The sequence below is a fragment of the Falco peregrinus genome, chromosome 3, assembly GCF_023634155.1.
Source record: "Falco peregrinus isolate bFalPer1 chromosome 3, bFalPer1.pri, whole genome shotgun sequence".
In the NCBI taxonomy this organism is placed as follows: domain Eukaryota; kingdom Metazoa; phylum Chordata; class Aves; order Falconiformes; family Falconidae; genus Falco; species Falco peregrinus.
This window is the reverse complement of record NC_073723.1, coordinates 67,823,508-67,967,686: the sequence shown is the minus strand read 5'-3', so window position 1 is coordinate 67,967,686 and position 144,179 is coordinate 67,823,508.

The window sequence follows — 144,179 nt, the reverse complement described above, 5'->3', positions numbered from 1 at the left end:
CCCTTCTTGGTGCCAAAGCCACTCTTCTTTTATTCTGTCTTTAGACAGAATTTTCTTTTCTGTGCAGTTGTGTTCAGAAATATGGAGAAAAAGAACATTCTTACACTTGAGAAGGTTCCTTATCATTTTTCTGCATTTTATCTGCATTTTGCTACAGAAAAAAATAAGAAATAAAAATATGTTTTCCCTAGGAGATTCTAAAGTTTCCATTTTCAATATCATCTTATTAATTTGTCCAGGTTTCCTCTTTGCCCCTGTTGCTGGCATATCTCCATGATTGCATAAATTCATAGACAATATAGCTTCAGCAGACACAGGACAGGTGTAAATTTTTAAAATCTTACATCAGGTAGATAAGGAGCCCCCTGTAATAACTGAACCAGACTTTGCTAAAAACTGTCTAAGGGAGAAACATAGATCTTTCATCACGGTGGTTTTCATACTTCATACGTTTTTCATATATACTTCTTTATAACAATCAGGAGTAAAATAATAATAATTAAAAAAGCATTTAAAAACCCACCATAAAGCAGCTATTACAATTTCTGTGTTATTAGTATTTTACAAGCATTATGCATGCTCTAGAATAAGAAAAAAGGAAAATGAATTGAGTAACAGTTCTTACAACTTTGAATTACTAATGTATGCATTCAGATAATGGACTTTTTACTCTGAAGGTCTCAGATGACTATGTTGGATTGATAGTTCAGTGTTTGGGGTAATTAGGTGGTTTGTATTGGAATTTTTGGTGGTTTTATTTTTGTTGTTTCTTATTATTTTAATCAACTTGAAACCTGAACCCAGAAAAATACTCTCATGCAGACCAGATATCTATGTAACACAAGCGTACGCTGGGAGTGAGAGAAATGTGGAAACAAGTGGAGAGGTAATGCATCAGCTGAATGGTAGGAGCATACATCCTATATTGATCTTGTTTACTCTGCTTCAAGATATGCTTGTGCCAAGGAGGAATCAAATTCAAATCATCGTCATGCTTGACAATGTGCTGCTGTGTCACCCCTTATGAGAAAGTAGGTTCTATAATAAATAACCTGTATAAATATGAGCCAAAGATTTTCCTATAACATGCACTTATTTACCAAATGGATAGAGTTACTTGTCTTCCAACCTAATATATAATAATTCTTCATTATGTATTTTCTTATAAGAAGGGTTTCGTTATTATACTTTTTGATATTTCAGCATGAAACCTTGCCCTCTGCTCTTACCTTCAATGTGTCATTCGTAATGTTTCCACAGAAAGAAATTTAATTTTTCCTGCCTTGATTTGTTTCAGTAATATCTAGTTGCTCTTATTTATCCATCCTAAGATCATGAAATAATTAAGAGTTGAACAGTTTTTTGGATATCTGGTCCAATTTGCTTCTCATTGCAAGGCTAATTTCAAAGATAGATATGGTTGCTTGCAGCTATTCTTTTTAATTTTGCTAAACATCTCTAAGAAGATTCTTGTTCCTTCTCTATTCTGCCTATTCCATTGAAGGCACAGGACTTTGTATTTGGTTTTGGTGAGCTTTGTGAGGTTCCTGTCAGCCTTTTTATCCAGACTACAGAGATCCTCCTGATTAATTTTCAAGCTCTTCATCCTAGTTTTAGCAGTCATGACAGGCCAGTCAACCTCTGTTGAATTACCAGCACAGTCGCAAGATGAGTCCTCTTGAAAACCATTTCTGGCCACTGAAGGAGAAAGTGAATGACAACAGCCAGAAAGGATTTATCAAGGGGAAATGATACCTGATGAACTTGACTACCTTGTATGATGAAATGGCTAGATTTGTGCATGAGGGGAGGGCAGCAACTTCCGTCTTTGACTTTAACAAGGTTTCTAACATGGTCTCCTGCAGCATCCCTTGTCTCTGTGTTGGGGTGTTGCAGTGCTACACTCTAGATGGGTGGACTACCAGAGAGGTGAAAAACTGGCTGTTCCAATGGGTTCAAAATGTAGTTGTTAATGGTCATATTGTACTTAAAGGACATTTAGAAGTGGAGTTCCTCAGAAGGTCTATCCTGGGACCTATCCTGTTTAATAACTGTATCAGTGGTGTTGAGGAGGAGATGTAATGCACCCTTATCAAGTTTTTGAGTGACAGAAAACTGGGGAATGCAACTGATAATGCTCAAGGGCAGAGCTGCTGTTTAGAGGGCTCTAGGCTGGCTGGTGTAATGTATCAACAGGAACTTCATCAAAACCAACAAGGACTATTGTAAAGTCCTGCACTTGAGAAGCAGCCCCCTACAGGAATACAGAGAGGGATCAGCTGACTGGCTGGGGAGCAGTTCTGGCATAAGCCAGCCATGAATCCTGGCAGCAGGTGACAAACTGCAGTCTGGACTATGGGAACAGGAGCCTTGGGCATGTTCAGCCTGGAGATGAGATGGCTTTGTGGTCACTGAGCAGTAGCCTCCCAATATGCAAGAGGTGATTACTGAGAAACCAGAGCTTGGTTCTTTATTGAAGTGCACAGCAGAAGTAAGACAATTGGTCAAAAATTAAACAGAACATCAACATTTGTCCTTCTTGAACATCTTAAGGTTCTTGTTAGCCAACTCTTCCAGCCTGTGCAGGCCTTCCTGCAGGGTGGCTCTCCCTTCCAAAGTGTCCACTTCTCCACTGAATTTGGTATCATTGGCAAACTTCGTCAGGGTACACTTGATCCCATCGTCCAGATAGCTTATGAGGAAATTAAACAGTGCTGGGCCCAGTATTGATCCCTGGGGGACCCCCCTTGTGGCAGGTTGCAGTTTGAGAAGGAGCTGCCTGCCACCACCCTGGGGTGCCACCTGCCAGCCAGCTCCCACCCACCACGCAGACCGATTGTCTGGGCCGTGGTGCATCAGCTTCTCTAGGAGGAGCCTGTAGACAACTGTATTGAATGTCTTGGAGAAATCCAGGTAGACGATGTCCATTGCTCACCCAACATCAACCCAGCAGATAACTTTGTTGTAGAAGGCAATCAGGTTTGTCAAGTACAATTTGCCCTTACTGAATCCATGCTGGCTTTCCCCAGTCATGTCCTTCATTTGTCTAGTGAGAGCCCCCAGGAGGATTCGTTCCATAACTTTCCCAGGGACTGAAGTAAGACTGATGGGCCTATAATTTCCTGGATCCTCCTTTAATCTCTTCTTGTAGATGGGAGTGACATTAGCTTTCTTCCAGTCTTCTGAGGTGTCCCCTGATGCCCATGACTTCTCAAGGATTCTGGAGAGCAGCCTCTCAATAGCATCAGTCAGCTCTCCTAACACCCTTGGGTGGATATTGTCAGGTAACATTGGTGTGCAGGTTTTTAACTGGATATTGAGACGTGGGAAGAAAATCACTGTTAGGACTGTCAAGCATTGGAACATGTTGGTCAGAGAGGTTGTGCAACCTTTGTCTTTGGAGAGAGTCGATACACAACCAAATAAGTCCTGAACAACCTGGTCTGAATTCAGAGCTGACCCTGCTTTTAGCAGGGCATTGTAGTAGAGAATTACTGCCTCCCTTCCAACCTGGGTAATTCTGTGAATTGATGCGGGGTGCTGGATACTAAAATCTTGTATTTCTAGCTTACCTGTCTTGCAAATGGCAGAAAATCCCTAAAACTATGACTATGACAAGTGTGCTTGCTATCTCTTTCAGTAGTATCCTTTAAACAAATCCTGTTACCAAAAAAACCCAACACTGAAAAACTAAAATAAACCCATCCAAACAAAACCTCTTAAAAATTAGTGGAGTAACAGTAGTGCATATGCTACTATTTTGCTACATGCTACCAGTATTGTGTCACTGTTTCCTTGTGTTCCTGTCTGCCTGCACTTCAAGAGCTAAAACACTAAATTTGTAGCATATCGAGCAGACATGGTTCCTTTTTCCAGCATTGGTGCACTTAGGTAGTTCTGTTAATAAAAAAACAAATCACAGCTGAAATTAAACCTCTTCAGTGTAGCTGGAATAAAGTCCTACTGCAGGATAACAGTTTGTGTGTTTGAATTAGATTAACAGGATCACAAGGATTGCTGACAAAGTGCAATGAAAAAAAAATCATGATACAAATTGTTATATGTGTATTAATTTGAAGTCCACTAAAGTTGAGACATTGTAAAGCTCAGCTTAGGGTATGAGATTGTTTGAGGGAATTTATAAAGAGCAGGCAAAGCTTCCCAACAATTTACAGCAAGCAGTGAAAAACATCTAACATAATTGAGAGTTTTATCTTTCATATACTAAATTTTGTAGGTACGCCACCATTTCCTTGCAAACTCTGAGGATTCGGAGGGTGGATATAGAGGAATGAACACAGGGCCTGTGAAGGTTACTGAATTTTCTGATGTAAAATTTGTAATTTCTGGGCTCAAATCTGATCTCCCAAATGTAAGCATCTACTCTATAATTGAAAGCCATGAGTCCAGCTTTGGGTATATCCATGTATGCTGCAGGTGTGCTAGTGAATGCTGTGTCATCATAGCTGTGGAGTGGTGCTAAGGCAAAAAAGAATAGTGGTATAAATACAGTGTAAGAGTGGAGGTAATCACTGCTGCTGCACAAAATAAAACAGGTCACCTAAACCAGCTGTTGCAGCACATCAGTGTGTAAAAATATTCTTCTGGCAAATGCTTGTCACTATAAATTTTTTTGTGGGTCGTTACTACAAATATATTTTTTTCCACTGTTGGATCTTTGTCATGTACTAGCAGATTTAATAGCTCTAGAGATCAGCATCTTATTTGGGTTAGAAATTATGGATGTGGAATGGATTATTTTTATTGATTTAATTTCTGTATTTACATATCTATGATCTATTTTTTCTGAATAGGTGTGGTAATAGGCTCCATATGGGCAAGTGATTTTTGAACAGAAACCTCAGGTGATGTATTTTTAGCTTACCACAAGACAGAAGTACTTGCTAAATTAACTAAAAGAGTATCCTGCTATTTTACTATGGTCTTTGCCACATTGCCTCCTCTAGTTCACTGTAGTTCCCCCCTGGTCAAGCCCCTCAGGCAGAATGATTTGGGAAAAAGGATGAACTTTCTCCTGACTGTCAATGTAACAGCTGTAAGTAAATGCAGCACAGAGGGTGCAGAGGGTGCAGCCTGAAAAAGGAAGTCTCGTGGAGTACTATATAATGTTATCTTCAAAAAAAAAAAAAAAAAAAAAAAAAAAAGAATAAAAAGAATTGTTTTCTTTATGTATATAGTGGGTCAGATGTTTACTTCATATTTCTTTCTGTTAGTTCAGGAATGTAACTTTTTGCATGTAAAGTACAGTTGCTGCTGTGCTTGCAATAAAGAGTATGTAAATACCTCGGTTCTGTATTTTTGTCACTGCAGTGCAGAAACTACCCAAAAAGCTAAGTGGCTTATGCTGAGATAAATCAGAACTACTTCTGGATTGTGTCTGCAATACTGTAATCATTGAATTGACTTAATGGAAACATGATGATCCCCTGTCATGCTGGGTAATATTGCCCCATTGTGTATCTAAGTTTCCTCCACTATCAGTCTAGCGATTAACTCTTGCCTTGTGGCTGGAGGTTGTTATGGTGTTGTGTTTGTATAGCACTTAGCAGAAAAGGATCACTGACAGAGGCATAAGGAAAGATAAATGAGCCTTTAAAGACCTGAAATGCTAGATGTTGGTAGTATTGATGATGGTGGGGAATAAGGGCTTTTTGCAAGTTAAATGGGAAGGACAGTTCAACAAAGACTTCTTGTTTTCCCCTTCAGTTTAACTTAAATTTAGTGGAACCTATTGATTTACAAAATAACTCATGTGCTCTTGTTTATATACCAGTTGGTGCACTTTCTATGTGTCTGCTCTACTCAAACATTTATAAAATTTAAACATTAAATTTAAACAGTAATGTAATCATATGACCATGTCTGTGGTGATATTCCTTTTTGCACCCATTTATGAACTCTTTTGACTTAGGTTATTTTCTCTCTGGAAGAAAAACGTATTTTTTATTTTTTTTTCCCCTACTGGAAGCCTGTTATTTTAAGATAAATTTGTGGCATTTCTAGATAATAAAAGCAAAAAAAATAGATTTATTGGACTTTTTTTTTTTTGTACACTTCCTGTGTTAGAGTTCTGTCACACCACTAGGCTAGATATGTTTTCCAAGTTCTCCACAACATTTCGCTCCATGGCAAGTTATCCCAAATAGCTGTCATAGGCTGGACAATATCAGGTCTTTCCACATCACCCATGTTTTGAAGATAAATATTTTTTATGTTAATTGGACAGATGAAGAATGCTATCACATATAAGTGTAGGACGAGATTATACCTTCCAAAGAGATGAAGCCTGAAAGGGCCCTGGGGCTTTAGAAGGGATGGGAAAGAAGCTGAATGTATGTGATATGTGGATAAACCCAGACACAAATACTGGTGATTAAGACTCTGTATCTCGCAATTAGCTGTTTGCTCAACAGAGTATTAATTTCTCTCTGAAAAATGGTTTGTTAAAATATGACTGAAGAGTACTAGCAAAACAGTGATACGAGGTCAAACATCTGGTGAGATTGCCCAAGAGAGAGGACAAAGTCTGTGGAGTACTTTCTGCTAGAAAGAAACAAGACTTTTCACTTAAGGCATAGATACTTACTTTATCAAACTTTATTAACGTATACACCATTTATACAATTCAGTAACAGTTTTTCATGTCTAACCTTAAGGACCAAGGCCCTTAAAATCCTTTTTTTGTCTAGAACAAAGTCTTCTCTTGTGTACTGCTGTACACCACCTTACCTCCACCTGCACCCATCTTTGCTGCAGTCTCTTTAGAGGACTGTCAGGATTTACAGAGAGAAGCTGCAGCCTCTTGCCAGGCATGAACCTCTGCTCTCTTTTGCCTGCAGAGCAACCCAGTGGTCAATCCTTTGTGCTTCCTTCCAAGCAGAGGTCCTTAGGCTCCTTCTTAGAAGCTTTAACAGAGCTCAAAGCTTAGGTTGTACAAAGATCTTTATCTAATTACTCTTTCAAAATATTGTTTGTCTGTCAGGAAAAAGAAAAAAAAAAGGGAAAAAAAGAAGAGATTTTGTAAGAAGAATTTTGTCATAAACTTTTAGTTGTTAAGTAAGGAAATCCGTTTTGGAAATACTGTTACTTAGGCTATGACATCCCTTAATTATCAAGCCTATGGCATTTCAGTGTTTTATGCAAGGGTGTTTGTGTTGTCTACATTTCATTTTCCCATTGTAACTGCAGAAAATCTGAAAGTAAGCAAAAGTTAAAATGTAAATGCCATGGTCTTAGCTGTAATATTAAATGTCCCCCATGGTTTTACGATTACCCTTTACAGAATCTGTTGATGCATTTTGGCAAGCACAATATTAAAAATTTGCTTGGCAAAAATCCCCTTAGTAGAACCTGACAGACAGTAAGGTCAATAAAGTTTTAATCAACGAAGGAGAAAATACTCTTCTTCCAGATGGGTACCACAGAACAACACTTGTATGAAATATTTATGATTCACTTCAGAATCTCCAAGTCTGAAATGTAAGTAAAGTTTGTTTTTTATTTCTAAAGTAAAATTTGTTCAGCCTCAGAAGTGCTGTGATATAAATGCTAGTCTTGTTACTGGAAGTATATGATTTAGTATTTGACTGGACACCAAGTTTGTTATTGAACTTTCTTGTGTTCATAACCTGCCATCACTTTTTAAAAAATCATAATTGCATTTATTGTATGTGATGGTTCTTCAGGTATTCCTGTGTCTTTAAATTGTAGCTTTTGTTTGGATGATATGCAAGTATATATTTACTGTTGGTAAAGGCATCATGCTGTCCCTAAGCTTTTTTTGTTCTAACAGGTTTGTTGCATTAGAATTGTTCTAATAATAAAGTATTGTTTGTTTCCCTGTGTGGCCTGTACGCTATGCTCAGGCAATTAAAAAAATCTGTAATGAAGACAATTCTTAATTTAGGGAAATTCCCTCCTGAGTCCTGATCCTGCTACCTCACCCATTCTTAGAGTCAGACCTAAGGAGGAGGAAACCCAGGAAAACTGTGACATCACGGATGGATGAATGAATTGCCTTACATATTCCCAGCCCAGTGCAATTAACTCTGCCTCCTGTTGTGAATTCTTAAGTGGCCTGGTCACAAGAACAGGAGTATGGACTGCCTGATACTTCTCTATTCCCATCAGAGGAGTAAGTGAAAACTTGCCCAGACCAAGCCAAATAAGACCAGTGGCCATAGCTGTATTCTGAGTCTGCAGACAAGACTACCTGAAGAATATAAAGTTGGCTAGATAAGTTAGTCACTCTTATAAAATGGATACCCAAGGAAAGCCTGGATGTATTCTGCATTCATTTCTGCTACCATTTTAACACTTGCTAATTAACAATTAATGCAGCCATTAATTAACACCTACAGCAAGCTTCTTAGCCATCATACTGAGAGTTTGAAAGCATTGAAACATGATTTGTGGTTTTGAGCTCATTATGAACTCTGAATAATTAATCTTGTTTTCAGGAAACTGCTGTTTTGTGCAGAGAAACTTAAATTACAGGTGTACAATGAGTTGAATTATCAGATGTATTAACATATTTTAAATCCAAACTATATTGTTTTAACTCTGTGATGCTAAAGGTGATTGAAATATTTAATTGGCCATTTTTTTTGTTGTTATATTAATGCAGTAAGTTTGGGAATTATATTCGACTTTTTAAGAAAGTAGCGTGGATGAGTATGCATAATATAAAAGATAATACAGAATGATTTTGGATCAAATTATTATAAAAGCAATAATAAATGCACAGAAGTTGTAAAACTTTCTGTTAACCATAACTGGACTATTACACTTACAGTCATAGAGGATTAATTTGCTAAATTGTCTATTAAAATAACCTGAAATTAGTATTGGTAATGACAAAATTGTCTTTCCTGAGTTGGAATGGATAAAATTTCAACACTGTTTATAATAAACTCATAATTTATTTAAAAAAATCTCGGCAGGTGTTGAGTATTTTGCATAAAATCCACATAATCAGTTATGTTAACTTAAAAAAAAAAAATTTTTTTCTTTCTTTTCTTTACCCCTATTTTAGTTTTATAATTCAGGAAGGAGTGGTTTTGGTGATGGTGTTTTGCTTTTTTTTCAAAGCACTGAGACATAAATTTAATATATTTTTGATGAGTATGTTATTATTCTGTTGTCCATTCCATAATTTTGTCTAAATTGATTGGCACTGTCGCTGTATCCTATTGTTCATTCAGAGCACATGTAAATACATCTGAGTATGCTTAATTGCATTTTTTTCCTGTCAAGTCTTTAATTTTCTCACAGGCAATTTCAGGTGATGGGTTTAAGAAAAGCCAGAATCCTAACCTTCTCCCTAGCATGCATATTTGTTGCTGTCTACTACTGGATGCAGTCCACACAGTATATCACTGTTTTGCTAGAAGATATGCTACTTGGAGCTCTGTTGGCATAAGTTTTAAAAACAGGCAGATCTTAGTTCTAACTAGTTTATGTAATGAAACTGTACTGTGGCCACCAGAGTCTGATATAATTGCATATTCTGTGGCCTCAATTCTAGTATAATCCTATAAAGAAAATTTGCAGGTCACTACTTGTTAGAGCTCTGCAAATCCCATCCTTTTCTTCTGTTCTTCCTAAAATGTGTTATTAGAGTCAGTTTCTTTGTATGTAGTTAAGTTGTTCAACCCTGCCAGAGCTGATTGGTGCCATCACGTCTAGTAGATTGCCAAGGAAGAAGCCAGCTGTGTCTGTCTCTTAACAGATCTAGCCACCTGCTCCCTCTCTTCCAGTTGAGCTTATTTTATGTTATAAAACTGTCTTACACTGCCATGGAGTAATTCATGAATCAGTGTTCCCTGTTGTAAAAACTGTGGTTGTAGATCAAAGATAATCATGGCAATCAACTCATTCATAACATGTAGATTTGAAGATTTTGGTTGTAGTAATGGAGACTTGCAGCATGCTTAGACACCTGCAGCCTTCCTACACGGTGAGATCCATGGAAATACACAGTTTGAGTTCACTATTTCTTGCAATGAACACACACTGAACAGAACAGATGAGTTTCACATTGCTCCATGAGACTTTGCCCTTGCTATCTGTGTAGCTGCATTCCTTTCTGCAACTTTAAGTCAGTGATAACTTAATTGATTAAAACAATGAAAATATCAACTAACAGGAGACTTGTCTCTGCTTCAGACCAAACTTTCACCAAAGTAAAAATCACGCAGTAATAACACATTTCACAGATGTGGAAATTAATACAAAATCTGATGTATTGCTTAAGTTTTTGTCAAGATTTCTTTCCCAGATGCAACGGTGTTATAGGCTGAGCAGACAGATCCACGTAAATTTAATATTGCCTAGAACCTTTCCATGTAAACTTTATTTTGATTATTTAGGATTTTACTTTGAAAAAAAATATCTTTGAAGGCATACCTTCCTTGTTTATTTACTATCTTCCCTCAGGGTTTTTCTTTTCTTAAATTCCTTTTAAAAAAACAGGGAAAAAAGCTTAGATTGGGAAGAAATAATTCCTCTAATTTCTTAAAGTGTACCTAAAGCCAGCATTTTCATAAGCTGTTGAAAACCTACTGTTGGCATGTGAAAATAGAGCCTGTTTTGAAGCCTGGTTAGGCATTTTTCAACTAAGCATTTTTCAAAGCTAATAATTTCTCTCACTAAAATATGTTAATATTGGTTTCCTCTGACAAATTTTGTCAACTGGGTTCATGCTGGAATTGCTAATCAAAGTCTGAGGGGCATCCTGCTCCTAAATAACCGGTAGGTACCTTGTTGCCATAATGACATACAGAAAGCCTGAGTTACCTATCAAAAGTATTTACTTTTTTTTCCCTCAGATGGTAGAACCTCATCCCCGTGCTTCTTACATCTTCTTTACCTATTAGAAGAATATGTACTGGAGACTAGAATGAGGTAATGACTTATTGTCAGATATTTGCCATTTTGTGGCACCACAAGTTTTCAAAAAGTCCGATGATCCTACCTAGGGAAAATATGAAGTATTATTAACTATGCATAACAGTAGCTAAGAAATACAGGTTCAGAAATAAGAAGTCTGGACTCTACCTGTGGAAAAAGGAAAAAACCAAACAAATAATCAAACCCTAAAATTATTCCTCTGCTAACATCGATGGTCTTCGAAGTCTATTTGGAATGGTAAGTATTAATTATTTTTTATTTCCTATTAAACATTTAACACTTTGATTTTTTTCCCACTCTGATTAGAACTTTTTAATGTTTGCTCAGTTATATTTATTTTTTTTCCCTGCTGAAGTATTGCATACAAGGAGTTGGCTGGTCTCTATAGCTTTTCAGCAAGCCATACCAGGAAACCTGACTCCTCTGGTATTAAGTGAAGGAAAAGGATTTGACAGGTTTAGGTATGAAATGAACAGTGACTTTCCTCTGCAAACGTGTCAAATTAAAGCAGGCGGGGTGAGGAAAACAGCTACAGTATGTCAACTTTTACAGGCTTTGATTTATTTTTAATCATGCAGTGCACTTTAGGAAGCCTGGAGATGTGCTCATTCACAGCCCAGGTCTCATGGTGTGCTGTATTGTTCAGGTACTTCTTCTAAGTTGGGTGCAAGATGGGATCATGACCTAGAACTCCTGTAAATAGCAATTACCTCTTTGGAAAGAGAATTATTAAAGTTTAGTTGAATGTCAGCAGACTATTCACTCCTCTCTCTTCCTCCCTTCTGTAGCTTGCTTACACTTCTTAACCACTCATCCTCCTAAAGTTTTTCTATTGCCAGCTCTCTTCATTATCTATCTATTTTATTTATTTATTTATTCATGATGCAGCACATAGGGTAATGTGAAAGCATAAGGTCTTAGTAAACTACCACATAAAAACCTAGTAATTTCAAGTTCAAATGAAAAAAAAAAAATGTTTTGCTGAATTAAAATATTTAAATACTTAACTAGAATTGTTTCAGAAAAAACAGGATCTAAAATATGATGGATACACCAAATAGGGTTCAAAATGAAGAACACAGATAATTCAGCCAGGAAAAATATGGGGGTTTTTTGGTCAAAATTATTGCAGTAAATCTCCTTATCTCAGTTTTAGGAAAGAATTTGATACTAGAAATGCAAACTAGACAAGAACCTAGCTAAAGGGCAGATTACATTTGGTTACACCAAAAAAAGAGAATAAAGTAAGAAAAACATTTTTCAGTTTTGCCACATTAAAATGTCTTGATATTGATATTTTGACATATTTTCATTAATGACCTCAACATAAAAGTTAGAGGGCTATGGTGAAATTTCTTGAAGACCCAAAGCTAGAAGACCTTAGCATTAAGAACAAACTGTGTCACCTGGAAAATTTCAGTTATGAATTAAATAAAATTGAGCATTTCCAAACTCAAGACTAAGTGCTTAAAGTCTGAAATAATATTTCTGTTATGAAGTGACAGAACAGAGGAGGACCCAGTGTGCTCATTGACATGTGATCAAGCAGTGATAACAATATTTCCCTGACAACATCTCCCTGGAGCCAAGGTAAAGAGCTCCACAGACAGTGAGACAGAACCTTACAGTACAATCGAGTCTACTTTTTGTTAATTTTTATTTATTATTGTCTCTTTCTCTAAAGAGGTTTATTACTCCGTGGGAGCTACAAAATCAAATCAGGCAACTTCTGAAATTCCTGTATCCCCATACCTGATGGGCATGAGGGAAGACACTGGTCCAAGGATCCAATTGTCAAGCTCCAAGGGGAATAATTTTCTAGGAAGCAAGTTGCAAAGTAACCATTTACATGATTGTCAGAGGCATATGACAGAAGGATGTCCTAGGGTGGCAGGGTGAAGCTTCAGACCACGATGGGAATGGAACAGGAAAAGGGAAGTATATCAATCCACGTTTCGGATGGAACACTAAGAAAACTGTGCAGAAATACCTAAATAGCAGACATGTACATGGAGGAGACGGAAAAAAGTGAATAAACATATGTAGGCAAAGAAAGTCCAAAAGTATACACCTCTTCATTCAAAATTTTTTGGAGGGAAGCTTTAGAAATGTTAACTAAATTAATTGTCCAGTGAAATGATTTCTGGACAACAGCAATCCTTGTGGACACAGTCACTGTTAACTATGGTCTGGAAGAGTAGCTTAACCTCTGTAAATCTTAAAAGATGAACACATATTAAGACAGAGAGCATTAGTGAGATATGTTAGATACTGCCTAGCCATTCTTTAGGTAGCACTGTGAGGATTACCATATTTTATTGTGTTACAAGTCAATGTATATAAGGAGCTTAAAAAAACATGGTGTTGAAAACAAGAGTAAAACCAACTGTTCTTTTAGTGTTACATGAATGCCTCTGAGATCTTTAACCCCTACTGAACCAGTTTCTACTCTTAAGTGCTGTATTCTTGTGTTTCTGTCTAAAAAGACCTCATGTTTAAAGATATATGTGAGAACAGTTTTGACACCTTGAACAGAGGATCATAATTTATGATCTTTTAGGCAGAAGAAATGTGGCAAATACCATATGCCATCAGGAACAATGAACTTGTTTAAATAAGAAAGCATCTGAACTGTGTGCAAGTCAAATTCAGTGTGTCCAGATAAAGGTCTTTTGTCCACCACTCAGTTATGAATTGCAATGAAGAAGGAAATATACCATTTGGGCAAGTGAGCTGTTTAACTACTTCAATATAAGCTACTCTTCTCAATAATTTCAGCTTGGAGAGGAGCTAATAGTACAGCACATATCCCTCAAATGTTTGCTACAGTCTGAAGAATAAAAGCTGAGTCAGTGAAAAGCTATTGATAAAAAAAACAACCCATACTACCTCAAATAAAGTTGCTTGTTGTTTCTCCTACAGAAAAAGGGAATTTTAAAATAATAAACTATTTTTAGTTTCCAGGAAGAAGGAGATGCTACTTACCAAAACAGTGAGTCAAATCACTGATAACTGAATCAGAAAAAAAATTGGGTTTTGAAGTCTGGACTTCTACTCCAGAGCAAGCTAGATATTGCAGAGTATATAGAAGCAACCTGATAATGGAAGTAAATTGTCTAAAACTGCTGTGCCAGGCTAAACACTCACCCCTACTGCCAAAATGATTCTGGTACTTGCCACTCATGTACTAGGAATTGCAGGGCTGTTTGTCATTCCTGCTGGCAAGTTATATACTTTTCCTCTTAAGAATGAATTGATGATACTGAAATCTCTAAAATACCTTCATTCTGGTTGAGTGTTTTAGGGTTTATTTTCTTCTTCCTTTCTTTTTAACCTTATTCACTGTTCTTTTAAAGGAGGTGTGACTGAGTGGAATGGTTCTCTTGGTGAAGGGAGAAGACTTGTCACTCAGGTGGGCAGCTGAGCAGGCTGGAGAAACTTTGGGATATGGCAAGGAGGAAACTCACAGTGTGAAGTGGTGAGCTGCAGCTCTGGCAGAGGGCTTGGCAGACAGCAGTGTGAAGGAGGGGGCAGTCCCCTTCAGAGCTGGGGGACAGAGCTGCACAAGGGACAAGAGGGGATGCAGCACATTACACTTCAGCTCAGAAAGTAATATTGGTACGTAAAACCCAGCCTGGAATTAAGGATCTATCTGCAAGGACCCAATGGGCAGGGGGAGGAGATATAAAACTTTCTTATTTCTATTCTGACAGACTTTCTAACTTCAAATTTTCTGTTGTTTTTTTTTTTCTTGAGATTTCTAATGTCATTTTTGCTCCCCCCACCGCACCCCTTTAAAGCAAAGCAAAGCAAAGCAAAGCAAAGCAAAGCAAAGCAAAGCAAAGCAAACCAAACCAAACCAAACCAAACCAAAACAAAACAAAACCACAACCAAAACCAAAACCAAAAACATTCCAGTGTTCTTTAAGGAATCCAGAGTTAAGCAAAGTCCTAGACAGATTTACCTCAGAGTTGTAGCTAACTCAGGATCCCATTCATTAGGGTTAACGATCTTTGATTAACACAATTTGCCTGGCAGCCAACCCTGCTCAGCATTAATATCAGCCTTCACTGAAACATTAGTGGACACTCACTGTCGCTGCAGCCCAGATACAGAAGTGCACTGAGGTGAAGGATGCACCCAGGACCTTCACAGCAGGAGACCACTACTGTAGTGTGAGTGATTAAAAAATTACTTTGATGAACTAGGAGAGTGAATGAGTGCCAAGCTAAACGAATGGCATAATGGAAGACACAAGAAGCCTGTAAGTGACTTTCTGGCTTCCACAATTTCCCATGTGTGTGCAGGTTTATGTGTGGTGGAGCCAAGGAGTTTGGTTCTGTAATAGATTTGTTTATCAGATGTATTGTCTGCAGGTTCCTGTGAATAAAGGCCATTTTATATACAGAATATATGATTATATAAAAACAACTGTGATGCTGCACTGGGCCCCAGCTTAATTTCCTGCTTTGCCACAGACTTCCTTTGTGGCTTTTAATAAGTGATATTAAGCTCATATATTGAAAGATAACTGGATGGTTGCCTGCACTTGAATTCATTAGGATCTAGTCACCTAATTTTTGCGTTTCAACTTTTCTTTTTTTTTCTAAGTGCCCAGGATTTGTCTTGTTTTATAGAAAACTTATGATTCTTTTTCTAGATTACTTGTGAATCTAACAGCCTGGTGTCAAATGAATCCAAAAGCATCCGCCCAAACAAAGTAACATAGAGCATCATAGAAATTTACAGTTCCTTTTCATCTTGTACAGCCATTTGTCCAATGATTAATTGCACAGACTGAATATAGAAATAGAAACAATTCTCAGCTGAAGTTGCCTTTGGTTGTTCACAGGGAGAAAATAATATTTAAAATTATTCAGGATTTAAAACCAAATAATTAATCTGTAAATTTACCTGCAGATAATTTGAAAGCAAAATATTAACAAAATATTGCAAGCAAGTCACCCCACTGACTTTATGAAATGCCTTAGGAAGGAATAAAGTTTTATTTGATGTATAATTATTTCAAAATTCTCATGAGTTTTGGCTCTTGCCATTTTTAAATTTCCATTTTTAAATTTGATTTCAAAATAATAAATTAAGATTTAATTTTTTTAAATTTTTTTTTCCTCTCTACCAAAAAATGTCTTCCCCTGGTAAGTTTTGTTGTACAGTTGTGTATCTATTTTTGACTAGGTCACTCTGAAATATATCTTTTTTGCTTTGGGTTCATTGTTTTGTAATAATTTAATGTTATCTTGAACTTATTCAAAGCAGCTGATTTTCAACAATAGAAAGACAATAAACTCAGATATTAGGACATTATTTATTTATTTAACAGTGGTGCTTTTTTAATAACTGCTTAGCTTATATTATAAAGCCATTTCTTTGACACTACTGAAATGACATTATGTGCCTCTTTCCAGCATTAAAAAATGTGCAATCTTGGAATTTTGCCTGTAGAAGTGAGCAGACTTTCCAATTGCAGGGGTGACCAGAAGTCCATTGTATTTAACCATTGAGTTTCAGCTGTCTTGGAAAGACAAAAGCGGGTGGGAAAGGGGTGGTGGGGGGAAGATGATGTCTTTTCTTTTGTATCCTTGTATTTCAAACTGAAGTAGGAGCATGATTTCTACACTTGCTCCCCCACCCACCCTCCGCCATGCTGTACTGTCACCTTAAGGTGAATAATTTAGGTTTTTGGTTTTCTGAAGGAACTTTGAATTGCTGGTTAACAGAAAGCTAAAGCTTTTGCGATACATTTTTAAGAAAGACGCAGTACTGTATTTATTAGAAATTGCATTTTCTATTTTTAAATAGTAAGAGAGCATTTTAGAGCAAGTATTGTTGTTCTTAAGTTATAATTTTTGGCTTTCAAATCCGTTAATGATTGTGATCTTAACAAACTGAAGCCTCACAGAAATATATAGGATAAATCATATTGTTAATGTTGGGCATTGAATCTCAGGCTAGAGAGACTGTATGACTACTGTAACCAATAACATGTCATGGGATTTTCCACAATTTGTAAGTATTCATTACTCTTCTTACTGGTGACATCATGGTAATGTTTCTTGCTGATGTTATACTTACATTTTTTCTTTTGTCTAACTGTAACAGAAACTATGATACTCAGCTGATAGGTGGTTTAGTGCCTGCACAATTAAGGCTAAAAACTAAATCTGATTATGTGAAATTGAGTATGTAATAAACATTAATTTGAAGAAAAGACTGAAGTCTTTTACATTCTCCAGATAGCAATATATAGCTAATTTCATGAAAGACAAACTATGAGCTCAAAGTTGTGCGTGTGTGTATATATATATATATATATATATATATATATATAACTACTGTGTTTAAGAACAAAATTCTTAAAAGGATTAATGGTGCTGGTTTTATTGCCTTGAGTAGACTGTGATTTTTATATGATAAACTTTCTTGGTCAGGTTAGATTACTTTTTTGTTTTGGCCTGGAACTAAGACATTTTAAACATTTCCTATTTTACTCTTCTTTTTCTCTGCAAAACTTGAACCAGAGTCCATTGAAGAATAATATTTTTTTTCTTTCTTCTTGATCTTGTACCTTTCTTTCAAGTATCTTCCATCTTGTGCCCACTTTCTTCTGTGCCTGCCTATTTTCAATTTTACTTCGTCTTTAAAATTCCTTTGTTATTATTGCTTGACATTCTTTATGAAAAAAAACTCATGTTAAGTTGATTTCTTGTACAATATGTCTAATTCAATGCCATGGACAATATTATCCCAGTAAATTTAATTCCTTATATTAACAACGAACAACATTAAAAACTCTAGCTAGAATTTTATCACCTCTTTGAAAGTCACTGAGACAGTGTCATCCTAAAAGTGATACTACTATTTAATGTACATCATTAAGTAGGTTTTAGATTTCTTGAGTAGATAATCCCTTAATCATCACGAGCAAGCTGAGTAGTACTGCTAGCTCTGTAGACACATCATTTAGCTTTTAATTTGCAAAAGAAATAAATCAGCAAATATTATTTTTACAGTATTAACCAGTGATCTTCAGATCACTGTTATCTTTGAAATATTCCTGAGGTAATCACTGTAGGGGTTTTTATCAACTTTGGGGTTCTTTTTTTTTTTTTTTTTTTCTCTTCCTTCCCAGGTCTGCAAAACCAACATAGGTTTGTTCTGTGTTTGTCTGTGATGTATTGTTTGATACAGTACTTCATTTTTCAGACCAGCAATCCATGTACATGTAGCATAGGTTATTTACAGACACTGACCGATATTGGTGTTTTATTCAGCCCACAATGTGTAACACTGAATCTGTATCGTAAGCCATAACTGAAGTCTTGACATCAGTCCTTCAATTTGTCATCATTTTTCCATTGTCACTTTGAGCTCTTGGGATGACTGAAGTAACAAATGAGTGTCTCTTCTCAAGCTGATTTTGTTCCATAGGGAAGAACTTGTCCTTTAGCCCCATTTAAAACATCATGATCTGAAGCCGAGCTAAGGTTTAAGTACCCAGTTTTGCTCTTGGCAGATTCTTTTTGCTGTGTTGTTCAAAGGCTAATCCAGATCTGTGTAACTAAATTTTGACTGATGTGTCTGCACTGTATTTCTCACTGAATCCCAGATATTTGTCCTATTGAAATTACCTTGGATGTTTTATACTGAATGAAAGAACTTACTCCCACAGCAGAAGAAAAACTTCTTGAAGTACAAAATCATATATTGGTTTTGTCAGATGGTCAGGAGAACTGTTCATCTGTAGGAAAGAATGACTCTTCTCTTGCTGCTTTTGGAAAGGCATGGCTCTTGACAAAATTGAGTACCACCACATCTAGCTGACACCCTTTGGCCCTAAAAAATTTGGTTGTCTGGTTCTTGCTGCATTCAGCTTGGCGGGGCAAGAGCAGGTTCCAAGCCTTCCAAGACCTTCATGTTTGAAAGGTCATGGAGACCAGGGGAGGTCTTCAGTGCCTGAAGACAGGTAAATGACTTTTCTTCAAAAAGAGAGAGACACACACATAAAAAAAAAAAAAAAAAAAAAAAAAAATCAGAGAAATGCAGTCTGGAGAGATTCAGTTTTGGCCCAGGGAAAATCATGGTGTGAGTCCTTTTGAAACACATTGCTGGGCATGTGGAGGAGAAAGTTAGTGGAAGCAGCCAGCATGTGTTTACCAGGGATGAATCGTACCTGACAGACCTGTCTGTCTTTCAAATATTCTTGTATCCAAGTTAGGACATTATGGTCTGGAGAGGTGGATAAGTGGTAAAAAGCTAGTTGGATAGTCAGTCCCAAAAGGTTATGGTTAATGGATCATGCTTTACCTAGAGGTTTGTAGAAGGGGACGACTGCAGGGTTCTGTACTGGGACACATCCTTATTAAAACTAAGCATTTAACACCTGACCTGGAGGAGGTAATGGAGCACACACTCATCAAGTGTGCAGATGACGCCAAACTGGGGAGACAACTTGATATGCTCCAGGATAGGATCCCATCCAGAGGCACTTGTATAGGCTAGAGGAATAGGTCAACAGGGACCTTGGGAAATTGAGCAAGGACAAATACCAAGAGTGGTCTATGGTATAGAGGAGCCCCTACAAGGCACAGGCTGGGGACAGACAGTCTGGGAGCAGCCCTGCTGGGTTTGGTGGATACTGAGCTGAACCTCAGTCAGCAAAGGTGGCCAACAGCTTTGGCCTGAAAAGGACCCTGACCAACCAGTACAGGCAGTGATTATCTCTGCCTCTCAGTACTCATTAGACCATATCAGCAGTATTGCCTTCCCCATGGGGAGAGGCTGAGGGACAGGGGTTGCTTCAGCCTGGAGGAGGTGACACCTAACAGCAGCCAACCAATGCCTGTAGAGAGGTTACCAAGAGGATAGAACCAGACTATTCACAGATGTGCAGATGAGAGGCAACTTTAAAAAGTTGAAATTAGAAAGCTTTAGACTGCATATAAGGAACAACGTTTTCCCAAAAGGACAGCCCAGCAGTGAGACAGTGTTGTGGTTTAAACCCAGATGGCAACTAAACACCACACAGCTGCTTCTCAATCTTCACCATGTCAGGATGAAGGAGAGAACTCAAAAAGTAAAAGTGAGAAGACTCATGGGTTGTTGAGATGAAGACAGTCCCTCCTTTTCCTTCCCCCCCCCCCCCCCCCCCCCCCCCCCCCTTTATGTACTGAGCATGACATTCCATGGTATGGCATATCCTTCTGGCTAGTTCAGGTCAGTTGTCCTGGCTGTGTCCCCTCCCAGTCTCTTGTGCCCCTCCAGCCCTCTTGCTGGCAGGGCCTGAAAAGCTAAAAAGTCCTTGGCTTAGTAGGAACCTTACCCAGCAACAACTAAAAACATCAGTATATGATCCACATTATTCTCACACCAAATTGAAAACAGAGCACTGCATCAGCTATTAAGAAGAAAATTAACACTGTCTCAGCCAAAACCAGGACAGACAAGCTGACTAGAGAACTGTGCAGTCTCTGTCCTTGGAGGTTTTTAACATCTGACCAGACAAAGTCCTGAGCAGCCAGGTCTGACCTTAGAAATGGCTTTGCTATGAGCAGGAGGCTGAACTTGATGACATCCTGAGGTCCCTTACAACCTGAATTGTCTGTGATATTATGAATCACTTTTAATGCTTTTTTATTATTCTCTGTAGAGAGATTCTTCAGAATTTTTCTATTTCCCCCATTATCTTACTTCCACTACCTTTCATTTTCTTTGTGCTAACATGTAATTTCTTTGCTCCTGCTCTTTGATCTCTACTTGGCTCCCCAAATTTTGGTGTGGTTTTTTTGTTTTTTGTTTTTTGTTTTTTTTTAGTGTGTGTGTGTGTGGTTTGTTGTTTTTGGTTTTGTTTTTTTTCCCCCTGTTGTTTTGAGGGGTGGTGTTTTTTGGTGTTTGGTGTTTTTGATTCTGGGGTTTTTTTTCCCCTTTCTTTTCTTCTACTACGCAAGACGATGATATATCCTTGTTCTCACTTTGATCTTACCAAAATTTTACCTACTTTTTGTTAATAAAGATTTTAGTTAGTATGATACATTTATACCACTTTTTATGTTCTCAGGAAAGAATTAAAGCTTTTTCTTTGCATCTAGTATCTGTTTTAATCTCAAAGGTGGATCCATCTTGTGAAGCTTAAAAAAATCTGTTTGTTTACATATATCAGTACTGTAATCTTGTATTTTTGTGTTGAGTGAAAAATTACTCTGAGCCATCATATCCAGAACAGAAAGTATCAATACTTTGCTCATTAGCTCTACAATACATTTTAATTCCTGTTGATTTAAAATTGTGCCAAAAAATCATAATTATACTTTGCCAAAGGTGCTACCTGAATTAAAAAGAAGAAAAAAATAGTTTGCAGATTTTCAGTGAGGTAAGGTTGTATTTATAACATGATTTTTATTCATGTAAAACTAGAATGGATTATTGTGATTAGATTTTTGACTGACTTGTCTTTTGCATAATAAAGACAAAATATTTCCCTTGGATTTTAAACTTTCATGACTCATTTTGTGTGCAGCTCTTCTTCCTTTTTCTTTGTAATAAATACACATTTTAGAAAGAAAACTTGAGTATGATGACCTAGTTTTGTTGAAAGTGCCTAGTGGATGTTCTAATGGATTTGCCCAGTAGGTTTCTGGTAATCATGAAGATTAGTATTAGCCATACAAATGCAAATCTGTTGTTCAGCTAAAGTAATTAGCTGTGTTTTTCTATTGTACAGACACTAACAACAGGATAAGTAAAATTTATATATATACATATATATTAAAAAGTGTATTTATTGGGGTCTTGGAATAATATGACAGTTTCATGGGGAAACAGGATGGTCTATTGATGTTCAGTAGAGACAGAAGTCTCCATTGTAAGACCTTGTAGCAGCAGCATTTTTAGCTGAATTAGGTGAGACACCACAAACTGCTCTCCTGTTTGATTCTTATATTCCAGCTGCCCACGGTATTATGTGACCATCCCAGCAATACATGTAATTCATTGTTATTATCTTAACCACATACAAGAACTGACACCTATTACCATTTCCTCAGGAACAGTTTCTCTTGACTACTTACAAATTTGTTATTTATGTATAGCATGACCATTTCTGCAGCAGGAACCACCCAGGGGAGAATTTGGACACTTCATCCAGGTTGTCAGTCAACACGTTTAAGCATACAAATCAGATGAGACAGACTAGGAGCTGCTTTGGGGAATTTCAAGAACTGTACAAAATTCCCATCTGGAGGGATCCTGTAACAATCAGTAAAATACTTTATGCTGAAGGTTCAGTCAATCACCTTGTTTCCAACTGATCTCAGACCTGTCCCGTATTTCACCTGTGCAGTTCGCAGGTCACCCAAGGACTTAATGACTTCAGTGCACTCACTGGCGGTGCTAACCAGCCCAGCTCTGATACCCAGATACAAAGTTGTAGCTAAAAGACAAATGTGATTTGCATACATATAATTTAAGCCTGTAGCTGTTTCCACACTTACTATATTAAGATATAAGAAGGATGGGATACTGAGGGTACAGTCCAACAGGGAAAAGGGTGGTTTTGTCCTTTCTGCTGCTGAAGGTTTATTCCCAGTTATCTTATGAATGTTGCAGATTTTGAAGTGAGGTGAGGGGCTGTGCCTTTCCGCTCCTCTCCTTTCTGATATCAGAGTATATAAACAAGAAATGATGTCCCAGCCCCTCCACCATGCACGTACACTTTGCTAAACGTATTCTTAACAGTTTATACGTTATAATACAATAAATGTACGAATGAAAACTTCTTATTACTTCTCATTCCAGTACTTAGAACCCTTTTTAGAAGAGCCAATATTCTTTCAACAGTTTCCAAAGAGGTGGCACATCATCACTCAAACCACTCACTTTTTCTTTTGAAAACAGTGATTATCATCTTACAAAGAGCTAACAAGACAGAAAGTCTACAGCATAAATAATGGTGGTTTGAGTTTAAGATCACAAACTTTCCCCATATTTCTGATGATATATCTCTTTAGCTGTAACATACCAAGTGACTGTCTGCTTTAGCTTTTGATTATTGTAGTCCCATAGGAACACCCATCTGGATGTATTTCTTTGGGTTTTTAATCTTACATATTCTGTGGTAGTACTTACTAGTCTTCCCAAAAGTAGACTTGCTTTAGTAGTCTAAAATTCATATAGAGACTAATTCAAAGCTTCACAGGTAAATACTATAATTAGATTTTAATATAGTTAAATATTTTTATAAATTAATCAAATTCCCTCATATATTTGACACCAACTTAAGTCAAAAAAAACCTCTCCTGACTGTAACTGGCTCTGCATCTTTAAAAATGCAGCTATGTCCCTGGAACTATTCTCCATTTTTCTTTCATGCAATATGTGCATTCTGCGTTTGATAGCTTTTAGATGTTCAGCACTGAGCATATGTTTGAAGAGAAGTTATACCAGACTATAAGGAAAAGAAGTCCATGCTACAGTTCTATAAGTCCTTTCTAGTTCTTTTTTGTTTTGATCTACACCATCATACCAATAGCACAGACGGCACCTTCATATTCTTCATGTAGTACAATGGTAAAGCTGATTTCTTCTGCTTCATTTGCATTTTTTTCAAATTTTGGTTTCCTGCTCTTTTAAAGTGAAATGTAAGTCAAGAACTCATTGTATAGTTCTATCTTGAGAAGATTCCAACTGTTCTCACACATATTTTACTATTTTATCCTTATGTCTACTGCTCAATTGAGTTCTATAAAAAATAATATTTGTCTGCTGCTTTTGTTGGTTTTATGCTCTAAATCTCTAAGCTATCATTGTGAAAGGTTGTGATGATTCACTCACATTACATGTAGTACCTGGAAAACCTTAGGATGTCTAGAACCTAGATAGTAACTTGGGACTTTAGATAAGATTTACAGGACAAAGAGGTATTGTCCTTCTCTGGGTACATAATAGTTTACACACAATTGATTTCAACTGTACTAGGATTTTTTTCCCTTTGCTTGAAATTTTCAGAGCAAACACATTGTTTCTACTGGTTTATGTTTTTCTAAAAGTTGTATCACACAATTTTCATGTTTTGTTTCTATACTTTGGTAAGCTTGTTAGATTATTCTGGACCAAACTTTGTTACTTGTGTGGAGAGTATTTGCTACTGCAGGTAGTTCTGCTGACTCAGGAAAAGGTGGTGTCAATAAATAAGGAAAATGCAGGGCTACAGTCCCCTAGACCTTCTTGCACAGATGAGCATTATTTATTTTTTATTTTATTTTCTGTGCTCACAGATCATCCGGGATGTTTGATGAAAGTTTTATTCCAGTCTTGGTCTCTAGAGGTATGTTATGAAATGCTAAACCAACTTTTTTAGAATGGATTTAGGGGATGGCGGGTGTTCTTGCTTTCCCATTCCCATGGTGACTGTACAGTACACAATAGAGGGCAAGTTCTGGCACACTGTGGATTTCAGAGACGGTTTCTGTCAAACTATCTTGTCAGCCAGTTTCCCGGGACTGTACTGATATTAGTTCAAAGAAACTAGCTTTATCTTCTAGACTTAGTGGGATGATAGGAAAATGTTTGAAAAGAAGAAAGCAGTAATACAACAAAGGCAAACTGGTAGTGAGAGGGAGACTATGAAAACAATGAGCACTCTAAACCTACACATAATAAACTAAATGCTTTTTTCATGAAAATACTTTCAGTCACACATCTTTCATGAATTCTTTTTGCAGGTGAGTCAGGGTATGTAGTCCATGCATAATTCATGAAGAAGAATATCTATGTTTATTTTTATATCTGACTCAAGGGGTTTTGTGGCCCTCAGGACATGAAGGTATCAGGTGTCATGAACTATGTGAGCCAATAATCAAAAGAAGGCTGAGAAATTAACAGGTTGAGCTAGATGTAAGGCACAGTCCTATGAGGTAAATACCTCCCTTCTTCCCTTCTGTTTCCCCTAGCGTGCCCAAAATCTTAAGATGTCAGGGGAGATGTTATAATCAAAGGTGAATGCACTTCTAATTCATGGCATTTATAAAGCTTTTTTTCCACTACAAGTATAGTATTTTATTTTTTAAACTTTAAACAGTGTCAAAAAAAAAAATATTCATTAGCAACCAAGACTCCCTGAGCTGAGCACGGACTTCAAAAATGTTTGAAACTAAGCTAAAAATTATTTTATTAAACAAACTATCTTACTGTTATAGCCAGATCCTTTCAGGATAGCCCTGAAAGCTCATTTTCTGCAATGAGTAAAGCCCTTTATCTTCCTTTCATAGATTACCTGAATTTCAGACACCTGAGAAGCAAATTTGAATATATGCTCCCAGCTGGCTTGCAGCCACACAAATCCATCCCTGATCAATAGGCCAGGGTGAAAGAAGCTGAGAAAGGAGGTCCTGTAGAACTGATGTGGCCTTTTTTAGCTTGCAATTGTGAAGTCGAGCAAATCTTTGCATTGGGTAGATGCTCAGTTGCTCAGTAGAGCAGGAGGCGCGGGATGCTTTGAGGACCTCAGTGTAGATGAAAAGTGATGAATTCAGGTAATCAAAGCCAAGTTAACAGCAGACAGATAAATGAACTAGTGTAGTGCTGGGGAGTAAGTGACAACCCACGAGCTTCTCTGTTGCCTATGTTTTTCCCTGCTTTAACATGATCTTTCAGAACTGGCATGCTGATTACTGTTCCTTCTCACTGTCTCTGGAGATCAGTTTACTTCTGGCATATTTTAACAGGAAAATTATTTCCTCGGGTCCAATAGATGGATCTCAACTTTGATACTCCATTAGCATGAGATTCCCTGTGGTTAAAAGGAGAGGATTTTGCTTTTCTCTCTTCTGCTATTAGAATTCCTTTCTTCCCCAAACGAATATGTCCAGTACATGGAAAAAAAAACCACCAAGTCATAGAATATATGCTATGGAGTGGAAATACCTTTTAGTTGCTATATAAAATTTCAATTCCTAAATTAAAATAATAATTTAATCAATATATATTTCTATTATTTTAATAAAAATGTTTTCATACTTTCAGTTTACTCTAGTTCTTACTAAATTTATTTACAATTTTTATTTATTCAAAAACACATATCACCCAGACCAAGTGCTGGTTGATAGAAAAAAAGCCTTGAATGTCTATATTTTCTTTTATTTATAGTTCGAGCATAGATTTGGAAATGATCTAAAGCAACTGATCCTATTCTACTCCTTCCATGCTTTAACCAGTTTCATTTAAAAGAAAAAATGTAAAAATCCTGACTTTCAACCTGTAAAAAAAGTATGAAATCATGAAATCAGGAATAACAAAAATTTACTGATTTTGGTATTTGACTAACATTTGAATGTGCAGGTAAATACTAATGCTCTATGCAGCTGATCGGACAATTCCATTTTACAGTTGGAAAAGTCAGGAAAGGTAGTGACTTGCCAAAACAATTGTGTCAGACAATAAATACCAGTCTCAAGTTTGAGCTCATAAGATATAAGGAGTTATTAATTGAACTATGCTGTGAGAGTATTCATACTCTGAAAAACAATGTTGTAGTTTTGAGTCCCTTCTGTATATTTAGATGTCCAATGTAAAAATGATGGTCCTCCAGTGGAAGAATACAATTTCTTCATTCACAATATACAAACCCATATAATGAGTTAATAGGAATCCGGGATTGTAAACCCTGTATTTTATCAAATAATCACTTTATTATTTGTAAACTATATTTTCCTTGGGCTTTATGGAGCTGAAAAACTATAACCATAACAACCCTTAGCTTGACAGCTATATGCTGAATGTTATTGCTGTTACTCTTTATACTTCAAGGAATAACTTTTATGTGTTCAAAGCTACTGTAATGTACTTCAGGGAATGTGCTTTGTGTGGTCAAACCTACCAAAATATTATACCTTTCTGGATATATGTGCTTCCAGTCTCTGGAGGGTCCCTTTAATTTCTCTTAACAGAGTATGTTCAAATACTCAATACCATGCAATATTGTAATGATGTATTTTTATAGCAATTAATTTTTGTAGGTATTACTTCTTAGCTGACTCTTCTGTCTCTGCTGACTGATGATGTTTGTCTACCACTGTTAATTTTCAGTACTGTATGATAACTAGAGAAAGAAACAAATACATCTTTAGATATCCTATTGATTTGTTCACGTGTGAAATTTAGGAAGTAGTCAAAAATACAGTAAGTCTTTGAACTATTGCTGAAGGAATTGTATAATCAGAAATTTAGCATTCAATAAACTACTGTGAGCAGTAAAAGTAAAATATTATAGTAAGTTCATGAGGCTACTAGGAAATATTATTTTAACACAATCTGCCAAATCTTGATGGAATGCTAACATTAAGGCATGGGGCAGGAGAAGATAAAACCACTTTCATTAAGCAAAAAGTTAATTTTTATGTGAAATGGTCTTTACCTTTGAAAACTTTAAAAAGCTAAGGATCAAGCAAGATATTCTATTACATAGTGCAGTCATACCAAAGCTGCTCAGATAAGCCATTTGCAATCTGAGTTTATATGCACTAGATATCTCTTTCTGTGTATGTCTCAAAAACCTGACTGGATTCTAACAGTGGACAATGGATGTAAAACTTGTCCATATGTATGCATGCATAATGCTGTCAGCCACCTGACATAGCACCAGTGTGTCATGGTTTAACTCCAGCCAGCACCTGCGTACCACACAGCCACTTGCTTACCACCCCCACCACCCCTGGTGGGATGGGGAGGGGAATCAGAAAGAAGGTAAAATCTGTGTGTTGAGATAAGAACAGTGTAATAACTGAAATAAAATATTATAATGATAGTGATGATGATGATGATGAAAAAGAAGAAGAAAGAAAAGAGAGACAACAAAGAGAAAGAAATAAAACCCAAGAGAAACATGTGACGCATAATGTAGTTGTCTACCACCTGCTGACCGATGCCCATCCAGTCTCTAAGCAGCGACTGGCACCTGCAGGCTAACTCCCCCCAGTTTATGTACTGAGCATGATGTTCTATGGTATGGAATATCCCTTTGGTAATTTGGGTCAGCTGTCCTGGCCATGCTCCCTCCCGATTTCTTGTGCCCCTCCTCCACTGGCAAAGCATGGGAAGCCGAAAAGTCCTGGGCTTAGGGTCAGCGCTACTTAGCAAGAACTAAAACATCAGCATGTAATCAACATTATTTTCATGCTATATACACAACCCAAAATGTACCAGCTACTAGGAAGAAAATTAACTCTGTCTAAGCTGAAACCAGGACACAGTGAACAACTGCAGAGTTTTCAAAGCAAGAAGACAGACAATTCTTTAATCAGAGTTTAATCTCATGAGAATAACTTTCTCATTATTGGAACAACAGTAGTATTTTAATTGCATACTTCAGTGATTCTGAGAGCAGAAAACAATTCATGGCCAAGCTGGAAGTGAGCAACATGAAACCCATAAGGAGTTTATGCAACAGTATTTGAAAAATTGTGTATCTAGCTATTTCTACTCTGCCAGTTATCTTGCTATCTAGATGATAGTAATCAGTGCAGTAATCAGTATTAATTATACCAAGTACTGCCAAGTTAGGAAACTCTTGGTGTTATTGCAAAGAAAGATGAAACATGAAAAAAAATTTGAAAAAAGTCCTCAGAACATACTACAGTTTTTTTCTTCCTCCAGCTCCTTTTCTACTTCTCAGATGTACAAGTCACTAATTACTGTATCTCTCATTAATGGGAGATTCATGCTCAGTAAATCATCTACATTGTGTACGGGTTTGAGAAACATCCAGATCAGAGAAAAGATTGCCTGTTCTTCCAAAATTTGTTAATACATTCTATCTGCATGATATAAAGTCCTGCACATAAGTAGCAAAAGTTACTTCAACTTTTAAGACTGAAATAATATGTACCTTTAAGAAATGCAAAGAAATAACATAGGCATGACAAATCTACAGGCAAAGCTACCTTCAAAAACTTGTAAAATAGGAAGCTACGTGGTCTATGACAAAAAGGTGGCTCTTCTGCTCCATCTGGAGATAGAATTTGATGAAAACCTCTGGGTGCTCTTGCATTCTTCCACAACGCTGGGTCTGCACAGTGCTGTCCTCCGTGTTTAGACATTGTTTAAGGAATAACTGGTCATTTTAAAAGTAGTTGGTTAAAGACATAAATAATAGAAAAGGAGAACTCTGAAAGCTAGCTGCAACTTCTTACTTGGAAACTGGCTTAAAGTCAGCTACGTAATTACTCAGTTAAAAGCTTTTTGTATGTAGCACCTGTGAACATAGCATAAGATGAAATTTTACTAGAAGCGGGAATTAAGAGGCCATAACTCACATTAGTTAAAAAATACACAAATCAATTGCAAGTTCCTTTTCTTCAGTTTGTTCTTCATTATCACCACGTTAATGGATTTCTGTTGCTGAAGCAAGCAGCTCAACCTTTATTGTCCTTTGGCAAGCCACAATCTTTAAGTTCCTTTCTTATTATATCTTCTCCGTAGTATTTTGATTACAACCAGAAATCTGGCTCAAACAATCTCTCCTATTCTTGCATTGAAAGAGTAAGACTGAGGATGTTACTGTTCCAAGGATAGGAAGACTTCCACTATGCAGATTTTTGATACATCTCCAGTTTAACATCAGTTTTTATCCTGCTGTTCTCACAGCCCCATGACACTGATGCTGGTACTGATGCACGCTGGTGCCACTTGTGTATTAACAGTTTTTTCATCAGGGCTTGAATTGCTGATACAAAGTCTTTCCCTACTCGAAGCTGAGAAGTCGTCTGATGCATGCACCCACTTGGGAACAACTTTTTCAAAACAAACCTGCACAGAAAGGGTGTGGGATGGGATGGAATGAAAAAGACAAATTTATGAAAATTTCCCTTTTGACAGCATTTGTCTCTCAGTGTTTCTGGTTTCCATTTACTCCTGCTGTGGAAGATGAGCTCTGGCACCAGGGAGCAGATGCACTGCACTGACCTCTGCTCCCAAGCCTTTCATGTAGCATCATGCCTGGGAAATATGCCATTGGGTTACAGCCACTTCCCAATGCTCAGAAATTGAGGTCAGGATCCACAGAGGACAGGAGGATGGTGAAAAAAATAGTTGTCTCTGTAAAGAAGATATTCTACAGGTCTATAAAAGGCATCAGATCTTAGTCAAGATCCAGCCAAAACTTGCCAGCAAAAAGCCCTCAGTTGTTAACTATCTCCACTAAGGTTATACTTCTCACTTAAAATAAAAAACAAACAAACAAACCAACCAAATCAAATTAAAACAAACACTCCTTAAACCTCCTCAGTTAAAACCCAAGGGAAATGATGAGCAGCAGACAGTGTAGACACTGGAGGGAACTCTTTTGTCATAGGTGGAGCTGCCTTCCATTTGATTGCTAGACTAAATCCCTGTCATCTGGGATGAAGGTACCAGGGGTGGGAGAAACTAGATGCCATATTTGGATTCCATACTGGAAATCTGGATACCATATTTTGGTCCTAGTAATTTGAAAAGTAAAACAGGGTAGTATATCAATTCTTTTGGGGCTCCTCCTTTATTTTTTTATAGTGCTAATACAACTAGTATTCTGCAGAATTTTAATTGATGATTCTCCTTTTTTACTCAATGCTAAGGTATTTTTTCTTATTATTTTTTTTTCTAGCTACATTTGTGTATTGAAAAACTTGTTCCTTGACCCACATTCCTCAAATAGTTGTCTAAAACAGAGTATCAAAGAGAAACAGCCACAGAAGTGACCTAATGTGCTATAGGCACATACATAGATGACTGGTTTTAAATCTGGGAGGTGAAGTCGGTTATTGTCATTCCTAGTACAGTATTCCATCACCTTACTTCTCTGAGTGTTTCTTCCTGTAGTATTTCTGAAGTTGGTTTTTTTTCTGTTCTCCATTTTTTTCTGAAACAGTGATTATCACTTCACAGAGATGATGGAGGTCAGGGAGAGTGGTGAGAAATGCACAATTCATTCTCAAGAATAATTCTCACCTACTGTAAACTACATTAAGCAATTTCTATCAACTATTACAAAATTGAAAATGACAGATTTCTAGCTCAATGGTTTATATTTTGGATTTTTTTTTTACCTTTGCACTCAAATAATGCTCCTCTTGCTTCATTTTACAATATAACTTTTGTTTTATAACATTTGAGTTCCCAGAACTCCAACTAATAAGGCAAGCAGTTTCTTATGGGTTGTCTTTGCCTCCAAGTTAACTTGGCTTCATGTTATCTGAGAATTTTAAAGCATACCAGGTTTTAGAATATATTTAAAAAGGCAGAATTGAATGGTCTGTGGTCTGGAATCTGTGTTTATAAAGCTTTTCAGGAAAACGCCTCTGGATTGAGATGCATGGAGGAATGGTTCTCTGCTGCTGTGCAAATGAACTCCATGTTGCCCTGCACTGCAATAAACTATTGAACTAATTGAAGGATCAAATGCATAATTAATATTTTTTATTTTGTTAAATTTCATGTTATAATCTCCTAGTTATATTGCAATCAACTCTCTGTTGCAGGTTAATGTTGCACTGAGTATATAAGCAAATCCTACCCTAAGATAATGGTTCTGTCTTAAGCTTTTGAATAAGAAGTTCCTTACTTCACATCAGTATCAATTTCACAGTTGCATTAATCTACAGGTAAGGGGAAGCCAGATAAACTTAAAAAGCAAGCACACAAAAAAAATCAGTAAAACACAAAGATTTCTGCCAGTTTATGTCATATTTCCCATGTGGTGATGCTGATGCTGGGGAAAATGTCATTTCACTTGTCAATACAGAGCTGAATGTTTGTAGGCATGTGTTATTACACTTTGGGGGAAAAGGGTAAGAATTTATTTTGGAATTGCAACTATTCACTCTGTCTCTAAGTGAATTTGTGAATTTGTATTTTCACCTAATAATACTTCTTACAAAAGTCTCTGTCAAGGGTGTAGAACCATGAGGATTATATTTATTTACTGCAAATTAATTCAAAGTAACAGGTAAATGTCCCAGATATTTTCCCATTTCTTCTTATAGCTGCCAAGGAGCAATGCAGGTGTGTAACCACACAGGAATAAGAGCTGGATTTCCCTTGAAAGTTTTTTCAAGGTAGGATACTAGCTATGGAAAACCCTACATGTGGATGAACTCCTTTTCTTCCTATAATAATCTTTTATTCAGCACTGTGAATCCTTACAATAGAGTTTTGTATTAGACAGTTAAGAATCAGCACATCAAAGTTTCATTAGGAGACTATCACTGCAGGGGCTCCAAAGTAAAAGGGTTTGATTCTGTTTGTTTTAATTCCATGTTTTTCAAGATGTACTCTTTGTTCAATGCTTTTTAGTGCCTTAACTTCTCTAGGCTTCTGTGTCTCTCCCTGCACTTAATTACCAGTGCCCGAGTCTGTTAGAGAAGAAACATGTCTCCATGTAAATAATACACCAAAACATTTATGAGCCAAATTTTCTATGCCACATACTAAAGAATCACTGAAATGGGGCAGTGCTTTATATAGCTGCCTGGATAGTTTGCCTTTTTAGCTATCATTTTCTTGATTTCTTTCTTTAAAAAGTAATGTATAAAGCTATAACTTAATCTGTTGGAGCATTTTTGGCTGAAAAAGGAAGCAAAAGTAGTTAGAAATAAAGTGGTAATTAAATGGAGATGTTTTATACATATTTAAATCATTTTAATATGATTAGAAATTTCATCTTTATTATAAAATAATAATATAACTGCTTATCCCACAAGCATTTTCTTTTTAATTATTCATAGATCTTCTCTCTTTGCTTTTTTCTGTTTGTGTGGGAAGTTGGGTGCTTGCTGGATTTTGTTATACTCAGAATAGCTTTCTGGATTCCTGTAGCATATATTATGCATTAGCTGAAAATTTAGCTTCTGTGGCTAGTCATGGTCTCTTAAGAATAAATTCAACTACTTTTAAAATAAGCAGCCTGCATATGAATAGTCTCAAACGTCTGGGCTGCTTTGATTTTGGTTAAACCCATCTGTATTATGAAATTCTGACTACTGAAATTGTTTGGCACTAAGATGGTGAAGTTTGGCTTGCGTCAGTCTTGTCATCGCTATATGCCAAATAGCCATTTCTCATGGGGAGATGCTCCTCTTAATATTCTATCCAGTTTGACTGAAGGGATGGTCTGAATACTTCAGATGTCCTTTGGTTTCTTTACTATGATAAATCACCTGTTGTGATCTAAAAACACTTGCAAGTGAAATCACTTTCCCCTCTTGTATGTGCCATAACAGATCAAAGTATTTCAAGGAAAGATGGTCAACATTTATAAACATTTTAAGGATTTAAACCGATATTCAATTTTGTTCCCCCTGAAGTAGAAGTAGATTTTTTTTTAATTAATTTTTTCTTCTCTTTCTTCCCCTGAATAACTATGTCTGTGTATGTGCAGCTGTGAAACTAAACTCTTTGCCAACATGTGGAACTGGGAAGTAGCATTGACTTCCTGAGGCTTGTTCCACAGTCAGAAGCATCTATGTGTTAGGTGTTTAGTATGCAATGTTCCATGAAGCACATTTCTCTATTTAGTCCAGGCATCAAAAGCCACAAAACATGCCCAGTATTTCATTATGGGATTAAGACATAGTTCAAAAGAAGAAAAATCAACAAATATAATAAGCCAGAGGAAAAGAAGGGGTGAAGGTCATTTCATTGTTAAACTAAGAAGTTTACTTAGTATGATGCTAGGAGGGAACCATGTTCTTTGCTATAAACTAAGGCAAAAAAAAAAAAAAAAGAAATAGAATCCCGTGAAGATTATTATTATTATTATTATCATTATTATTATTCAAAACAGCTCTCATGATCACTTGAATACTGAATGAGTGAGCAAGATGCACTGGCTATAGACTAGAGAGAAAGAACAGTACCACTGGGAGTTTCCTGTGCAATATCTTGCCCATAACTAAGGCAAGTTTCTACTCCTGCAGAGAAAAGAAACCTCCACCTGAAGAGTCAAATTATGCTTGAAGGAAAAGTGGTTTCTGTAAGGTGTGAAAATTCCATTCTGGTTCATGTACAAGACAAGCAGAAGCTCTGAAGACTGTGGTTATTGCAGTATAAATATGATGCAATAAACTAAAATCAACAAAAAGAGACCAAGTTTCCATTTTACAACAGTGTGGGGATAATAAAGAACTGGAGACACTAAGATGCAGACTTTGATTTTAAGGCAAGGACTAAGGAATCCGTAACTCTCATTCCAGGCTTAATCTTTCACTTTGCCATTGTACTTATATGTACTTATAAAGGGCAAAAAATCAATGTTACTAGGACTGTCGAGATGGCTGTACATTTGCACCTTCCTAGCTGAACAGGAAGGTGGTTTTGATTATGGAAGGAGAGAAAGGAAGACATAGGGAAATTGCTCTGTCTGAGGTCTTCTAATGCTTTGGAACTAAATATGTATCAGGCTAAAATTTTATCATGTTGCCTGCAAGTCACCCAGTAAAATTATAATGTTTGAATATATATATAGGTATATGTCTGTGCATATGTAAGTCTAACTAATTTTTTCATGCATCATGGTAAATAATGGATAAGTATCAGAAAAGTTAGTAGTTATGGTTTAATCTTTAATGTATATAAATGTGATTATATAATAACTTTATATTCCAATAACTTTTATTTTAGGAAATAAATTTCATTTCTGCCTTAAGCATTTCATTATTTCATAATTGATTTTGCATAACTAGTTGCAGTATTAGAACAAAACCTCATTTGAGAGCAGGTTATCATTTTTCTTAAAAGCAGGTTACTCTGTTTCAACTCCTTAAATAGTTCAGCAAATTACATGGAACTGTAAATATATATCCTATATGTCACTTCCCATTTTAAGATCTATTTGAGTTCAGGCAGTTTACGCTCATTGGTAGGCTGCTCACAAAAACTTTTGCATGGATAAATGTGTAATTGGTTATTGAAGAAGGCTGGAATAGAAGGGACCCTTGCCTAGTTTGGGTCCAATATGACATGTAGCATCATATCATGTTCTCATATCTGAACACACAGCAGATGCTACCTGTATGCTCTGCGTAAATCGTATACTGCTGGCATAGGAAAGCAGTGAAAGACTGATGCAGATACAAGTTATTTGGGTGCATAAAACAGGAATGTGACATAATTTTGCTGATTGGCACAAGACATAGCAGCAGATATATTTTTCAAATATTACTTTCTTGAAGTGTTGGGTAATTGGAGCTGTAAACTCTCCGTTTTGTCTGCCTAGCCATTCTTGTCTTTATTTCTCCATAGATGTGTGCCAATGTCTCTTTAGAGTGGCATAAAATGGTTCCAGCTCAATGGAGGATCCAGGGACTTCTCAAGGTGTCCTGCAATGACAGGGGGTCAAGCTGAACTAGAAAATCTTCAGAAGCAAAGTCACCTTTATTTTTCCAGCTTAATACGTGCTTCTTTTAGGTTTCTCTAATACTAAAAATGGTGGTCCTTTCTCTATTTTTTAAGGAAGAGAGGGAGAGGGATGGAAAGTGGCAAAGACAATTCTTTATTATTTTCTGTATAAAAAAACAAGCTTTTAATGACTGCAGTTAGTAAATTTGAATTAGAAGTTACAGAAAATTTTGGACTTTTTTCAGACTCGTTAATGTATCCTAGAAAGGCTAAAAATAAATAAATAAATAAATATATACACACATACACACATATTTCATTTATGAATTACTGAGGGAGGGAAACTGAAGGCCTGAACAGTTCTAATGTTGAGCTTCATTGATAAACCCAGTCATGGGTTGTGATAGTGTCAGTAGGTAAGAAGATTTTCTTTGCAGAAGCTCTGGGCTTTTCCTTTCTTTACAAGTTAGTGGACTTTTGTGGGTTCACCGTAGCTCTGTTGAAGCCATTTGACCAGTGCTTGGCATGTTAACAGATTGTGTTAACTTTCATAAGGATTATCCACAGTACGGGTGGGAGCCTGCCAAAAACATCTCCACCTCTGCCAACTGTATGTAGTCTTGGCCTGCCATCTTAGCATTAAAAGATGTGTTATGAGTCTTGAGCACCTGAAACAATATTTTCTATTTTAAATGTTTTCAGAAAAAAGGATGTTGAACTCAATCAACTGTTTCCTGAGTCCCATATGGTTGCTGTATGTTATGCCATAATGACTAAGCAAAACAATAGGGTGTAATTAACAAATTCGTACCAGTCTATTTACTAAAATTTTCACCAACTTTGACATGTTGACTGCTGTTGATTCATCACAGTAACACATTAATTAGTGTTCTTAAAGCAAAAGGAAAAAAATGTGCTGGTGACAACAGCTGTCATATCAAATGGCAAGCAATGCGATAAACAGGTCACTGAGTGCTTTGTGTGATCAGTTCTTTCATGATGCAAGGTAACTTGGCAATATTGTCTGAATAATTTAATCTTGTTGTTTTATGAAGTAGTTTCCAAAATAGTAAATTACTGCAGCTTCGTAAGTCATTGAACACTTTCCTCAGGAGATCTGTGCGTTTAAAACAGTCTCCTACTTCCCCATCTCACATCAGTGACAGACACTAGAGTGTTAATTAAAGTCTGCCACTCTGTATAGCATGTGCATGCTTTTCACTTTACTGATTGTAAGGTAGATGCTTTTGGTGTAATCCTACCTTTCAAAATCCATAAGCATATAGCCAAAAAAACCCAACAACTTACTCTGTTACAGAGTCTATTAACATCATGTTACCCAGTTGCTATTATGGCTCTTCGTGGCATTTCTTAAACAATGGTAAGTAGGCTCAACCTCATCTGTCAGCAAAAAGACGTGGTGTTGTGTAATGATGACACTTGTGGAAACTGTTAGAGAAAAACTGCAGTGACAGCTCACCTGTGTGAAGGAGCAAGGCTGCATTCTTAACAGGCAAGGATTTTCTAACACATGCTTGAAGCTTCTGTGCTCTGCTCAGTAACAGCTTCGGCCAGGTCAGCATGGAGGGTTACATGCCAAAACACCCCTTCCCTTGGTTAAAAAGAGTGTCTAGGAAATAGTAGCAACAGTCAACAACAGGCCATGGACTAACTTCTTTCTCCTCTCTTCTGAAAGTCTGTTTCTTCAGGTCTGAAAGAAAGAGCAAAGAAGATTAATGTTGGATTCATTATTTTGACAAGTCAGAAATCCTGATAATCCTGTGATTATTGTTTGAGGAAAGATTGCAACATTTTGCTCAGTGCGCAGAACTGGGAACAGACTGGAACAGAGTTTTTCACTAAGTCTTCATCCCCTCACATCCTCCCACCCTCATCTGCGGGCTATAGCAGTAACCAATGTAAACCTGGACCTTGTGGGCAAAAGCATCCTACGTGCATCATCCTAACAACTGAGACAGTACAGCCTCTTTTGCAGCAAGCTTGAAAGGGCTGTCACATTACATTGACTCCGATGTGACACAGCCCATTTTAGCTGCTGAAACTGAAGTCCTCCTCCTTCCCTCCCTGCCACCGACCTGTCACACCCCCAAATGTCAAAGGGTTCAGGGTACTCTAGTGAGAGGTAAACGTTTATTTTGCTGCGGGATACCATGATAGCTCTGCATGCTCAATATTCTGTTCTGGGGAAATGATAAGAGAATATGTTGATCAGAACAGTGGAAATGTCTCACATAACGGCAGTTTTTCAAGAAAGGTAAATAGGTCAATGCTGTTCACTAGCTATTTAACTTATTTAAAATACTTTCCTGGAAGCAGGGAAGTTGCTGCTTAACAAAGGAACCATTTCCTAAGTGGTCAGAAGAGCTGATTTTTTAATTTTTTCTTTCAATAAGGAAATGACTGCTAGAAAACAGGGTGACTAAAGCTGACAGTTTCTATTTTCTTATTTGAACAGTCCTTTCTAGATTCTTCAAGGACTATCAGGGATTGCTAGAAGGTGATCTTCTGGTCCTTCAAACTTAAAACTGTGTTAGTAACAGATGACTAAAAAGAGCCAAACGGCTAACTAAAGAAACCTGTACAGTGAATTTTGACTGCAAGAAAATGTTAACTGCCAAGACTTGTATTTGACTAAACTGGCCTAGGGTCATTGTCAGCAAGAACTGTAATGAACAAGTTTGTTCCAGCAGAAGCCAGAAAAATATGTTTTTATATTTATGCTTGTACAGCATCAACCATTAAGAGAAAGAAATGAACCTTACACTCTAAAAACATGGTGGGCATTCACCACAAATTGAAATGGACACAAAATTGAGTCTGCAGAGTTTATTATTTGTTTAGTGCTACAGGTGTTCATGGTATATTATGGACGTGTAAGACCAGGTCTTTGCCTTAAGGAGCTTGCAATCTAAATTAGATAGCAACAGATTATAAATATAGACCCTGATAGTGAATGAGTGAAAAGGAAGGACAGGATGCCAGATAAGAACATGCCCTCAGGATAACATTATTTTTATAGAGGAATTATTTTGATGGGAATGTGGGGAGGTGCATGTATGGGTCTTTCACGTATTTCTGGATGTTTTATAAACTGATATTTTTTAACCTTTTTATTTTAGGTTTTTAAAAGGTCCAGATCTGCGTATCAAATAAATCATAATGCCAGTATGAAGTAGAGTTAAATTATTCTATTAAAATATACATATTGAGGGGCAGAAGCACATGACAAAATTAGAGGCCACTTAGGAGGGAAAAAAATCTTTTAATCATATACCTAAATTCCTTTTTTCCCCTGAAAATAGAGGAATATCCCATTCTTTTTCTGTTTGGGCTATTTTATAAGTTCTTTGAGCTAAAGCGGATTTCATGTCTTACTTGTAATGCAATTCCTTTCCCTAATCCTTTTTCAGTTATCTGGCATTTTATGTTTGCAACTTTTTAAAAGAAGAAAAGGAAAGGAAATTTAAGTTTATATTAGCTTGTGGAACAACAGGCTAAACCGGTATTAATCAAATTTGCGTTTAAAATTTAAGGTTGACTGTTAAGGGAAAGTATATGACAATAATGGGTAACACAGCTGGTCAACGTAAGGAAGGGTAGAGAACATGCTCTGGTATAGAAGCTGAAAGACCAGTTGAAAAGCAGCAAAGGTTTGGTTCTGCATCCTGCCTGGGACTTGTCCCGTTTCCAGTGGGATCTTCAGGAGTACAAGTTGCTTCTACGCAGCCTGCATGTTTCTGCCACATCTCCAGAGCCAAGCTCAGCCAGGGTCAGAAAGGGGCTGGCAGCTCCCCAAGAGCCTGCTTTCTGCCTGGGGTGGGGTGTCTTTGCCCCCTGCAGTAACTGCCTAGTCACCGAGTACATCAACATCAACCTGCTTGTTGTCTCTTGTTGAGGCCATTTAGACCTCTACAGGAAAAGAATCACCAGAATGTTTTTCAGGTTTCAAACCTATTCTTGAAGAGTCTGTGGTGTGTTTCCACTATTAGTTGTGGGTTTGTTATTCTATATAGCAGTAAATCATTAACCAGTATTTTCCATGTAATTGGTATGATGGCTACCTACAGGCTCAGGAGTTAACAATGCCTTGATAAATGTTATGAAAGCTGTCTTTGTAGGCATAGAATCACAGTCTTCAGGCCAAAGACATGTGGTCTGACTTTTGGAATAACACAGGCTCTAGAATTTATCATTGTCTGAAATAGAATATAGCACCCAACAAAAAAATCTCCCCCCATATGTATCGCTTTTCACTTCTAATCTTAAAATTGTTAGTGACTGAAAGAGTCCAACTGTAGCTTTAGTAACCTATTTGATGTTAAATTTCCCATATCTTTGGTTAGTTGACTTTTGATTTTTAATTCCAACTAATTTCTAACCTAAATTTACCCATTTTCAACTTTAAATGCAAGCTGAATGAATTACATAATCTTCATGAATTCATTTCATTGTGAAGTTATTTGGGTGCATAAAACAGGAATTTGACATAATTTTGCTGATTGGCACAAGACATAGCAGCAGGTCCATTTAATATATTTTTCAAATATTAACACATTTACTTACAATTATGAATATTAATAATTTCATTGTGAAGAGAATGTGAATTCAAGAATCAATGAAATATCATGAATTACGTAATAAATACAAAAAATTACATAAGTTTGTCAGATGTATTTAGCAAGTGTATATCAAAATATATACAGGAATCTGTACTACTGAATGGATTCATAGTCATGAAAATTGGGTAAGGGGGCAAAGCTGCTAAATTCTGTGATGCTGACTAGTAACAGGAGAGTACTAAAACTGACTGCAAAACCTTGCAGACAAGACTCGGACTGCTGAATCACCTGCTACCAACCATAGGGAATGCAAAGCAGTCTGCATGGTGCGGGGTGGGGTGGGGGGGTGGGGGGTGGGGTGGGGGGGTAGAATAATACCAACTCTTCACACATAAACACAGACCCTAAAGAAGCTCTTTTTCTTAGGAAAGAGATCTTGAAATGGCAAGCAAAGTCCTCTGGAAACATTTACTCAATTTGACAAGTTAGAAAGACAAAACTGATGCTAGATTTCCAGGAGAAGAACTTGGGAACAAAATGTAATAATTATGCCAGTATATCTACGGTGTTCCACATCTTGAAACTGTACCATTTCTGTCACCCTTCTCAAAAGGTTATAGCAGACAGAGGAGAGTAGGGAAAAGAGCAATTCATATCACAGAACAGCAAATGGCTTTCTTAAAAGCAGACATTACAAAGCACAGGTCTCTTTATGCTGCATAAAGGTAGTGAAGGTCTTTAAAAGGATGACTGTCACAGCAAACTTGGAACAAGTGACAGGCTCTGCTCCTCAAAGCAAGTAGGCTATTGGCAGCCAATAGTGTGCTCTGAAGCATTACTTTTAAAACCAGCAAAACACATTGTCAAAGTTTTGTGGACTTCTGTGGAACTTTTTGCCATAGGATCCCATTAAGAAGTCGCAACCTGGTAAATGTAAGAAAACTAAGGTGGGCAACTGCTGTAGCAAGGTGGGAAGCAGAGGGGAAAGGGAATTTATCTTCTCCTGGCAGGGGCTAGTGGGGCATTTGCTGACACTACAAGATGGTTTGTGCTGACTCAATGCAGAGGGACCTGGCAGGATGAAGGGGAAGGAATAGGTTACTGCTGTGTTTAGAAACAACTCAAAATCCAATTTTGCATTACCTCAAGTCACACCACCTGCTTCTCAGTGTTCCACTCACACTGGACAATGACTGTGATAACAATAAGTTTATTGTGGAAAAGTGCTACGTGCTGTTCTGCATGGTTTCATATGTATATACATGTGAACACGCACACACATGTGTGTATATATATCTATCTGTAATTTATTTTTTTTTCTGCAAGAAGCCCATTTATCTAGTTGTTTCCCTGTGAGTAGAAGATGGGCTTATATTTTCTCCAAGGTAGAGAATATAGTGACCTAGCTTTGAAAATGAAACCTCTTCAGTCTGGCATTGCTAAACCATACAAAAGAGATCTAATGACATATTCCGGCTGGCCACATGGCACATCGACAAAGTGACATATTAGGTAAAGTTGACCAAGTTTTATATTGGGAAGGCAGACTTTCAGAAATCAAGGTCAAGGTCAAAAGTGTCTTTTTTTTCTTTGTGAAGAGAGCAGAATGAGTGGATTTGGAAAATGTTGCAGAGGGATTGCCAGCAGGATATAATACAGTGTCAAAATGAAGGGATAAGAAGAGAAGAAAAAAAAATTACTCATGTTTACCCTCTTATCTGACATCCTGCAATCTCAGCCTGCTCTACGGGGTGTGCGCTTCCTCCTGATAACTTCTTTCAAAGGACAAATCCTACCATCTGATTATAGGCTAGGTCTAAAGTAATTGACTTAATTGAAGCAATCCAGAGGCAGAAATACAGAGTTGATGTTAATGGGATTCTTTCACACTTATGATATGATTTGGGATGAGAATTGTTCCCTTTAGCAGGGACCATATGTGGCTATGCACAAAGACTGTCAAAGGTAATGTAAATCCATACAAACCCTGATGATTCCAGAAGCAGGCTGTGTTACACGGAAAATTGTTTTCTCTAGCCTGCGTTTCTCTGTGTCTGCCTAGTACACCTTTTCTGGTTTTGCCGGACATGGCAAACACACTGACTTTGGAGTGGGGATTGCTACTGGTGTGTGAACAAAGCACAAACATCTGTACATCGTACATCCTGCACATCCAAGTCAGTAGCTGCAAAAATATGTGAAAACACAAGATATGATGATCCTGCCATTTTAGTTGAGATGTGTGGTGAGAGAGTAAGCGTGTACTACTTCTGTTTCAAAATGCTGCTGTCTGTCCACCACAGTGTGATCAGTGCTGTGCTGTTTATGGTGGGGATTGTTTCCTGACAGGCAGAACCTCTCTTTTTTTTTTTCAGAGAAAAAAAAAATTCCTCTCCCCAGCATTGTACTCCCCAGCCTTGTAAAGTGTCTAAGGTAGCTTGTACCACACCATGTGAGTTATGATTAAAATCAGGAGGGGATGATGTGACTAACAACCTTTTAATTGTGGAACCATCAAGTAGTTCTACAATAGATTTACATTATGTGGTATAATGACGATGAGTTTGATATGTAAATTACACTGCTTCACTAAATCTTGTCCTTAATAAAGCTATGGTCTCTCCCCAAAGATTTCATTGGCACGCTTTTTGGGGCAATGCACAACTGGAAAATGCACTGTATTTTAATATAATACAAGGCAATGTGGATGTTGTAATCTGGCATTACATGTTGTTGACAATTATCAACCGCATTTAATTTACATAATAAAAGCATGCCAAATGGCTTTGAAATAGCAGTGCTTTCTGTGCAAAAGACTAGATAGTAGGATGGGTTTTTTTTGTAAAAATAACCTAAGTGCTTATGGAAACAGTCTTTTAATGATATTTACTACTACACTTGCATTACATAAGGTTATACATCATTCTTTTCTGACATTTATCATTTCATTGTTGATTTATGAAAAAAAAAGTTTTATTTTGAGAAAAAAGTCAGAAAATTATTATATTAAACTACCAGCTCTGCACTTTATTTTTAGTTTTTGTTATTCTTGCTGTGTTTATATCAACTGAAAAATGAAGGGAGATTGGATCCTGAGGCATGCCATACTGAGCCAAATTTATTGCTATAAGTGATTTGGTATTTCTCAATCTTTGACACAGGATAGAAGGAGAAGGTTTTTACAGTGAAAAAATTAGCTATTGAATACTATGGAAAATCTTTTGGCTTTTTAGGGGTTTTTTTGGTTTTTTTTTTGTGGGGAGGAGTGGTGGGAGGTTTGTTTGTTTGCTTTTTTTAGTATATACTTTGAAACATCTATACTCCTCCATAGTGCATACATTCATCTGATTTCTGCAGTGCAGAGTGGAAGAAGGCAGCTCCAGCTAGTCTGTTCTCTGGTGAATTATGGGACCAGGCCAAGGACCTCGTGTGGCTTTACTTCAGCTTGTGCATAAAGTGTTGAAATATTGTTGGGTTTTTTTGCTTAAGTTACTGACATGATACTCACAAGCTTGAGCAACAAAAATTTGAAGCAAACTTTGCTGAGGGTGAACATCTTTCCTTTAAGCTTCTCATAATGTCTCCTTTTATTAATCTTTTCACTTGGCTTCTCATCATTAACTTCACCCATACCAATAGAAAGAATACTGATCTAGGGGGCATTTTTACCCCATACATCAAAGACCTTCTGCCTCATGCTTTATTTCTTTTCCAAGTATTCCTTTTTAATTTGTTCTTCCCTGTTTAATTTTTAAAAATAATTTTATTCTAGGAAAGTGCACTTGTCAACTAAAGCACAGCTGTTTTTCTGAGAAAAGAAAAAAAGAATCACTGATATTTTTCCTGAAAATGGACCTCATTACACCTGCTCTGTGAATACTTTGTTTGGTACTGTGTAATTTTTTCTGTGCAGTTAAAATTGTTAATGCTGAAATTATTATCCCTAGAAAATCACTATGGGCTAGCAGGTCCAGATTTTATTATACTATTGTGTATGCAAATCTAGGCTTAGTTTTATAGCAGGCATTATGCCCAGTGTCCCCAAAACCTACTAACTATTAAAAATAAGTCTTGTAATAAACATCTTAGGTTATTTCAATAAAAGAAGATTTGTGGGAAAATATATCTTACAATATCTTTCTGCTGCTTAGGATATGTTGTTGCTCAGCAACAGCATCTGTTGGACTATAGAATTAGATGGTAAATTAAAGGATTCAGAGGAATTAAACTGTTGTTTTCATGCCACTAAGTGAATCATACTAGACTAGTCCTTAAAAGTACCAAAAAGGATGCTGCATATGAGTGCTCCTTCAAAAGCTGAAAACTTAAGCACAGGAACAACAACTGCAGTATAAAATAGAAGAAAGATGATTCTGGTGACTAGGCCTATAAATCTTGCCTTATCATTGTAGACCTGACTGACACAAGACACAAGTGTAGTGCTCTATACTGTCTCGTAAAACTCTTTGGCAATATTCTTATAAATAAGGGTGGCTAAGTCTGATCTTTCTGTTTTTTAAAAAATAGTATTTTATTAATAGCCTAATAATTATTATTATCAAGACCATGAAGATTTCTTTTATATTTTATAAAGTATGAATTTAACTTGAAACATAATTTTAAGAGTCCTTACTGCTATCTGTCATCTTAATAAACCTGGCAGAGTAAACTAGTTATTGATAAATTAATTTACTCAAATGTTCAGAATATTGGGTGTTACTAAGAATCATTCCTCCTATGCACAACAGGACTGAGCATACACAAGATTGAAAATATGATTCATGCCCCATAAGACTTGCAATCTAAGCACATTTCAGGGTTAAAGAAATTGGATGAAAAACAAAAATAGCTTTGGCATCTATTTTTCAGTGATCTATCACTGAATTCTGAAAGTTGAAATAACACTATGTGTGCACTTCCCCGTCTGTCTTCACACAAGTTAACTGAGGTGTTCGGATGTCTGCTTGTTTGAAAAATTTTCCGTACTTTGAAATATGTGGTTAAGATTGGTCTGCAAGAATTTCAGAAAGAAAATATATATCTCATATTTTAGAGACTGATTAGTTCTGTAACTGAAACTTTTTTTTTTTTTTTTGCGTTTATGTGAAGAACAATGTATTTTGGTAAAAAATCTAGAGAAGGATTATTTGTTTAATGTCTTAATTGTTTTTTGATGTCAGAGGACAAATGAATCATAGCTGTTCTACTGGAATTACTTATGGAGTTACTGATGGAGAGGCAGTAGATGCATGAGATTTGAGTCAGATTATCACTGTTAGAAATTCAGTAACCTGTAAAAATCAATACAGCTGAGTGAATACTTAAAGTAAAGTAAAATTCCAATTTTCTACTAACATTTTGCATATGACTTTTTATTAGCTGAAGTTAATGGGATGAAAGTAGCCTCCAAAAAAAGTATTGCCCATTATTATATAAAAAATTATGAAATATCTAATAATCATGTCAAAAGGCAGAAGTTTCTGAAAAACACTTTTTTATTTATTTGAATAAAAATAAGGCTATGTAATCATATGATGAAGAAACACTTCAAACTTTAAAATTACTTCCAAAGGGTGTTTAGTAGTCAATGATTAAGACAGATGTGCTCTGTTATTCAGGCTCAAATAATATGCAGTAAGGTAGTAACCAGTATTTCCTAAAGATAATCTCCATAATCTAGGTACTTACAATTCTTTCACAGCAATACAAAAGAAAATAATATTGGATGCTAAATTAGATACTAAGGAGGTTGGTGTTATGAATACCAACTATCAAGGCTTTATGAAAAATAGTCTGTCAAACTACCTTTATACTGTTTTTTTCAGATGGTTATTCTGCTTGACAAAAGTAATATTGATGTATTAGTTTTAGACTTATATGAGCAATTGACCTTGTGCTACAATGTGTTTTATTTAAGGAAGCTGATTGATTCCAAATCAACCTGGCACATAATCAGTGGATTAAAAGCTGGCTGACTGACAGGCCATAATACAAAATTGTTAATGGAATATTAAGACAGTGCATTGTTATTGAGATTGTACAGATAGAACTTGCTGACATTATACTATAAAATGTTCTTATTAGTTATGCTTAGCTGACAAAAAAGTAGAAGGTATGTAAGAGATGTAGCAGTAACTAATCGGATCTGTTCATTTGGAAAGAGGCAAGCAAGCAATTAATGCTTATAATCAAGCAAAACTATGTCTCAATGAACAAAAAATAGAGGCCATTAATAGTACAGAAGGCTGTTCTGAGACAGTGACTGTGGGGTTCTTGGTGCTAACTTGCCTGACAAGCACAATTCTAGCTGGTGGCTCATATAACAAAACCTACTGATTTATAAGTATCCATGACACAGGGACTCTTGAAGAGGGATGCCGAAGGTTGTATCTCGTATATTTCGAGACAATGTCACAAATGGATCTAGGACACAGATTTTAATGTAAAGTGTGGAAAAACTCAAAGGGTTTGTTATGAATACACCTGTTCTGAAGCACAATAATCATGATTTCCAAAACATATAGACTACGGACAGCACTGTGGAGTACATCAATGCAGTCCTCTTTCAGTAGCATCATGAAATTGGAGCTCTTTGGGACCTTGAAACTGTTGAAGTGAACATTGTTTATTATGTCGATTACTTTTATTTAAAATTTGTTATGTTGTTATTGAATGTAACTCTAATTTTTGGTTGGAATAAGTGGGCAATTAAGTGTGCACTTTTAAGATGTGTTCACAAGATGCAGCTGAAAACTGGGTTTTGTGGAAAGAAACTTACACAGAGCAACATTGGCTGAAACTCTCACCACTTTGTGAAGCAACCTTCTTCGGAACTTCAGTTCAGGTGTCTTACTGTCCAGTGAAGAACATGCTCACAATGGTCTCATCAGAGACATTTTTCCTTATCTTTTTGTTTAACTTTGCTCTTTCACAATATTTTTATTTAAGCCATGTTTGGCTTAAAAGTAATAATTACACCCTTAATAATACAGCCATGGATTGTGTCTCTTACTTTTGGAGTAGGCAGTAAACCACTCTGATTTCTTATATGGTAATAATTGTAATCAGCACATTAAACTTGACGTGGTGACTATGACTACTGAACATAAGGGAGAGGATTAAATGGTGAGTGATGGCATAACAGTAATTTTTATGCATCATGAAAAAACAAACAGATTCTTTTAAGAGTGGCTTCACTTGCATTTTCCTTAAAGCATAAGCACAGTTGCTCTACTTGTTTTATTTGCATAAGCATGTCTTAAAGCTCCCTTTTTAGTCTCCAAGCCCCCTCCCCCCCTCCCTTTTTTTTTGTAGACTCTGCTAAAGTCTAAGTATTCTTTAATATTTTTTCTGGATTATAGACTTTAATTTGCATAGAACATGTCAGTAACACTTTTATACACTTTTGAGAGCAACCTGGCTTTATTTTCAACATTGATTTTATTTTGACTTTATTTAGGCCAAGGAAAGACTAATATATAGCTTAGAAATAAACAGCCTTTTTTTCACTTTGCAATAGTCATAAAAGAGTTTTAAAGTTCTCTTGAGGCATCCTCTAAAACTTAGTGTGAGGCAAAATATTTGCTTCCAGAAGTATTTTATTTTAAAATAAAGTAACTTTTCTCTACAGGTCCAGACTGTACCTGGTCAAGTTGAACAGAGAGGTGAGAGACAGTTATGCCTTGATTTGGTTTTCAACCTTTTGATAGTGCCTAGTGTTCATGACCACCATGGAATCCATATACTATACCTTTTGTGCTAGAGAAAAACACATGTGTATTTAATACATACCTTTTTTGTTTGTTTTGTTTCAGCTTAGTTGGATTTAGTAAGTGGCAGTAACAGTCATGAGAGATACTGTTCAAGAAAGGGTGGAGCTATGTTACTTGCTTAATAACAATGTTGTGGTTAATACTAACATATTGTGGAAGAATAGTTTTTAATCACATTTCAAAGCACCATGTACCATTTCCCAAGGCAGCCCATGGACCTCAGGTAAATTCTGAACCCATCTGATACAAAATAAAAGAATTCGTAAGATCATTTTATCTTTGACCATGTGTTTTAAGCATCCTCTGTTTCAACCTTTTGTGTAACTCTATGTTGCTGTAAGCAGATGGAAGGACCTACCAAAGAACCATCACATTAGTGATCTTTACGTTCTTTATTGTTTGGGGAGATAAAACAGTGTTTATATACAGAGCTTCAGATATATGCAAGCAAAGCTGCTGCTGTTCTTAAGATTTTCAATTAAGTAAATTATTCCTGTGCAAGAAATTCTTTGTAAAGTGTCTGTTGCTTAAAATAAGCACTAGTAAACTTAACCCATCACTCTTGATTTAGGCAAGTCACAGCACTAGGGAGCGAATATGGCATGAAAGTGACACTTCAGGTTTAAAAGGTTGATGTATTCATTCTAGTGATGTCCTACATAGACAACAGAGTAAATTAATCTCAAGTGTATCTCAGGATGAAACTGGAGGTAAAATTTGGCCTTTTGTATCCAACAGTCTGACCTATTGTCTTCAGCAGCCTATAGTCTTTCTTTTATAAGATGTCTTTTAGTACAGACTGAATTCAGAAACGTGAATTTTCTTTGTCATGATGCTGGAGCTCTGAAATTGCATTGTTCTGCAACAGTGAAAATTTTGTCTGATTAATTTAGCTTCCATTTCCTTGCACATGAATCTTTTGTGAAATGTTTTCTGTAAACGTCATAGTTAAGCATCCACTGAAGAATTTGTATGCTGAAGTGTCTGCAAAGTGTTCACCTTTTTGCTGTATTTCTTATATTGATGGTATGTGATTGACAGACATGGCTGAATACTTAAGATTCTGTCCTTTGACTGAGTAGTTGCAGCACTCATTTTTTTAGTGGAAAAATGAGTGAAAAGTGAACACTGACTATCACTGTGCATGAATGCCACATTTCACTTGCAAAGCAGGCATTTTCATGGCTACCTGCCATCCCCAGATGCTTTTTCAGAAAAGCTGTTGTTGCTGATTTAACTCCCTTCACTAAACAGCTAGAAGCATTGTACAACAGAGAGAAATAATGAGGGTTTTCCAGTGCTACTTTTTTACCACTGATTACAGGAATACACTGGCTTTTAGAATCAATCTTGTATCAAATTCTCTTCTACCTAATTGTGTGTGTGTGCCCGTATGTATGGTATGAGGACAGATCACAGTTGCTGTAAATACTGGATGGAAATAGAAGAGTCTGTTTCTTTTATTTTTTAGTGGATGGAGGAAAAAGTGCAGATTTTGGGGTGTTCCACTATTAAGCTACCTGCTTTTTATTTATTATTATTTTGTTCATTTATTTATTTATTATTTATTTATTTCATGCAACATCAAAAAAGTTGTTAGACTGCCAACCAGTAAATACGGCAGAGTGTAGAGTAAGCATAAACTGCTAAGTGTTTTGCTCAATTGGTCCTATTACCTGCAGTTCTCTAAAAGTAATCTTTTTAATCTTTTAAATAGTAACCTTTTAAATATTGATCATACTGTGTAGTTCTGTGGCAAACATACATCTGTCCTGCCTAAGGATTTAGTTTTTCTTACTGTATCCCGTTGTTTCTAATATCAAAGACTGCCAACGAAGGGCTGGTGTGGTGTAATACTTTTTCTTCAACTGTGTCTGTCCTTACAGAGATATGGTGTTTCCCATCCTTTCTCTTTCCTTGCCTTTATTGCCTGGACTTCCAGTAACCCCAAGCTGGAAGTTTCTGAAGGATGTATCAAGTGCTATCCAGCTAAAGTATCCAGGCCACAACACTGGAATTATTCATACATATAAACATACCGATACAAGCCTGAAAATCCTCAATATACAAGCATATGCAAGTCAGTTTTAGTCACCACCACCAAGAGCTTGTGGCAGCACAGGCTGGCAGTGGCAGCCATGGCATCCAGACTCCAGCAGCTGCTGCAGAGGGCAGCTGTGGGCTGCTGCAGTTGTACCTCGACCAGGTGGTGTATGTTATTCCAAGTACACTGTAAAAGTTGTGTATGTATGTAAAAGATGGGATTAAGCATTCTTTTAACTTATATATGTGTGATCCAAAAAGTTTGTTTCAAGTTTTAACACTAAAAGAACAGAAGTTATACACTGAGTGAAACTAGCCACTGCAAGACAGCTGCTGGTACCTGGCTTAAATCTTGGAGCAGCATCTCTATGCAGCCCTTTAATTTTTTGAAGTAAAGGTCAAGTATATAGTTTGTTTTAAGTGAGCCAGAAGACTCTGTACACACACATGAAGTTGTGCTCATTTGCTAGAAGTATTTGTGTAATACTTTGAAATTAAGTACTGCATAAGTGATTTGTTAAAAGTGTTTACTGGCTGTAGTGTTCTCTCTTTAAAGGTGGTGGGTCCATTGATATCTGATGCATCCTTTGATGCACGTCTTATAATGCAATTGGTTATATCATAAATGATCACAAGTGAAGAATCTGAAGATGAAATTTCCTTTTCAGTGAATTAGTTTTATTTCCTAGGTGTGCCAGTAGTTACTTGAAAGCCAATTCTATAGCAGAAAGTGAACCTATAGTAAAAATCAATTAGGATCATGGCCTAGAGGTCTTCCTTCTCCCCCCCCAGGTTACAGACACTTTTTACATTTTCTCATGAGCCATCACTAAATGACTAATCACTAAATAGAGAGATACCACTTTTTGCTTTGTTAATAAATCAGCAGAAAAAATGAGTATGTCTTTTTTCTGGAAACAAGTACAATAATACATTAACTTTAAAATGGGATGCTTTCACCCTTAGTCTCTCAGTCAGGATTTGACTTCATATGATACTTTGAACTCCATTAAACTCAATGTGTGCCTGTTTACAGAATACAAATTGCATTGCACAATCTTCCTTAGAACGGTACGTATTAGCTGGGTACCACATTAAATCAGGTTTTCCTACTCAAGTTTTCCTGGGAAGAAAAGACAAAAGCTATTTCTCTGTTTATACACAAGATAGATGCCAGCAAAAAGCTTTCAATTATGGAGTTAAAGTCCAGATCTGAACTTTATCCTCAGTGGGAACAAAGATACCAATATTTAAAATGGGGGGTTCAAGTCTCAGGTTAATTGGAGTGGTGTAGAGATGAGCCTCAACTAAAACGCTTTCTCATGATCAAGCTACATGTAAAGAAACATACATTTGCGAAGCGGTAACCAAGTGATGGAAGAGGCTTGAGTGATTCATAGAACTGCTCTTTGGATTCTGCTTGAATTAGTACTTTGATTGACTGTATGATCATATAATAATCCTTTTTCCCTCTGACAGGAGTCCTTCCTCATTCATTGCACAAAATTTACCTGATACCCACCTGGTAGAAAGCTGCAAGAATTTTATCATCATAGTTCAAAATGTGGCCAAGTGCTTTATTTCCTGTAAATCCTGTTCTGATATCAGGATGAATTAATTTTCTTGTGGTCTTTACTATCATATTGATCATGGCTGTGTCTCAGTTATCCACAAAAATCAATAATTACCCTTGCAGAAGTGGCCCGTGCTGAAAAAAAAACAGATTAACAATTGTTCATTAAGGTGGACAAACCCGCTATTTTTGTACATGCAAACCATAGTTTTACAGGCATGTTATCAGCTGTGAGTAGAACTTAATGAAACTCACTTTCTGTTCCAAATAAAACATCAATATTTGAAAAATAATTGTCATTCTAGTATAGAATGGAATATATATTTAATGATTAAATGATAAATAAAAAATCTTGCATCAAAAGAATATTTGTATTGGTAAAATATTCTGGAAAATTGTCCTGTAGGATTTTCCCAAAGCCTAAGGGCTCAGCCAACTGTCCCACTTGGGGGAGCTCCTTGAGCTGCTTTGCCTCCGGTCACCAGGGCTGGATGCCCTGCAAGCATCTCCGAGCTCTTGCTTCAGCTGGAGGTTCCTGGGCTCCCCAGCCTGATTTGAGCGGCAGAACCCTGGCCACACAGGGGGCTCTCCCTGCCCCAATGCTGCCCCCAGATAGGCACCAGCAGCACCGGCAGAAGCCAGGATCTCCCTGGTGAGCCAGGATAGGAGCTTGCTGAAACACTCCTCAGCTCTTGCCCTGCTCTTTCTCTTGGGTTTCCTTTTGTCAGAAACCAAGGCATTCAGGAGGTGTGGAAAAGAGGTCCAGATCTCAGCCTGATCTGGTGTCCCCAGTCCCTGATCCTTATGTTTAGACATATCTTGAGGGTTTCTTACCATATTTCACTGCTTTTGGATGTATGCACAGTGGTAAACCTAACTCTGAGAATCTCTGGGTACAGAGAAGTTTTCTGGAAATTACAGTCCTCAAGACAATCCATAAAATGATATGATAGTGAAGCAAGCAAAAACCCCTGACTCTTTATAGGGAATATTATGGCATAATATTGATTTCCTTTACAGAATAAATTCTGTGAAATTTTAGACAGATTTTTCAGCATTTTACATGTCAGTATTTCCACAAGCTTCATTAAGATGTCTCTTATTGTCTGAGATAAGAGATAATGATACTGTGTTTTACTTCAAAGAATGGACCTTCCAGCTGTGATTGAAATGACTGCTGCGGAGAAACAACTACACACTAAAGTGAGGATTCCCATTTCTGCAGAAGGCGAATGCATTGGGACCACTACTAGTGTAAGCTGATGGGCATTTCTGATAATTGCAAACTGTTTTTCAAGTACTGGTACAATTACTGAGAAGAAATCAAGGGTAAATTTGGTGTCTGTGAAGGGGAGTATTCACCACTCATGAGCTCTTATAAAATATTTAAATACCCTTAGTTTTTATCTGCAGCTTTAATTCCCCATGAAATACATTCTATCAGTACTTACCTGCCAGATATTCAGCTGTCTTAGCTTTGTGCTTTATATTCAGTTTTTATTTCTGTCAATTTGTATTTTAGATTGCAAATCAAGAAGCTTTCAAGATAGTTTTGATTAATTTTGGGCACAACGTGGCTTCATTTCTTTTTTATGTTTTGATGGTAATTTAGCATGGCATAAAATTGCTTTGCATTAAACTATACTCATGAATCAAGAGTCTTTTCCATTAACAAGATTCATTTAAAGTCTAAGCCCACCTACAAATCAACTATTTTGTGTCAGTTTCAGTAATTATTGTTTAGCAAGAACTGGTACAATGGCACAATGAATTATGTCAGTACATAGATGATTTAGATAAATAGAATGGAAATATTAATACAACTAGCACTATGCTAAATTAGCTGGCAGAGGCCATGGTTTAGGATCTGTTATTCTCCAAAGTGGAAAAAAAGAGCTTTAGTTTATGCTGCTTTAGATTACAATAGTATTTCTTAAAAAGAGCTCTATTCATTAGGAAATAATAAAGGGCTACCTTAGCTCTCTAGCTGGGAAATAAAGTAATATCCAATGACTGGAGTCCCAATGTGCTCTAACTCCAATGTATGTATTTTTTAAAAAATACATATTTATCAAATATTTATTCAATATATATGTGTGTGTATATATACATAACATGTTCCAAGAAGCATTCTCTTGCTCATAAAGTTGTTTAGAAAGGCTGGCAAATTAAAAGGGATCATGTAGCATCCATCGAGTTGATGACAGCTGTAAATATTGTACCTGTAACACATTTGCTTTGAACAACCTTGTTGAGCTTATTTCGGTTGATTTCAATGTTTGAGATATTTTTATACCATATTCAATAGTTGTGAATTATTTATGGTAGTTCACTATGTCACAATATTACCACATTAATCCTCTTGTAATTTCCAAAATTTGTGTCTGTCTTTGTCTCCATGATTTCAGCAGATTAGTCAATATAGGAGATGAAATGGTCTGAAAGTATGTATGAAAATTACTAAATTTTTGGCTTTTATCACATACCTGAAAATCAGCAGCTCAGGCACTAGAAATACTGTTTTTATTCCTCTCCTTGCAAGCTTTACAGTTTTTTTACTATCTACCTCTAATGTATTAATGAATATGTTTATGAAGCACTTTACATTTGATCATCAAAGCAAATAGAGAAAAAATCTGACAAAAGAATTTGTCTTCCACCATAAATAATGGTAAAGATATGACTACTTATTATAGAAGTAAAAGGCTGATACTAAACAGGCATATTTTAGAAGCTCCGATGAAATGTATCTTATGCCTTGGTTTAGTTGACATGGTTTCAGTAGGTGATAGTCAACTTAAGTCTGTTTGTTTTCAGTATGTTAGTATTTTTTAATCATCCTATCAATTCTTACCAGTTAAGATTTAACTAGATTTGCCTTATGCCCACACAACTGTCTGAAGCAATTTTTATCTCCTCTTTACAATTAGTTTTCTTTTTCGTGAGTAAAGGGGAAGGCAGTCTCTTGCTTGATGCAAGTGAAGTCATCCCTCCTTATATATGCAGACTCACATCAAAGCTCTGAGAAACGGTAACAAGCTCATTTATCTCAGTAGGTGTTAACTTACTGCCCCTAAATGATTGCTTTACATCAAGTACCTCAACATGCCTTAACATTTCAGTGTAGTCAAAGTATATAAGGCCATGATGGCTGGTTAGCTGCTTGTATGATAATAAGGGGACCGGGACCATCTTAGGGCACAGAGGGTGTGGGATCACGCTGTTTCATCTTCAAAACTAACCTGACCTTTTATTTTGCCTGTTGGATACTTTAGGAGTGTGGAGGTAAGTATCACACTGATAGTTACTTGGTTTGTTTTCAAGCTCTTATTGGGAAGAACAGTGAGAGGTATCTTTTCACTTCACTTTGCTTAACTTCACTTCTTCTGTAGTTTCTGATGTCTTCATTCTCAGAGTGGGGGTCCAAGCTCTAAAATCTCTGATTTTCTGGTTTGCCTAAAGTTGTGTCCAAATCACCCAAACAGAGGTCCCAAGACTGAGGAACACTAGGGCCATGTATCATGACTCTTTGGTCAACATGCTTTTTTTTTTTTTTTTTTTTTTTTTTTAATGCCTTGTTATTAGACTTTGGGACAGCCTTTTATGAGACCCGTCGGTCATCACATGCAATAACATCAGAAGCCAGCCCTCAAAGGCTGGTACTAACAGGAGAAATTGATTCTGCTGTTAGGGCTTCTGCTGTCTGTGGTGCAGCCAAACCAGAAACTGTGTCAACTTCAGATAATTTAAAAGAATAATTGAGGTTTTTATTGAATTAAATTTGAAAATAAAAGGTGTTTCTTTTATTGTATGTGAACATGTAAATAGAGACAAACTTCCTTTCACAGGGGTACTTTCAAAAAGAAACCCAAGACAAGAAGGTTTGTGAGCTCAAAATTACCTTGAAATCTTTGTGAAATTGCAGAATTATGTCCTGTGGATATATACATTTTGCTTATGATCTGTTGATGAGGCTCACAGATCAACATCTCCACAAAGGCTGCTTAATGATGAAGGATGACATTGCCATTCTGGTTTTTAAGTTGACCTCTTGAATGACTACGAGAATTTCCTTGTAAGAGAAGTACATTTTTTTACTATATGTCTCAGTCAGGCTACCTTTCGTGCTCTCAATTGATTAATTGGAGCTCCTTTACCACTTGAAGTGGTTAATAAAACATGTATCTGACAAGCAAATCAAGGCAACTGATCCCTCTGCCTAGGGAAAAGTTGTTAAGCACAAATTCTAAAAATTTGAGGAAACTCAAAAAACAAGCAGTCTTTCTGTCACCTCGCTGTAAAATGAGATTACTAAAATGTATGACAATTAGCTATAATTAATGTTCTGCCAAAGCCTAATACAGAGCTGTAGGGGTTTTTTTCCCTGACAATGTTTAACTGCAGTTAAATATGCCAAGTTGACGTTTCCCTGCGATTACCATGGAGCCATATTGAAATCTTCACTCTCTGAAGACAATTTGTATGACTACTGCATCTTCTAGGATAACATGTCTTGTTTTCATTAATCTTTACAGTGACTTTCACTGTTGGCAACCCATGACTGGAACCCAGCTTTCATAGCATCTTCAGTCTTGTTTTGGGTGCTTGTATAACTTCTTCTATGAAATATTAATAATAAAATAATATAAAGTCCCGAATGAAATTTCAAACGTGAACCATTATTAAATAATAATTTGATTTAAGGTCTTCACAGAGTAGTCAGTTTCATTCAAAGTTATTATTTTATGTCCATTGTTGCAGTGTGACTTAATAAACTGTATATGTATCCAAATATTAACTAATATAAATGACCTGAAGACTCTGAATCTGTGCATACTCTGACTCTAACTGAACTCAAGACTGGTGTCATACTCTCAAGTTATGAGAAGGATTTGAGGAGAGAGCAAGACAGAAAATTTCTATTTTCTCTTCTGCCCAGATATGCTCCAAATTTTCAGTCATAGAAATTACTTTTAATTTACTGAAAAGTCAGGCTACCTCTGTGGCAAAATGTGTTGTTCATCCCTTGTAATGCTTTCCAATAGGTGTTTAGTCTGAAAACATAATAATAATAATAATAGTGGAATATCACTGTTCAAGAAAAGGAAACCTTTAACATCGGCTTTGTATTAAAAAGAAGTAATGTCTTGGAATAGACGGCTGTCCGTAATGCTTGTCCAGAACTTCACAATTCCCTTTTAAGGGTGACATACAGGATAACTGTTTCTAATCAAGGATATTCAGCAGAAATCTAGCAAACCTGCTAACAAACTGCAGTCATAGAAATGAACTATGTAATATGAAGATGATACACACTCAAGTAGGCAGGGGGTTACGGTTTTAGAACGGAAGGAAAACACAGTGGTACTAATTGCCAATGTGTGGTTATATCACCTATGTCAAGAATAATTTCAGGAAGCATGCCTCCACTCTACAGTCACATGGAAGTCTCTAATAACTCCCTTCACATTGTCCTGATTAGTTAACATAAAACAGCAAATTCCTCACAATATTTGTTGACCTCTGCTTAAAAGAAAATCCAGGTTTTACAGAAACAGCCTGATAGGTGGTGGAATCAGCTGTCCTACAGACTGTGAATGATTTGGATTTCTTGTTTTACTAGTTCTAGAAACAGGAAGTAGATCATAGTGATTCTATACTTCACGTCAAGAAGTTGTAGATAATGTTACAGATGGTGAATGCCTCAGTGATATGCAAGCTGTACAAGTAACATAGAGATATAATGCTTCTCATTTCTGAGCAGCACTTTCAGCACAGCCATCACACACTGAGACACTGGCTTTTTTACTAACAAGTTGTGACAAGACCCCAATTTGGCCAGATCCTTGAAGTGGAACCGTCTGCAGCTTTTCCTTAAAGTGAGAATGCCAAAACCCATTAATGGCTTTCCAGTTACTAAAGCTCTGTCTTATTACAGCACAAGGAACAAGGAAACTTTTGAAATAGAGAGAAGTCAGATTTGCTGGGTGAGACACTAAAAGACCTGACCAAAAAAAATAAAAAAAAATAAAAAAAATCCCCTACTCTTACATCTTTTATTCTTCTAGGGTGGGATCTTTCCTTGACTCCTGATCTCAATCTCGTAATTTCCAATTCCTTTCTTTGTTTGTTTTTGTTTTTTTTTTTTTTTACTTCTGTGCCATGCAGCTGGTTATGTTTTGCAACCCACTGTTTTAAGGAGATTTTATGTCTCAGTTTGTCATTAGGCTCCCTGTCCTGCAATCCAGAAGGTCTTTCCCCAGCTGATCAAGTTCAATGGCTTCCAGGGTCAGCTCCATCTTTCCTTCATGCAGCTTTGTGGCTTTCACTTTTCTAGAACAAAACAGTGAGCAGACAGCTTTCCTTGCTGGTGTTGAGCACTTTTTAAAAAGAAATATACAGCAAACTGTCATCAAGCCCACCATGAACACTATATACATCATTGTCAGAGGAGCTTTCATGGAGTTTATTATTTCATCTTGACTCTTGAATCAACCAACACTAGCAGTACCAAACATCTTGTAAGCAGGATTGGAGGCAGGTGCACAGAGAAACTGCTGGAGCTACATGTGGCCTGACGTGGATGTATCACATCAGCGAGTGCAAATTTAGTCTATGTAGAGCATATTTGTTAAGTATTCATTCTGAAAACATTACAGACCATTTTTTTACTTAATTAAGAGAAAAAAATCTTATATGAGCTTACATCCTGTGTTTTGGTAAAGGCTCAGACCTTTGGAAAAGCTATTGCATGGTCATATATTCTACTGAAAAGTATTTGAGATCATAAACTAAAGACACTGGACAACTGTAGTGGTAGCTATTTTTTCTTGACTTTTAAGGGCTTGGCTTTGTAGCCTGCATGAATTCACAAGACTGTACTCATATCTTCCATGCATGGAGGTATAGTTGAGACCTTTGGCACCACATAAATGAATCAAAAACCCTTGGTGCATACAGAGTTTAAAGGTAAGGATAGCAGAAAGAAGGTATTAAAGGGGAAAGTGAGAAGGCTAGAGTGCCACGTGGGCCTGGAAGCAATAGGTAGAATAGGAATCAATATTATATGTCATATATGATGAAGTTATTTCTGGAGAGGAAAGTTCGTGAGAGTCTTATTGCTAGCCTAGCTATTACAGCCATAACCATGTTTGTTGTTTTCTATTTCTTTAATCCCCAAGAAACCTGAAATTTCAAAAAGTCCAGTACTGATAGTCTTACCATTTTAGAGGAATAACTTTGCTAGTGAAATCATTCACTTGGTGAGGCTGTGTAACTTCCACGGCAAAATGGCTGGGAATCTTGTAGATTCATCCCCACTGGTAATGGCTGTTACAGACCTTTATATTAGTCTGTTCAATGAGTATACAGTTTATTAGCTCCTGGGGAAAAAGCTGCCTGACCACTGATTTTTTCTCAGTCACAATGGGCTCCTAAACATAGTGTGCTGTCTTCAGGAGGAGAAAGAATTGAAGTGGAGGAATACAGAAACAGAAGTGCTCTTTTGTTTAAAACACATTCATTGGTGTGTGAATAGATGGTTTTTGTTTGTGGGGTGGGGGGCTGTTTGTCTGCTCGTGGTTCAGTGGACCCAACCTAAAGCCTCTCAGAAGCATAGACAGAATTAATTTTTTCTGTCCCAGGAATGAGGGCTGGGGCTGGTTCGTTCCTGTCACAGAAAGGAATGAGAAAGCTAGGGATAAGGGACAGGACTAGAATCAAAATCTTTTGGGAGAACCATGCAGAGAAGGCTTTATCTCATGGCTGTGGAGAGGAGAAAGGAGTGGCTGCTGCCTTACATTTCTCCACCCTTCCTTAACCACACTGTTAAGGAGGACAGCAGTGGGAACTTACTTCTTTTTTTCTTTTTTTTCCTTCTTTTTTTTTTTTCTTTTTTAACAGCATGATATAGGCAAAGCAGGAGGAATGATAGTTCTCATAGCAACTGCCTGGTGTTGCTGTATTTAAAGCTAATCCTAAACAATTTAAATTTGAATGCAGAACAGTGGAAGGTTTAAAAAGATGCTGTGCCGTAAACATAGTATGTTTTATGAGTTATATATACCAAGATGTATACACACACTGATTTCTAATTAAACCCATCCCCACCCCACCCCACCCCTGGATTTTCAGCATTTTAATTTAGTGTGTGGCAAAATGTTGTGATGGCTTCATTCTGCATAGACTGATAAATATACATGTCAGACTAAAGAGCAACAGGTTCCTAACCCATAATCAGAGTTGGCTTTCCTCATTTTATACTAGTTCACCCACTCTTTCCTTGCTGTGAAGAGAACACAGAATATGTAAAGAGGTCTTTGACCTATGCATTAGGCACATGATTTACTATCAAAATCCTTGGTTACATGGGGAAAGGACAGACTGTGAGCGAGCCTGGGCTCACTCCCTGCTCCACCCTCCCTGCTGACCTGCAGGCTCTGTATTTACTTTCTACTGGAGGGGTATAGCATGGGGAAGCTACTGGGTAGTGTTCTGTGTGTATTTTAAAAATAACTGGATACCACATCAACTTAAAAATATATATATCAAGAAGCAGTTTTACAATTCAGATACTTCCTCAGCCTTTCAAATTTAAATGCAGAATGATTATAAAGGTAATTTATGATCTGAATTTCTTGTTGGACACAGGTAAATATAACATGATCTCAGATACTGGAACACTTAGTAGTTTGAGTTGTCGTTAGTCCACTGATACTGAGCTTAGAGACTGACTAACTGAAAAGTAATTTTTTCAGTGTGCAATGTATTGCAATGTGTGCAATGTGTTGGGAGTCCTGGAATATGAAATGGGAGTTCATTTAAAAACCCACTTTAAATTAAAAACATAAAAATGGGAAAATTTCAAACTTCTCAAATAAACTGCTATTACAAATAAACAATACATAGACCACAGTTTGATATGCTATTTCATGGAAGCTGTAATATTTCCTTTTGTAGGAATGACTTCTTGATTAGACACCAGACATGATGGATTGTTAATAAAATCATCGCTCAAAGATGTGTGCAGTTCTGGGGCCTCGGTGCAGGGAGAAGAGTAGGTATCAGGCTGTCCAGAGCTACTGGCTCCTCAGCTGGCAATCTCAGTGGGGCCACCAAGTACAGAATAAACCTCTCACCCCTAGATGTCTCCCCAGGTTAGACTTAGAAATAATGGCAGAATGCTGTGTAAAACTTTATCTCTGACATTAACTGTTCTTATGTGTCCTGCAGAGAAATATCAGCAGCTACTTTCCGATGTTTGAAGTAAACAGTTTTTCCAAAGATATATAGCTTAAGCTTAATTACATTCTGTATATTATGACTGTGAGAGTCATCAATGGTCACAGGTTTTCAGAAAACATTACATTTTAAACTCCTTGGGATCTTTGTCTTTCCTAAGTAGCATAATTAGTTATACTTCATCTGCCGAGGTTTTGTTCTCAGTGAATCGTTCAGTTCATTTGAATTTCAAGTCTAAAGGTGAAGCACCTTTCAAACTCCTTTCCTGTAATAGGGACATATAGCCTGATAGCTCATTAAAATAAAACAAAAATGTCATTGAGAACCTTAAAATTCATATTTTCTTTCTTCTCAGTGTGCGTGAAGAATGTTAAGAATCCACATTAGATCAGAAAATAAATGAGAAGACAAAATTTGAATTCTGGATAAGGCTCCGATGCTGTCATCAGTGTAAGAACCTGAAAAGAACAGAAAATCTGACACTTTTTGCCAACCAGTTAGGGGTGGGGAGGGGGTTGGGGGGGGGGAGCAATTTGTGTTTGTTACTAGAAAGATCAAGTTTTTGATGACACGTCACAGAATAAACAACTTTAAGAATAGTGTTAGAAAGTTAAAAACAAAGCAATAATATTGATGTGTGTTTCAATATATCAAATAACCCATAAAGTCTGTAGGATTTATTTTGCCTTGTCTAATTAGATCCAAACCCACAACTTTCAAAAAACATACCCTCTATAGTCAACTCTGAAATATTTTTTTTTCCATGTTCTGCATGGTTCTCCACTTGCAGCGGGGTTCTCCTTGGTTAGATGAGATCCCTTACCTAGATTATTTATTCAAATGATTTCTCTTTGTGTGTGACATTAATGGTCAGAATTCCTGATGTAGGAAAAGCCTGGTACCTTAAATTTCTCAAGGATTAAAAATTAAAAAAAAAAAAGGGGGGGGGGGGGACGGGGAGGGGGAAGAGGAGGGTCTCCCAGTGCTTGTGAACTTTGATATTTTAGCCCAACTTCCTAATCATTCCTAATCAGTACCTTAATAGCAACTGCTGCAGCCTGGAGATCCCAAAGTGAGAGCTGGCATTTAACTAATCTAATCAGGTGAGAACATTTAGATCCGGTGAGTCAGAAGTATCACACTTACTGAAAAACAGGATATAGAGGTGGAGCAAGGGACACATGTATTCTTAAGAGCTGTGTCTGAGGTAGAGGTTTGGATCTTACAAATGCACTATTGCTTTACATGGTAAACTTTATTGCTAAATAAAGACAAGTTTATTCTATCATGAATTTTATTTACCAAATGCTTCTTTGTAAGATGAAGGAAACTTTTTTTTTTTTTTTTCCCCCAAGAGCCTTTTACTTTATTTCAGAGTTTTCCTGATGAACAGGAAAGTATATCATTATTGTCTTAAAGACAACTGGGGTTTAGAGACTTGTAGGTAGTGTTATTTTCCACATCTTAAGTAGTTTTCACTGGTTAATTTTTATTTTATACTGTATGCAGAAAAAAGGATATCTTTTTTTATTATTTCCCTCTGCTCCCTTTCTCTTCAGGGCAGAGACATGCTAGACAGGGTGGGAAGAGAAGTAAACTAGTTGTGTTTTAGTCAATCTTCCTTCCCAATGACCAGAAGAGTTCAGAGGAACAGTAGAGACCTTCCTTTAATGGTACATAAAATGAAGATACACATCTTTCAGATTTTAATCTGGCTCTAGGAAGACCAACCTAAGGATCTCAGCATTAGCCGCCTGTTAGTATTGTACTGAAACAAACTATTTTCTGTGTTCTATAGCGCACCTTTCTACTTGTGCTTTTCCTTTTTGGGACCTGCAAAAGTTTGTATAAGGCATCTCTCTTTATGTCTTTGTGTGTGTATGTGGCTATGTAGGCTTTTTGCTTGTTTGGATTTTTTTGTGGTTATTTTGGGGATAGTCACAAGGAAATCATGGCAGGCATCAGTTAGTCTTGCTTGTTATTAATCCAGATTTATTTGTTTTTCATTTCTGTGTTCAGTCTCTCTGTACTTTGCCATGTTGAAGATGCAAAATGTTTTTAGAACCTTATTGTCTAGAGTTCACCGTGATGTTGTGCTACACCTCCCTCCTGCTAAACTCATGGGGAAAAGTATTAACCAGAAAAGAGTATGAATACTAAAACACACGAGTATTTTTTTCCAGTCAAATTATATTCATTGTGCAGTTGCATGTAAGATGTGCTTGTTTGTGAAATATTAACTTACTGAAATAGGCTTGACTTGTGAGCAAGCAGAGTTAACACTTTCTTAAGCTATACCTAAGAAAGATAAGGGATATAAGTTTTTAGTTTCTAAAATATAAAAGAGCAAAAAAGCCTTCAACAGCTTTTCTAAGCTTTTTTTTTTTATGGATATGAATTTCATGTCAATTTATGGTTAACATTTTTCTATGCACAATATAAATATATTAAAAGTTGCATACTAGCTTTTAATATAGACCTGAGTTCTAATTCAAAATCAAACAGCAATTGAAATTGACATGCTGGCATTGTATTTTGTTGCTTGGAGGTAATAATTACTCTACTGCCCTTTGTGGCTCAGGAAAATATCGTAACCCAACAGTTAAGAGAATAGACGTTGATTATAATTTCCTGGTTAGCAATACCCATGCTGGTAAGAAGAATGGAAATGTAATGAAATTCTCCTGCTCCTGTCGCAGCACGCCAGTTGGAGGTCTTATTTTCCAATGGTCAATGACAGACTTTGACTGCTTTCGCCTTTGTGTCCTGCCGAGGACAGGACACAGTCCTGGTCTTATTTATGAGCTTTCTCATTTAGTGCTATTTCATTTGCAGGGATTTTAGGTCAATATGGATTTACCTGCGATCCACAAAGTTACAGGAGTCAGCAGATAAGGTCAAATGAGGAAACCTGCCAGTTTAGCCAGTTATAAGGTGCGGGTAAGGGGGGTTGAGTACCAGCAGCAAAGCCTTGTCTTCCACCAGCTATCCTCCTGCAGCATTTTGTCTGTGTGTGCACATGTGCATGTATTAAATATTTTTTCCTCTGGTATCTTTAACATTTTTTATGTTATGTGAATGATCCGGTTTTTCTTCCTTCCTGGAAGAATGTGTCCTGGAAGACTTATCAGAAGATACCCCTTCCTCTCTAGTTTTGCCAACATTGTTCTCTTTACCACTGCTTTGTGAGGATACGTCACCCAAAAGGCTTAAAGGGCTTTCCAAAAAGTTTTTTGATGTTACTGTATTTGTCAAAAGTATAGGGATTTTTTTGTGTGAATATGAAGACATCAGTCACCTTGCTTAGGTTGACATAATCATTAAAAATTAATAAACAAAAAATAATTTCCATATGTAATAATAATTACTGAATATTTCTACATAATTTTCTTGTTCATATGCTTTCTAACACAACAGACTCATCATTTTCTTGGGCGAGGTGTTGTTTTGTGGTTTTTTTCTATTATTATTATTATTTATTATTATTATGTTTCTTTTATTCTTCTCCCCTCCCCCCCCCCAATTTCTCCTAGAAGGTTCATTTGATTCTTGTAAGGAAATTTCAATGCCACTGTTGGATATCAGGAACTATTATTGATCGATTACTCCAAATGGTTAATTTTTCATTTAAAACAGTCGATGTTATTTGCTTGCCTTTGATCATTAGATGATCTCATAATTAATCCCCAAATGAAATTCATCCTGTAAGTTCTGGTATACGTTAAGATCCATGCAGAGTTTAGAGGCATGTTTTATTTTTTCTATGGCAATTAGTCAAAAAAGCTATAATCTGTTGACTTTTTCTCTGCAGTCGCAAGCTATATGTAATTTTTGCAGCTTCTTCCTGTGCGACTATATAATTCCTGAGCCTGATTCCTGAAATGTAAAATTCCTTTTACTTCCTGCTGTTAAATCTACTGGAAGCATACCCAATGGAGGTAATTATATTAACAATTAAATAATAAAATTAATTAGAGAAAAATTGTGTTAACTAGTAGCAAAAATCAACCAACAAAGAAAATTTAAGACGTGCAAACCACTTCTAGATTTAAGCTTGGAGTCTGTCTGCCAGTTGCCCTAGGGCTGACCTGTCTGGGAAGGGCACCGGTATGGATTTCCTAATGCTTGTGCTGAAGAGCAGTGCTCACCTAAGATGAAACTGTCCCCTTGAGCTGATATAAAATGTACCCGGAACATGATCCATTGCTCCTAAGAGGAATGAGAAGTGCTGTACCTAACGTGGGCCTCTCCCACTGCAATTTGCTGTGGTTATAGAAAAAGAAGATCTCATAGACTTCATAAGAATGCGTAAGGTATATTTCCCCACACACACCTCAGGAAAGAGATAGTAAAAAGTCATGAAAGTGGGTATTTGAAGTCTTATTTAAAAAAATAAAATTATAATTAAAAATATTAAAAATAAAGTAATAAAAATATTTTCAATTTTTTCATGAAAATAAATTAACAACAATAAAACCCAACATAGTTAGAGGGAACTTTGTGATGCTGCTTTTCTGGGGTGTGGTAAAGTACACTGGCAATGATTTGAAAATGTATATGTATTTTGAAATCCCTAGAGGTTAGGGCGTTACACCATTAATGAGAAGCAGAGGTATACCAGAACAGGTTGATATACTTATGAATTCTTTTGATTTCATGAAGTCAAAATGGCAATGTTTTCTTCAGTTGGTACTAGGATTTACAGACTGGAAGGCAGTGGGCAAAAAAAAGAAAAAAAGACAAAAAATAAGTGTGGCATTGCAGTAAAGTACAGATCATTTGTAGTTCTTACCTGCTGCATTTTTTGCGCAAAGCTTATTCAAATGAATGGCCCAAGAATTATGTTGCACCCAAAAGTGAAAGCTAATGTATTTCATAGCTGTTTCAGTGATAAGAACATCAGTCTGTGAGCAGATGCCCATCATGCTTTGCCTTTTGCTATAAATATTTATCACTTAAATGTTGCCTGTATAATCCAAAAGGCCAGTATACCAGGCAGCAAATGAATGTGCACAGCTTCAGCATCAAGAAGGTTAGTAAATAACATCATCCTCAATTTACAGATGTAGAAACTGAGGTCTTACAGCCTTGCTCAAGCCACAGTCGGACTGAAGGAACCCACCGGGGCTAAACCTCTTTATTTATATATATATGTTTATGGAGCAGACTCAATGCACATATAAAAATACCATCAGATTTGACAAAATAGAGCTTTTATCTTCCTTCTGTTTCAGTTGTTGGGTTGTGTTGGAGTCAGGGATGCATTTTATGCATGGTGTCAAGGAGCTGCACTTGTCACAAAGTGAGCTGGATGATGCATATGTGTAAAAACAGTTATTCCGGAATTACTCCCCACATGACAGCGCTTCTTCTGAAGTTTAGCATCTAAAGGGGAGAACTGCTTCCAAACAGCTGTGATGGTCAGTAGACTGAGGGCTTTTTTTTGTTTGGTTGGGTTTTTTTTTCTTTCTTTTCTTTGGTTGTTTTGGGTTTTTTTGTGTGGAGAGGTTTTTTTTTTTGGGGGGGGTGTGTTTTGGTTTGGTTTTTGTTTTGTTGTTGGTGTTGTTTTTTTTTAACTGACAAGCACTAGGAGGCAGGAGAGTGCATTAAATGTAAAATCAGACAGCTAAACAGAAATTTTTATCTTCTTGGAGATTTTTATTCCCATCTTTAAGATTAACCTGCTGCTTCTTAGTTTATGACAAAGAAATAACGAAAAAGTTAGCAGTCACCCTTCCTTCTTTCACATTTTTTTTTTTATTTTGCCTTACTAAAAGTATCATTCCAAAATGATGTATAATAAAAAGGCAACTATGGTTCACAGATTAATTTTTTAGCCAGTGAAAAATAATGAAATTCCTTTTTACTTTAAAACTTGCAGGAAGATATTTAAATAATTCAATTTCTTTAATTGAGAGCTAAATAATTAATATGTTCTTGTTGTTCACCTTTACATGCATTTCTATTACTGCAGCAATTTATGGCATGGAAATTCTACTCTCATCTTGTAAATTTTTTTCCTCTCTCCTTATTTGGCTGGACTCTTTTAACTGAAAGACAATCCCTTCAACAATAAATTATGAAAACTTTAATAAAGAGAAAAGCTAGGTAGATATTTAAATGTATAAATCTCACTCGTCTGACGTCCATTGTGTCATTTTATTTGTGACATCAGGTTTGCCTGTTTGGAATTTCATATTTCCAAACAGAAGAGAATGTAAGAGATCTAATTCAAAACATCAATCACAGAAAATGAACATAGCCTAATGTCATTGCTGAATCAGGACATCAATTTATTGCTTTGTAAAAGCAATCAGCAAGCTATCAAGCAATAAAGTGTATGAGTTAAGTGCTTCTTTTGAGACAGCACAGCCATTGACAATGATATACTGATGGAGAAGAGCAACTATTTTCCACCATAGTATGCCTATTACTTGTTAAAAGCTCTGAAACGTTCAACAGATGTGAAATATGTTTCTTATTATTATGGACCAATCTAGTTTGTTTAATAGCCATGTATACCACTTAGATTTGCTGTCTTATTTAATGAGGTTATATTTGCACTCTCTGGCTCTTTTGTTTTAGTTGAGGAAAGTATGACTTCAGTTTTTCGCTTGATTTTCCTAGGAACAGCGAATACTTGGACAATGTTTGTTTCATTCGTTCATTATGGAAAGTGCTACAGAGCAGATTGCAGACCCATTCAAATCCTGTCACCGTACCACAAGAACAAATATTTTACTCTGTGCTAACAAGATGCAACTGCGTTTTTCATAGACATCTAAAATGTGTGCCTCCAGTAGTGATTTTTTTTTTCTTCTTCTTTACTCCCATCTCCTGTTTGCTTGTGATAAAAGAGGGAGCTAGAAAAAGAGGAGGATAGCATGTAGTCAGCTCACCTGATCTGTGTTGATGAGGTGCATATGTTATATTGGTATAGTGAACCCTGCAAGTGTTATCTGCTTAGGCAGGACGTCTAGAACTAACAATCTCATCTGTGTCATCGATGCTGGGAAAAGCTCATGTAGCCTCAGGGACAATGAATGGTTAGAAATAAAGCATTAAAAAAGTCTTTGTTACTCTTGATAGGTCCTAAAGGATTGCTGTGGTAGTTGGTACCACACAGTTAAATTTACTAGCCTGCTATCAGAAGGTCTGATGAGATTTCCAGCAGAATTTTTAATCACTTAACCTTTCCCATTGCATTAAGATCAGCTGTCAGGGGGCTCCTTTCTTAATGATTAATAAAACCCTCCATTGCCTCCACATTTTCTTTACCTTTTAAACTCCAGTATATTCCTAGAACAGTTTTTTATCCAAAGGAATTCATAGCCCCACGTTAAGACTGTATCTTATTTGCCTAAATGCACAATTTAAAAAATCTGAATTATTGTGGATCAACTTTAACCCAGTATTTTGTGCTATCTTTTGGTAGGATTTAATGTTGGGGCATCTAGATAAAGAAAGTGTAAATTTCTCAATTATACATATATGAAAGATTTTCCTTTATAGCCAATCAATATATGGATTTGTTGACTGAAACCAAATGGTTTTTATTTTTTCCAAGTCTCTTCTGAAAAGTGCATATTCAACTCCAATTTACAAATATTATTTAAAAAGTAGAAAATATTTATATTGTTATAACCCTGGGCATGAACGTTCAATAAATAAAAGTAATTAAAATGAAATACCTACTGCCTGTTTAAAATTTCTATTATACGTGTGCAATTAAATAGCACTACAGTACTTGAATATCTGCTTTATAAAACTCTGATCAAGAGACTGAAAAAATAGAAAGCTGAACACTAGGCAATTTTAAAAGCAAGGCAATTTTCTTTATTACACATTCTAATTGAAAGTACCTCTTTTTCTCCCACCGTTGAGCTTCTTTTCTGTCATTTCTTTGTTTTAGGAAGAACTTACTCCTGACACATAAAAAAAGAGGACCATTTCATAGGTAACTACAACCAAATCCAAATTTTAGAAAACACTGCTTATTGAACAGGTTCTCTGTTTTCACAGTTCCTGTGGTTCAGATATATACTTCCAATTGTTAGCTAGGCAACAAAGTTAGGTAAATGACACTCAGCTAAGACAGGCTTCAAAAAGCTTTAAATACACTGGACACTTTAAGGTCTTGAATAGCTGAGTCTGTTCAACAACATGGACATTTTTTGAAGTTATTGCTCCATTCACCCATGACTTTCTGACATAAACAGTTTTATCAAGTGCTTGGCTGGCTGAAGCAAGTACATTAAATACTGGCTTGATGTCACTAACCCTTCTGGAATGGAGGGTAAGCTATCTAGGAAAGTCTTTAAGAAATATGTTTTAACATGTTCTTTCTAAACTTCTCAATATAAATCTGAGATGTGAATCTGTGACTCTAAGTACATTTTTCATTCAATTATTTTTTAATCTATTTGTTAAAAAAAAAGGGGAGGGTGTCTCTGTGGGATAATGATATTTGTATTCCTCTTATATTTAACTGCAGCATTTATGTTTCTGCTTGACGGCACGGGGTCATCTAAATTCACAATGTACATATTTTTAGCTCGTTATGTGTTAAGAAATCTTATTAAAACCTCAAGCATGTTTTTAATACAGCATTTTTTGTAACTTTAGTAATGAACATGCTTGTCACCCTAGGAAGCAGATTTTGGAGAAAGAAGGGGGAAAAATTATTGCATATATCTTTAGATGCCAAAGTTATCTTTTGAAAATACTTATTTATCTATTTTCAAAAGGTCTACATGACATATAAAAGTAATTCTCTTTCTAGAATAATGATGCCCAGAAAAAGGTATTACATACTGGTTTAGCTTCACTGATAATTTAATGCTGTAAATATTTCTTTTGTAGACGTGTCCTGATTAATTGCCTTTTAAGCTTTACCATAAACAGTAAAATCTAATGGAATATAGAAACTGGTAATGCTTATCTTTGCACTTTTGGGAATTTTTTCCTTTCCCAAGAAGAGACCAACTCTTTGGAGTCTACTTGTCTACTCCATGAAACAAAAGCAGTTTGATGACCTGATGGTTGGTACACCAGGGAATTTTATTTATTTATTTATTTATATTTACTACTTCTGCATATGTGCTTGAGGAAATTAGGTTAATAATGAAAATAGACATATCTCTTGCAAAATGGGTTTTAGTGAGCACCAAATGAGTGGATTCTTTCTATTAGTTTTTGGTGTTACAGATGTAATTATCTCTTCTGGCCTTAGATCTACATACCGATGTCTGCAAAAGTGCTTTTAAAAACACATTGATTTCTTTAGTTTAAAAAATCTTCAAAATCAGTTGAAAGTCCTACTGTGGAAAATTAAAGAATGACATTTCTTAAAACCCACAGAATATCTTACCTCATAATAAAATCTAAATTAGTAAGCTCTTAAAGCTTTTGAGTAGCTTTCCATTTGTTGCTGTTGCTCAATGGATTTGTGTTTATAAAACTAAATGAATCCATTGTCAGACATGTTATGAAGAACTAAATGAGGGAAGAATGCTTTCAGTTTATGAAATGTTCCTAAAAAAAGTAAAAAATTCTTGCAAGCAAAAGATACAGAGGAGCTAATAAAATTAACTTTCACTTGGATTATAATTTTAGGAGGCACACAGGAAAAGAGGAAACTTGAAATGATGTGGGAAATGGTGCACAGATTGAGAAGAATTATTAATGAGAAAAAAGAAAATTATAATTTATGAATATTCTGCCTGTCCCTCTATGAGAACTGAAAATATAATTGCTTGTCTAGAAAGACATGCCTTTGTGCTATTCATTATAAGAACGTGTGGTTTACATGTCTGATCCACGAAGTTCTGCAAAGAATATGCCCTTAACACACAGCTTTGCCTCTTTTTATTGTTCAGGTTACAGCCACCTATGCTGCAAACTTTGGAGCTTTCTGATTCAGTTCACTGTGCTCCAGCCACCATAATAATCCTTTCAAAAACACCTGAGTATATGTTCTAATTTGTATGATGCAATTTTGTACTACCACAGTAGCTTTAGCCTATTTTCTTGGGAATTTTTTGATACCTCTTTGTTTAGGTTCCCAGCTTCACAATAAAATAGCAGAAGAATTAAATTAAACAATTCTATCAGTTTTAGCAATAAGCATTTGTTGCTGACAAATGATGAGGCCTTCATGTTGTGAAATGGCTTTCTTGGAAACTAGCTTCTGAAGAAAAAGACACCTGCTTTATTCCTCTTTAAACCTGGTCTTGTGTATGACTGTCAGAAAGCCCATACTGATGCAATCAGTAGCCTCGCTGTGAATATGGTCTGTAAAAATGTAGGTTAAAAATGATGGATGATTCTACTTCTGGGCAAAACAGCACAGTGAGCACTTACGATTCCTTTCAGGCCATGGGACCTATTTTTTTTTTTTTTTTTTTTAGTAATGATTCTAAGACAATGGAGGCATTTGCTCCATATCAGTCTTATGAGATCTCTCTGCTGTATCCTTAATGGTCAGTGTAAGTTCATCATACATATAATATTTCTCAACAGTCACAGAAGCCCTGGACGAGAGGGTGATTTTTTGTGTAATAGAACCTAATGAGGAATTCCACAGTTAGCCCACCCCTGTTAAGAGTACTGAATCTATGCCTTTAGGTCAGTAAACTAGTCAAAGTCCAAATAAAGGTACAAACATCTGCATAGCCTGTTAAATAGATTTGTTTTTAAAACCTAATTGCCACTAAAAGCAAAGGAGCAAATGCGAAGGAGGTGGTTCTCCATCCAGGTGAAGCTGCCTAGAGCACTTGTAACTAGGGTATTTGTTTTAAAAGGACTCTTAGTCAGTACCTACATTGTCCTAAGCAGATGGGAGCCAAGTTTGAGTATTTGTCCAAAGATTCTTCTATTTATTGCACTTTCCTCCTAAGATTTCAAGATTTTAATTTCTACTCTTGTGTGCCTATTTTATAGCTGTTGCAGAAATCTTAATTGATTCTCAATTAAAATCGGATAAACAAGACTGCAACTTGAGTTATTGATACAATTTGGAAATCTTTTTTAAAGAGAGATTAATTTCCTGTAGTTACAGATATTCCTTAGCAAATGCTTGATACCCTATTTACTTTGTCCCTTTTTTAAATAAAAGTCTTTGAAATAAGGCAAAGTATTTTTACTTGCTGTGAAATGCACTACTATTTTACCTGACACCCCTGCAACTGGTACAGGAAAAAGAAAACTTTAGCCATTTTGTGCTCTGAAGAAAACTATATTGTATCAGAATCAGTACCCTGCTCTGTGTGTACCTTTAACACAACAAGAGGGAGACTGTATGTAACATTGAAGTTGTTGAGGAATGACTTATCGATATAGATGCACAGCAGTGTAAAATTTGTACAGTATTTGTCTATTTTTTTCTCAACTTTTAACAAAGATCCACAGGAGGTTTTTTTTGCAGTGCTAAAGCATGCTAAACACAGTATTTATCAGCTGTGTCAGTGGGTGATTTTTGTTATGTTTATAGAACTTGTGGCTGGATCTAAATAAAACCTTTTTTATGCCCTTGATTATTTTTTTCCATTTTTTTTTCTCCTGACTGAAATTTTTGAGAGATGTGTTAGTGCCCATTAGATCCTCATGCCTTACACACATTGTACTTGCATGCAGAATTTTTCAGATTTATAGAGATACCTCATATTGAAAATAATTTATATTTGCAGTAAAGTATCCTGTTGTATAATAGCTGACTTAAGTGATTTAGAAAAATGTAATATAATGCCAGAGTTGTCACATCTCTAAACAGCTTTTATGCCTCATAATAAATGACTGCTACTATATTTAAAGTCAAAATAATTATGCGCCTGAGAAAATGGCCTGTGGTAAACAAACTTCTATGGCATAAGGAGGAAAGCAGACATCTAGTTAGAAAATTAAAATTTCATAATACCTCGTATGCAAGACAGTCACAGTTCTGTCTTCACCACTTCACCAGAAAATTATAATGTACTTATTTTAAGATCTTTTTTCTTAGCTCAATGAGTCCATGTATTTTCCCTAGGAAGGTTCAAATAAGTTTAGGGAAAGGGGAAAATGATTTTTCAACTTTTCCTTAGTCATTTGTTTGTATGATTCACTTGTGATCAAAATGTCTGTATCCCCTATTTGATATGTATCTCTATGTTACTGAATCATGTGTAGAGCCTAACCAGCAAGACATTCAAAAGTATTATGGTGGTTGCCTCTAGACTCATGCTTAAGGTTCATCTTTTTTTGAAAGTATCTCTGTAATAAAGCATTAGAAGTTATAATTTTGTTCTGCCCACCACACCCACCATTCCTTTCCTGAGTAAGAAACCTTGCTCAGAATAACTGCTTTTTAATAGCTAACAGCTAAGAGCTTAAGTAACCAATTATCAGAGATTAGGACTGACAGAGACAGGTAAACCAGGACTAGGAGATCTATTTGTGTTTGCTTTACTTGCCAGAGGTCTAATTATAATTGAAGACAGACACAGCTTTAGTCGTTGCAGGGCTTTTGTAACATTTCTAAAGTAATTACTTCTTTGAAACAACTGTGTACGAGTGAAATTTGTGCTACTGCAAGGTCTTACCTCATTAATGTATCTACTTTATTCTGCAAGGTTTTCTTATCTGTTCACTAGACTGATTTGAAGGCCAACATTTGCTTAAATACTTTGCTCAAGAGAGAAGACAAGCATTCACTTAAAGCTATTTGGAGAACTAGTCAAAGTTTAGCAAATTTAGTATACAGAGTTAGAGCAAAAGGGTTTTTGTTTTTGTTTTTTGACAAAATGCAGTGCCAAAGAATCTTTCTATAAGAAAGCTGTGTTGAAGATGTGATTTGGGTTTACAGCAGGAATATTATCTCCTTGATAAGGGGTCTATATTGACCTGACCTTTGTAGAACTATGCAATGCAGATTTTATTATTCAGTGGAAGGCACATCTCTTTTGTAGATGTTTTCACTTCCTGATAGACATGTTTGCAGAATTTCTGATTCTCACAAGACCCTACAGGACTGAGGATCTGGCTCTGCTCTTCTGCTGAGATCTCGTGGGTTGAGGGTGTAGGAATCAACAGCTCTTTATTATGCACAGGTGCACTGGTTGATTTAGAAAACTTGAAGAGGTGTGTTAGAGCTTTTTATAAGAGATACACACAATTTTAAATAATATGTCAGAAAACTTTTCCAAGGACCTGGGACTTACTCAAACCCAGGTAAAGGGAACAGCACTTACAGCAAATTTGATGGTACCTGAAATAACTGGATTTAAGACAGTGAAACCTCACCTTTAATAGAACTTCAAAACAGGCAAGTTTTGTTAGTGCCACAGCTTGCTTTTTCATTGCTTCCAGATTAATTCCTATTTCTTTATTTGTTTATTGAAGGCCACAAAGATCCAGTACTAAAATACCAAATGATGACTGCAAAAATTAGCTGTCAAGAACATTCTCAGATACAGATTTCTCCTGGTGGTGATACCCTAAAATTGAGCCATGTAGGTGTTGTTATGAGCACATGTTTCCAGCTGCCATGGCTTAACATTCAGAGGCAGCTAAGCACCACATATCACTCACTGAGCAGTGGCAGCCCCAGCCACCAGCCACCACCTGCTCCTCTGTTTTATTGCTGAGTGTGACATCATAGCATATGGGATGTCCCTTGGGCCAGTTGGGGTCAGCTGTCCTGGCTGTGTCCCCTCCCAGCTCCTTCTACACCCTCAGCCTGCTCGCTGGTGTGGCAGTGGAGGAGCAGAAAAGGTCTTGGCTTTGTATAAGCACTGCTCAGCAATAACGAAAATATCTCTGTGTAATCACCACTGTTTTCATCACAAATCAAAAACATAGCCCATACAAGCTACTATGAAGAAAAGTAACTCTATCTTGGCCAAAACCAGTACACTGGTTTTTCCTTTAGGTGCACTAATTTATGGTTTGGAGGGTGGTTGGTTGGTTTTTGTTTTTTGTTTTTGTTTTTTTTTTTCAGAAAGTAGCTATTAATTAAGACAAAGAACAGAGGCTTTCTTTGCAAAGAAGCTTTCAAAACACAAATGTTTTATTTATAGGACACCCAAGATGTAGTATTTATGCAGAAATATTAGAGCCCTGGGAGCAGTGTCTCCTTTCAGTCCTCATCATTTCCCAGAATTTGCACAGGAAACTCAGCTGTATTTCAGATGAAAACCTGAAATAATTGTCTTATTTTGATTTTTTTTTTTTCTACTTAGTCTTGTGAGTTTCCAAGTCAGTGAGATGTCCAGACAGCTCTGCCAGGTAATTCATGAGGCAGTTGTAAATCTCAAGTTACTCAGGCAAAATACCAGCTTCCTCTCAGCTTGATTAAAAATATCTGAGTTTTAAAACCTGATTAGTTCAAAATGGTTCTTTGATATACCTTTTTTTTCTGAAGCCTGAAAACCACATTTCCCATCTTTTCACTTCCTACAGACCCCAAGAATTTCAGTACATGATGAGTGACAGAATCGAGGTTTATTTCAAAATGGAGAGTAAATGAGACCTGTGAAAGCACACTAGAACATCTCTTTCCCTTGCTGAAAATGTCAAACTTATCACAAGCACATACAGTGGCAAGGTTTAAAGTTCTAATTCTCTAAATCAATTCTGGATGAAATCCTTTTAGATTAGGATCTCAGGTATGCGTGGTGCAGCGGTACTTTCATGGTGGTTAGTCCTGATGTTTCTGACCTCTAATGGGAGGGAAAGCACCTGGACCCTAACCAGGGAAAAGCACTCATGCTTAGCCATCGGGATGGCCAACGGGAACATGGTTCCCATTTGACTAGATGGCACCATTCTTATTCTAGGCCAATTCCCATTGTACGAATAGTCTCACATAGAAATAGTCTCACAATGCTCATCAAAATTATTAGAATCCAAAAGGTTCACGATTTTATGGCTTTTGTTCTTAATACTTAAGTTCAAATCAAAAATGATGCTAACAAAGCTTCACTTTCTAACAAATTATATGTCATCCATCTTCTCCCATTTCCCAGCCTCCATCAGGAGAAGCACCTCTTTTCTTTCTGTCCCTTATTATTCTGCCAGGAAACACCCTCAAATCCCCTGACCAAATAAGTTCTATTATATGACAAATTTTGGCCTCAGTCTCTTGATGTCCAGTACTCTAAACAGCAGAAGTTCAGCATTAATACACATGGATATTTTTTTCCTTGAAAACTTGAAACAAATGGAAACAGAGGGCTAAGATTTCTCTACTGAACAGTCTCATAAGCTTGTTATTTTCTTGTTCAATATTACTTTAGTATATCTGAACTTGTTTTCATCTCCTGGTTTTCACAAAATGAAAATTTTAAATTATTTTTCTGCTTTTTATTGGTGTTGGAAATATTTTTTAACTGGAAGTCTATTGAGTAGTAGAAATGGTTGTGACAAAAGGAATTCCAAAGAGCTTCAGATTAATTTTAAAACTTAATAACAAAGTAAGAGAGTTTGCTGAGCCACTGTAAAAATGTAGGAAGTGTTTGTGGGGAGTCTGCCTTGGAAAATCACTGTAGGTGTTTAAAAAATGTGGGAAAAATCAAACTGGGAATTCAAATTCAGTTCTGTTATACAAACAGGCTTTAAAATCAGACTCAAGAGCTTGAGAGGAGTGTGAGGTCAAGAAACACCATTTAGCCGAACACAGAAATTAGCAAAATCTGCTTTCAGACCAATGAGTGTTTTCTGTAACTTTGATTGAAAAAAAAAAAAAAATGACTAGCAGCATAGACATTTTTACATTAATTCTGTCTAATAACTTTTAAATCTGGTTTACCCAAATTAAAATTTTATAAATATTTTAGAGCAAAGCTTTGTATGTTGTAGAAATTTTCTTAATGCAGATGTTTAATATATATATTTATGAACATTAATATTGCCTGAGTAACATCAAAGCTTGATGTCTTTTAAAATCTGTCTGATAATAGGTTTGTAGTGGATATTTTCTTATTTTTTTAACCAGCCACTCCCTTATGACATGTAGAACTTCTCAGTCTTTATTTTTGTCATGTTTGCCTCCACCACAGACAAATACAGGCTATGTTAGTTTTTGTCATGAAATGAAAAGGGTTGTATTTCTTGAAGCAGGGTTTAACCAGTGATATTTGTCTTAAACTACTGAAAGCCATTCAACACTTCCTGTGCCATTGGTTCTGTAACTTTGTGTATAGACATAGAAATTCTCATACACAACAGAAGAACTGTGTTTTGGAGCTTTTTAACAGTAGAAAGCAACAATAGACAATATTCATTTTTTTAACCTCTACCCTGCCTAAGAGTAATCTTAAAGTATGATCATAACAAAATTATTTTAAATAAATACATAAATAATTCATGGGAAAAAAGGATAAGGAGAGTGTTTGAACACTATTGTTATCTAATCTCTTTGGGCAAAGGAATATATTTACTTTCTTTTTAGGTTCCTGTAGAAGTGATCTATCTTGACCCTGTAGAAACCACAGAATTGCTGGCAACAAGGGCTAACAGTCTTCTCTTTAATGGCCCTTGTCCACCTTGCAACTTTTTGTGGTAGCACAGATAAGATGTGTCATAATATAATAAAATGCATAGTAGTGTTACAAGGTTAGAGAATGGTCATTAAAGTCTTTGCAGCATTGTCAATGACTGTTTGTGTCTGTATCTTCATGATCTTCATGGTTGTTTGGTTTGGTTTGGTTTTTTGTTGTTTTTTTTTTTTAAATACTATATTCTTATAGTGTTAGAAATGTTCGTTGCACAGTCATAAGATAAACATGAATCGAACAGCCCTCATGAAATGTTATGTCGTTATGTTCTGAGTTAAATAATAGCACTTTGAAGAAATGGCAAACTATGTCTAATGGTCCAGTTTCAATACTAGCTGGTACTGGAAAAAAGGACTTTACATAAATTTTGTCAACATTTGAAGTACTCAGGAAATTAATGTTTTCCAATTTTCCTGTTGCCCAAACATTGGAAAACACCGTCCTGACTTCAACCTGCTGTTAGGCATTGCGCAAACCCTGCTAGCAATGCTGTCAAATTGTTATATTCTGCTCCCTGTTCTTTCTATACTGTAAGACTGTATTTTTTCTGCCATGCAGTTATTGTGTGTTTCTATACAATACGTGTTCTCTGTGTGTGTGTTATCAGTTATTCACATAGGACATAGCAAATGGGTCATTGAACTTGTGCTCTCTCTTAAACTATGAATAACTGAACAGTTTAAATACGTCTGTAATGCAGCACTGAGTAAAATGAAATGAAAGACAACAGCATGGACTCTTGGCACTGCTGCTTTTACCTGGAGGATTTTTTTACAATCACTCAAACAAATTGTGAGCCTAAAGAAGGAGGATGTCTTGCATTAGATTTTTAGATGCCAGTGCAGTTCACTTTGATGACTGTTTCTCTTCTATTTCCATTTGCTCTTTAGTTGGAATGGCTCACTCTGAAAAGCATTAGTCCCTGGCTGCCAGAGAGCTATACTGTGTCCTGGCCTTTTAGTCAATCATCTCCCATTCAGGGGAATCAGTGCTATTAAGTACTGCTCTGGTGCTTTGACATTCAACTCTAAAATTATGTGCTTTTTTGCTGGTGGTGTTGTTGATTTGGCTAGGGTGTTAGCCCTCACTGATTTTGAAGGTCTTGACCTGACTGTAGACTGGGCCTTGAAAGCCAGTGTTAAAAATTATTAAGGTGTGTTAGACATGGCAAGAAAATTAGAGCTTGTGGGGTGAATGCTGGAGTAGGCTGATCTTGTGGAGTATTAGCTGAGACAAAACATGAACTGAAAAGTATATATATACATATATATTCAGGGAATATATTCCTTCCTTCCTTAGGCTGAAGTAATCTGGCATCTGTGACTGCTGTTCTTCAGGGACCAATTACAGTTTAAATGCCAGTGCTACACACTCTGGGATGCAGCGCAACCAGTAAGTATATTTCTTTTGTAACAGCACTGGAAATAAACTATGCATTTCTCCTACTTTGTCCCTTTCTTTGAGCATATTGCAAATACTTCAGAGGAAATATTTCTAAAATTTGCTGTCTGCAGTGTAATTGTCTCAAAACTGTAGAAGCAAAAGGCATTTTTTTTTCTGCACTGAAAGTCAACTTTTCTTGAACTTTCCCTTTTTTAGAAAATCTGTCACATTTTAAAAATAAAATAAAAAAATCCATATGTAGATCTTTGTGTAATATTTGTACTACTGCAGCTGCCTGTATGTTCTGCCTTTTTTTTTTTAAGTCTCTTGTGTTCTATGTTCAGAGGGCAGCATAGTTTAAAGTTCAGTGAAATTTTGATAAAGTTCAGGTGATTGTGAGACTTTTTCTTTCTATTATCCACAACATCTGTTTTTCCTTTACATAGCAAATCTCTTCCAAACACAGCTCTAATTGACGAGTCTTCATAGCAATAAATTGAATGTAATGGAAATAGAAAACCTCTCACAGAATTTATCTTCTCAGTCAATGCAAACAATTGCTCTTAACAAGAATAGTTAGAACTCTTCCTTCATGCTAGAATGCTCATAGTAGTTACTGTTACTCTTTTTACTGACTTAATCCATTTAATCTGGTGATAAAGAACATGATGACTTTAGTGGACACTTATTCCTCAAGTATTGCTCCAAACCCAGGTCAAAACCTGCAGGCCCTAAGACTGTAATAATCTACCATGTCTGTAAGATTGTGTAAGTAGGAACTTACTGAACGCAGTCACTAGGGAAAGTAAAATATCTTTTCTTCCATATACTCATGTTTCTTCCACTTAAAACCAAAGTATTTAATGCAAATGCATATTACGCTTTACCTTTAGACACATTTTGTAACATTCTAATTCCTGAGGAAAACACAAAACTTTCTGCTCTGTGTCTGCATGCATGAATGAATGAATTTACAGGTTTTTTTCTTTTTCTTCTGTTTTTTGTTTGTTTGTTTTTCCCTCCAAAAAATTTGTAGCTTAAGGCTGGCTTTGTGTCCAAGTTACTAGAGTAAGACTCCAATATGTTCCTGCTCTGCTATATGCATGTAATGGCACAAAACAGTGAGCTGCGAAATTGCACTATTTATAATGTGAGTTTCAGTGGAAATCATTCTTGTAATAATAATAATTAAAAAAAAAAAAGAACCAAAACACCAAACTCCCCTGTTCTTTATATCTTTGAGAAACATACTGATGTCTGTTTAGATTCCAAACCACTATGTACATTCTCTGGCAATTTCTTTGTTTTATTAAGACAGCGACAAAAAGCCATAGCTACAGATGGTGGAGCATGAGGACAAGAGCAGACTTTGCAGCTTAAACACCTTTGTTTTCTTCCTCCTCCATGCTAATGGTACCCTTAGACTATGCCAGGTCCTTGACAAGGAAGTTGAACTTGAAATAAATGTATTCCTAAACTGTTTGATGCTGTTTATCTTTTGTGTTTGCCAGTAGTGAATCAAGTGGACAAATGCAAGATGTTTTCTGAACTAAATTCAGAGACCTGGCATATGGTTTGTAGAACCTCTCATTTTCACTGCTAAAAATATAACTAAATTTGTAGAGTGAGTTATAGGCATCTTTCATTTTCATAGGAGCAGATAAAGGCTTTTAGTTCTCATTTTTAAACTTTATAAATATTTTCTGTGGTCCTATGGACTTTATAATAATTATCAGCATGATAACTTGATTCATCATGTTTCATTTACCCAAGCAGTTGAGCAGTTGTGTTTGTAATGAGCCTGTATTTATGTATGTCGATGTTAGCATATGTTTTATGCAAAATATTCTCAGCATCCATGCATCAAGACACTTCAGTGAACTGTCTCTTTCTCCATCTACAGGACTTTCAGGTATATTTGTTGAAAAAGTTGTGCAGTTTATCAGCTGCTATGCAGGATCACTGCATAGTAGGTATAAGAAACCACTTATATTCCCACTGTGGATCCTTCTTTTGGATTCGTATATCGAATTTCACGCTGTAGTAGAATATTGATTTCTCTTTTTTCCTTTATTTTCTTCTGTTTTATTTAACTCAGGTTCTGAAATCAGTGGAAAAAGAGCATGTTCCAGTTTAAATTGTCCAAGGAATTACAGATAAAGTGTATATTCACAGCAGTAAATCAAAGGATGCTTTTTAATGAATTATGTCCAGATGAATATTATAAGTCAACAAAAAAAAATCTGTATGGAAAAAAGCTTTTTAGACTTTTCACAAAATGGTTTTGCTGTTGTCTTGAATGAGATATGTGAATAGGGGTTGATCTATGGTTTGTATGTGTTGGTATTTTGGGGGGTTTTGGTTGGCTGGTTGGTTGATTAGTTTTGTTTTAACTGACCGTGTTCACTCTCATTTGAGATCTCATTTTCTAACAGATCTAAGAAGTCACTAAACCCTGGTTTACTGGTTGTGACAGAAGAGAAAAACAGTTTAAATCCTAAATGGTTCTAGATAGCACCTGTCAGAGGAAGAGGGTGGTCAGGCTCCTACTTACTGTAGATAACATTTCAATGGAAAATCCAGACCAGCCAGCACTGCAGTATAAGCCTGGTTCCTTTTCCTTTACAGGACAGTAAGAATATACTGGTGTTAAAGATTTGAAAAAAAAAAAAAATCCTTTTATTACTCAGGAATATGTGAGTGCATGTCTAGATTTTGAAGAAGGGAAAGTTTATTTCAGTCACAGTAATATGAGCTAGGAAAACTGAACAGGAATATTTTATTTTACTGTTCAGAGTGAGAATATTCCTTGGCTGAGTTTTAGATTTCTTAGTCTAGATAGGCTTTAGCTTTTATAAGACTATGATAAGCAAATTGGTTATACCTGGATTAACTATCTGCATAAAGAAGTAGTTTTGTTTTTATTTCTGTCATCTTTCTCATGATAGAATAAAACCACTTCTCTTGCACAGAGGAAAAAAAAAAATTTTACTTTTAAGAACTTAATTTATTGTTGCTTCATGTAGGAAGGTTGTATAACTTGTGCTACCCAACAGCCTATCAAAATGAAAAATGAACAGAGAGAACTTGAAAATATCTGGCTGAAGCAAAATCACTTGCAGCACCATGAGCAAATCTTCATGTGCAGATTACTTGTCTCAAACTGCTTTTCATACCCACCCTGCTCTCCCTGAAGGAAAAAAATACGCTGAATCTGGAATTAGGTGGTGTCCTCATTCCCTCCTTTCCTCTTGTATTTGCAGAAACCTGATCCTTATTAAACCATTACGACTATTGGACCAGGGCTCTTTAAGGGCTATTGGACCTCAGCCCACATTACCTTCTTTTCACTTATTGAATTTTCATGACTTCACTTGAACCCAGCTTTCCTGCCTTACTTCTACCAGTGTATTTTGCCCTGCTCACCTGACTACACCCATGTTGCTTTACTTAAGTAGCCCACAGGCTGTTCGCTGCTTAGACCTGTTGTATGTTTAGGCTGATCTAAGCAAAATGAGAGTACAGCTAAGGAATGACACAGGGACCTATGCTCTTCCTAATGCTCAAAAGTTTCCCCTCTCCTTCAAGAGATGATCCTTTATTTCTAGCTTTCCATGGGTTATTTTGTTTTGATTTTGTGCACTTGGATGCATCCTTTCATTTCCGATGGGAAGTGTTTACTTCAGTACTGTTCTGTTTCTTTCGTTGCTTAAGCTTTGATCATGTAAGATGTAAGTGCTTCCTATGATAATACAGTTCTGTAGCTGTACCTGCAATGCACCAGATGGACTCCTTGTGCTGAAATGTTTGCTAGCCTTGTACTCTGAGTTGTTGGAAAAAAGTGTCTGCATTTATCTCATTTACTTTGGAATCTCACAGAAACCTATTATCCATTTCCTTTGTATATGTTTTAACCTGTAACTTACTCTAATCTAAGCCTGAGCTTCTCCAAACACAATGCCCTAAGAATTCATCATCCAAATTTTCTATTAAAGTTATGGGGGTTTTGCATCTGGTTTTTTTGTGGGTTTTTTTTTTTTTGTTTTTTTTGGGTTTTTTGTTTTGTGGGGGTTTTTTTGTTTGTTGTTTTTTTTTTTTTTTAGTTTTTGGTTGCTGGTTGTGTTGTTGGGGTTTTTTTAATGAAGTTTTTTGGGGGGATTTTTTTGAAGAAAATACCAGTTTGGAGACACTGAAATGTTTTTCTAACCCCCCCCCCCAAAAAAAAAAATAAAATAGAAATCTTAATTAATTTAAAAGAAAAATCTGAAAAAAATTATAATTTCCATATTTGAATTTTCTACTGAAAATACTGTTTTCCTTCAGTAAAAATCAATTGTCATAAACACCTTCAAATCTTGAAATTAACATGTGTGTGGAACATTAATTACAACTTTTTACAGTCCATTGCTTGGAGATTATATTTTTCTTCCCATTTTTCCTTTTCCTAGTAGGTTTTTTTCTTTTCACACCATGTATGTGGATGCATGTATATTTGATTTGACTGGAATTTCTAGTGAGCCAAGAAATGCCTCCCTTGTCCAGCTCTGCCTAGGACTTGAAGAGAACTTGATGACTGTAAATTATCCTGCTAATATAAGACATTACATTCCATAATAATGGAAATATCCTATGCTATGTATGATCCCTTAAGACCAATTCCTTTATTTTTGTGGCTTCTCAAAAACTATTGAAGTTTGCCAGTGCTGCTAGAGACCTCAGACTTTAGATGGTGTTAAGTTTAATGTTGGTCAAAGTTTGCAATTCATATAAAAATTGTAAAGTATTATTAAAAATCTATGGGTTTGTTAGGGTTTTTTTTAACTACTTCATATTTTCACAACTCAGGAGAGCAGAGATATTTTCTTTAGCCATTTGCTAGTTCAGAATAACTTTAATAGATGCATTAGGTCTTTGCCTTTTTACTGGCATTTTCCCATTATATTTCATTCCTCATGTTTTATTTTATTTCTCTTTTTTTTTGGATTGCATGTCCTTTAGTTTTTTGATCCTTTTTGAATTACCACACCTCTACAGCACTCATCTGTCTTTGGCCAGGCTAATTCAGACCTGGTCTGGAGATGCTTATACTTAGCACCTTTCAGAATTGTTTTCCCCTGCTTTTTCTGCACTGGGCAAGGGTGTTTGGGGTTTTTAGATTTCTCTTTTGACCCTCATTCATAATAGTAATCACACCCAGTGTTCTGCTGAAACACTCAGCCCTCAACATTATATCCTTAATGTTCAGACTGTAACAGATTTGAAAAATTCAACCTGAAAGTTAATCTGAAAATTTTAGACTGAAGAAGGGACTATTCTGTTTATTATGATCTCTGTAGCACAAAGCATCTGCTCTGAAAAGCGTACAGGTGGTGTCACTTCTGAAAGCTGTGACTGATGGAAAATGCTATTGGATTCATGGCACCGCATCCTCTTTAAAGGATATTTCAGTGCAATTAAGACAACATCAGCATTAATGGAATAAAAATTTGTGATGTAAAATATTTGCACTAATCATCTGCTTAATGATGGGAAGTTTGAGTTTTGTACCTGACATATTCACATCTTCAAGCCAGAGAGAAAATGCATAAAAATTGCATCTAAGCATAAGAAAGCTAGGGAACTACCCATACATTTGAGAAATTAATAACTCATCAGCAGAAAATGGCTCAAATCCCAAAGGTCAATATTATATTATATGTTCATACCTTTTCAATAGTTCTAACAAGAGGAAAACAATCATAACTGTGTTCCAGTTAAAGATATTTTTGATTGCTTTGTTGATATTCTCTGAAGGACATAAAAGTTTACAAGTAGCATTTCCTGAACAGAAGGTAACTCATCAAAGATTTCCAATGACTTGTCACAAAGTTTAAGCAAATATATATTCACCAAGTTTATTCTACTATCAATTTCATTCAATATACTCTGGATAGGTTTAACCATATAATGTTTTTTTTTTTTATTCCTAACATTTATTTAACCTTATAAGCTGGAAGGATTTCCTCTTCTCTAATAAAGTAAATGAAGAATGAAATAGAAATGCTTATCTCAAGTGATCTGAGCTGGTTGTCCGAGTGTCAAAATAGAAACATTTTATGGAGTTTTCTCCCTTTGCCAAGTAGAGGAACTTTTCAATTAAGTTGGAAGTTTTCTGTAATAATCAAAAGATGACTGCCTACCATTCTGAGACTGTATTGTCATTACTGTCAAGAAAAGAATCTCTAGGTGAGTATTCAAACGTTGCAGATAAAACAGCTTAATTTGTAGATTAGACTGTGTGGGTCATGCCCTATGCTTAGGAAGCTGTGACACTGGTGTTAGGTGATCTTCTTCCTCATAGAAAATATGAGTAATTCATGAGTAATCGTTAAAATAATTGCATTTTGAATAGTCTGGAAATTGACCTATGCTTTGGGGTATTTTTTTAAATATTAATTGCCATTTGTTCTGATGGTATGACAATATGAGAGAAAAGGATATGTTCAATCAGGTGTGCTGAAACCATTTGCATTAGATTTAATCCTGTATGGTTAAAGCTTAACAAACTGTCCGTTTTGATCTTAGTGATCTCACTGATGTTCTTTACATTCATCTTTGTTATAATTAAGATATTTATATTATTAGTGCCTGTCTTTCTAGTTTGCCAAATAACTCTCTGACTTGCTCTTTCCCCATATTCTGTATTGATCATGGCTGAAAAACTGTGTGTATTCTGACAAAACAGCATGCACAGTTGCAGCTCAGCAGTCTTGTTATGCAGCAAGTTGTTTTAATGAAAGAAAACAAATGCCAGTACATGGCAAAACACTACCTATAAAGCCATAATATGTTGCACTATTGAACATTTTTCAACCTTGCTTACTGCAAGGCAGAGCATCTGTAATGCAGTTTCTTAGACTGCCAGCATTAAGGAATGCAGTGCACAGTTTATCAAGGGACAGAAATCAATTGCTGCAGACCCTTTAGTCTGTGTCAACTTCTTAAATTGATGTTGAGTGGCTTCTCTGACATGCTGTGTGCTCCTTACTGTAACTGTTTGAATGGAACAGGAGCTGCAATTTTGCCACTCTATTGTTTGTACACTTCACAGTTACATAAGCAAGATGTAGCTTTTCAGAGACAAATTAATCAGGACTAAAAAAAACATCTATGGGTGAGACAGTACTAAAATTAAAAAAATGCAGTCTTTCTCCCTGCAATTCCTTGTCTGTGCTTTAATTACATATTTCTTTTAACTTTGCTATTTGACTTCTTTAGTACACCCATTGATTTTAAAATATAAGCCTTTTCACTAGTTCATTGAGCCCCATGACACTAAAGAAGAGTATCTCAGTATGGGTTATAACATTAACTCATTATAGCAATGTATGTTCTTTTAAGAAAGAAAGGCCTCAGAAGATATTTGATGAATCAGACTAAAGGAAAAGGAGAATGGTAACTGAATGGCAATGTCCCCAAAACATATACTTTAACAGGCATAGCAACATAAAATAATTCCTGTGTTAAGGGCCATACAAAACAAATACATGCCTAGAAGTTGTTCAGCCTCCCTGTATTGGTAAGATGATATATTTTAAAAAAATGTTTTCATTGTTATGATTTGCATACCAACAGAAAATAACAACAAAAGTAACTAAACATTCTATACCTTTGGTAGGAACTGGACAAGTGTCTTGTTCATAGTCTGTCCTTAAATTTTATTTTTAGTTTTATTATGTTAACGTTTTTCACTCTGACTTAAAACACAGTTTTTGATGTGATACTGTCTGTTTCATATGTGGAATATTAAAGAAAAAAAAAAATGAGTCATTTATTTAAGGTGATATAATAAATCAATGGCAGAGTTAAAAACAAAACAAAACAAAACAAAACCCACCACCGAAAATCTAACCCAAAGAAACAGGTCAATTGATTCTCTGTCCAGAATACTCTCATTCTAGGATGATACATTAAACCTAATCTCCATCAGAGTTTGCCACCTTGAGCCAAATCCATCACATTAAGTTAGTGAGAAGGAAAAACATGTAAATAGAAAATGCCACAGGGATCCACAATATATACTTCAAAGGTCCATTGAAGTCAGTAGGTCTTTCATAATCACCTGGAGAGAAATGAAGAGCTCAGTTTGTACAGAAACCTACATGTCTTTATCAGGTACGGTAATTCACAGAATTTGTTCTTGAAGGCACAAGTCAAGTATGAATAATGCCAGTTTTGCTACACACTGCTCTCTTCAGGCCCATCTGCTTTCTATCTACTATTTGTAGGCCACTGTGAGGAGAGCAATTTTTTTTTTTTTAACACCTATTGCTTATTCATTCAGCTTCTGTCCTTGATATCTGAAGTTACTGACATTTGTTTGCAGAGAACCTATTGTCAACAACTATGAGTATGGGGTGTTTTACCTTTAGAAATATCCATTTCATTGCTAAAATGAACAAAATAATCTTAAGAAAAGAACTGAGTTTTTGCTGTGAAATTTAGAGATTTTGGGGATGAAGGAAGATGTGTAGGGTATGTGTGTGAGGAAGGATAATGAATTAACACTTTAGCATTATTTTTATGCAAAATATTGAAAAAGTACTAGAAGCTCTATTCTGACTTATATTGTGGAATGTCTTGGTTTATTAATGTGATTTAATATGACACTGCACAATGGTAATTATCATGTAATAAGTTAAGCCAAGCAGTTGCAAAAGAGGCAATCTGCCTTTAAGGATACATAAATGCAAAAGGATGGCTGCTGCCTATAACAAACAGATTTCAATATCTTGTTTTTCTTCCTGTTTCTGGCTAATGATGAACACTGGTTGCTCACAAATGAGCAATTTTTCCTGCTACCTTCTAAAAGAAGCAGATAGTGAATAATTGGTCTTGGGACCAGGGCACATCTCTAGAGCCAGCAAAGTTTCAAAGGGATTGATTCATAGCTATTATTAAGGGGAACAAAAGAAAAATGAAAGTCTTTTGCATGATCACTCTGTTTATGTGCTGTAAGAATAGAACACAGATTCAGTGTTGATAAACTCCACCATGAATGGTAGCAAAAACAGGCAATCTCAGTAAAGTGAAAGGAATTACAGGAGCCTAGTGCCTCTCAGGATATTTTCCGTATATGAAAATTAATGGACCATTATCCATCAAAAGATTATTAGTTTCAATGGTAGAAAAAAGTATATATTTGGTTCTATTTATGTCATTTATAGAGCTCATGGGGCAGCATTACCTAGGAAGGTGATGGGACACATTCCTCAGTCTCTGTAAGACTATAAGTAACAATCTGTGCTAGAGCCATCGTTACCATGCACTTAGTGCAACCCGTGCAGGCAGTGTTACCCAACTGAAATGTGCTTCTTCACACAAGCAGTACATCTGTCTTCACTTGGAAGTAGGGTTTTTTTTCAAACAATAAGGAAGGATATACAAATTATCTGGTTTGCCATTATAGCAGCTGCATGTGGCTACTGTTGTATAAAAGCAATTAAAGCATGGCACAGTTGCCTTTTTCTCAGATGTTTATGCATTTGCCTTAATATTCCTTTTATTTAATATCACACTTAACTTTGTAGTTTCATAGTTCCAGTTTTGCATGTTGTGAGTCCTCTTCATGTTAGGTTGTATAATTAATAGGGAGGACTGAGACAAGCTTGAAGCAGGTAAATGATTTTACAGGCTTTTAAACTATCAAAATACAGTTTTCACATAACCACAGTTCTATCTAACAAATAAGATGATCTGTTGCAAATTGCCTTGTAAGCTTCCTAATCCTGTTCTTCTTCTCACTTTGCACTCCACAGATATCCCTGTGCATCAGATATCTTAACAGAAGTCTAAGGTGTAGTAACAACAGCCAGTAACATTCAGCTAAGTGTATCTGCAGGATATTTCAGGAGTAACTTTACTGCATTGTTTTTCTTTTCTATAGCCTCTTCTGCTACATGAGAAAAATGAAGATTTCATGACACCCTACTGATGAACAGTATATTTAGTTCATTACAGACGTGCTTTCAGTACTACTGGTTCAATGGACCAGTAACTGCTAGTAGTAACTGCATAAGTTACATTGCAAGTATTTTTCTGAAACAGGTTTGTTACGCTGACTTCGGTCAAGTTATTCTGGAACTCTGATGATGTTGATGATTGCTCAGTGGCAAAGGAATCTTGAGCAGCAGTCACATAGAAGATGTGTGTTAACCCCAGTTGGCAGCTAAACACCAGACAGCCAACCATTCACTCCCCCAGCTAATGGGAGAGGGAAGAGAATACAAAGATGAAAAACCAAGAATATTTGTGATTTAAGGATAGCTTAATAAGTAAAATAAAGATGAAGAAGAAAGAAAAAAAAAAAACCAAAAACAAACAAACAAACAAACAAAAAAAACCAAAACCAAAAACAGAATAAGTGATGCAAAGGCAATCCCTCACACCTCCCACAAGTAGACTGGTGCCCAGCCAGTGTCCAAGCAATGGCTACCTACCCACATTACTCATATCCCTCAGGTTTATTGTTGAGCACGATGTTATATGGTATGGAATATCCCTTTGGCCAGTTTGGTTCAGCTGTCCTGGTTGTGTCCCTTCTCAGCTTACACATTCTCAACATACTTCTGGGACACAGTGGGAAAAAGAGAAAACCTTGATACTGTGTAAGCTCTACAGAGCAATAGTCAAAACACTGATGTGTTATCAACACAGCTTTAGTCACAGATCCAAAACATAGCGCCATATGGGATGCTATAAAGAAAGTTAACTCTACCCCAGATAAAGCCAATACAGAGGAGAAGACTAAGTTTTATTTGCAATTGCAGTGCATATGATAGGATATTCCTCTGTGCTTAGCAGAATGTTAATTATGTTTGTGGACTTGAAGAGAAATCAAGGAAGACTCAGCTTTTATACAGCAACTAAACATATAGGTGATTGGGTTTTGGTCTATGAATCATTTTTCACCCTTGTTCATTTAAATGTACAGGTTTTCTTGGGCCCGATCTTCCTCCTTCTCCATCCATTCTCCATGTTTTTCTTTCTAGTCTTTGCAAAATTGTCCTGTATTTCTTCCTCTGAGCCAAATCTTATTACTTATTCCTAACTCCTCCAATAAACTCAAGCTGTTGAAATGACCCTAATGAGCTACTTTTTCTATTACTGTTTTTCCAAGATACATTAGAAATTCTCTTCAACATATGAAGAAACTATGTTAAAAGAGGTTTACATTTCAACATATCACATATACTTTAATATTTCCATTAGTAAATAATTGTTGGTCCGGATGTCTTCATTATGAGTACCTTTTATATGGTAACCTATAAATGACTGATTACTTTTTTTTTTTTTTTAATTTCTACTCCAGATTTTTTTTTATCAAGGTTTCTTATATTTTTTAAAAATACACTAACTTCACTGTAAATATTTTACAAACACTGATTTTTATGAACTTGTGGAGAAAATGGATTTGTACCCATTTAGGTGTGCATAGCATTTGTAAATCCTATAAAAATGAGCTGAAAGTACATTCAGATAAATTTACATGTTGTGATTTTAAGATCTAAGATTTTTTGAACTACAGTAACTAGAAGTTAAAGCTGTTTCATTAGAAAGATAAAATGTCAGCTGACTGATAGCATAAAGAAAGCATTATTTATTCTGATGCTTATATTGGACATTCAATGAGAAAATGTTCAACAACAAGCTATAAATCTGGAATGTGCACCATTTTCATTTGAGTTCAATTTAATCCATGTTAAGGTGAAAAAAAAAAAAGATTCCATTGACCTAGAATAGGTTTCCAAACATGGTATTTTCTCCATGTGAGCAGGTCTTAACTTCTAGATAATAGATTGCAGTGTGAGGAGGTCAGATTTTGGAAAAAAAATGCAGCTATTGTCTTCACCATGTATATACTCAAAAAGGCATTGAGCAGACTGATGGTATTCTCATGTTTTAGTGAGCACCCATAGGCAGAAGCACTGACTTTAAGAGCTAATGTGATCAAGCAGTAGTAAGACTGAGTTCTAAGTGGAAAGATTTTGCAGTGTCTACAAACCTCAGTTTCTTTATGTTCATTCTAACTCTCTTTCATCGGGTAGTAATGATTTCTGATCTGATCTGCCGTGGATGAGTAACTTACACAGCCCATTGTGTCAGAATGGGTCTCTTTCCTCCTGTGAAGTAGTCCATTCTTTTTTTGCAGATGACCATGAAAGGCTACTGGGGACTAAGCAGGAATGGTTTGGGGACTACAATTGTGATAGATTGTTGAGTTCTGCTTCTGAACACTTGCAGTCCCAAGTAGAAGTGGATTTTGGGCTGGAATGTGCTTGCGTGAAGAGAGGTTGCAGCAAATAAGGGGATGACTGCGGAAACATTGATTTTGGCTTTGATATTTGCTTCTGATTCCAAGAGTAAAGACTGCTTTTTTGTTGAAAGGTTTCAGCTAAAAATGAGAGAAATAATTTGTTTCTTCTTACACATCATCTTTTTTAATAGCATGAAGTCGAGTACTGGGCCACTCCTCTGTGCACATTTTGCTTTCTGTCAGCAAGAAGAATCTGTTTAACTTCTGATTTTTAAGTGTGAAGTGCTATAGAAGCTGTAGGTTTTGTACCTAATTCAGAAGATACAATCAAAAAATATGGAAATTAAGCTTTTCAATTCAAATTGTTTGATCGCTTTCAGATGCTGACAATAGGCATCTGAGAACCATAAACACAGCTTGTTCTTTTTTGTCTTAAACTGCCTTCTCATTAGACAGTGATAAACTGCATCTAATATGCAAATAATATTTTGATCAGGGACTAGAATCCAGGATTTTTCACCTCTAATGAGTTTCTTCTCATGATTGTTACTGTGGCTAGGGCAGTGCATCTTCTCCAAAAAGAGTGCTCTAAATATTCAGTATCTGCAGTATCTTGACCACAGTGCATACCTCTGAATAAAAAGACCTATGCTTAGGGGAAAAAGGAGGGAAAAAAAAGAAAAAGGGGGGAGAAAAAGCCAAGTGTGATCCCTAATAGTTAGAATTATGGTTTTGAGGAGCATGTCTGTTTGGAAAGGTTTCTTTTTTCCTATGAGTTTCCTTTTTCCTGTATACTGTATGTGTCTCATCAGCTACATTTACAAATATGGAGCAGGAGTGGACCAAGGATAGGTGTTTATGTCAGCTGATAGTCTATAGTCAGGTCTCAATAGAGTGCATTTCATCTTTCCCTAAGATGGATAATTCAATCTAACAAACTGTGTTCTAGAAATGCCTGATTCGCTGCACTGACTTTACAGAAATCTAGGGTAGCAACTTAATGGTCAGAGGCATGGAATCTCTCTCCTGTGAGGAAAGACTGGCTGTTGTTCAGCCCTGGAGAAGAGAAGGCTTTGGGGAAATCTTATTGCAGCCTTTCAATACTTAAAGGGGGCTTGTAAGAAAGTTGTGGGCAAACTGTTTAGTAAGGCCTGAAGTGGTAGGACAAGGGGTAATGGTTTTCTACTGAAAGAGGGTAGATTTAGACTAGATATAAGGAAGAGATTATTTCCTGTTAAGGTGGTGAGACACTGAAACAGGTTACCTCTCTAGGTGGTAGATGCCCCGTCCCTGGAAACATTCAAGGTCAGGCTGGATGGGGCTCTGAGCAACCTGATCTAGTTGTAGATGTTCCTGCTCATTGCAGGGGGGTTGGACTAGATGATCTTTGAAGGTCTCTTCCAACCCAAACTCTTCTATCACTCTATCATTCTATGATTTATACTGTGACTGCTTACTGTTAAGTGAGATGCCTCTAGTCTGCAGAAAGGTTGGCCCAGACAGTTTCCTGCTGATGGTGCTAGCTGCCATGAGCCAGAATAAAGAGAAAAAAGAAAAAAAAGAAAAAAAAAAAAAAAAAAGCAGCAGCATAATAAAAAAAAGAGGGGAGGTGGAACATTAATTTATTTTAGGATAAAGTTTTCTGGACATATCACAGAATATGATCAGAAATTTCAGACATCAGTGAAAAATAAGTTGCAATGCTTTTCTGCTCAACAAAAATAATTTGGACCATAATTCACAGTACTGTAAGACAATTACTGCGATTGATTGCAGACTATAGATGTCTTGTTATGGTTTGCACTAGTCTTTCCTACTGTGCTTATTCCAAGTATTTATGTGTAGCTGAAAGATACATGCAATGCAGAAAGATTCATCTGATTATTGACAGCTTCATTCCTGATTTAATTTAACCACAATAATGATATAAAACTTGAATCTGCACACTAAAATTTGCTGATGTGGATGAGAGAACAGGCTGAGAGAGAAATCATAGTTGTGTGAGCAGGAAGGTAAAGGAGGTAATGGCAGTGTTGTTGGATTTTAGTTAATCGGTATGATGACAGAGAATACAGGGTTAGATGAGCCCTGGTTAGTGTTGACAAGAAAAGGGAAGGAGGGCAAATGGATCTCCCAACCACCAAACATAAAGAAGATGAGTGTGGGGCTCAGTTTTCAGAAAGTAAAGTACATAGAATCGTAGCATCGTAGAATGATTTAAGTTTGGGTTGGAAGGGACCTGAATGTCACCTAGTTCTAAACCCCTGTACGGGCAGGGACACTTTCCACTAGACCAGGCTGCTCAAAAACCCATCAAACCTGGCCTTGAGCACTTCCAGGGATGGGGCATCCACAGATTTTCTCGGCAACCTGTTCCAGTGCCTCACCACTCTCACAGTGAAGAATTTCTTCTTTATTTCTAATCTAAATCTACCCTCTTTCAGTTTAAAGCCATTCCCCCATGTCCTATTACTACATGCCATGCTCTCCAGCTCTATTGCAGGCCCCCTTTAGGTATTGGGAGGCTGCTATATGGTCTTCCCAGAGCCTTCTCTTCTTGAGGTTGAACAACCCTAACTCTCTTAGCCTGTCTTTGCAGGAGAGATACTCCAGCCCTCTGATTATCTTCATGGCCCTCCTCTGGACATGCTCCAACAGGTCCATGTCCTTCCTATGTTCCAGACTCCAGGGCTGAATGCAGTACTCCAGGTGGGGTCTCACCAGAGCGGAGTAGAGAGGGAGAATCACCTCCCTCGACCTGCTGGTCACACTTCTTTTGATGCAGCCCAGGGTATGGTTGGCTTTCTGGGCTGCAAGTGCACATTGCAAGGTCCTGTTGAGCTTCTCGTCAACCCACATCCCCCCCAAAATCCTTCTCAGAGCCGCTCTCAATCCATTCTTCATCCAGCCTGTATTTGTGTTTGGGATTGCCCTGATCCAATGCACTTGGCCTTGTTGAACTTCATGAGGTTTGTGCAGGCCCACCTCTCAAGCCTGTCAAGGTCCCCCTGGATGGCATCCCTTCCCTCCAGTGTACTGACTACACTACACAGCAAAGTTGCTGAAGGTGTGCTCAGTCCCACTGTCCATGTTGCCAACAAAGATGTTAAACCACCCCCAAGCCCAATACTGACCCCTGAGGAATGCCACTCATCTTGGGTGAGCAGGGGACCTTCCTCTGAGCTGAATTTGGGCTACATACAGGCAGGGAAACAGAGACTGCTGCATCAGGGGGTCCTACTCTTTCTTTGGTGCCTACAGTGACACCTTTACCCATTTTTCTCACCCACATTTTCATGTCTAGCATAAGGTGGGGACAAAAGAGGTCACTGAAATGAAATTGTGTCATAGATAAGTCCTTGACAGAAAAACTTGGGCAACCATGGATGGCCTGTGTCTGCAGAGAAACAAAGAGAGAGGTACTGAAAAAGAAAGTGAGTAGGATTGGTGATGGGTAAGTCAAACATTTTAGGTCAAATACTTAAACATAATTTATATTTTAGACTTATGTTTTAATAAACATTTTAATACTTTGAGATGTACAATAATGTTAATAATGGCTAATTCCTGTCTATTCTTTTCAGTAACAAGTACTATAAGCCTTCATTTCCTTGTAAGATAGAAAAGAAATTAGAACTGTGCTGAGTGCTGAGCCACATCTTCAGTTTGCTGAAATTTTGGAATGGATTCAGAAAAACAAAATAGCAAAAAGATCAACAGGAATAATGAGCTTCGAAGGCAAAGGAATCTCACAAAGATATGCAAGAGTTGTTCAGAATCTGGAATTTCCCACGAAATAGCAATTCCATCAACATGAAATAAATATTTGAGCTAGAGTAAAACCAGAAAATATTGAGATCAAACAAGCATTCTGAGCAATAGATTCCTCTTATCAGACAACTATGTGGCCTATTTGTCCTGTTCAGACTGCTGAGTTTTTAATTTCAACTGGCATATACTTGCAACAGATTGCCACAGCTACACTGCAGATCAGAAGTAATCAGAGAATTCTGAACAGATTTAGATAATGTCTGCATTCAATAAAGCAATGGTATTTCAAGTAAAACTATCAAAACAATGTAGATGGAGATTAGTTTGATCGCATATAAGCATTGCTATTTACCCAGCTTTAACAGCTAGAGCAGGTTATTTCTCTAGCTGTTCTGTGATTTTGTAATACTATTTTTTTTCCAAGATAATAACTTGCAACTTTGTCAAACCATGTGCAATGAACAATTATTTTTAATATTGTAAATGAGTCTTCAAAGTAGTGATCAGCATGTATTATGTCAACAAATATTCTAATTTTCCTTAAAAACATTTGACTTACTGTGTTTTTAAAAGGGAGAACAATGCTACATATATAGAAAGCAAACAGTCCTCCCCTACTCTTGCACACATCTGTCTACACATAATACTTTGAATGTCTAATGCTGTATTACTGATATTTGATATAAAGCAAATTATTATGCAGTAAAATAAAAACAAACTGTCATTGTTTAAATGCAGATATGTTCTAAATTATGCAATTGCATCTGCATCATAGGACATTTTCTTGCTAGTTGCATATGCAAATTATTTAATGTATTTCTGTGTAGACTTACCATAAATTAGCACTCTTTCAATGGATTATAAATAGCATGCATTATTTAACAAGGTCCATTTTGAAATGTTTACTAAAATATATATGTGAAAAATGTTGTTGTGCTCAGCCAAATTAGATTTGAATGGTTAAGTTGATACATACAAATTGTAGGATAGGAACTGTGTCCTTTAAAAAACAGTACACAGTATATTTTCTAGAGATTTCTCTTCACACTGAAATATCTTTGCTGACCTAAAGCTTCCTTTAATGCTATGTTTGCATCATTATAAGAACCATGCATAGCAAAAACTATTTTAATTTATTGTGATTTACCAAAAAAATACAATTGTTATCACCAAAATGATGAATTAGTCTGGAAATAAAAAATGTGTTTGATCAGTGGAGAACTTTAATTAGTTGTAAATGTAGATTGCTTCAAGATGGCAGGTTGATGGAAAGCTTTGCAGTTTCATGTTTAGACAGAGCATTTGGAAGACCCTGTTTCTTATGTTAATATAAATTGGACATTCACTTTGCATACGGCCATTTTACATTAGGACCTTGATTAATCCATTGAGTTAATTCATGGTCACAGAGTTTTTTTGGTGATTATTGAAACAATTGTTGTTTTCGCTATATATAGTTGACTTTTCTTTGAACTGAACTTGGCCTGATAAATGGGCTGTGGAAGAAATCGGTGGTGTTATTGAAATAAAGTACTAGTATTTGGCTGATTTCTTCTGACTAATTTATAGAGTGATAGCCTTTTTACTCAACTAGATGCAGCCATGCTGAGGATGGAAAACATGATTATAACTGTAATGTATAATTAAAATAATAAACAAATCAGATGTGTGAATTTTGACAGCAGTGGGCAGTAGAAGAAGAATGCATTTTGGGGCTTTGGAACTGTGTAGGGAAAATAACTAATTGCTGATTAGATATTAAAAATTTGTACTTAACTGTACTGGGATCTCAATTATATGGTGCAGGGAGGCAAATGATGAGTCACTCTTCCCAAAAATATTCCTGCTCAATATTAATAGCTATAATCATCTCCTTTCCCTCCTTTAATACTGTTGTGCACAGAGGCTATTTGGATCTCAAACTGCCTTTTCCCTTGATCCCTATGTGATAGCGCTGATCTTTCATTAGTGTGGCTAAAAAGGACCAATAGGGGAAAAACCAGGTCTCCAGATTTTACTTTTTAATATAATTTTTATTGTCAATTCACAATGCAGTGGGTATTTATCTTTACTAGAGCTGTCTAATTTCTCCTTGTGACTCCTGCTAACAAATTTAAAAATAAGTTTTATGGTGTGCCTGAATAGTTTGGATGCTTACCTATTGTCAATTCACAATGCAGTGGGTATTTATCTTTACTAGAGCTGTCTAATTTCTCCTTGTGACTCCTGCTAACAAATTTAAAAATAAGTTTTATGGTGTGCCTGAATAGTTTGGATGCTTACCTTTATACAGATGCACTTTTCCATTTTAGGTATGTAAAAATACATAAGCTGTCAATTAGATTAGCTCGTCCAAGTCTTCTGGAAAAAAAGCCAAACAAACAAACAAAAAACCAAAACCAAAACCATCAACAAAACATCTGCTATTATAAATAAGAATCAGTATGCACCTTTCTTAAATTGGACTTCACAACTGGTATGTTCCAAGAACAATGGCATTAGGAGGACTTAGTGTTAGATATCCACTCATTTCACCACAGAGACTCTAGCTGTTGTCTGACATTATTGCCACTGTGTTTAAAAGTGCTGTACGTTCACCTTATTTATGTTGTTACAGCATACGCTATTATCTGAGGTTAAGGTGGCATTAGTCAGAACAAAAATTTCTTACTACATGATTGACAGCTCCTTAGCTTTACTTATATTACAGTGAGACTGAGATATCTGTTGTGGATTTGCAACTGTCTAATTAGGAACACGTTATCCTGCGATATTTCACAGCCATATGTTATTCTTCTTGTGTGATTATTAGATGGAAAAAATATTAGTTCCTCACTGATGACTTTTCATGTGTATGCTAGTATTAATATGAAAACTCTTCATGTTGCAGAGCATAAATTACCCTTTAGTTACATTAGTAAATTAGAATTCATACTAGATGGGTGTTAAAACACATAGTGTTCAGGTAATGTGTGCAGGTATAAGATTCATGTCGAGGAGTGGGTTTTGGCAGATCAGATTTACCAGTCCAATTATAATTTATTTTATGAGGATCTTCTTTGTCTTCAGCTAATTTATAGATTCTTGTAGTCTTCAAGCACAGAGCTAACTCTCAAAGAGTATTTTAAGACATTTCTTGATTTGTATAGTTACGGGCTATAAAAACATATTGTCTTTGCAACTACTGCGCACAGTCTCTCTTTACACGGCAGTGCTTTTTGACATATATTGTAATTGCAAGTACAGGATATTGTTTTACAACAGCAATGCCCACTAAGCATTTGAAAATTTTCATGTTAACTTCCATATCAAAAGTAACTGAAGCAAATATATGCTCCCACAGGTAAAATCCAATTGATAGTAGAAACAGAAGTCTCACATTTCTCTGAGGGTAAACACACAGAGTTAGCAAGAAATATAGATGCAGATGAGCATTTCTTAGTTTCCAATATTTTTAAAAATTATTATTATTATTCCCTTAGTTCAGATTCAGCATTAATACTTTTACCGCACTACCTAAAGCCTTGTGCACACAGCTTCATAATAAAAACTTTAAGTAAGACAAGTAGCGAAATAAAACATAACAAAGCACGGTTACTAATTCTGATAGTAATAAACAGTTTTTAAAGAAAAAAAAAAGTCATGTAACAGAACTGTTTCATGAAGTCCTACTTTGATTTAAAACCTAATTGTTTAAGTAAGTTTCAGTTTTGATTCTAGTATGCCTGTTATTTAGCACCATAGAAAAGTACCAGGTATTCAGAAGAAAAAATAAAAGCAAATTTGCCTCCTCACATTTTTTTTTCAACAACAGAAGCAAAAAGATATTGTATATTTAAAAGAAAAAAAAATAGATAATTCTAAAAGACAGGCTTCTCATGTTTTTTCACTGAAGTATTTGTGAATTTTAAAGAGAAAGTGCTATTTTCTTACATGAGTGCTGTAGTATTTTTTACTTTTTAAAATTATTTTCTCTTTCTCACAAATCCTTCATTGCATTCTAATCCTTTCTTTTTACCTTAAAATGCATGGTTTTAGGAACTTTAGAATTCTTCTGTCATATTCTGATTCATCTGTTTCCATGTGGCTTCATAGTTAGTCAAGTTTTCACCACACACATTGTTTGCTCAAAAAAAACATAAGAAGATCTAATTCCCAGACCTTCTTTTCTTTTCTCTTTTGAGAGGAAACTGGAAATGTCGCAGGCTGATTTTCCTTTTCCTCTCCATCTACTGCAAACAATAAGTATGTCTGAATCACTGCAGCAATAAAGTACTCTCAAGTTTTTATGGTGTCCGATTTTTACAGTTTTCCATGGCACTATGCGCTAAATTAAGCTCATACTTTCATTTCCCTGAGGATTTTTTGTTATTGTTGTTGTTGTTGTTGGACACCACAGTCGTTTTCATAACTCTTTGGGTCACCTTGTGCAATCTGTCTCTTCTTCCAGATCAGATAGTCTTCTAATATTCATAGTTCTAACAGAATCCCAGAGACATATTTGGTTCTTGCCAGGAGTGAGTCATCAGGGAAGGAAGGCTTAGTTCTTTTCCTCCTGAAGACTTCCTGGGCCTGTGAATCTCAAGTACAGGAAAGTGTTTAGAGCCCTGAGAGGGATAAGTTTTATAGCAGACTTCTTTCTTGATTTTTCCTACTGAATAGCATATTACTGATACTGCTTTTATTTTCTTTGGAGATACTAAACCACCTGAATTTTTGTTTAGTTTACCATGCATTAGCCTGTAGAAGATACCAGGTACATATTAAGTAATAGGCAGTGATAAAAATAGAACAATATTAATGGAACTGAAATGATAAGTGTGTATTGTTAGAGCACTATTAAGTATACATGCACCAGGAATTTAGTTGTACTTCTAACAAGCTGCAAAACAACATATATAAAGCTAACCCAATATACAAGGCATGTGGCAGTCAGAGGTCTCTGCAATAGACATGAAGGTGAATGTGTTTGTCTGCATGAGATAAGATGGCAGAAATTAAATGTAAAGCTCAAAAACATAAAAACCTTTAACATATGCCTATGTGAAAACTCTCAATATTGGTATTACTTCAAGTAACGAAAAAAATGCTAAGTTTCAGGGCAAGGTGAAGAGAATTTACTGCTGGATTAATCCTTCAGAGTGAAAACAGTGAAGTTGTTATTCTATTGTGCGGTGAAACTTTTAATTGCAGCGCTGCAGAACACCTTTTATATCATTAGCATTCCATATCTCCAATGTTTCATCCAGACAGATTTATGTAACTTTGTGGGCATTGGATTGTCTGGATTCTGTCAGATCCAGCCATAGATGAGTATTATGACAGTCCAACAAAGTTGGGCTCTTTCCTGTCATTTTAGGTAGTAAAATGAAAAGATCTGCTGACTTTTTAGTGAATTCACTTCTCTGCTAATTGCACCCTGAGGAGTAGAGTGTCAGCAACAAATCCTACCAAATCTTGCATAATGATTAAAAATGGAGAAACCAAGGCAGCTGAAATAAAGGTCACTGTATAATCTCCATTATTGAAACAAATAGAGTTAATCACACTACTCCATCTCTTGTAGATATCTTGGTGAGAGGGTTTTGGAGGTTTGTTTTTCTCTTTTCCCCCCTGTTTTCAAGGACTAAAAACTTTCCAGTTTCTTTAGGAAAAAAAAATTGGCTTAATGTTCTGTTTATGAGCTTTCTGCATTGATAATAATGAGATGTTCATGCCCTTTTCCTTATGTGAAAATTAACTTTTAAGCAAGGCTTAATTATACTTTTATTTATCAATGACTAGGGAAACAGACATTTAGAAAAAAGAGAAAAACAGCAAGCAAAGTTATTGTAGAGTTATATGGCGATTACATGATGTAGTTTCCTGTACCACCATACATTTGATAGGATGAAAAAAGTAAAGTTATTAACATTACTACAAATGTGTAATAAATTCATCATGCATATATATATGGAAAATATTGTCTGAAGACTTCTTAGTCACACAATGTTATTCACATATCCAGAAACTTGCTTTCTGTTTCCCAATTTCCAAATTTCTGTGGTTCTGTGCAGTTGTTTCAGTTTTAGCTACTAAAGGTAGGAGTTCTGATTTGTCTGGGGTTTGGGGCTTTTTTTTAGTACAAGTTTGATTTGGATTTGACTTGAACCAAATCCAGCAGTTTCCAGAATTTTATTGAACGGAAATTTTTAGGAAACTTATTTCTGGGGGAAAACTGTTACTGGTTTGGAAATGGGAAATAGGATCTCTTATTTGGGGGATAAAGGGGGTTTTGCTCGAAAGCATTTATTTTAATTTCCTTGCTGACCTTTTGCAGTCTGGAAAGACTTACTCCCTGCTAATGGATTCCTCTAAGCCTGTCTTAGAAGGCAGGACTTGCTGAGCTGCTTGGGACCTTTGTTTTACTTTAACCTGAGATCTTGAATGGACCCAGTAGACGTTGTGATTGTTAATTTCGTGCCGATTCGGTCATTCTGAACAGGGGAAACAATTGAATAAAACAAGCACGAAAATTCTGAAAACCGAAGGTACTTAATATAGATACTAGCTGGATGACTTGGAACAGAAAGCTTGCTGAAGAAACTAAAATGTAAATTGTGCCAGCACTAAACTTAAACTGATTCCTTGGCTGCTCTGGTGTGCTTAAGTCTGAATGTAGTTTCTAGAGACATAGATAACCTTGCAGAGATGATAACTCAGTTTTTGTGTTACCTCATCATTGAACTCAAGATCATTGCTGAAACTCAGGACTGGCTGGCATCTGCCTGTTTTAGCCCATAATTGTGAAAGACTGCACTGCCTGCTCCTTTTAAATGCAAATGCCTTCTCTGTGACTCACATCTCCCACTGCAGGTTTTGTCCTCTCCTTTCATCTGTTTTAAATGGTTTGTTTTAGAAGTTTTGCAGGGGAAAAATATTACTCCCATCTGGAATCATGATAGGTACTCTCTGTATGTGTGCCTAGTCTGGTGTCCAGTTTGTTTCTTCAGAACACATTCATAACAGTTTTCAAAATAATAGAACAAACAAGTTTCAGAACAGCAAATTCCTTTTATGAGAAATTTCTGGGAGTACTTTTCTCATAGGTACAGATCCACTCAGGACCAGCAGGCGACCCCCCTTCTCAGTGAATGTCATCCTGGGGCTAACTGGTGTTTTTCAAAACATAATAGCTCCCATACAGAGTATCTGTTGATGACATTGGATTCTGTATCTGTTTCACAACAGCTGATAGATACCATCAGTGAAATCTGTATGGATTATGAATTTTACAGTTCTAGAACAGCACAGGTAACCCTGCTGTGATAGGTGCTTCTGAACTGCAGAACCTCTTTGAGGCTGCACCTGTACTTTCGAATAAAGCAGGAGCAATGTCTGTTCTCTGATCCTGCAGCCACACGGTACATTCCAGACCTTTCAAAATATGTGGCACTTGGTCCTGGGTCTTTATTAGGCTGCTTGGAACTATTAGTCTTGTAATAATGCATACAAGTTCTCTCTCTGTCATGCATATTTACACACACATGTATATCACCATGGAGTTTCATCCCCCTGTGTGCTAAGAGCAGTCCATGGTATGTGCTATTCCGGTGGTCAGGTGTTCCTCTGGCGCAAAACCATACCAGGGAGCATGCTAGCAATGGAGTGGCACAGACAGATGGCAGAGCTGTGATGGAGCTTGTCTGGCTTACTAAGGAGGGCAGACAGACTCACTGATAACTGTGAACCCAGAAAGCATTGCAGTCCAGATTCCAGGCAGAGTTTGTGGCGTTAGCATTTTGGTGTTCCCTTCTGTGGAGCTAAACATCACTTTGTGCCCCAGTGTCTGGGGCTGTGGCTTTGAACAGAAGAGCTGGAGCAGTATGGCTGAGCTCTGGCTCCAAAGGGGACTTGTCACACAAGGGGCTGCTGGGTGCTCAGAGGTGAGCAGGCGCTGCTTGCTCAGAAAACCACTGCTCCAGCTGCGTCCCTGAGGGGCAGGAGCTTGGTGTTGTTAAGGTCTGCTCTGTCTGCACCAAGTTCTGGCTGGGACTGTCAGCAGTTTATTGATCTCAAAGTATATTAAATTAAACGTTTCAGGCTCTCTGATTCAGCAATTTCAGCTTTAATTGTATGTTGCTCAACTAAATCCTCTTAAATGAATTAATCTTTTCTGCAATATATTACCAGTTGGAGTACATTTTAGGTATTCAGAGCTGTAACTACAGTACTAGAAAGAAATGTAATAGCTCACAAAGCTATGCTGGTTTAATGGAGAACTTTAATTTTAAGGGGGGGGGTGTTCGTTTGGGAGCAGGGCCTTTTTGTTTCTTTGTGGGGGGTTTGTTTGGTTTTGGTTGGTTTTTTGTTTGTTTTGGGGTGGGGTGGGTTTTTTTGTTTGTGTGGTTTTTTCTTTGTTTTGTTGCGTTGTTTGGGGTTTTTTTAGTTTCTGTGTATTTTGTTTTCATTGAACTGCTGTTTTACACATGTCCGTGTTGTCCAGGGATTGGACAAGTGTACCACAGGACTGGCAGTGTCAGCTTTTTCAGACCTGTAAATGTATAATTTTACACTTAGTAGTAGTCCCGTTGAAATTAATTATTTCACTGGGACCATGCATGTATGTGACTGCAGGATAATGCCTATTAAACAGCTTTTTGCCACCCTTTTAGAGGCTAGCAAGCATTTTCTCTCACACAATTTTAGACAATTTGGAGGGTGCTTTTTTTTTTTTTTTTTTTTTTTTATGTTTCCAAAGCATTCTAAGATCTTTAGGTGAAAGATGGTAGGGATAGTCAAAGCATCCGTGCCCACCACCTCCAAAGCAGCCTCCTGCAACAGCCTTTCTTGGCCTGCTAATGGATGGCAGGGAGCCCATGGCTGCGTAATGAGCTTTGTGAAGGGCAGGTAGCCGCTGGAATTAAAGAAGAGAATTGTGACAGAATAAAGTGAAAGATGAAACTCCTGTGACCTCTGCTCATGAAGAAAAAGACTGCAGCAATTGCTTTTTGTAGTCTGGACAGAATAGATTGGATCTTGACCTTAATTTTAGTTTTCTGCAGTTAAAAAAGAAAGTATTTTGACTATGTTTAAATAAGAGAAAATGCTATTTCCAGGCGCTTAATAAATGTGAATGTTCTTCACCAGCAGAAAAAATATTATACTAGGGTTGGCTCTGCAGTAACCCCTTTGTTGTTTGAAGTCACAATTATTCTCTTTCAAAAGGATGCAAAACTTTTATATTCAGTTTCAACATAGCAAAATGGTTGATAAAGTAGATAATACTAAGTAAAACTGCACTGTGGGGCAAATATACTGTGCAAGAAGGATCAAAAATTAGTGGTCTAAAGAGGTCTGTAGATATTCTAGAAAAAACTATTCATAAAATCCCCCTCTCTTTGCCTTTTCTGAAACTTTTTTTTTTTTTTTTTTTTTACAGAGGTGTAATCATCTCTGCTAACAAGTGATCTTCTAATGTTATTTACTCGGAGGGGCAATTAATAAAACAAAAAGTCCTAAGGAGGCTTTAATGATGAATGTTAGTGTGTCCCCACCAGACTTGGTGGTGCTGCATCAGTTCGTAACAGCTGACAAAATATAAAATGGAAAATAGAAACCTAAACGTTTGAAAGAAGCATTTAATTTCTTTTCAAAAGGTATTGTGAGGGGTGTTCCAGACCAGACCTAAACATAATTGCAAATGGAGTGCAAATGCCTTTAATGCAGTGGCACTATATCAGCTTAGAAACATGATTAGAAACAATTTGCTAGAATTTAATCACTCGGTGGTGCTAGCTGTTTTATCTGCCATGCAGGTCCATTTTTACCCCATATACCAAGTTCCTAATTACAATTCTTACTGTGATTCAATCCACTTTTTCTGCCAGACCAAACCTTGACTGTTGAGGCAGAAGATCTTTCGCTAAGTGTGGTAGTAATGTGACAGTGCACACTGGGTCTGCAACTGTTTTACTGACAAAGTATTGCAAGGAGAGAGAAAATCTAATGCAAAGAAAGTGGAAGAATGCTTTCAGCCTTTATTGTGACAATCTTGGTGTGGGATACACCTGGGTTTTGTCAATGCAGGTCATAACATTTGCAAGATTTTTTTTTGTGATCACACCTTCTGTGCATTTACTGTGTTAAGGAAAAAACAATTATCCTCCTGTTTCATAAATTTCTAGCTGGTACCTCCAGGACTGCAGTAAAAAGTGTATGTACATACCTTTATATGTCAGAGTGCTAGGAAGGAAGAAATTGCTCAGCCAAATGTTTTTACATGGAACTTCCAACCTTAAAGAAAATACATGACAGTAGTCATTGGTTGTGCAATTATCACTAATTGTTGAATTTGCAGCCACATTTTCTCTCACCTTTTGGTGTTCAGGCCTTCCTGTGTTTTTTCCCTTCTTAGAGATGCAGTTTTAAAGTACATGTTTAAAATACTGAGGAGCACAGAGGCATGGAAAAGGTAAGGCCAGAATTTCTGCAGTGGATAAGTATACAAGGGGGAAAAAAATCCTAAACCGATATTTAGCTGTTCTACAGAGTTCTACACTAACAGTTAAGCAGTTAGCCTAAATTTTATTATTGACTTCGACGCAATACATACGTTGACTCTGAATTACTTTTTAAGTTCATGTTAAGCACATCATGCAATCATGGAAGAAAAGATTTGCTGGATTCTTCACCAAATTCTTATGATGACCTAAGGCTTATTTCTACAGGGAAAAGAATTTGGCCAAAGTCTGCATTATTATAAGATTTAAAAAATTCCAGTGCCAGTCAAGGCAAGTAAAATCCTCCTCAGCTATCTCTGTATACAATGATGGAGATGTCACTGCTACTCTCGTTCAATGCTTGAGCAAGACAAATAATACAAAATCGTACCAAGCAGAGTCTTTGTAAAAGAAGTATCTGTGTCAGACTTCCACAAAGTTTCATATGAAGAAGATGCAAATATTAAGTGTTGGTAATATTCCTTTAGTTTTTAGTGGAGTAACTTCTGTGACTGTCTTGACAACCCCCACATCCACCATTTAGACCACAAATGAAAATTATGATGGTTATTTCATAAAATCTTGACACTTGTTTGGTTTGGGGTTTTTTTCCCCACTGTTGTACTGAAATTATTTCAATGAAGTGAATAGAACGATGTTATCTTAAATCACTTAAATGGTGTTGTGTTGAGCGGTTGGATGGTTTTTATGACATCATGTCATGGAGAATATTTGGGTTCTGATTTTCTCCCTCTTGCCCCTGCCTTCATTTCAGTTATAGCAAATAAGTAATTTTGACTCAGTCATAATATGTAGGATCAAACTCTTGATGGTTTATAGTTGATTGCTTAATCTGTAATATAAGTAAGAAATGGATTATTAATCCTAAAATTTTACCTGTTGTGGTTTAACCCTGGCTGGCAACCAAGCACCACACAGCTGCTTGCTCACTCCCCCTCACCCAAAGTGATGGGGAGGAGAATCGGAAAAAAATGTAAAACTCAAAGGTTGAGTTAAGAACAATTTAATAATTGAAAATACAATTAAAATGAAAAAAAACCCAATAATAATATTAACAATAACCATTATAATGAAAAAGAGGGAGAGGGGGGAGGAATGAAATCCAATGGAAAGGGAGGAAAGAAAACAAGTGATGCACAGTACAACTGCTCACCACCTGCTGAGCGATGCCCAGTCAGTCCCCAAGCAAAACACACACACACACACACACACACACACACACACACACACTTTATACAACAAGCACGACATTCTGTGGTATGGAATACCTCTCTGGCTAGTCCAGGTCATCTGTCCTGGCTGTCTCCCCTCCCAATTTCCCATGCCCCTCCAGCCCCCTCACTAGAAAGGCCTGAGAAACTGAAAAGTCCTTGACTTAGTATATACTAACATTCCCCAGCAGCAACCAAAAACATCCTGTGCTGTCAACATTGTTTTCACACCAAACCCAAAACACAGCCTTGCACCAGCTACTAAGAAGAAAATTAACTCTATCCCAGCTGAAATCAGGATAGCACCTATGTTCAAACTTTCTTGTAGCACTTTATAAAAAATCCCAACACGTGCAAAGAATTACTTCAGCCCCCTTAAATATGTCTCCTGCAATACTGCTTGAACCACTGAATACAACTTGAACCAACTGAATACAGTTGAACCACTGCCTCCTTACTCACAGAATGTTATGCTGCACACCTGGAGGTGGCATTTAAGTCTTATTTGGCAAATTAGATGATGTTTTTGTTTGCCAGGTTCTTAATCAGATGATAGAAACCCAGCTTTGCATCAGATCTACAGTACTTCATAATGAATTGTGTGGAAGACATAGTGGGCTTCATTTAAAATTTTTGCCTGAGATGTAAGTCTAGACTCACAGTGGTGGTTGTGATGTCTCACAGTAACTACTTTGCCCCAAACTTTCAATACTTACTTCATTAATTCAGTTCCCATCTGAAGTTATTTCAAATTTATCTATTTTCATTACTGAGTTGTTGATTGTTTTTTTCCTGTCTGGACTCTTCTTGAATACAAGGAATTCTTAAATTCTGTACATTCTGTGCAGCTAGGCATTGTTCTCATAAGACTTCTTAGGATAACTATTGTCTGTGTTGCTTGATTATGGTCTTGGAGACTAGCTACTAGATCAACCCCAGAAAAAGTCTTGGGGGTAAACAGAAAAAGAGGATGGAAATAGAGTTAGCTTACTCAAATATTTTAGTCTGGTTTGTTGGTCTAATCAAATAGGTTGGTTGATCAAATAGGGTAACATAGGAGAGAATATGTATCTCCTGTGTTTCAAGTGAATGGGCCAAATGCCAGCTAGGTAAACCTCCCTCAATCCCTCCCTGGAAGCTGTTCCACCCTGTGTGATATGTAATAGGAAAAGAGTATTTGTGAATGTGGTGGATTGACCCTGGCGGGATGCCAGGTGCCCACCAAAACAACTGTATCACTCCCCCTACTCAACTGGACAGGTGAGGGAAAATATAACTAAAGGTTTGTGCATCTAGATAAGGACAGGAGGATGACCCAGCAATTATTGTCACAGGCAAACCAGACTTATCTGGGAAAATTAGTTTAATTTATTAATAATCAAATCAGAGTAGGATAATGAGAAATAAAATCAAATCTTAAAAACACCTTCCCCTCACCTCTCCCTTCTTCCTGGGCTTAATTTAACTTCCTATTTTCTCTACTTCCTCCCCCCAGGGAAGGGATACAATAGGATGGGGAATAGGGGTTGTGGTCATTTCATCACATGTTGTTTCTGCCACTCCTTCCTCCTCAGGGGGAGGACTCCTCACACTCTTTCCCTGCTGTGTGGAGACCCTCCCATGGCAGAGAGTCCTCCACAAACTTCTCCAATGTGTGCCCTTCCTGTGGGCTACATTTCTTTACAAACTGCCCCAGCATGGGTGGCTCTCTCCACAGGTCCACAGGTCTTGCCAGAACACTGATCCAGCACGGGGTCTTCCATGTGCTGCATGGATATCAGTTCCACTGTGGACCTCCATGGGCTGCAGAGGCACAACCTGCCTCACCATGCATGATCTTCACCATGGGCCACAGGGGAACCTCTGATGTAGCACCTGAAGCACCTCATCCTAAATATGTTATCCCAGAGGCACTACCACCATCACTGATGGGCTTGGCTTTGGCCATCAGTGGGTCTGTCTTGGAGCCAGCTGGCATTGGCTCTATTGGACATAGGGGAAGCTTCTGGCATCTTCTCACAGAAACCAATCCTGCAGCACCCCTGCTACCAAGATTTTGCCACGCAAACCCAATACAGTGAATTTGCATGCTTCACAGATAGGCAAAATAGTCTCCAGGCCTTGTACTCCATACATTGCTATTATATAGTAAGTATTTATCGACACAGGCTTTGAGTCCTAGGAGTATCGACTTCCATTTGTGGTCTGTACTACAGGATCTACTCTTTGTTAGGAACAATTAGTATTTAAATAATCAATGCCTTAAATAATTGATGCTTTAAAAGAATAGGGTTCTGTGCAGGTCTGAAAGAACACAACAGGGGTTTTGGTAATACCTTTTCTCTGCAGATTGGTCTTTTCCCTGTTGATTCAGGCACAGTATGTCCTGTGATGGAAGAAAAGGTGAGAGTTGAATTCAGGTTTTGGCTGCTTTCATAAATATTTTGAGCTAGCTGTATATTTCCTTCTCTTTTTGTTTGATTTTGAAACAAAGCTTTCACTGAAATCCAGAAGAGTAAAGAAAGAGACATCACATTCACCAGAGAACTTCTAGTGTTTCTGTATGAATTAATTCCCCCTACTACCTACCACCAGCCCAACATTCATTTCCAAGAGTACTTTGCATACCTGGCTCCGGGTTGTGCGGGGGCAATAGATTCTTCTTTCCTTCCAGTTGGAGCTGAGTGATTTAGTACAAAAAAGATGCTTTGAATTGCGCTGAGAAAGAGCAGCCATCTGTGTTCAGAGGAAAAAAGGCAGATTTTTATTTTAGGAAGAGGTTTTGTAGTCTGTTTTGCACACTCACACAAGCATTTTGCTTTAGCTTCAGCAAGTACTCTAGGTGCAGACAAAGCATAAAAATCCCATCTGCTATATTTTATCCAACTGGGAAAGTATATTGTAATGGTGGACACTTAACTCTTCATCCATGTTGTAAGGGAATTTGGGCACTTAATCTGGTTTTGTAAATTCTCATTTGAAGTTCTCTCTGTGTATCACTACACACAGAGCCCTTCAGGTTATTCTGAAATCCATGGACACGATGGACTAGCTGTGGCAACACTTATACTGTCGATCATGGTTTATGAAAGCCTGTGTCCCAAATGGTTTGATATACAAGTAACATCCTGTTAGTGTCTGTGAACTGTCCTGAACCTCGCCAAATAAACAAGGCAAGAAGTCAGTGTGGGTTTGAAAGCTGTGTTCTTGGGTCCAGTGACAAAAAGCCCTGCTCAGTACTTGTAGTGCATCTTAGTTTTAGTTCATGGGTCTTCATTGAGTTGTACCATATGAGCTCGCTTAGTGACTTGTGTCTGGTCTCCACCCATGTATCATGCAGACCACAAATGAACACTTTAAGTGTGCCTGTAGAATATTGCTGCTGCTGTGATCATTGTGTGATTTACTTAAAACTAAAGAAGACCACTCATTGTAAGCTCAGTCTCAGAATTTTAACCAAGACTCCCAAAAACCTGGTGACCATCAATTTTGGTTTGCACTCATAACCAGAACATCTTGTCCCTTTTTTTTAATCAAAAATCCTTTTCTGAGGAGATCAGATGTTTTGCTTTAACAAATCTGTGCTACACATTGATGTGTTTAATAACATATTGTGTACAACAGTTGTCTCCTAGTGGTAGACCCCTGGCAGTTCCAAAGCATACAATGCTTCCCTTTGCCTGCATGGAACCTGCTCTCCAGAATTCTCTGTTTTACAATTTGCTGCTTTTTTGTTTTCAAGTATCTTCTTACTGGAACCATCATGACGGGAAGCGTGACCAGTTTTCCTCATTGGGATTGGAAGTTTAAGTAGGTGTTCAAATGGACAAAATGGCTGTAAGGATCCTGCAGATTTCTACACCTGGAGGAAAGTCCTTCTAGAAAACTTGTCTCCAGTTTATTTTACAGTAATCCTGTAAATTCCCAGTTACTTTTCTTAGTATTTCTTACATCTAAGTATTCATGTGTTTGCATTTTGAAAGAAATTAAAGCATTTCAAGATTTGAGGGAATCATAGTAGAAAAAAAAAGTTGTTGTTATGTTTGTCCAGATTAAAATAATAAACTAAACTTTCTATTAACAAATTCTTCAAATCATTTCTCAAAACTCATTTAGTTAATGTTCTATTGAAAACACAGAGTATTTCATTCATGTATTTTATTATAATGTTAATTAGTTTATTGCCAGATACTGCAAGTCCAACTCTTAACTTGTTCTTGTGTTCATGCTTATATTTCAACTAAGATGCTAAATATTTATAAATAAAACTGTCTCTGTTGGAGAAGTATTGATAAACAATTTTCAAGTCATCCCTTTGTTCATTCTGTCACTTAATCATACTCAAGTAGCAAAATATTTTTAGATACAAGCTGTCTCTGTCAGAGAAATTACTTTCATCTGATGCTTTCACTGTTGCATTCATCAGGGAATCAGAAAAGTGGAGAATGCTCAGAAGAGGCTTAAATAATAAAGAGCTGTGTGTTCCAGCAAGGAGGCCTATTTTCTACCCCAAGATTTCCCTCTGAGAGTTTATCTGATCATGACATTCCTTTTGAATCCCTTGTTTTACATCTCCACAATAGAGATTTGAACCTTTTATGCCACATTAACACCCAAAGTCTTCACTTTGCGAATAAAGCCACTTTCTTCCTTTAAGCTATGTATTATTCCTGGGGAGGGATTCCAGCAAAGGGAGGTTAGTGTACAGTGCTACACCCTGCTCTGCTCCTAGTGCCTGCAACTCTTGTAATTTATCTAAGATACAGGTCAGATGGATTAATACTGATCCACTCACTGTCCAGACCTGGGGGCATATTCCAACAGCAGTGGGACTTGTAATGAGATCTTGTCTTTCCTTTCTCTCTGTGTAGCTCTGACAGTGGCTTACACTCTAACTGAATAAAAAAAAACTTCATTACAATTATCTGTTTCTTTCTAATGATGAAAATGAAGAGTAATCATGAAGTATGATACATTACAATTTTTAATATGATTACCGATGTAATTCTGACTGGTATCTCTCTGCAGCACAAAGTTTGATACATAAATGAACCAGACTAAAATGATTCTCAAAGACAATTTCTATTATTATATAGGGTATCTACTCTGAACCTTGTGTTATGGTTCATACCAAGTTTAATTTCTACCAGAGCAGAAAGGAGGGTTCTGACACTGTAGTGTAGGCTTATAAGCATGTGAAAGAGTATTGCAATGCAATGGATTTGCAAGTAGCGATAAATTAGGAGCAGAAAAAACACAAAACAGCATCACAGGTGAAATCAACAGACTGGCTGAGACAAGTAAATCAGATACTATGAATTTATTAAATGCTCAGGTGCATTTCTTTCCTGCTGCTACCTATGTTGTTAACACACAAAAATGCATATTACATATGCATACATATCACAAATTACCATATAGCAATACAAAATGAAAAATAAATACCATTACAGTTTATATGCCATCAGCTTTTCCTAAAATGCACTGAGCAGGTCAGAATCAGAATATAAGACTTTTGGCAAGCCTAACAATCACATAATTGTGGGATGGCTGAGCCTGCAGGGGACTTTTCCAGGTCACTTGGTCCAACCTCCTGCTCAAACAGGGATGCCTAAAGCCAGCTGCCCAGGACCATTTCCAGACAGCTTTTGAATGTCTCCAAGGATGGGGACTTCACAGCCTCTCTGTGTCATCTCCTAGATGCACAGACCCAGCTCTCATCCTAAAAGCAAGACCTTTGAGAGTATATTGAAATAAACATGTGGCTAAGGCTGAGTTTCCGAATTGCTCTGAAGGAGCATTAACAATCCGTGTTTGCAGATTCAAGGCTGCCTTTTGCTATGACAATTTCCACTTACAGGGTAACATGCAAAGAACTTTTTGCTTAAGTATTCATGCTCTTGAAATGTTTTTTGCAAAATAAACTGAATGTCAAGGTCTTTACTTCCCCAAATCTTTCCTACATATTCATCTTCTCTTCTACTAGAATCTCTGTGAGTGGGAGAAAAAAAAGACTGAAAAAAAAAGATAAAAAAAAAAAAAAGAAGAGAGGAAAAAGAAGAGGAAAAAGTAGAGGCGCTGACATAAAAATAAATAAATATCTCTATGAAAATAAAGACTCCACTGCCTGTAGTTGCTAATTATCTGGCTGGGCCAAGCCACGTTGCAGTTTATTCCCTACTACACATACATATTTCAAAAGGGTTGTTTAAGAAACTCACCTGGCTTTATCTACATGGTATACCACAAACATCTGTGAACTCATTTTAACCACATGCACAGCTGAAAAAAAGGCCATGGCTGCATTAATATCTGGAGAGTCTTGGGTATAAAGTCTATGAAGATAAACCTTACTGAGAAGCAAGGTATTGTAGCTCAGATTTCACATGCACTGACAGGGTCACGTAGCTCTTGGATCAAGGCTGGCATGCATCTTATCAGATGCTCAGAGAACGGGCATAGTATTTATCACAGTATAAATGGCCATTTTCTTTCCTAGTACAAAAATATACACTTGGAAATTAATATATACAATGTAAATATGAAATTTATAATGAATTATAAGAAATCTGTATAGTCCATTGCCTCATTCTGTCTGTATTAGATGCTCAGGTTTTAAGCTCATTCTAAATCTGTTTTATGTTCCAATATGCCTCTCAGTGATCAGGAAAAGTAAACATAATATAAGCTATGAAGTCTGTTGTTCAACACTATACCCTTTATTTCTCTGGATTACCTGGAAGGGACTTATTATTGTTATTCAGATGTCAGGCAATGATTTGCATTTAGTTTCTTAAGAGATTAAGAGAGTCTTAAAGCATCACTTATTTTTAGAGCAGAGTGATTGATCAATTAATAGTAGCGTTCATCACTGTGAGGCAGAATTTTAGTTCTTAAATTATCTAAATGACTGCCAAAATATTTCTACAGTAAATTTATAAAGAGGGGAGAGAAAGAAAAAAGAGAGTGACAATGACAGTGCTATATCCTAAAAAGAAATTGAGCTGCTGTAGTTGCAGCTGGACTGCAAACTGGACTTTGGAATAAGTTTCTGTATGCATACAGATCTGTATAATTTAGCCTAGAGTTGATTTTATAATGTGTATACTGCCAAAACTGTACTTACTTTTTTTTTTATCAGTGTCATAAAATATCACCAAAGTCCACAGTCAGTTTTCAGATTATGTTGGACTCCATGCTCTATTAGTGGTCACGAGTAGTTCCTATCTTTATAAAATAGACAAAGTTCAAATATCTTAAAAGGAAATGAAAGAACTGTGTGAGATAGTTTGATTATACTGTTTAATTTTTTAATATACATCTTTCTCTTTTCAGATTCCAGGCACCATCCTGGTTTCAGCTGGGATAAAGTTAGTTTTCTTCTTAGTAGCTGGTGCAGCGCTGTGTTTTGGATTTGGTGTGAGAACAATGCTGACAGCACACTGATGTTAGCTGTTGACAGCACACTGATGGTTTTGGCTGTTGCTGGATGATGTTTATACTAAGTCAAGGGCTTCTCAGTTTCTCAGGCCCTGCTAGTGAAAGGCCTGAGGGGCATGGGAAACTGGGAGGGGACACAGACAGGACAGCTGACTCAAACTAGCCAAAGGGATATTCCATACCATGGCACATCATGCTGAGTATGTAAACTGGGGGAAGAAGAAGGAAGGGGGAGATATCTGGCTTTATGGCTTTTGTTTTCCCAAGTAACCATTAAACATGATGGCACCCTGTTTTGCTGGAGGTGGCTGAACATCTGCCTGTCAGTGGGAAGTGGTGGATGAATTCTTTGTTTTGCTTTGCTTGCATGTGTGGCTTTTGTTTTATTTATTAAACTGTCCTCATTTCAACCCACAAGTTTTCTCGCTTTTAATCTTCTGATCTTCTCCCCCATCCCACTGTGGGGGAGTGAGTGGATGGATGGCTGCATGGGGCTTGGTTGCCAGTTGGGGTAAAACCATGACAGGCATTCAGGAGATTCTATATACTTCTTTCCAGTCTGCCCACTGCAAACCTATATACATGTAATATACATATAACATAGATATATGTGTGATTCTTATGTCGTTTCCTCATTTCAGTTCTTTTCTGCCTAATAGCTTCCAGACTGCATATTCTGCCTTTTAATAGTTATTTTAACTAAGATGTAGGTCATTTACATGGTGCATGTAATTAGTTATCACATTACAAGTGCAGTTCTGTAGGTCTTGTTCTGATCTTCATCCTATGCTGCTTATACAATTTTGTCTGCTAATGTTATATATTTATAAACTAAAGTGATTGGTGGTATGTTTACACTTTATATGTTCCCACCATATCAAGTGTTTCTGGGACATAAGGGCCTAGGGAATGATCCAGGCTGCAGATCCTCATTCTTCATTTTGAAATTTGGTACATTTTGGAGCTTGCAGCTATGCTCCAAAACCTGATGATTTCAGTGGTTACAGGCTTCTAGTTCCTTTAGGATAAGAAAACAGTTATTTTTTCTGCTGGGTTGATTCGGGGCGAGCAGTGGACATCGTCTACCTGGATTTCTCCAAGACATTCAATACAGTTGTCTACAGGCTCCTCCTAGAGAAGCTGGTGCACCACGGCCCATACAATCAGTCTGCGTGGTGGGTGGGAGCTGGTTGGCAGGTGGCACCCCAGGGTGGTGGCAGGCAGCTCCTTCTCAAACTGCAACCTGCCACAAGGGGGGTCCCCCAGGGATCAATACTGGGCCCAGCACTGTTTAATTTCCTCATAAGCTATCTGGATGATGGGATCAAGTGTACCCTGATGAAGTTTGCCAATGATACCAAATTCAGTGGAGAAGTGGACACTTTGGAAGGGAGAGCCACCCTGCAGGAAGGCCTGCACAGGCTGGAAGAGTTGGCTAACAAGAAACTTATGATGTTCAACAAGGACAAATGTAAGGTCTTGCACCTGGGAAAACATAATCTAGGACTGTAGCACAGGCTGGGATCTACCCGGCTGGGGAGAAGCTTTGTGGAAAGGGACCTGGGAGTCCTAGTGGACAACAAGGTCAATATGAGTAAACATTTGCTGCGGCAAAGCAAGTCAATAGGATGCTGGGTTGCATCAACAAGAGCATTAACAGCAGAGATAAAGAAGTCATTATCCCACTCTACTCAGTGCTTGTCAGGCCACACCTGGAGTACTGTGATCAGTTTTGTTTCCCTCTATGTAAAAATTATGTGGATGGACTGAAGAGGGTCCAGAGAAGGGCCACAAAGATGATCAAAGAACTGGGAAGACTGCCATGTGAGGAAAGGCTGAGAGAATTGGGGTTGTTCAGCCTTGAGAGAAAAAGTAAAGTCAGGGGAGACCTTATCACCATGTTCCAGTATTTGAAGGGTGGCTACAAAGAAGATGAAGACTCCATTTGGTACAAGAAGTCACACAGAAAAGATGATGGATAATGGGCACAAGTTACTCCTGGGGAGATTAGTTTTAGACACAAGAGGACAATTTTTCACAATGGGAACAATCAGCCATTGGATTCCAGGGAAGTGGTGGGTTCCCCTACATTGGGCACGCTTTAGATTCGGCTGAACAGAGTGCTGGCTCGTCTTGTCTAGACCATGCTTTTGTGAAGAAAGGTCGAATGAGATGATCCTTGAAGTCCCTTCCAACGTGGTGGTCTATTATGCTATGATTCTATGAAACTGCTTAACAACACCCAGTATTTGAACTACAGTTGCTAACAGATATGATGCCAAATGACATTTTATTTGCTGTTGCGGTTAGTGTAATGACTAGCTTAGTGTGGCATGTAAGTGCTTTTCATGTTTTGGTAATACTTAAACCACCATTCCCATTAAAAACCAGAACAGGATAGAAGTAGTACTGAAATGGAGTCAAATGTCCTTCTTGTCTCATCTTGTTATCAAAAGCAGGTGCCTCAGAAAGACTATAGTAACAGGGAAAAAATGACTAATACCTCCTTTGAATACCCTGCCATCCTTCCGGCCTTTGTGGCTAAATAGCTTCCTGCACTTCCCTTCCACTTCTCAGGTACCTCATAGGAACATCTGGTTCATCCATTTCACCATCAGATCTCTAAGGCCTTGAATGAAAATTATCTTCTCCTGTCCTCTCATTACTGTCTGTTTTTTTCTGTAAGTTCTCCTAGGGGAGCTTCAAGTTGAAACACATCTTCTGAAATCCTTTCCAGATGTAAAACAAAAAAAACCCCACCCCACCCCCCAAAAAAAAAATGGGTGTAGTGTTCTGGTGGGAAAATCTTTATGTGTTTTGCCACAGTGAACGCAGCACAAGGTGTCTATTCAGCTTTCCTGCAACTTTATTTCTCCTGAAGGCTTCTTTTATACCTGACAATCTGTGAATTTTGAAGTCTCTCAGACTTCTTTTTCCTAATGTGTTTGAAGAAAGATTTATTAATTTTTATGTATTTTGCTAGTTGCACTGCAAGTTTTTCTTTCGCCCAGCTTTTTGGAGTTTTTTAACTTTCTAGATACTACTTTTCTTCTGATTTCTTCATTTGGACAAGATCTCAGTTCTTTGAAGACTGCTTTCAAATAACTTCCCTTCCCCCTGCTTTATAACCATGCTTGCTTCTTTTCTCAGACTTTTATGAGTTGTATAGATTTGTTCTGTGCTTCTAATAGTGCTTTACTAAGAAGTCTCCACCACGCATGTAAAGTTTCAATTCCCTTAACTGACCTTGCAAACCTTTTTTCTTATAAGAGCCTTTCAGAGTGTTCAGCTCACATGGCATTAACTTGTGGAGACATTCAAGTGAAGCTATGTTTTTATTTAATACATTCATGTGTTTAGAGTGAGAATTTCTTTTCTTTTCCTTATGTCTTTTGACTTGATCTTGTTAAGGGTCAATGCCACATTGCTATTACTAAATTATAGTGATGCTAGAGAAGGAGGGTGCTCTCAGTTTCTGGGGCTTTCACTAGTGCAGTTTCTTCCCCAGGCAGTGCATTAGAACCAGTTACAGTACATTTACTAGTCAGCCATGACTGAGAGTATATCTGCAGCTGTTCGACGTGTACAGAAGATGATGACTGTTAGTGTCCCAAGGGGCTGTCTATCTGTTTAACTTTTAAAACATAACATATGCTTTATAATGCTTTGTTCCAAAATTGGATTGTATGTGGGAGATGGTATTTTTCAAAAGATTTAAAGGCCTCTAGGGAAAAGTTAAGAAGGAATCCTAAATACTAAGAAGGTTTACAAATGACACAAGTTTTATTTCCAAAGTTCAGTTTCCATAAAGTAGCAGTGAAACTCATTAAATCATTTATTTTCAATTTATCCGCGGTTAAATAGCTGTTTCCAAATCTTTATTTCTGAACCACAATGATGTGGTAAAAAAATAGTGTTCTTTTTCCTATCTGTCTCTAATAATAAAACCAATGATGCTTTGTTTGGTAACAACTGCTGAAGCTAGTGGGATTTTATCCTTAGATGTTATCTTAAGAAAAATACTCTAGGCCAATATGGTGATTTGGATTTTGTAATTCTAAAATTGTTTTAGTTTTAGTCCCTGTGCTTTGAACACTTTTTTTTTTCTCTGTTTTCTACCCAAGCAGACACGCCTTGGGGGAGCCCTAAGGGAGATTTTGTAACAAGATTAAAACATTATTATTTAAGGTGACCAATATAAATGTAAATACTTCACATTAAACTGTTTCCTCTTCCTTTACATTATATTAAGCAAGCAAACAAACAAAAACCCAACCAAAACTTTCATACATACAAAATAACACAATCTGGTTGATTTTTTTAATGGTTTAATATCTTTACATATATATATATATATATATCTGTTTTGATGATCTTTGTTGATGATCTGGATGAGGGGATTCAGTGCACCCTCAGTAATTTTGCAGACATCACTAAGCTAGGGGAGAGTGTTCATCTGCTTGAGGGCAGGAAGGCTCTGCAGAGGGATCTGGACAGGCTGGATCAATGGGCCAAAGTCAGTTGTATGATGTTGGATGATCTTAAATTTCTTTTCCAAGCTAAATAATTCTATGAATATATAATTCTGTGATTTTGAAAGAAGGAAAATAAAACCTTATACATATACATTTGTTATACTACATTAAATGCATGCAGGTTTCTATTGATAAACCAGAAGGTATTTGAAGTAATATCAAGTTTCCTGTAGAAAAGGAAAAAAATATTGAAAGCTGCAATTTCTGATGCCATACTCTGCTTGTGAAGTTAAATGTTGTTATTAAGATTTCCTATATAGATCGTACTAACTCAAAGAAAATATATTGTGCTGCTAAAAACATAAATTTTCTAATTATTCTAATAGTCTACTATTATTGACCTGTACTTATCTGTAATGGCTGTTTTATAACAAAATATTTTGGCAGAATTTTTTTGTACTCAGCACAGGAAATTTCTTGTCAGATCTGCCAAAAAATGCCAATGACCATAGTGATGCTTGCAGGCACTTCCATGTATTTTGGAAGCAGGTCAGATGTTGAAAAAAAAAAGAAAAAACACCAAAAAAATCCCAAAATAACCCCAACCCAAAAAACCCACCAGCCCTGAAGGACCCACCCACCACAAAAAACCCAAAACCTATACTAATTTTTATAATCTTTTTACTTTTCTTTGTCCTTCTAACATTACTTTAAAGTCTTTTATTATTGTAAAAATAGTATGTTATTGAATACTCCAGACTCTTGCTTTCAGTAAAATTGTCAGGAATTAATTGAAAAGGGTAAATGGGTAGTGGGTGAAACTGATGCTTTTTACTACCTTTAATGTGTTTACCTTTTATTTTCATTTGGGTTTCTTAACCTTACTCATCTTAATAGTGACTGGTCTTCTGAAAATGAAGATTAATAAGTCCACCTTAAAACAGTTCACATTGAAAATCCCTGGAAATGTGGAAAAAGGATGGTGGCTCTTGCAGTCTATAGTTAGGTGACCATTCGTGTTGATACTTGACCACACTTATCCTAGTGGGGTTTTTTTTTTGTAGTTTTGTATAAAAGAAACTGATTTTGATAAAAACAATGAACCTGTATTAAGTTTTTGCTCTATGAGAAAGTAGCTTTTTATTAATGAGTCTTGTTTGTCTGTCTGTTTTTTCCACAGGTTATTTCTGTTTGATGACCCATCTTGACCTTTGGCTAGGCGACTACTTTGTTAGCAGCAGCTAGTGAAAGAGTTTGCCAGAGGTAATGAAACAATGCTTTCTATCAGTAGATCTGAACATTGGCAACATATGGCAGATTATTTATTTATTTGTTTGTTTGTTTATTTATTTTCCAAATTCATATAAGGAAAACAAGTGAGGATCTGGATACTAATCCCAAGGTCATTCTCTGGACTCAGACATAACAGCTTCACTGCAAGGAAGTTCCTTGCCTGGCATAATGCAGCAGGACTCAGTTAGTAAGTTCTCAAAGTTTCAGTTACATGTAAAAATATATTAAAGCACATAACCAAAGGTTGCCATTGTTTTCCTACAGAAGAGATGCCATCTTCCTTATCAGAATTAATCTCAATACGTATCTGAAATTTTATTCATGGTAAACTTTCTGTTTCTCTTCTTCTGCTTGTGTCTTAGACATTTTTGTCAACAGTATTTCAGTATGTCCTTTTGAATGACACCTATTCTGCTTAAGTTGTCTTAATTAATCTTTACATTGCAATACTTTATTACTGTCTTGTAGTGGCAATTTCATATCTATTATTTCCCAAGATATTTTTACTCCAAAACACTAATAAAGTTTGTAATCAATAATATTGAATATTAATTATAAAATTAATTTAAATAAATACTAATAAATAGCTGTAGTCAAATACTGAAGTACCAAATGTTTGGTCTTGTTTTTGTTGTGTTTTTTTTTTTTTTTTTGAACACAGAATACCTAATTAAAAAAAACAACAAACTCTTATGGGTATATGTGTATTTCTTAAAAATGTCCAAATTTCTATGTAAACTAATAATTTTGTTTTCCTGTTTTGTAAATCTTTTCTATTGTCTGATAGAAAGCTTTCTAATGAATTTCTAACATATTGCAGATGAATAACTGTTAGCTTTACGGCTTTGTACTATTCTGGATCAAACAGAAGAAATCTGAGTCTAGGTGAATGTAAAACATTGTTTTACCAAATAAATCAAAATCTTTTATAAATATAAATCATCACATGTAAAGCATTATACAGCTGTATGGAATGTACTTTACAAAAGTAAACTTGTTCTTTTCAGAAGTGCTGACAGAATAAAATGGATTCAGGATTTACCAAAACAGTTGCAGTAACTTAAACACATTGAGTAATTTCATCCTTTTTAAAGAAAAGATTAAACTTTTGGGTGGTAAGCTGGTTGCCATATTACACTCAAAGGTGATATATTAAAACTCTTGCAAAAATCTTCTCTGAACATCTGCAGCATTTTAGGCAACTTACATTCCTTCTAACATTAAGAGGATTCCTGTAGCTTTTGCTTCTGATCCTTACTCAGCATGAACATCACTTACCTCTTGTTCTTTGCAATCTCAGAGCCAAAGGTGTTCTATTTTAACATCTTTATACTCTTATTTTTACTTTTTTTGATCCCCTCTGGTTGATATGACCATAACTCATACAATAATTTTAACATAATGAAAATTATAACACTTTAAAGCAATTGAAACTATGAGTACTGAATTACTTTGTTCAGGTCATTTAATTCTTTTTCTTTAGTGCTTTCCTATAAAGACATAAAAAGTTTCCATCCAGTTTGTGAGTCACCAAGAATACTAAGTAATGCTTCCTTTATTTAAGATATAATCTGTAGCTTGTTTTCCTGACTAAATATCCTGATGCAGGTGAGTTTGCATACAGTGTAAGAAAAAGTCTTAGAAAAAAAGTATGAAAAGCATTCTTACACAATACTCTGCATTGTCCTAAAAATCTATTAGAATGTTAGGCATTGAATCAAATAAACTATCCCTACCATTACTACAAGCTTCATTTTAATAGTCTGTATAAACTCAAAGGACCATTTGTCTTTTTAAAAGATGAGGTTCTCTTGCAATAAATTTAAATGTACAGTGTGGATTATTTATGTTCCAGGTAGCATAACTAGATCATTCTATTTTTCTCTAATGGATTTTCTCACTTTAATAGAAGTTTATAGGTAAGTGAAATATCTTCCATCCACAGGTTTCCAGGTGACTTTTTGGTCATATGTGTACTTCAGGTCATGCTCAAAGTACAGCATTTCCAATTTGATTATTCACTAGAATCTGTATTTCAAAACAAAACCAACCAAAAAACATTCACAGGAAATGCACACACAAAGCAATTCAGTGTTCCTTTCTACATTCCCACTTCTGGGGATTTATGGAAGTACTATTCCAAAAAATGCTTTGGTAATGACCTTCCCTTCTGCTGGCACGCTTCCTTTTGTACAGGTTTTACACAACAGCAAAGTTTGTGTGAAAAGAGAGATATGGGAAAAGCTTCATAGTTATATTTCCTGAAGGCCTGGGACAGGCTTTTATTACAACTTCTAAGGATGTGAGAACACTCAGGACCAACAAATGGTTTTCTGAAAAGTCTATGAACAGGGAAACTAGCTCCTGACTCTTAAAGCATTTGCTCTTTATCCTAATACTTCTTACTATAAAAAATAAATACTAGAGAAGAACAAACAGGTACACAGCTATTCTATGGAACTTAGACAACTTATTTTACCTGACACACTCTATATTTTCTGCATGGTTGTTCTTTAATTGTGCATATACCTAGGGTTTCCCCCTCCTCCTTGCAGTACTAGCAATAATTAACATTCCTAGTATCAAATCATGCCTTTGGCATGTTATAGCAGTTACTAGTTATAATCACAGTCAATGCTGATTGCAAATTAACTTGTTTCTAAAAATCGTAGTTGTAGATATTACAGACTGACTTATTCATATTAAAATGCAGAGCTAATAATCTTGTTCTGCAAGAGCCTTGACGCTTTAAGGACTAATCCATTTTTACCATCCATCAAAGCACAGTTGTTCTATTTATTATCTCTTTTTTCCCACTTCTCTTTCTCCTTTTTTAAAAATTTTTACTAAATTCATAATTGTTTTTTTGTTTTAATTTTGATCACTTATTTGCATATCATTTGTCTCAGTTTGAAATCCAATTTTGTAGTATATGTTATCATGAATTTTTCATCTCTGTGCCTTATTACATATAAAAGCATATAAAAGCAAATGACAGTGAACATTAAATAAGTTTCAAAGTATTCATGATCTATTTAATGCTGGTTCCTTAAGAAAACATGTTTAATAACAAAATTCAGTATTTAAAATTAGAGGAAAGGGAAGTGTAAATTTAAATCTATATAAAAATTCTTACAATCTCTATTTATGACAATATTGTTTCAAGTGAGCACTGTATCAAACTGTATAAAACAATATCTTGCCAAAAAATAGAGCAGTTCCTTTGTAACCTTTTGCTTAAACATCTGTTTCTGCATGCATGTGGGTTGTATAACTCAGTGTATGCCCAAATAATATACTAGTAATTCACAATCTTGTGTATCTTTAACATAATGGTATATATTTTGATTCTAGGAAATCATACAAGTGAAGTAATATTTATTGTCTTTCAATGTTGCATATAGAAATAAGGAAGTATTTAATAAAGAACTCTAAATATAGCTCAGGTACTCTATACCTGTGCTAAAGGTTGAGGCTATGCAAACCTTGATTATCCCTAGTTTTTGAAATCTACTAGAGATTACATCTCAAACATTCTGCTGCAACATTTCCCACTCATCATTTTCTCAATCTGGTGCATAAGTTTTGCTGTAATGAGGACTATGAATTGCTATTTGTCTTGTCCTTGGTGGACTCAGGAAAATAATGTATCACTGGTAGTTTTATAACAAACCTTTTAACAGACAACACTGTTACCCTTCTATCCCACTCTTTTGTGCTAGATAAACCTCCTTGCCTAAACAATATTCCTTTTGTGGTAGTTTAAAACTATCTTCTCCTGAACCTCAGGGCTATTGAATCTTTCTTGAACTGTAATCACAGTAGAACTATATATCCTGTGTTTTCTACCTGACAGTCTTACTAACACAGCCCAGAAGAATGTCTCATTTGTAGATCAAGTTGCTGACTCCTGTAAAGCCTTCAATCTGCTCTAGACCATGGCATCCATTTTCTTCGGTATCTGCTAGATGCTCCTAATTTTGTATTTGTTCATTTCTAAAGTGTAGTACTTTGCACTTCTTTTTTAATGGACATTATCTTGTTGATCTCAGACCTTTCTCCACTCTATCAAAATTATTTTCATCCTGTCCTGAAGAGTGTCTGCAACTCTACCTATCTGTTTACCATCTGTGAATGGTCTGAAGTGCTGCCTTTAGTTCTTCATTCAGGTTGATAACGAAAGCGTTTCAAAGGATTGAGCTGAAGGCCCTCTTGGAATAGGAATTATAGCAGCTACTTCTGTATAATTGTTTTAACCTATTATACATCTACTTTTTTAGTGACTGAATGTGCATAGGAGGCTGTTTTTAATGTTTCTGTGGAAGGATGTAGTGTCAAATGGCATTTTCACTTCTGCTGCCTGTTGTCTTATAACACTGCTCTAGCTGCCCTATGAAAGGAGTAAATTGGATTATGCTAGGTTTGGTGTTTTGTTGTTTTTTTTTCCCCCCCGGTATGTTTTGTTTTGAAATTTCCCTTACTATTCCCTCTATACTTGGAAATGTTTATTAGATGTTTGGTTCCAATTTTCTGTCTCGTTACAAACTAAGAGTAACTGCTTGATAATTCCTTGTCATTCCCCCCCCTCCCATTTCTTGAAAGATAACCACTCTATATCTGCCCCTTTCTTGGTTCTCAGTGATTGATACTATAACGAATGTTATGATAAAGAGATTAGTTTCTCTACCATTTTTTTATCACCACAGATACAATCACTTTGTTTAACAGATGCTGTCAGAGTTGATACTTGTTCATTGGATATAGTTATCTTCTTTAAATATCCTAATTGGAGTATATGACCTAAAGAATTTATTGATGAATTGAAAGCATTTTCTTGCACTGTAGCATGGAAAGTGAAATATCCACACTGATTTATGCTTTTGTGCAGACATAAAAATTTACCCATTATTAAACCTCTTTTTATTTAAGTAAATTTATTCTAAGAATTGCTCAATAGTTAATTCAGCTAGTGTCTGCTAGAACATATTAATGAACTTCTCTTAGAACATGCTAAAATTAACAACTTCTAGGTAGCTTATTGGTTTTAATCACATGGAAAAATGCATTCTGTGACATACTTGTGATGCAAACATTATACTGTGACATACTTGTGATGCAAACAAATAGGAAAATTAAGGCATTGACCGCAGTAGCTTGTCAAAGATCACCTTGACACACCAGCAAAAGTGCCAGGATTTAAAGCCTTCATATTCCGAATTCTCTTTTTCTGTTAGAATTAGAAACTTACTCAAATCAACAGGGTCAAAGTATTGCTGTACCTGGGCATCCAATTTTGCAAGTGCTATGGGAGGCTCAATTTGTAAAACACAGTAAATCTATAGAAACAGATGTACAGAATTCTATAGAAATAGGAACAATTAGGCAAAAGCGTGGTAGGAGGTTGGTTTCCTTCAGAAAGTGTAGGGACAATATCTAGTCTAAAAACTTATTAACTTTTTTTTTTTTGTTTTATGTTTTGCTCTGTGGATGTTTTTTATTATGAGCTCTGAGAAGTACCATTTAAAAGGAGTGTCTGAACCCAAGGGTAAGAGAAGAATGTGAGATTCGGAAATATTGGCTTATGCTGCATTTACTAGTGTTACAGAAACCTCCACATACCTGTGACACTGCTGACTTTAGCTGTGATTTCTGTAGTCTTTGTGGCATTACACTGTATATAATAAGAAGCAGTGAAATAATCCTTTAAAATAAGAATAGACTTTTAAATTTGTTGTAATTATATCTTGTCCAATCCACATCTACTAAAAAAGGTGTCTATTTCTTCTTGATTGAAGATAAGGAAGTGCTTTATTTTCAAGTAATAAACTAGTGATATATTTCACAATTAATGCCCAGTAATTATTGATGGTTTAAATATATCTCAAATTTTAGATGCAGTGAGAAAACCCAGAAAATTGAAGACTCAGACTTCAAGTTCATTAGAATAGGGAGATCTGCTAAGCACATTAAAAGAAATGGATCTCTTCTGGTTTACTGACCATTTCTGTGTACTCTGACAAATACAGGAAAATAACAGTTTTTAACATCTTTATCATCTAGGAGTATTATAGGAATAATAATAAGTACCTGACTTGATTGGGCTTTGGTCCACAGTTCATTGAAGATATGAGACATCTTCCTATCAACTTAATACCATGTGGGGGTTTTTTTCATAATCAGTGTTAACATTCAGCTTGTGGCTTTCACTGTTAATCTTTATTATATAAAAACCTGTACAAATAATAATTGTAACACGGAACATCTGTAAGTTTCTTGCAGCATCAGTTCCCTATATCAGAAAGTGTTATCCTCCCACTACTTTGCAAGGTTTTGTACTATGTGGTAACCATACTGCTGCTGCATTGCAACTACTGCTGTAAGTGAAATACACTTGTGCCTGCTAATCTTGCCTCCCTAGTGATAGCAATATATGTTGTAGATTATCTAGATGATGGAAAAACTTGAATAATAAAATATTTAGACAGAGCAAACTTAAGACAGCCTTTAATTGTGGCCAGCTGCTCAAGATCTGTTTACATGCTCTTTAGTCATTCTGTTCACATCAAAATTAACCTAAAATTAACTTAGTTCTGGAATTTACATAAGAAAAAGAAATAGTTACTTCAGAAAGCACTCTTGTTCATAGCAACTTTGAATAATTTCTACCTCTGTTTTTAGTTTCAAGGTTTCATGCTGTGTTGATTGTAGTTTGGAAGCTATAGTTGAATAAATCATGATTATGTGTCACAAAAGGAGTGGTGAGCTCAAGTCACTTAAAGAATTACCACCAAAGAGTTTAAGTGAAATAGGTTTTGCATGAATTTGTGGAAATATGACTACAAAGATTTGCTGGCAAGGTTCACTCTTTTACATATTGCATGGAGTAGATGCACAGAGATAAATCATGTTGAAATCAAGTCAGAATAGAGTTGGAAAGAGTTTATAAAGATAAAAGGTATAAAAGAGTGAAAGAGATCCTACCATTGAGTCATGAGGTTTAGAGCAGACCCCCTTGCTTTATAAACTCTTACAGAGTTTAGGTGCAGCTGGATCTACTCTTAGTCTCAGACTTGGTCAATGGTTTGTCTAAAAGGGAACGATATAGAAAGTGGGGTAAAGAATAAGGCAGACCCTTCTGTTCAGTCACAAGGTTCAGAGTAGTTTCCTTTGCATTCTAAACTCTCACAGAGTTTAGGTGTGGCTGGATCTATTCCTTGTCTCAGACTTGGACAAGGTTAGAGCTAAAGGGGAGAAAGAGAGTTTTTTCGCAGTTCATAAGCTTTTAGCAGCAAATCAATTTTTTTGTTTTAAATCACAAAATTACATAATTAACCTAACTACTTCAAGCTTGCAATATATACTACAGCAAAGGTATACCTACTAAAATTTTGCCCTCAAGTTAACTGAAATACTCATGTCTTACAAGTTTGCATTCCTTAACAAGTGAGGGGTTGAGCCTTGAGGAGCAGGGGTATCAACCCAGGCCCCATCGTTGACTTTCTGTGACAGTCCCCCCTAGTATTGCAAAATTTGTGGTTTGGGAGCTCTGAGCAGCATCCCACTCAGAGGCAGGTGCTGCTTGCAGCCCACTTGCTCAGGAGAGCTCAAAGGGTCTTACTTTAGGGCCACTGTTTATATGGCTGTGAGAGGATTTGCTTTAGTCATCATCAAACTTCCATCCTGATCGCAACCTGAGCTGGCAATTTGCTCTAAAATTCCAGGAACAATATATTGTTCCACTTGGTTTCCACTCAGGCTATGATCTGGTGGGAACATTCCAGAGTTGTCAGGGAATAACGGATTTCCATTCTTCTTCCCTGCTTTGACCAGTTAACAGGAGCTCCAGGACAGGCAGTGCCATTCTTGGCTGAGTAAGAGCTATCGGTACAGCCAAGCGGTGCTTAACAGCCCAACTCATCACTCAAGGCCCTGAGGCCTAGCCAGCAGCTCCTGAGGTCATAGGACAGCCCAGAGAAGGGGGAGAAGTGCACGACCACACTATGACTGAGAAACCTTTAATGATTCACTGATCATTTAAAAAAAAAAATACTATTTGACAGCCTACATTTTTTCATCCATGATAGCTAAAAGTTGGCCAGGGTTTAGAGTTTTTTTCACATTTTTAAAAAGCACTTACTACTAAGCAAATAATTTAGGTTGGATCCTCTCACCCACCCCTCTGTGGGGGGCATAATATGCCACAAGTATTTAAAAAGTTATCAAATGTGTGTTTTAAATAATGGTGGGGTTATATCCTCTATATCCCAGTTGAAAACTTTCCTTTCTCCTTGGGAAGACAACATACTTTGTTCAGTAGCAATATTTTAAATATTAACAAAATAAAGGATCAATCACTGTTTAAATTCCTCTCACCAACTGTCATGGACATTCCTTTCTGAATCCAGCAGCAATTCAAAATGTTGATTATAAGCCAAGTTGATCTATATGCAGCAGAAAAAAATATCTTTCTTTTTAAACATTCCTTTCCTTTTGTCCACCAGTATTATCTTTCTTTTTGTTATCATTTTTGGGTCTAAAACTTGACTTTGAATTGCAGAAATGTTATAAATTTATATTCTTGTTATTTGTCTTCTTCAGCTTAGATCTTAAGTGGAAGCACTGACAGAGCTGCCTATGTCAGTTTCTGAAATATATCCTTAGGTTTGCTGTGCCCTTACAATTTCTGCAGCCATTTCAGGTTAGTCTACAGATAGATCTTTGCTAATGTGTGATGTAAACAGTATGAGAACAATGCAATTATTGAGAAAATATTTCTTTCTTATTTGGAACATGGGCACTGCTAATCATTACAGGAAAATTAATAAAACACAGATATGCTTGTTGGAGCTATGCAAGACATGCTGAGAGGTCAACAACTAACTGGGAGGAGAAACACTCTAAACTAATTTCACAGATGTATTTATAAAATACTCCATCAATCCCCAATTGGCTTAATGTGTGAACATCTGTGGTAAAGACAAGCAAGGTAGTGTTAATGAAAACATTAAAGAAAAAGCATGCTGATGTTTTTGTACTCATTGTCCTAGGATAGAGTAATATATCTATATTACATTGACAAAGTTTGTTTGTCTGAACTTGTTACAGTATTTCTAGAATCAATGGGCTGAATCCCTTTAGACTTCAATATGTACTGTCTTACCAAGACTAAAAAAAAATATAATAAAGCTATAGAGCTACTACCCTGGATTTTGGGAGGGTAGCTGTTGTGAAATTCCTTGGAGCAGCAGTAGGCTTTAGGATGTTCAAGGAACTAGACGGTACAATTTCCTGGCAATCTACTTTTTGATTGAAATGGGGTCCAGAAGTGCCAGTCACTTTTTAAGAGCGCAGAGGTAGGCAATTTCAATATGATTACAGAGATACTATTCACCACTATAGGAAGAAATCTTGTACATTGTAGGCATGGCCTCACCAGAGTGTGATTAAAAAGTAAAGCTGAAAGACAATGAACAAGTGATGTAAACATTTGTTCTATGTGAGCTCACTTTGGTTCCCACCTTCTGACATTTATCCATGAAATTGCCTGTGAGAGAATATAATACCCTAGGACTCCTGGAGCTCTGGGTTGGAAGACCATGACTGGGGGAGTGATAAGGTCCCAGCTGACTTTGAACTGGTACAGTATTTGGTGTGCACCTGAATGCACATAAATCTATAGGGCTCAACACAACTCATCCTCAGGAAGGGAAAGAGTTCACTAATGTTATTACAAGACCTATCTTAGTTATTTATCCACAGTCTTAGGTTTCTAGAATGGTCCCAGTTGACTGGAAGACAGCAAATTTTATTCCATTTTCCAGAAGAGCAGGAAAGAAGGCCTACTAATCATAGGACTGAAAATCTCACTTTGGAGCTTGGAAAAATTATGGAGAACGTTATTCTTGGAATTATTGAAAAACACTTGAAAAACAATGCAGTGATTGGTCAAAGCCAACATGGGTTCATGAAGGGAAAGTCATGCCTTATTAACTTAATATGCTTTTAAGACAAGGTTGTCAGCTTAGTGAGTAAAGGGAAGGCAGTGGATATGGCTTGTTTGGATTTTAACAAAGCTTTTGATATTGACTCTCACAGTATCCTTCTGGAAAAAATGTCTAGCATATGTACACATGTACACAGTACGGTAGGTGAACAATTGGCTGAAGGGCCAGGCTCAAAGATTTACAGTAGTCAGGGTAACATATGGCTGGTAGTCAGTCACTATGGTGTTCCCCAGAGCTCAATTTGAGAGCCAGTTCTCTTCAATATTTTTGTTAATGACCTGGACGCAGGAGTTAGGTCACGTTAAGTAAGTTTGCTGAAGATACTACATGAGAAGGATCCATTGATTCCCTTGAGAGTATGGAGGCCTTACAGAGAGATCTTGATAAATTAGAGTGCTGGATAATCACCAATAATATGAAATTTAACAAGAACAAATGTTGGATTCTGAACCTGGGACAGCATAATCCTGGATGCCTGGATGTATATAGAGGCTGGGGGACAAAAGCCTGGAGTACAGCCCTGCAGAAAGGGATCTGGGGGTTTTGGTTGATGGTAAGCTCAGTATGAACCAACAATGTGCCCTGGCAGCCAATAGGGACAACTATATCCTGGGGTGCACTAAGTGCAGTATAACTAACGTGTCAAAAGTGATTGTCCCACTAAATGTCCTCAGCATTGTGCTACCTCACCTCAACTTCTAGGTGGCGTTGTGCTCCACAAAATAAGAACACAAAAATATTAGAATGCATCCAAAGGAGGGTAACACGGATGGTCAAAGAACTAGAGAGCATGAGTTATGAAGAGCAGCTGAGGCTACTAGGTTTGTTCAAATTAAAGAAGAGGGCACTGAGCAGTGACCTCATTGCTGTCTACAACTTCCATATGACAGAGAATGGAGACAGAGGTGCTGATCTCTTCCCTCTGGTGTTCAGTGATAGGACATGAAGGTATGGCCTGAAACTGCATCAGGGGAAGTTCAGTTTAGATATTAAGGAAGAGTTCTTCACTGAGAGGGTGGTCAAACACTGGAACAAGCTCCTTAAGATAATGGCCACAAGCCTGTCAGTGTTCAAGAAGCATCTGGACAAGACTCTTAGATATAAGGTTTAACTTCTAGGTAGCCCTGTGTGGAGTCAGAAGTTGGACTTGATTCTTGTGGTTCTCTTCCACAAGATATTCTACGATTCTATGATAGTATGATAAGGTGTTCTGTATACCTATTCCTTTTTAATTTTTTCCCATCCAATGGTTTGTACGTTGAGAATTTTGAGTGCATTAAACAACTGCTTAGATAAGAACTTTTGATATATAGTCAAAAGTTGCCTGGAAAACCAAATTGCTAAGTAACACAATCACAGGACAGCTGAAGTATGAAGGTACATCCAGAGATCACCTTGGCCAGCCCTCTGTGTTCAAGCAGAGACAGGTACAGATTGTTGAAAAGGGTCATATTCAGTCAAGTTTTGAATATCTTCAAGGCCAGAGACTCCGCAACCTTTCTGGGTAACCTGCTCCAGTGTTGAACCAATGTAAAAAAGTGTTTCCATACATTCAGGTTGGCATACATGTGTGTTTGATTTGTGCTGGATATCACTGGATATCACTGAGAAAAATCTTCCTCCCTTGCCTTTAATATCCACATCAGGTATTTATATTCATGGATTTGTTATCCATGTGCCCCCTGAGCCTCCTCTTCTCCAGACTGAACAGTCCCAGCTCTCTCAGCTGCCTTCATATGAGAGATGCTCCAGCACCCTCATCATCTTTAAGGCCCTTCACTGGACTTGTTCCAGTAGTCGATGTTTCTTTTGTACTGGAGAGTCCAGAACTGGACACAGCATTGTAGGCATGGCCTCACCAGAGTGTGATTAAAAAGTAAAGCTGAAAGACAATGAACAAGTGATGTAAACATTTGTTCTATGTGAGCTCACTTTGGTTCCCACCTTCTGACATTTATCCATGAAATTGCCTGTGAGAGAATATAAGCTGCCTACCTCTGTCAGACATCTTGAAATAGTTGCAAAAGAAAGTACATGAACTAGCAGCTGTCTTTTGGGGGAATTAATATGTAAACTTAATGCCATACTGCTCTGCTCTGAGCTGTATCAGTGGTTCATGGTGTATCACTGTGCTAAGAAACATGGCTAAGGGAAGACCAGGGTCATTGTTTCCCCAACTCATTATACTAATCAGTCTGGATTATAGGAAGACAGAACTGTAAGCTATCAGACAGAGGAGATCTTTAAAAAGGTCATAGTGGCAAAAGTTTCATTATATTTTCAAGACATTATCCAACAGTGGTTTCCATTCTGTGATTGTCTTTTGTGTTTTCTCATACCTTTTGTTTTCAGCACAGGACTACAGGCTGTCTTGCAATTGAATATTTGTTGATATACATTTTTACCCATCAGCAATACAGATTTTAAAATCAGTGTTAACTGTCAATTTTGTTGATGATGCACAAGGCAAAATAGAGCACAGCTTGTGGTTTTACAGCTTTTTGTCAGCAATATTGACAGCAGTAAAACCCTGAAGCAGAACCTACACACGAAGCAGATATGTGCACTAACAAGATGTTATTTTTAGAGTTTCTTTTCTAGCTCATAGCTTTTTACTGGCCATATTTTAATTGGTCCATTGCCAACATAAAAAATATAATGTTTTATAGCTGTAATCAAACAACATTTGGGAACTATCTGACCCAGTAATATAATTCCCCTTCTGTCTCAATACAAGTACACCTAATTAAATATACTCCATTCTTCTCCCAATAACAGACATTTTTTAGCTTTGACCAGTCCATAGGCTTTACATTAAGCACAGGCTTTTGATTATACAGAAAAAAAAAATAATGAGAGAAAGACAAGGAGAAGGAAGCTTACTTTTTATTGTATTTGAAACATTCTTATTTTTTCTCAAATTATATTTTGAAAACAAGTGTAGTTATAGAAGAAAAAAAAACCCAAAACACCTCTTGAACTTCTTTTCTTTTCCTCTCTTATAAAATAGTAATGGCAACTTTCTAAACTTTTGACAAAAGTACTAATAGATAATATGAAACTTTCATTATTATCAATAGCACATCTTGAGAATGAATAGTGATGGCATTAATTTTCACATAATAACTACATAGAAAAGCTTTAATGAGAAGCTTTTTTTGTGAATCATTAACAAATCTAACCTAGAAATTCCACTGTTTTGCTTATATCTGATAAGCATTTGATCATACCTTGTTTAGCTAACATGAGAATCCATATTTTATGACATCCATAACCTACTTTTCTCTAAGACAAGGAACACAACTGCGAGCATAGTGTTGCACATTTACACATCATAGCTCTAGGATTGTTTATCTAGGTTTGATGTATTCTAGGAGCCTTTATTCAGCACCAGTGAGGCCACATCGGGAGTGCTGTGTCCAGTTCTGAGTTCTTCAGTACAAAAGAATCATGGACATAATGGAGAGAGTCCAACGAAGGGCCACAAAGAGGATTGAGGGCATCTCTCCCATGAGGAAAGGCTGAGAGAGCTGGGAATGTTTAGCCTGCAGAAGAGAAGGCTCAGGAGAGGATTTCATGAATGTTTGTAAATACCTGAAAGGATGTGTGTGAAAAGGAAAAAGCCAGGCTCTTTTCAGTGGTGGCCAGCGACAGGACAAGAGAGGTGGGCACAAACTGAAGGTACCCTCTGAACATCAGGAAGCACTGCTTTACTGTAAGGCTGACTGAACACTGGCACAGGTTTCCCAGGGAGGTTGTGGAGATAATCAAAAGCACCTAAACATGGTCCTGGGCAACTGGCTCTAGGTGACTGAGCTGAGGGGTTGGGCAAGATGAAGTCCAGTGGTCCCATCCTCTGGAGGTCCTTCTTCAACCATTCTGTGATTCTGTATTTATCATCAAAGTTTTCAAATATCTCCCATTATAATTTCAATTTTTTGTCAAACTTCAAGCATAAATGAAATTTTCCTTATTGGGATATCTGATTCTGAGTAATGGCATTATGATTAAAATAAAAATTAAATAATAAAAAAGAACAATGCTTCAAATCTTAGTGAGCAATTCTAAAGGAAGATGTATTCGTTTCCAGGGAGGCAGAGAAGGAGAGAGGGAGGGAGAGAGCGGGGAAGGACACAATAATAATATCAAAACAGACAGAAAACAAAACCCTTTTGCCCAATTTTGTTCAACCACAGCCCCACAGACCAAAGAAGTCAATAACCTGACTGAAGCCCCAAGGGTTACATGGATGGCACAGAGCAGAATGTAGCCCTGCTTGATTTGTTAGGCACACAGATGGTGGCTGTCGAAAGCACACTCCAGAACAACTTGTACAGTACAGCAGCAAGGCAAGCCACTAATCATATATTGCTCAGTTAATCAATCATTCACCTAAGAAAGAACAGATGGCACAATTCAGAAGGAGTCAATTACAAGTGTACAAAAGGGCTCATCTGTATTTCTGGCCTACCCTTGCAATCTATAAAATAGACTTGTCTGTTTTATGGATTGGCTAGCTGTTCACTGTCAAATTGAATTCACTGTCACGCTTATCTCTTCAGAAAGATAATTTAAAATGAATGTATCACTAATAAATTCGTTATCCATAAGCTCAGATAAGAATGAGAGTCAATAATAAACAAAGCCAAGTTAAACTAAATAAACTTTGGGAGTCCCTGTAAAAAATTAATAGAGTGATCAGTTCCAACAGTTCTTACAGTGATAGCACAAAGGTGGGTGATGACCTTAACGTGATGTTATTACCAGAGAGACTGCAAGGTGCAGCACATTATATGAAGGTATCAAAGCCCCAACATAAAATAAGGATACTCTGGAATTTCACTTGGTGCCTTAGTCTTAGAGCACTCTCATGAAAGCTGTTCAGGCTCCTAAATGATTCCAGACATGGCCAGAATCAATTCAGTTTCACAGAGTATCCTATTACCTGTCTTTCCCTCGTAGGGCTTCAGACACTGGCTGTAGGTCTTGATAAAGTAGCTGCTCCATAAAATAAACTCTCAGGTGTAGTAGTGTATAAAATGTGATGGCAAGAAATATTTGCCTTTAGTGTGACAAAGTGGTTGCCACTTCTGCATAAATATTTTATATGAGATAATATTGGTTAAAATTTCTGTAATGGACAGGATCCTGTTCAACCACAAAGAGCAGAAAGCTCAAACTTAATTATGAAATCATGTTCATTCTTGTTCCTATTCTTTATCCAGAAGGAGGAAACCAGGAATAACTTATCCTCCAAGTATTAATGAGGTTTCACCACACAAAGTGACAGAACAGTCTTAAACTCCTTAGGTAGAAGCACTGAATCTGGACAACATATATCTTGCCATTCTGTTCTATTGATTTGTGAAGAAATATTAGTGGCTTCACCTACAAGATAGATCAGATCTTGCTGGTTAGAAGAAAATGTCATAAGAACTTCAGGAGAGTGTATGTGGCTGTTGATCCTGCCTGGATGTCATACTATTACTAAAAAAGGAAGGTAAAATCTGCCACAGATGGTCAGACTAAATTTAACCAACTCATTGGTGTTTGTTTATTTGTTTTTTTTGGGTTTGGTTTGGATTGGATTTGTGATTTTGTTTTTTAAAGGCAGAGGCAAGTAAGTTGTCATGCTTCCCTTTGACTCAGTGACACATAAGGTACTTTCAGTCCTGTGCTCCTATTAAGTCAATACAAGTCTTTCTCTGGACTTCAATGTATAATAGCCTGATTTTTTTACAAGCAAGGTGGAAGAGGAGATTGAAACTTGAGTGTTATGTAGTGTAATCCTTCTTCAACCTGTGTTACAATTGCTCACAACCATATTGCACTCATTTTGGAAAAATGACTTGCAAGGGAATACATCTAAAACCTGTGTCAAGAACATAGGTATCATATGGTTTGTAAGTGGTTCATTTTTCAATGTATCTGCTCGGATAAGGAGTGTTGATTCAGTATCGCTGGAACCTGAATGTACCATTATTTGGGAGCCTAGTTGTTCTGAGTGCTATATGGAGACTACTAAGCTGTGCCCTTCAGCTGTATATAGTAAGGCTAAAATAGACACAGAATATGTTGATACAATTTTTAAATCCATAAATTAAAATTTATCTTCTTATTTTTTTCCCCCAAACAATGACTTCTGTTTTGGAGATGGAAATGAAAGGCTAGAGTGCAAAAGATGTTAACATTAACCCTGTAATGAAATTACTTCAGCTGTCAATTTACAGTTTGCTCAGGCATCTTTTGCTAAGTTATAACTGTATGTCTGAAAATATTTTTTTTCCTGAACTTGCAATAAGATAATTTTTCACCCACAATCTTCCTGACACAAATAAGACAAGAAATAGTTTAAAATATAAGAAATAATAATAACAAGGATCTTCAGAAAAAAAACCCAAAACAAATTCTTGAAATCATAGTAATCACCACAGTCATCGGAGTAAGTGGTAACTTTTTGATTAATGAAAGACTGGTATGATTTACAGTATTATTATTTGTGATTAATTATTCAGCAAGGTAAAATTTGGTTTGTAAAAAGAATTCATTTTGCAACATGTTGCTATTTCATGTACCTTGTTCACCTTAATGATCATTGCTTTTAAGGCTAATGAAATTTGCACAGTTTAAAAAAAACCTGATACTGTTTGCATATCTCTGAGTGTATTTTAGCTACTTACAAATGAAAATGGAGAATGGGTTTTTAGAATCTTTTCCTTTCTCCTTTTTTTTCACTTTTTTTCTTCTTCTAGGTGTAAGTACCTTCAATCACAAATTTCTTCTAATTGTCTAACTGCATTTTGCAAATCATTCAGTAAAAGTACATTTTTCATGGGCTTTATTCCCAACCAAACTACTAATAGACACAGGACCAATTAATCAATAATATTATTTCTTTCTACCACATCAGTTCTGCTCACCGGGGTCTCCGCCTGTGAAAATGTATGCATTATGTTATTCTTCTAGTGCAAGATCTATTCTAGAGTAGAGTAAATGGGCACTAGAGTAAAATAAATGGGAAACCATCTTTCTAAAAGAGAAACAGATTTCTCATTGTTTTTTAAAGACTTGAACCATGGCCTGACTACAGTGTTGGCTTCTGGATTTAGGAAGACCAGTTTCTGTTACAATGACTTCTCACCAAGGAAGTACCAAGAGCTTACTCTGAACTGGTTAGACTGAACAGCTATGGTCCTAATTTTTTTTTTAATAATTGGTATTACATGAGTATCTATTACTGCCCCTAAGTGTGCTGCACTAAAGTCAATTAAATCCTTTATTAAGGTTAAAAAAAACCAAAGCACAAAACCCAAACCAAACCAAAACAACAACAACAAAAAAAACAAAACAAACAAACAAACAAACAAACAACAAAAAAAACCCAACAAAATTACCACCTTATCATAAAAAGAAATCCATATAAGTTTTATGCTGAAATAAGTTTTTGGTGGAATCCTGATTGCCTAGCATTAATAAGCAATTCAGGTTTTACCTTAAGGAAATTTAGTCACCTGGCTACTTGTATTCTCTTTCTTCTCCATTAGAGACAAGCAAGAGCTACAGACCCACAGAAGGCCTGTAGGGAGTTTATTCAGCCTTGCTTAAGATGAGTGTCTCTCTTTTCCATTACAGATGCAAGAAATGTTAGCTCCTCTGTTTCCAGCTATGTTACAATTTAAAACACATTTCAGAAGAATGCTCTGGCCATGTTGCCACTTTTCACCCTGCCTTCTCTAAGATGAGCAGCTGTAGAGGCAGGAACACAAGAGTACTTTTTCGAAACAATTTCAGGAATGCACTGTAACAGTCATGCCATAGATGCTAAGTTATTTTTCATTTCACATCTCTCTCTCTTTTCCTGTATCCTCCCTGCCTCCGCACCCCTGCTTTTCATCTGCCCAACTCAATTCTAAGATCAATTCAGTTCATGGCGTGCACTTTGATACAGTCATGAAATATATTGTATTTCTGTCTTTTACCACTTCTTGCACTAAATCTGAGCACAAAGCCTGGAAAACCTGGCTGGATTAACCACCTGGGACATAGGGAGTGTTAGGCATTTATGTACGGGCAAGGTTTGGCCAGACTGGATCTTACTTTCTAAGAAAGCTCATGAAGACATACACATTTTCCATAGGAAACTACGCGGGAAAGATGCAGTGCATCATTCTGTTGCTTTGTAGTAGCTATTAATCACTGTCAATTCTATACGAGATAAGAGACAACCTATTTACTTCACACTTACACAATTCTTCTCTGGCTCTGAAGTATTACAGTAATGCACTCTAGCAATCATACTGTAACTCCTAAATGCCTTTTCAAGTCACACCTTTCTATCTTTCTTTTCATTTACCTTGTACAATATGAATATCGGTCCGGCTCAGGGCACACATCTTTTATAAGGCTACAGAAAGTATCACATCTCTATCATGTATGCTGTTTTGTATTATACCTGGATATGCATACATTTTAAAAACATGATTGTTCATATATGTCCTTTTTATGAAATGTTTTACTTCACATACAAGATGTCGTGATATCTTAATAAAACTTTTTATAGATACTTTTATTTTCTAAAAAGTATAGCCAGTAATTCCCTGCTTTATAGTCTCTCTGGTCCTTCTTTTATCTTACAACTGGATGAATGAAAATAGTTTATGTTGTCCTCATCCAGACTTTTTACATCAATTATCATGCTGCCCTGAAGTAGAGGACCCAAGTTGCCTAGACTGTTTCCTGTTGTCTAGTGCTCTGAGCTCTACAAGTACTCTTTATGCAGGTATTTTCCACATAATATTGGTCCTAAGCAGATTAGTTTAATACATATTTAAAAAGATTAAAATTGACATTTTTTCTATTTGATTCAATACTTCTGTACATGTAGGCATATTTGCTCAGAATACCATTTCTCTGTTAGTTCTGTTATTTTCTGTATGATTTTTTCAACGTTTCCTCAGACTGTACAAGTAGAGCATCAACATCTACCAGCCAAGAGATGTAGCATCAGCACTTGACAGAACTGTTAATCAGCAGAAATACTCTCTATGCGAAGATCTTTCTAGGCTGAATTCAGAATGGATTATACATGTTGACGTTGTTAAATCTATTGTCTATTCCCACTAATGTGTATCTAGAAGGACAAGAACATTATTCCTGCAGCAGATCATAATAGCAGACACATTTGCATGTTTAGTCCTGGTAGACAATATATATTTCTTGCTTAGAAGCTTTTAGGTGAGTAAAGTATCAGTAACACTAAGACAATTTATTTTTTGTTTTCAGTAGCTATTACGTAGTGAGTCTTTTCAGCATTTCTGTAGCACAGTCACCATAGACAGTACCATATTCATATAAATCACGTGAAGTTTTAATTTAAAGTTTTTTGGAGGGATGGTATAAATCTCTGCTTTTCAAGTCACATTTCAATACATGTATTTATAAGGAGTTAGACCTCTGATTTCTTAAATATCATACATAAAACAAAGTTTAAAATTAGCATGATCTTATCCAGAAACATACTTTAATAAAGAAAATTAGTGAAATTCTAATCCATTTGAGATTTAATAAAATAACTCACATTATATAGTTATATATCATGTAGAAGCCACAATTCTGTCATTATCTTTAATTGCTTTCTTCAAGCTTTACGAATTGGTTTAAAAATAATTCCCTGAATGGCAGGAGTTGGGATGTTAACTTTTAAAGATTTTTTTCCCCCTAAACAGTTATATTAGCTGATTTTTTTGTATATATATTTTTAATGAGGAAGTTGCTTATTAGCATCACTTCAGAAATCATAGATTTTGAAAACCTATTACATGATAGTCAATCCATGCTTACAAACATAGCTGTCCCTCAAGATACCCAACTTTCACTTAGGTTCTTGGTTCAAGCAAAATATGTACTGAAGGTCGACTTCCTAACCACCAAATTAATCTGTAACCATAGAAACAGCTACAAGCTGGCCGCAGCTGGGGTATTCCTCCTGACGGAGAGCTCATCAGTTCTGCAGAGGCCTGGCTGTTTGAGGTTCAGCATTCCATGTCCACAGGAAATGTGACCAGCTCTCAATGTTGTTTAAGTACAAGGGGAATATGGATGGATGTATCACCATGTCTTCTCACTACGATACACTTCTGCAGTCGCTGAGGTAGGTAAGGTTTCCTGCCTTTTCACATTTCCTCCATTGTTCATAAAGCCCAATGATGCAAGTTTTTATTATGAGAATTTATAACATGAGTTATGTTCAGAACTACATAAGGTTGGGATCAAAACTGAAAATAAGTTCTTATTAAAAAGTTTCTACTAAAATAAACATTTTTCTCTTCACATTCTACCAAGTTTCTATGGATGATGTCATAAGGTGCTAGGTTTAAAATCAAACATTAAAAACCAAACTATGTTGTCCCATTTCAATGAGACCTGGGGTCTGATTGTTCAGAAATGCCAAATTTTATGGGATCAAAGCTCTACACTGCTGGGGACTGATATTCAGGTTTCTTACTTTTTGAAAACATAATATCAAGGGGTTTAAATTTTTTGTTGGTTTGTGGTATGTTTTTGTTTTTGTTTGGGGTTTTTGCTTTGGTTTTTTTGGTTTTTGTTTTTTTGTTTGTTTGCGTCTGTTTGGGGTTTTTTTTAAGCCAGACCTGTTCACCTACTTAGAAGACACACTTCTTAAGATTTATTTGTTGGTTTGTTTGATTCTGCAGATACTTAAGTTCTAGAGGTGTGCTGGCTTTTGGATGTGGAGTTGTTGTTATTACCTAAGTCTTCTAGATACAGACTATCAGGGTAATTCACTACTAAATGTTACACCACTTAATGAGAGTTAGACAGTCTGGATTGCTCCCCAAGTTTATAAAATTATCTTTGAAATTCTATTCAACTCAGAAACTTCAAAGACTGCAAAAAGTATATAAAAAAAAATGTAATAAACAGCTGTGTTTCTGACTTCATACTGGGTTATCAAAAAAGGGCCACAGTGCCGTGTGGCTTTACCCAGGTGTTTTTATTTTCACAAGGTAAAAGTCATGCACCTTGACTAAGATGGAAAAGATGAATAGCTTGTTTGAGCATGAAGCAAAGCTCAGGAAAGAACATTAAGACATTTCATGTGGGTACCAAAAAGGATCATAAGGAACTAGTCCTCTGAAGCACGGACTTATATATGTTTATATGTATATGTCTTCACCTGTAGATGTACACAGAACGATAATTTCTTACAGTGAGAATTGTTTAAAAAAACTTATTTGCTGAACAGGCACATTCAATAGGACTGAATTCAAGCATCTTGAGATGGCTGTAGTACGGGGGAAGTTAGCATCTTATTACTTGCTGTGTGGGTGCTTTTATAAAATCTGTCATTGTCATTTTGATGAAGAAGAAAAAAGTGGTACTGAAAAAATGTGGTATTTCAAAAAGCAGTCCCCAAAAGTAATTGAACAGAAAATAAATACCACAGATATTTGCAGATAAGCTTGTTTCTACCCTGAACTGTTGAAATCCTCAGAATTATCATAGTTACTACAATAAGATACAGCAGTTGTGAAAAACTTCACTCTTGACATGAGGTTTTAAAATAACTGACTAGGAAATATTTATTTTTTCTATGTGGGAGGTATAAAACCTCACTGAATGATGGACCTTAATTTAAGATAAGTTTATCAATATTAAAGAAGTCTTTGATATCAGAATGCATTCTTGAAAATTCCAACTCCCACAATTACTTTTCAAGGGTTTTATTAGCAACAGTGCATGAGAACAGTTTTCTAACTCTGATGTCTAATTCCATGCTTCTAGGTTTTTTTATTCTTGTGATTTTTTTGATGCAAAATGAAGCCCCATTCAGGTCCTTTACATACCTCCACACCAGTCTTTGAAGCATTGATCACCCTCATAGGTAATCATAGGATGCAGGAAGTTGAGATTTCTTCTATTTGTTTTTTGGATGGTTGTTTTTGTTTGGTTTGGTTTGGTTTGGTTTGGTTTGGTTTGGTTTGGTTTGGTTTGGTTTGGTTTGGTTTGGTTTGGTTTGGTTTGGTTTGGTTTGGTTTGGTTTGGTTTGGTTGTTTGTTTGGCTTCTTTGTTATTTTCTTTCTTGAGTAGAACCAAGTGAAAAATAGGCCTCAAAGAAATGACCTAGAAAATATTTACTCAATATTTTTATAACTGAATTTATTAAACAAAGAAGCCTTTTTGGTTTTCATGCAGTTAAAAGTTCTACAATGTACAGAAAGATAGAGCATAAGGTCAAAGACTAAATTCAGTTCACCAATTTTATACTGTATACTGCAGGTCAAAATCAATCAGGAGACTGCTAAAGCTAAAGGCAGTAAAAAAATAACAGCAATAAAATGTGTACAAGCAGTGGTGTTGTATGGGTGCCTAACAACCATTTCACTCAAAATAAACTTTGGTGGCTTATTGTGGTTATTTGAATTTTCAGATGGGAAGCATGCAAAGAGCTTATCCTGGTAAAGGAACACAAATCCCACAGGATGGATCCACATGATTAATAAACAGGAGAGCAGCCTACTCAGCCTCCCATGCTGAAGAAAATTCCTGATTATTCTAAGAACTTTGTTATCAGATGAAAAACTTTTAAGTTATAGGTCATATGGAATACATATTAAATGGGAAGACTGCATTTCAGAATGGACACTGAAGGCTTGTTCCAGTGTTACTTCCAATACAAATTTTATTTGAATGAAGAGTAAACCCAAAGAGAGAGCAAAACTCCCTGTTAAATATCATACATTGGGTGCAATCCTTCAAGCTTCACAATATCAGGCATGAACAAAAATTAGCCATCAACACCTCAGTTAGTCTAAGCAATTGGAGTTTCCCAGGAAGCACAGATAATTGATTTCATTTAAGGTTAGTTGATGCTTTAGTGCTCCAGGAAAAGTAATCTGTTACCTGACCATTTTTTTATATGCTCTTAACATTATCAATATTTCTCAGCATACTTATTCCATACTTAAGTTCTGCTCATTAGCAGCATTTCAGAGCTGTGTGGATATGTCTGAAATGTCTCTACTATTGTATCTTCATAGATGCAATACAAATTATCTGCATTTTGCACCTTTTCTCTTGCTAGTGCCCCTAAGTATTTCAAAGTAGCTCCTCTGTAGGAGTTCTCATTAAAAAAAAAAAAAAAAAAAAAAATACGAAAGTATCCTTGCATAGCTTCTGGTTGTAGTGTCATATTTAATTTCTGAGTCCTTTCTTATTTGTGGCATCGGTTAATTGGGAAGATACTCACATAATCATAGAATATTCATTATCACATTTTTCTCTCCTTGCTCAAAAGGTAATCATAGTCTTTACCTTTACAGAACTGTTTTGTTTTGGTTTTATTTGGTTTTATTTGGTTTTATGATAGCATGTTGTTACCATAATAGTGCATCATCATTACTAACTCTTATTCAGAGCAAGTTTATGCAGGATGGAATTTTCTCGTTTTTATGGATGTGAAACTGCAAGAATGGAGAATAACAGGATAGCAGTCTTCATTTTTCAATAGATTTTCTATCAGGAAATAAGGAATACAGATTGTCTCCCTGGATCTAGTACATCACTCAAAGAATGAAAGACTCATTAAAAATCTATGCCATCATCCACAAACTCTGTAGCTGATATAAAGGCCAGTTTACCAGAACAGAATTTAGTGGGTTTAACTATGAGAATTCCTCATTTATTCTTAGGTGCATATATTCCTGTCTTTGAAAAAAAACCCAAAAAACAACAAACTGGAGATTCTACAGGGAGCAATAGCCCTTGCTATTATGTATATAGCCCTCCTACTTAATGAGATTCGGTTCCTCTAGGAAAAAATAGCATTGCTTGAACCTGCTGGAACTTGGTAGAACCTGCTAGAACTTCTCTCCACTACTCCAGATACCATCCTTAAGGTTGTTTTAGATGTGCAGCTCCTCCATTCTCTTTGGCCTATAATTGTGTAGTTAAAGACTATGCCGGTTATGAAGTGGTTTTTTTTCACTCAAGCTCTTGACTTTACAGCATGAATAAAGTAGTTCATCAGAAATCATTCTTTCCTTTGCAGGTTTTGGAAAAAAAAACCCAACAAAATCAAACATAGCATCATGTGATTTTTCAGTAGTGTTGATACATTTAAGGCCTCAGCTTCCTGGTATGATGGTATAAGTAACTGAGTTTTCATGGGTAAAGCTGTAGAAATTGAAGAAGCTACTGTCCCCGCCTATTAGTTCCTTCTGTCTGCCAGGGTTCGTGTGTCTGTAGCTGAGTTGTATGACATGGTTCAAATTCATATCAATGTGAAGCCAGTCACAGTACTTTTATGTGCTTTAATTGAAGTTTCAGCTACTTGTGCACAGTAGCAGACGTGTAGGTTTCACTCACAGGGCAGTGACAAATGGCCGTGGGACAGTAATACTTTCTGTAGCCCTTTCAAAACTACTACAAATATATGTCCTAATTTTGTGAATTAGAGGTGAATAGCAAGGTATCTTTGAGAATGAGTTTTGTGGTCTGTTTACAAAGCTTTTTCCAGGAAGTGCTCTGGTGCTCCAGACCAATGGTCTGCCATGCAGAAGTGTAGAAGCATAAAAGTGTGCACTGATAAATTTGGGCTTATATTTCCTGACCCTCAGTGCTGCTGTTGGGTCAGGCAGGTGCCTTACAGATAAATGGCTTCCAGGTGGTTCAAAGTATAGGTATATCAATTTCAAATCTTCTTGGACAATGAGCAAGACTCAGTTTCACCTG